Source organism: Desmodus rotundus, chromosome 8 (genome assembly GCF_022682495.2).
Source record: "Desmodus rotundus isolate HL8 chromosome 8, HLdesRot8A.1, whole genome shotgun sequence".
In the NCBI taxonomy this organism is placed as follows: Eukaryota; Metazoa; Chordata; class Mammalia; order Chiroptera; family Phyllostomidae; genus Desmodus; species Desmodus rotundus.
The window spans coordinates 20,290,853-20,435,031 of record NC_071394.1 but is presented as its reverse complement, the minus strand read 5'-3'; the positions used below and the strand labels follow the sequence as shown (position 1 = coordinate 20,435,031).

Sequence of the window (144,179 nt, the reverse complement as noted above, 5' to 3'; positions counted from 1 at the left end):
TTTTATTGGTAATGCATTGATTGAATCTATAGTTAAATTTAGGGAGACTTTCTGTCTTAACAATATTCAGTCTTTGACACCTAAAAGATCTTTTTAAGTTGATATTCACGTCTTTTAAATTTCTCTCAGCAATATTTTTTGTTTTCACTATATAAGGCTTTCATCAGATTTGTCCCTAAGTATTTCATATTTTTTGTGCTTATTATTGTTTGTTTATTTATCATCCTCACTCAAAGAAATGTTTTTATTGATTTTAGAGAGAGAGAGAGAGAAACATTGATGTGAGAGAGAAACATCTATCAGTTGTCTCCCGTATGCACCGAAACTGGGGATTGAACCTGCAACCTAGGTATGTACCCTGATCAAGAATTAAACTGTCGATCTTTTGATGTATGGGAACCATGCTCCAACCAATGGAGTCACCTGTCCTGGGCTCATAATTGTTTTATAGTTTTAATTTGTGATTGTTGCTAACATATAAAATATGTAGTTGATTGTAGATTTCATTGGATTTTCTACATATACGCAGTTTTATTTCTTCCTTTCCATCTGGATGCTTTTTATTTCCTTTTCTTGCTTGATTGCACTAGCCAGCACTTCCACTACAGTGCTTAATAGAAGTGATGAAAGCAGACATACTTGTGTTGTTCATAATCTTATACAGGGTCATCACCTGTATGCTGTGTGTCATTGTTCAATAAGTATTTTTCAACTTGAATGACTTTCGTGGTAACTGAAATTAAAATGTCCAGTTCCAACAGAAAAATAGAAACTGGAACTATTATTGATGACAGAATAAAATTCTCACCCTAGCAATTAAGAATTTTCTTACCTGCAGAATATTTGCTTTAGTGATTAATAAAAGAGAGGAACTAATATTCACTGTCCATGTACTGTGTGCCAAGCACTACCTAATATTATTTCCCGTACTCATACTGTCATCTTCTGAGATAGATAGTATTGCTCTCATTTCATAGAACTGAAGCACAGAGAGTAAAATGTATTTCCACGTTCCCACATCCAATGACTCTGATTCAAACCTGTCTATTTAATTCAAAAGCCAAGAATACCTCACTAACAATAAACATTCTGAGAAATTTAGTGATGATATTTTTATTTCCAAGATAAATTTTCCAACCAGTTATTGACATGGTTAACTATCAAGCAACACTTAATTTCTTCTTTGACCCATTGGCTGTTGAGTTACATTATGTTTAGTCCCATGTATTTGCCTTTTTTCAGTTTTCTTCCTCTAATTGATTTCTAGTTTCATGCCATTATGGTCAGAGAAGATGCTTGATATGATATCAAGTTTCTCAAATTAAGTAAGGCTTGCTTTGTGTACTTGTAAAAATATGTATTTTGCAATTTTTGGATAAAAGGTTCTACATGTGTCTATTAAGTCAATTTGGTCTAATGTAGCATTTAAGGCTATTATTTCCTTACTGATTTTCTGTGTGGAAGATCCACTGATGTGAGTGAGGTATTAAAATCCCCTATTATTGTATTACTGTGAATGTTCCTTTGTGACCACTAGTAATTACCTATATTTCAGTGCATAGGTGTTTATGATTGTTATATTCTCATCTTGGATTTACTGCTTTATAATTATATAATATCCTTATTTGTCTTTTTTTACATTTTTTGTTTTAAAGTCTATTTTGTTTGATATGAGTATTGCTACATCATCTTTCTTTTCAATTTTCAGTGGATTATCTTTTTTTTTAAATCTATTCAGCCACCTTATATGTCATTGGAGCATTTAATCCCTTTACATTTAAAGTAATTATTGATAAGCATATACTTAATGCCATTTTGTCTATTGTATTTTGGTTTTGAGTTTTCTTCTCTTGCTCTCTTCCCTTTTTGCTTTGTTATTGAACAAAAATGGGGGTTCAGCTGGCCACTGCCACAAAAGGCAAACTCTAGAGGCAGAGGCTGGTAAGAAAGAAAAAAGGTTTTTATTTGAATGCTGAATTATCTGGGACCATAGGGAGCTCCCCATCTCAAAGGGCCTCTCCTCTGCTAAACCCAGATAAAACCTAGCCGTCCTCAGCAAGCTGAAGACAAATGGCAGCCCAGATTTCCTGCTCCATTTTAAAGTACAGTTCTATGGAGCCCCAGGCAGCTGCTAAGCAGTCATCCAGGTAGCTTAGCTTGTTTCCAGCTGCTGTCTGGCTTCAGGCTCGCTCCTGGAGTGTGCATGTGGAGCCAGTGTGGCCATGGCCATGCATCAGCTAGGGCCACAGGGTCCTGTGCTCCTAAGCCGGAGAGCACACGAATGCACCGGTGAATATTTCACCAGGTCCCAGAAGGGGGCAGAAGAGGGGGAGGAAGAGAGGGAGAAAGAGAGACATCCTCTCCTGGAGGCCACTACACCATCTAAATGCAGGTCTTGAACAGCAGCGAGGGGTAAGCCAGTTTCTTTGTTCTCCTGGGTTTATATTACATTCCGGTGGAATGAGGGGCTTTGCTTGCTCCACCTCCCAACCAATCTCTTCTCTCCCTGGGCTAGACTGACAGGCCTCTTTGGTCCAGTACCTCCTCTGCTTCCATTTTGACTTCCGTTGCACAGGTGCCTGCCCTCCCCTTATCTCATCCCCTATCTGGTACCAGAATGGGTCAGAGGTCTTTTTTTTCCTCTTAATCGATTACCTTGCTAGCCTTTCTCATGCTCAGTGTAAGAACTGCCCCCTGCCGCCACATGGCTGATGGGGGAGATTCCCATGTCCTAGTTCCACATGTAGTGAGTTGCCCATACTTGTGTCTCACCAGCAGAGAAAGGAACCCTGGAAACCCTGCACCGCCTCTTAGGCAGCACCGACAGCATCTTCAGTGGGAGAGGCTGGGCATCTGCAGCAAGAGCAGGCCCTTTGCACCCAGGCAGGGCGTCCACAAGGCATGTGCTCAGTTACTCCTCAACATGGCTTCGTAAAGGCTTGGACAGCTGCAGGCCATGCCCTCAGTGCTCCAACCTCTGACCTGCATCCTGGAGGAACGTGGCTTGGTGCACAAGTGGCTCCCATATTTCAATCCCAAGGCCCAGCTCCATCTTCCCCAGTGGCCCCTCTTGTTCCTCCACCCACTCCCAGAGTGGGTTTTATGGTTTTTGTTTTGGTGACACCCTTTTTTTCCTGCTTGATCCCATTGTTCCCAAGGCAGAAAGCTCAGGGCAGTGTAACTAGGAACAGCTGTGGTGGTGATCTTGCAGGTAAGTCAGAGCCCAGGAATAGAGCCCCCACCCACCCCCACCATATGGAAATGGGGGGAAACAAAAAATGGTCCTCACTGGCTCCTGCTGACCACAGAGTTCCTGTAGCTCCTGTTCCTCCCCAGCCTTCTCTATTTGGTCTCTTTCTCTTGTTTGTTGTGCAGATGCTGTTTATTCAGCTCTCAGTTGTACAGGAGTAATTGTTGTCTGTGTATGAGTTTGCTCATGGAAGGGGTGAAGAGAGTTCAGTGGCCTTCACTGCCACCATCCGGGATCTCCAAGATTTACATTGTTTTTAAGTTTTTATTTTTATTTATTCTTATAAATAAAAGAGAGGGGAAGGAAGGGAGAAAGAGAAGGAGAGAGACATCAATGTGCAAGAGAAACATAGATTGGTTGCCTCTCGCACGCCCCCAACTGGGAACCTGGCCTACAACCCAGGCATGTGCCCTAGCTGGGAATCAAACCGGTGACCCTTTGGTTCTCAGGCCAGCACTCAATCTACTGAGCCACACCACTACATTTTCATTTTAAATTTACTGTGGTATAGATGTAGCACAGTGAAGAAAAGTAAAGTAAATATACTTTACTTATAAAGAAAAGTAAAAAATATGCCTGGTTTTCATAGCTTATAATAGGACTTTTAAGCTTGACTTCAAAACAGGAGTATAGCTTATGAAATTCACTTAATGCATTTATTTCTGTGCCCTTTCCACAGGTTTTGCTTCCCACCATGGCTATCACACAGTTTCGATTATTCAAAGTTTGTACCTGCTTAGCAACAATATTCTCATTCCTAAAGAGATTAATATGCAGGTAAACAAATTTTATGTTCAGATTGACCTATTTATCTCCTTTGTGGTTGGATACCTTCAGAACTATAAAGCGGCAGGAGAGACTATGTTTAAACTAAATTTCTTGATTGTAGTATTTATTCACTAATCTCTAGTATTTCTAAAATATTTTTTCTCCACTTCAGATTTTTCTTTGAAAATCATATTTCATTAAAATAACATTTCTAGCACTGTAGAATTCAGAAATAAGCAAGCCAATTTTCATTATTAAAATTATCAGAGGGTTTTGACATATACAATTGTTTCATATCAGAATGTCTTAAGATGGTTAGGTGGAATTAGGCATAGGTGTTTCTTTATAGACTACAATTTGAATGTTATTTTTATATTTTAAAAACTTTAACAGAGAAACCCCAAATAAAGTAGTTTCTTTTTTAAATTTAGTCTCAAATAATATGCCAGAATATGCAGGTAGCATCAGTCGGTCAGGAAAGTCATTCTGCTTCCGTAATTCATCCAGAGACTGGAATTCCCTTTCTATAGCTTCTAAACTGTGTGTTCAGGCGCTTCAGGTTTTCGCATTAAACTCACAGGAGTGTCATAGGATATTTTTAATTTTCCAGCAAAGCACAGTGAATGTAATAGTCAATGTCTTTTAAATGCTGCGCAAACTACTGGCTCAAAGAAGTTCACATTTGCGACATTAGATCCTATAGCACTACTTTTGAGGATGTTCTTGAACGTTTGAGATAAGTTTTTGTTTACTTGTATTTTTGGTGACTTATCTTTGCAAAGCTAGGATTTTAGACTGTAATTAAAAGCAAGTACTGAGCCAGAATTGCTGTAGAACAGAAAATGAGGGTGGTAATATCCAATCTGATTCCAAGGCTTGAGCAGTTGTGCAGTGCCCAACAGGCATGCACATTCTATAGAAAGTCAGCGTGCTTAAAAATGAAATAAAAGTATTATTTTCCTTAGAATTGATAATGTATTATTTTTTTTCAAATGGCTACTAAGCGGTTAGGACATATATAAGTGTTAAGTTGTTTGGGCCTACTTACCTAATCAGTGGAACTGTTGGGTATTTCTTTGGACCTAAGGGTAGTGGCACATTAAGAGTAGGGATTAGAGGGCAATCAGCTCTCCTTTTCAGTGGGCATGATTTAGATGTTGCACGAAACTCTTCTGTTCTCAGCTTGCTGTCCAAAGCTTAGTTATATATGGCCCCCTAGCTGTAAGGGAGTGTTCTCTAGGAATGTATTCTCTAGCAAAATGGCCATTTTATAATTACCAAAACCCTGAAGATTAAGTGGCATTGAATTTACTGTTAGAGTGATCTGGGATTTAAAAAAGAGCGGGGGCGGTTCAGGGTATGGCCGTAGGAATGAGTGGAGATGATTGCTGGATAAGAGGTCAAGAAAGAAATGGGAAATTTAGGTGATTGTTGAAGTCACTCAGGAAGAGGACAAGATTTGGGAAATAGGAAAAGTGCTCAAAATCATTCAGACATGCGGACAATGGCCAGAAATTCAGTAGGTAAAGCGTGACAAGAATGAATATTAATTGCCAGAAGTCCAGAGGTTAAAAGAAGTAGTTGTGTTAACAGGAGTGGAAATTAGAGTGTTTTTCTCTCAAATCTATATTTTCTAAAACTTCTATGAATATAGATTGCTTTTAGTATAAGAAATTACATTTGATTTAAAAATATTAAGGACATTTCTCTTGTCACATAAATTTCTATTGTCTATGTAAATATATCTAGGATTGATTTTATGTTTAGTTTTTAAGAAAATTGGCCCTTTTTTAGAATAAGCTTTTCTGAAAGTGTCAGAAGGAACCTAGATTATGTATGTGCTATAAAATACCAGGATTGCATCATAAATTTAGTAGTAGACTATTACTTTTTTCTTTATCCTTTAAACAAAGTATGATTTCTAATTTCATAGTAAAAATAGCTGACTTTAGCAATTAGATCTAGTAGAGGCTTTATAGATTATTTGAAAAGAAGCAAGTGACTGATCATTTATAATAGCTACCTTTTTAAGTATCTTATTACATAGCAGGTACTTTCTAGTGTCCAGTTGCTTTAATTATTATCACTTAATTAAACCTGACAACAACCTTACAAAATAGGTTTAATCCCTGCATTTTGTAGGTGAGCATTTTGGGCTGAGAGGTTAGATAGTTCCCACTAGACCCGTAATAGAAATAACATTGAGAGTCATGGTTTATACAGGTTGTGTAGGCCATGCTTTCAACGTCTGAATCATAATACCTGTCTTGTTTAATACAGTGGTCTTCCTACCATTCCTTAAAACTTACCAGTTACAGTTTAGTTCAGCCCAGTGATTTCGAAACGTTTTATTAATTTAATAGGTCAACTTTCCGAGAAGCCAAATATGTAAAACAAAAGCCAAGCCCCCCTGGTTAAAATAGCACAGGTGTCCCAGAGCTTCACCTACAGGGCTCCCAGATACCTAAGTTGCAGGATTTGAAACCACTGCATTTTTGTTTTTGGCTTTATATTCTTCGTGAGTTTGTCTATAATTTGGAATTCTAAGTCAAAAAGCAGTTATGTTTATTGTACCATCCAAGATTTTAAATGCATAAAATACTTGATGCACGCTTTTTGTTTCATATCTTAATGAGAAATTGTTAATTATTAAAATAAATAATTCTAAATTCAGAAAATATCTTTTATAAGCCTTAAGTTACTGTCCACAGTGCTTTTGCCTATGCTTGCTTTGGTAGTTCTTGAAATAAATTATTTCATTTTTGTTTTAGATCTGGCAGAGGACGGAAATTAAGTGGAGACCAGATAACTTTGCCAACTACAGTGGATTATTCATCAGTTCCAAAACAGGTAATTTTCTTTAAAGTTTGAATAAACATTCTGGAACCATAATTTTCAAACTGAGTTGCAATCCTTTACTATGTCATTAAATTAATTTGGAAGTCAGGGTCTTGAATTTTGTTGTTACATGTTTTGATTATACATTTTTTTTCTGTTTTCTTATTTTCTGTTTTTTTGCTGAGGTCTTCTACTTTTTCTTACTGGTTTCAAGAGCATTTGCAATTGTTTGTTGGAACACATTTACAATAGTTATATTAAAGTCTTAGATGATTCCAACATTTATATCTTGATTGACTTTGTCCATATGAGTTGAGATTCCTTGCTTCTTTTTGTGCTGAATAATTTTGGGTTATTTCATGGACATTCTGAATATGTTTGAGACTCTTATTTAAATCCTATCAAGAACGTCGATATTCTTTAGTTTATCAGGCAGTCGACCTGGTAAGGTTTAGGCTGCAAGTTTTAATCCTTTTGTTAGCAGTAGTTCTAATGTCCGTTCAATTTTCAAAGCATTTGCTTTTTTTGTTTGTTTGTTTTAAATGGATAGAACAGAATGTCTACCTCAGAGTAAAAGTATTTTTTTTTAAACTTTTCATGTAGTTTTGGTATGTGAAATAAAATTTTTATTTTCCTATTGGTCAAAAACATTTGAAAACTAATGTTTTAGCAAGCCCATTTTTCTAATAAACTATGAACGAGATGTTGATTAGGTTCGCCCGGCATGGCTGACAGTGTTGATCAATCAACTTTAGACAGATGTCGAAGAGTGGACTTCCTGGGATGAAGATGCACCCACAAGTGTGAAGATTGAAGGAGGGAACGGCAATGTGGCAACACAACAAAATTCCTTGGAACAACTGGAACCTGACTATTTTAAGGACATGACACCAACTATAAGGAAAACTCAGAAAGTATGTTAAAGATTCGTGCTTTTAGCAATTAAACTGCTTTTCAGATTCCCATAGTGAAAAGTAGACAGTATTCTAATAATTAGTATTCTGAGAAAGCCTATTTCTAATTATTAATTTGTTGTATCTGTCACCTTGAAGATGAATTTTATATATTCAAGTGACCTGGACACAGATCTACTAATCTGTGCTCCTTTTAAAATTATATCTAAACATTTATTGAAAGTCTGCTGTATATCAGAGTCTATATTCCAGTGTCTGCTGTGGAGGCTAAGCTGAATAAGATACAAGTCCAACCTTGAAAGAGCACAGTTTGGTGATATCAACAAACTGATAAGTGCTTTCCATTGTTCCTAACTCAGAGTTGAGAACTTAGAGTAATTGTTGTGGGTTTGTGGTAGTCATTCATACTTCATTTAATCCCTTTTAAGGTGAATGTGGATGATCACTGAAAGATGCAGGGATGTAAGGGAAAAAGAGCAGTGGCTGAGTATTTTTCTTTTTTAAAACCAAATAGTACATATACTTGAAAAACTATTTTTAAATCATAGACTTTGGAAGAGTTTATAAAGAATAGCAACAGACTTTTGCCCCATTTCTCTTTGTGGGCAGTTCTACTTTGCAGACACAGCCACTGATAACTTTTTCTGTTTGGGCTCATGTTGCTATGTCTTGACTTACATTGACAGACACTGCCCATGGACTTCATACTATGGTAAATGAGGGTTTATTTCATACTACCCTTACCCTTGTTCCCCCTCTTTCAAATTTTATAATGTTATTCCAGTCTACTTCACAGGTTACTCTGCTGTTAAAAAAAAACAAACAAACAACCTTAAAGTTCCATTTCTTCAATCAAGCATAGAAAATATTTCTTATAAATACACTTTATAAAATAAGGACCTTATTTATTCCACCTTCTTCTACCTTTCATCCAGTTTCAGCTGTGTATTTATTTTTACATTTTCAAGACTGATAACATTTACATTCTGTAATCATAATTGTTTTTGTTGAGGTGTCCAAATGTCTCAGTGCTGAAACGCATTAAGTTGTATATTTTTTAAGGAATTGAAGTGAGTTTCTTAGTATCTTGGAAATATATTGCAGCTCTTAATAGTAACCCAGTATTTTACAATAGTGCCTTAATAAATTAATTAGAATGAAAATACTTTCTTGCTTGCTCTGTACATGTGGAAATCTATTAATTTTCACATGTACAGAGAGCTGGTTATACTTTTGATAGGACATAATACATATTCTTATTTAATACTGTGACTAAAAGTACCTAATTACGTTTTGGGGATCTAGAGTCTAGGAAAGAGGAATGAGAAAGAGGAAAATTTTTTTTTTTTTAAAGTGAAATACAGTGTTTCTCAATATGTAACTGATCCATGTGACAATTGCCTGGGAATTTTGGTGCTTTTTATAGACTATTTAAAAGTTTTCTTACGTTGTAAATTTTAAAAGAAGGCAGGTAGAACTATTTTAAATAATTATAAAATGCTTTGGTCAGTAAATTATTTTCTCTCTTTATATAGTGATGTATTAAATACTCCTATAATTCTATTTCAATTAACCTTGCAGATCATTGTTAAGAAGAGAGAACCACTAAATTTTGGCATCCCAGATGGCAGCACGGGCTTCTCTAGTAGATTAGCAGCCACACAGGACATGCCTTTTATTCATCAGTCAGTAAGTATGTGTGGTATCTAAGCAAGGGTTGGTTTTTATTCTGTTTTCTTTCAAGAAGAAAAAAATAAAAATGAATTGAACTTAGTGTTTGTCTTAGTATTTCTGTGACTTTGAAACAGGTTGAGCAGAGTGAGAAAGGTGAATCCGGTCTTTTACTCTTCCTGTCCTTTAAGAGATTGTAAATTACATCTGATACTACAGTCACAGTCCCATTGTACACATAAAAGATAGAGACAAAATGTTACTTGAAAATATGACATTTAAAGAGATTGCCACTAAAATGTAACCATAATAGCCAGTTATTTTTAAGTGAGTTGTGTATTGTTTCCCTAGTAGCTTTTATTTACTTTTAAAGTGTGATTTGAGTTTAAATGTGGTTGATTTAAATGCAACACCTTTAAGGACAAAAGTAGGGAGAAAGTATGTAACTGTGGTTCTCAACCTTGGAAACATATCAGAATCACCTTTGAACTTTTTAAACCGCTGAGGTTCACTCCTAAGTTTAAATATGCTTTGATTGATTATTGATTAGTAATTATTAATTGGTTATATGAGTCATCTATTATTGTATAACAGCCCCACACTTAAACAACAGTAAACATTTTTCTTCTCACACAGTTTCTGTGGGTCAGGAATCCAGGGGAGACTAAACTAGGTGGTTCTGGCGTAGGGTTTCTAATGAGTTTCCTGTAAGTCATTACTTGGGCCTGTAGTCATCTGAGGATTCATTTCAAGGTGGTTCACTTACATGCCCGGGATATTAATAGTGGTTGGTCGCATGAGCCTCAGTTCCTCGCAGTGGATCTCTTCACGGGGCTCCTTGCGTTTCCTCATGACGTAACTGCTGGCTTTCCCATAACAAGTGATCCCCCCAAAAAAGAGGGCATGCAGGGGTGAAGCCACAAGGCCTGTTTATAACTTAGTCTTAAAAGTGACACAGTGCAACCGCCACGTTCGTTTATTCATTGGAAGCTAGTCACTAAATCCAGCCCACACGCAAGGGGAGAAGAATTACGCTCCACTTCTTGAAAGGAGTATCAAAGAATTTGTAGACATAGTTTTAAACCACCATATCCATCTATCTACCTATCTATCTCTCTGTCTATCTGTCTATCTATCTATCTATCTATCTATTCCATTTGTTTAAACTGCACAGGTCCCTTTCTGTCTTCAGGGGACCTGAGTTTGTTACGTTTCTTTTTCATTGATCAAAAACTGTTTTTGCTAATGCCAGATGCTGTGCTAGGTGCTAGTAAGGTAGTGGAAAGTGAGCAAAACAGGCAGGGTCCTTCCCTTAGAATATGCATTCTCATGGGGAAGGTGCAATATTAAATGATCACACACATAATAAATATTATAGATTTTGATAACTCCTTTGCAGGTACATGGTATTATGATAGCACTATAGCACAACAGATATTTCTCTAAAAGAGCATAACACCATAATGTGTCATTTTTATTTTATATTTCTAAGTTGTGAACATTATTCATGTACACATGCTCTAGATTGGTAAAGTTGTTCAGACCTTACCAGTAAATTAGTACATATATACCACCTAACAGGAATTGTAAGGTACTATAACATTAATGTAGCTCATAAAGTGGTAAATATGTAACTGCTGACAGAGCTGGGGAGGGTGAAAGAGTGTAGATAGAGAATGTCGCCAATGCTTCTCCCACACATTTTCCTCCCAAGCAGACAAAACAAAGAGGGATTGCCTAGGAGAGAATGGTAACCTCCTGCACTTGATTCGATACACCAAAAATATTTTACCACTCATTCCTCAAATAAAGTTCTTCTTTTAAATTGCACATTCTATTTTTTTTGGAACTTATCATTTTTATTGTTGTGATAAGGATAGGCAAAAGTACACACAATATACAAATACCCTGATAAAGAATAAATTTTCCCTGATTTGTCATTTTTGCCTGGGATCTGGACAGTAAGTGCCACTGAGAAATCTATAAATTGATTCTGCTGAAATGCAGATGGTTGTGCTAGTCTGAAAACTTTGGTTCTTCCAGTTCACCTCCCGGCTCAGAGTCGTCCAGTCAGCACCTCTAACTCAGCCCTCCCTTTTCCCACCTCTTTCCCAGCCCTTCCTCTGACTGAAAAGAGAAACGGAAACAGTTGTTTTGTTCTTGTCTATTCCAAACTAAAATGGGCAAAAAAGAAAAGTTCATGTTAGAGGACTATTCTTTGAAACAATGTAGGAAAAAAGCTGCTTGCCAGGACTGTCGCAGGAACCCCTCAGTTCCAGGCAGACTAGGGCACAGATTATTTGGGCCTTGGGCAGCACTGGGGAAGACACGGGGGGATTAAAGATGCTCTTTTTGACTGCCCAGGGGAGAAAGAATGGCTCTTTACAATTGTCATTTTGTTTTGTTTTTTATCGTAGCCTGAATTAGGTGACTTAGATACCTGGCAGGAAAATACCAACGCATGGGAAGAAGAAGAAGATGCCGCCTGGCAGGCAGAAGAAGTCCTGAGGTATTTGAGTAATATTTACATTGCCACCTGCATAGAAGTACTGGATTTGTTCACTTCAGGTCAAGAAAGCTTATTCTGCCAAATGTTAAATTCTTTATTCCCATTTGAACTTTAGATAATATGGGATGCTTTTGTTTGTATTTCAGACCACATATGCTATTTTATATGATTAAACTCCCATAGAAACCAAGAATTTAAAGCATTATAGAAGCAAAAGAATAATTTTGTTAATGGCAAATAAGAAATTGATGTACGCAAAAGCCCTGTGAGGTAGATCATGGAAGTCGGAAAAGAAGATATACGAGGGGTTTTCAGGCTCATTTTCGCTGGCTCTTATGTCCTTCTTTCTTTTTTTTTGAGTAGTAAACTTAATTCTTGCTCCTGCTGGATTGGGTCCAAGAGTAAAAAGAAAATTTACCATAAGAGAGTTTGTGACTATCATCACTGAGGAAAACTCAGTTGTTTAAATATCTAAATTACTTTTGCATTTTGAAAGGTTATATAGTAAAATACAGCTCCATAAATTTCTGTTTTAAAAGATTGTTTTTATAATAGGGATAGAAAGTGAATTGCCCTTTATTTGACTATTTTAACAAAACACCCAATTTCATTTTTGTATTTCCCTTTCCTGTCTTTATCAATAAATTACTATTACCTTGAGCAACCAGCAGAGGGTGCAGTTAAGTAACTGGGAGTCATGCCTGACTTTTTTTTTTCCTCTTTTGGTCTTGCCCTTGTTTTCATCAATTTTTCCCTCACACAATTAGGGGTCCATTTTAAAAGTCAATAAAGTTATGAGAGTTTTAAATATTTACTTCCTATCTGATTATTATTCAGTATAAAGAAAGTATTTAAAAATTCTAAACAGCAGCATTTGTATTGTATGGATCATAAGAAAAGATAAACCATGTTTTTTTACTCTATTTTTTGGATAAATAATAGATATTGAGGTCTGAGTATTTAAAACATTTTGGGCATTTGTGTTCTTACAAGAATAGTGGAAAGGGCTGTTCATTTTGAATCCAGTAATCTTAATCACAGCACTATAGAGCCTACGAATTCACAAGTTCTGTACAAAACCTTCTCTCCCTACCCTATCCCTCTGTGCCCGAATGAAACAAGACCAAACACCCACACTTAGCACTTTCCATGCTATGACAGCTTGGGAGAGGGAGCCCATTGGCCAGCAATAGACATGCTGCATGCTGCAAGTTGCACAAATGCAGCCACAGAGACGGGGCGCTTCCTTCTGCTGTTACCGCCCCCGGAAGAACAGTGCGAATTTTAAAAGTGTATCTGTACTCCAAAGCCTGTAAGTCGGCCTATTTTCCATGGCCACTTTAAAGTCCTACCGCTACTGTGATCAGTATCGTTAAGGAAGAAGACTTTGGTACGTTAGTAATTCCAGACACGTGTCTGGACAGGGAAAATATGTTTTGTCTGCAGTAATCTTTAAGTTTCCTCTTGTGCCAGAAATATCAGTTGTTGATGTTTATATTTCAGCTATTGACCAGGTCAAAGCTTGATTATCTTAGTTGGTTGTAACCTAGCCAGCATTTTATAATTCTTTTTCTTCTCTCCCTTGTCACCAGGGGCATATTGATGTTTTTAGTGCAAATTATCAGTTATGTTTGAAAGTAGGAAGAACTAGTGAGAAGTAGATTTTTAAAAACTATTCTTTTGAAACTGTAGTTAATTGATGGTGATGGTCAAAATGTTGCCTACAACAAGTTTCTACTTTCTTGAGTTTTGGTCCTTTATAACTCTGCTTACTCCCGGTCATAAGTATGGTTGAGATTTGCATGTACATTTTGCCCATGGTAGTCAGCTTGCTGTCCCACGTGTTGAGGGGCACACTGGATTTTCTGTGTGTAACCTAGTGTGGCCTGTGCCGTGCCAGCTGTGGCCTGCAGCTTTCTTCCTCAGCCTTGCATGATGCTTGTTTCTCATAGCCTAAACCTTCAATCCAGGACCACTTCTGTTCCTGTCCTTTGGCCTATGCATCACCCACTCCTGCTGTCATGATATGTAATCAGTCACTAGCCGCCTTAATAACAATTTCTATTTAATCCTTAAATAGAAATCTAGCTTCTAGTTGGAAGGTGTATCTTAAGTTTCCTTTTTTTTTTATTGTTTTCTGCAAATCTCTGTTCTTGACATCCTTCGCTATTTTTTAATTATTATGATAAAAGGAGACTGAATCCTCAATATCAGACTCTTCTGGGTGGTATCAGAAAAAGGATGTGGTCAAAGGGAGGGAGTAGTTTAGTGGGAATGGTCTGGAGAAGAGGGTCAGGAGATGTGGCTTCTCATCCTTATACTTAATCTTAGGGCTTTGGTCACGTCACTTAGCCTTTGCGCCGCATTTTACTTGTTTGTAAAATACAGATAATACCTCTTATAATTTGTAAGTTATATTCTAAGGATTGACAAATACTTTTTTTGAAAATCTTTGAAATTTGAAAGTGAGAAGAGTGAAGACTTCTTACTTCCATTTGATGCTGGTAAAAAATGCACTGCTATTTCTTTCTGGAACGTATAAGCCATTTTACTTACGTGGTATTTTCTGAAGGTAAAAATGAGAATATGCTTCTTTTCAGGCAGCAGAAGCTAGCAGATAGAGAAAAGCGAGCTGCAGAACAACAAAGAAAGAAAATGGAAAAGGAAGCACAGCGGCTAATGAAGAAGGAACAAAACAAAATTGGTGTGAAACTTTCATAACAAACGTCCTCCAAACGTCATAGTGCCAGTAGGAGAAATGTGTGACCCACACCCAAGCAGCATTTGTGTGGCTCTAAGAGCATTTTCACAGTACAAACACACTGCTTGATTTTAATGCATTCATCAGGCCATTCAGGACACCGGGATTCTGTCAAAGTACTTTGAACTTTAGTGACTGAGACTCAAAAGAATGAAAAAGACTTATGAGACAATATTTTCTTCAACATGCTCCAATATAAGACAGTCGTGTGCTGTAGAGAAACTATTACAAATGGAACATACCAGTACCTCTTCAAGCTAGTGTTTCTAGCTGAATAAATGGGTGTAAATAATTCTATGGTGGGAAAGGACTCTGCTGTCTATAATGCTTTCCTTCAATGTGCATAATGATAAAATAAATAATTTTAAATATTTCATTTCCATGATTACCCAGCCTAAATCAGACAAACCTGCAGGGCTTCAACTTTTTTATTGTTGCCAGAAGCTGGTGTTGGCGTACATTTCCTCTCATTTGAACTGTTTTTATTCAGTACAACATCAAAGAATTCAATGATTTTGGTTTTCAAATAAAATGACATTAAATGCAATAATTTTATTTATCATAACGATTTTGTACATTTTTGTTTTCTTTCAGATGGTGTTGTAATGTTATTTATAATTTATGTTGCATGTTTAAACATTGAAAATCAGATAAAAGGAAACTTTGTTTTACATTATTATAACTTGTGATTTTTAAAAACTAGTATCAGTAGTTTTTCCCTTTTGTTATAGATTTTAAGATGTTATGGTCTCTTTAAGTACCTTAGTTCCTCCTCCCAAAAAGCCATTAACTTACAAATGCAGAAAATCTTTAGTTCTAACATTTCAAAACTTTCAGATTATTTCTTTATCGGTTTTATATACCTGATATAATGCAGGTTATCTGTGTTCTTGGCTAAGATACCATTGATTTATTAAACTATAAACCAAGATAGGAATAACAGTGATTTTATTTTGGAGTGTTAACTGGCTCCAAAATAGTCTGAAGGAAATAAGATACATACTGTGCTCACAGGGAAAATGTAGATTTAATAGTTTAAAATCCTGGTTTTTTCCTCCATAATTAAAATACATCCAGCCTGATTTTCTCAGGCTTTAGAATTTTTAAAGACTTTTACTTTCTTAAAAGTCACTCAAAAATTAACATTTTGTTGGTTTTTAAAATGTCTTGGGAACTCTCTGTACAGGCCAAATATTGCTAATATATACAAATTAAAGCGATACTTTCTAATAAAATGACAAACTATACAACCAGAGCTCCCTAAGTTCTTAGCTTAATCTTCCAGATTAAATGTGATTGTGTAATCAGCCAAAATCTAACTTTGGTAAAAAGCTTGTTTTTATAGCTGAAATCACATTTTCAAATACATGGTTATTAGGGAGTTTTTGCCAACAAACTCCCAGTAAATAAAATTAAACTCAAAATTTTAGTAATATATAAATGTACATCCTCTTCCCTCATTTGTATTTATATATTTAGTTAATATGGGAATACTATGTGATTTTCTAAATTTGGGGTTCATAAAGGATTTACCTCCCTGTTAGTACAATAAATTTTACTGCTTTTCCCTAATATATGAGAAGTATTGAAGTCTGCTTTAGTTATAATTTTCATGTATGTGAGATTTTGGGTTTTGTTTGCTTTTTGTGTTTTTAGAAATAAAGACTGCTTAGAAATAAATACATATGACAAACATTTCACATTAGCAAACTGGCTCTTTAGCTTCTAAATTTATGGTTTCTGATTTTTGTTTCTTTAATACAGAATTTTCCGTTTTAGAAGCTTATTAGAAGTACAAAAAAATACAAACAGGCTCAGACAGAGCAAGTGAAGCACTGCCCATCATCTGAATTGTGCATTTCGTGTACTGAGATAAGTAGTCAGAGACATCTGAAACTTATTTTGTGTTTGTTTTATATATGCCCCCATGATTTCCAGCTATTTCCTCTTAATAAGCTTTAGCAAGTGATATCCTCTAGTTGACTCTTGGCCCTTTTAAATCACATGAGTGGACATTGTAGAACTGACAATGAAGATTCAGCTTCTGAATTCCTCAGTTTTGACATGCACTCACCTCTGGCCAGGGCAGCAACCATTCCTGGCTGAAGATTGGTGGTTGGGAAGAAGGGTGTAGCCATAGAAACTGGCATCTGGATGATGAGGCTTCCCAGCACCACTCCACAAGCTGCCACTCTCCTCCAAATCTAACCAATACCAATGTTACGAAAAGCCTAAATTTTGTCAGTGATGATGTATTTACTGAAGGGTTGGTCTGAGCCAGATACAGCTGGCATGCACATGTTTAATCCTTGGGGACAACATACTGCAATGATTTTCACACTCTTCAGCACCTTGTTCAAAGGAAATCTTTCGTAAGGTGTGCAAGCAAATGCAAGTTACCCAAGTGAGTGGCTCTGGCTGAAGCCAGGTTGAGGGGGAGGGGATGCAGTGCTCTAGGACCTACCGATTGTCCCAGGGAAGGAGCTTCTCCTGCTCAGGTGGATTGGGGGGCTGCAGAAGATGGTGGGACCATGAGGAGCTTATTTAATAGCTAATGACTTCTTACCATTTGCATAGATTTTAAAAATTTGAGTCACTCTCTCGTGATATCAAAGAGAGAACTTTTTAGTATATTTAATTCACTTTTCTTTTGTACAACCAAGGCTGTTTAAGGTTACAGCAACAGCCAGTGACTCCTTTTATAGTCGCCTGTTTTGTTTTTGCTTTCTACCTTTTTTCTTCAGTGGTCCTTAGTTATGGCCATGAGGGGTGCTCAGTAACTAGAGTAAGTTTTCATTGTAATATGCTGTTTGACCAGAAGCCCCAATCTTCAGGGCTGGAAAGAAATTCTATTTTAGGAACCCCATTACCCCACCTCATGCAACAATTTCTACTGTTGCAAAGCTGCTGCTGACACTGCTAATTCACAAGCAGGAGTTTTTATGGAGAAACTTGCACTACAGTCTGTGGCCTGCCCGAGATCATCTCAGCCATGGCTATTTATGCAGGTATTTTGCCTGTGTGTTGATCTGATCACACCAATTTTGAGAGCTTCTCAGAGTTCTCAGGGCTGCTGCAGAGATGGTGCAATATGAACCAAATTGGCTGGGTCTGGAAATCTTTTAAATGGAGATGGTTTTAGAGAGTAACTGAGACTGTAAGTGCACATACATAAGCGCCCGATAAATGATAGTTGTTAGGAGGCCCCATGCACGCTTTTCCAAATGTTGGCCGTGCCCTGGTACGGAGAGTGGGAGCAGTAGCAGCATGTCTTTTCACACACCCTTATTTTGACCTGCCAGTTTAATACGAAAGAGAGCATTTATCATGTGATCAGCACTGTCTGGGGGCCTTTAATTATATCGACTCCGGGCGATCCAGTGAGGTAGACATTGTCCTTGTTATGTATGAGGAAACCAAAGCTTAGCAGGCAGATCTGTGCTAGGTCAATGGGAAGGAAAACAGCACGTTTTGAGAGTGGGTTGTCAGTGGTCAATCGGCATTCTGTGCAGACTGATGTTTTAAGGTCTCTCTTCACATGAAACTCTGAGCTGCCAAAGAGCCTTTAGAATTCCCCCTTAAGTTTTTATGAACTCAGTGAAGTGACAGTAGGTAATATCCATTTGTGTTTTCTAAGAATTATTTAATGAATGAGAAAGAAATGGCTTTCTATTTTCAGTAAATAACTATTTGAATGTCAATGTCATGTAATTATGTATTCCCAGTTCACTTGGGTCAGATATTATACTCAAGGCAAAATGAGGTGTGGTTTATGTTCATACATTTGCATAGTCCAACTAGCCCACTTGATGGGGTCATAATTCTAATGAGGCCAAGGCTGCAGGTTTCATGCGTGTGCAGACCAGGGCTGTACCCAGAGACCTTCCTGCTACACACCGTGCACTTGAGCTTCTCCAGTTATCTTTTTTACATGTGTCTTCAGGATCTGGTTCAGAGAATGATTGGCACAAGAAAAAAAAAATCATCTCCATGCACAGAAAATTCAAAGGATGTACTCTTGAGTCCATGGTATACTCAGAGAAATTGTTATGGTTTCTTATTCTTAGGTCAGTTTTGGCTCGTTGCAGGATATGAACTGCTTCCTATAATTGGTTTCACTTGCTAAAGTATTCAAACCTTAATTTGAATCCTTAATTTATACAGCATTGCAGTTTCCAAACCTGTCGACTACTGCCAAATAAAATGAGTGTATACCTATTTTATAGGGAAAAATGACATCACTGGATATGTTGGCCCTGAAATAGGTTTTTTAAAAAGAACTTTGACTCAATATTTATTGTAGTGGTAAGTAAAGTAAGGTCGGCATGAGAATACAGATATATTTCGGTCGCCTCACTTAAAGTGCACAAATGCTTTCTGCAGCTCTGCAGTGCAGCTGAACCTCCTAACTGCCTATCCCTTTTGGTCAGAAGCAAGCCTCGTGGAGTCAGCTTATACATGGGTGATCATTTTAAAACTTTCTTCCATGTACTGCTTTAAATGGGAAATGTGAAAGTTACCAAGACTGCTTTCGTTTTTCACTTTCTTGCTACAACCAATAAGCTGAAGATAATGTGCTGGCTCAGAAGAACTGAAGGTCAGTTGAAAATGCCGGCACCTATTGTTTACTGGAGAGAGTGAGACTGGCGATCCATTTCAGACACTGCGAGCTATTTGACTGGGAGGAAGGGAGGGAGGGTCTTCACGTACCATCAAATCAGAGAAATAGTCAATAGTTGTCACGTTCTAGCCTGTTACACCTGTAGTCTGGCAAACATTGGATTCTTCAAAGTTATTTAAATAGCTTTGATCAGAAATGACGTATTCAGGGAGCAAGAGTGAAAACATCCCCGTAGGTGGGTCAGATAGGATCAGCACCAAGAGGAACTCCAGGGCCTCCAGGAGCAGAGCCCTGAAGCCTGCTTATCATAGCGTTCTCAAGGGGAGCCCTGGATGTGGGTTTTGCATCATCATTTTACTTCACCACAATCCCAGATGCTACGTGGCCTCTATGTACAGCGAGAGATCCTCTTCACAGTCGAACCACTAGAGTGCTGGCAAATGAAGCGCGCTGAGAAAAGACTAGAAATTAGAAAGCATCTCCATGAAGCCTTTGTTTAGGACAGGAGAGGTTCCAGTCCTTTGGCATTACCCAGAGTACTATCTATTCCAGCGATTAACCTTTCTCATCTCATGGCAGAAATAAACTAATTACTAAAATTCTGCAGCACACCAAAAAATATATTTTTTGCCAATCTGACAAAAAAATAAGTATAATTTTGATTCATCCACACCAGGCTGCTATTGTTGTGTTGCAAGTTGTCATTTATTTATTTGACAATCTAAGGGAAAAGAGGTCAGTGGCCCTGACTAAATAGTCAGGTATTGCGTGTTTTAAAACTTCTTCTGGCACACTGGTTGAAAACTGCTGTTCTCTTCCAGTGAATGGAAGGTCACCACACAGATGATTTACATGAACTGGTTTTCAAGCTGAACTCAGAGGTGACCTTGGAACCACCACAGAGGATGAGAGGTAAGCACGGGCAGGACTCCAGGCCTGGTGCCTCTGTTCCCAAAACCTCACTTTTATATGTCTTATGTATTGGGTTTTTTATGTTGAGTACATTTTTTGAAAGAGATGCCCCTTTTACAAAACTTAAACACTACTGAAATATCCCAATTGTTTAACACAAACACTCCTAACTTCTCTGAATTTTAGAGTTCTGTGGCAGTACTGTTATAAACATTAGTCATCGCACTCCTTGGGATTGAGGGGGATTTAGTAGTCGCAGCAAAGTTTCTCTTCCAGCCGTTTAAAAATAATTACCTGATATCAATTGGAATTACTCTATTTGGACTTTCTAATTTTCAGGGAGAACAATTCGGAGTTTGTTGACGTTCTTTCAAGCCTTCATTACTGAACACTGCTATGTTTAATTGCCTGGGTTACAGCTTCCTTCTGCACATGTTGCCTGGTAAGACTGGAAAAAAGTGAACTTTGTAAAAGTGCTCATGGAGCCAAAATGGAAGTCAGAAACTACCCCAAGACTTTTAAAGTAAAAAATCCTCAAATGAAAGACATATCAGACCCAACCACTACTTAGGCAGGGCCCCTGATAAACGCAAATCACAGACTTCCTCTTTCTCCTGCCACAAATGTCAGAATCGCTTGGCATCTGAGTGCGTTGCATTTTTTCCCCCTTTCTGAACAGCTCAACTTGGAAAGGTCAGCATATCCCTTTGGGAGAAATCTTTTCTTGCAAATTGGAATGTTTGCACACATAACTGGAGGAAATGTTTAACATTTGCCTTGATGGGACAGCAATTTGTTCAGTAGAGTGGAATTGTTCTTTTCCCATTTGTCTGCCTGTTTGTACATCACAGGCACCAAATTACGGGAAGCAACTTAGAGGAACTTCTTTCTATGGAATCAGATCATCCTGTCCACAAAAGCGGCCAACGCCTTAGGCTTCCGAGAGGCAAGCTACGTTCCATCTTTTATTTACTCTAAGGGACTCATTTTGTGAGAGACTGTTGTGAGTAAAAGCAGTAATTTTCCACAGCCTATACATACTGAAACCTTGGAGAAAGGCAGGGGCAGGAAAAGAAAAATGAGTAACTGCTACGGGACCTTCTGGTTTACCTCTGCACGAACTTGTGTCAGTGTGGGTAGGATATGCAGTTAGCTTTGGTTTAAAGAGGGATACAGGTCATTAAGACAATGAAGCAAGTTTCTATTCATGACTGGCAGCCTCCAATTTGATAATCAACATAAATATTTATCGTTTATGGAGAATTCATCTTTCCAGGGCCCATCTTTCCATCTATCTTGCTTTGATGAGGAACAGAGCTGAATTTGTGGTTATATTCATTTCTGTAGCAACAAGTGGAGATCAAATTCCCCTCCCCCCCTTAGAATTTTCCTTAAAGTGAAAATGTATTGATTTAGCAATGGCTCAAAATAAACACAAGGAGGGACTGTAAGGAAGATAACAGCATCTACATATTGGTTTGGGCTGGACTACAGGAAGGGACCTGAGTCAGCATGGCTCATTATTTTGGGACAGTTCCGGTTATTCACCTCCCAAAATAGTTTCCTTTCCATTTCAGCCAAATGCCTGCACTGCTGTGTGCCAAGTGCCCATGTATTTTCCAGTGGAAGCAATGGCCTTTCAGAGACAAGCTGCCTCTCTCATGCACATCCCTGGGCCCTATGTCCTATTCCTTCTCATCTTCTCAAGGGCTTCCCTCCTTCAGTTCATCCTCTCTCCTAGGTCATCAATTTCTTTCTCTTTGGCTCATTCACAAAGTATGTAAATGTGTTCTGTCTCCTCTCAGTGTTGAAAAATAAAGCAAACCCCTGTAATCCATATCCCCTTGTGACTACCACCCACTTCCCTACTCCCCTTCACAGGAAAACTTAACAAAAAATTAGCTACATACATCAATTTCTGCTTTCTCTTCTAGCCACTGCCTGCTCCCCCCTCCAATTTGTCTTCCATCCCCATTTCTCCAAAGAAGTGGTCTTGACCATCACGAAGACTTTGTGGTCAAAGCCAGTGCACACATATCTGCTCTCACGTTTGTTATTCAACTTCGTCACAGGATTCCAGCACAGTTGACCAATCTACTCTTGAATCGCTCTCCCCCTTAGTTTTCATGATACTGCATTCACCTAGTTTACCTCCTACCTTTGGATTGAACTTTATCAGACTGTTTTGGGGCCTTCATCCTCCATCTAAATGGGGAAGTGTCCCGGACTCAGTCTTGGGCCTTCTTTTCCTCTTTACACTCTCCTAGGATGATGTCATCCACCCCATGGTTTCAACTAGTATGTACGTGCTGAAGAACCCCAATTTATAGCTCTCCCCTGACAACTCTCATGCTTTTCATATATATATATATAGACACATACACATGCACTTGATATTTCCACACAGATATTTAATAGACATCTCAAATTTATTTTCCCAAACTTGTTTTCTTGATCTGTTTATGATCTCAGTCAATGGCACCAACATTGACACAGGTGCTCACTCTAAAAACCTGAGTCTCCCTTAATTTCTCTCTTCCTTAAACCCTACCTCACACTTCCCCATATCTAGTCTATCAGCAAATCACAACAGTTCTATCTTCAAAGCTGTAACTTATTATTCAACTTAATCTCTATATCCACCCTCACCTCAAATTATCATAATTACTCACCTAGATGATTTACAATAGACCCCCAGTAGACCTCTAAGTAGTCTCCTTACTTCCTGCCACTCTTGCCTGCTTACTACAATGCATTCTGGGGGGAGGAGGAGGAGGAGACCAGATTATATTGCTGTTTTGTCTGAAGTCCTTTAATATTTCTCATTGCCCTGGGAATAAATTCAAACCAACCCTACCATGGTTACAGGGCACCATATGAACTAGGTTCTTGTTCACCTTTCCAAACCTCCCTTTCCTCCCTCATTCAGCTCCAGCTTCACTGGCCTCCTTGATGCCCCTATGAAATGTTGAGCCTTTTTCTGCCTCCTGGCCTTACATTTGTTCTTTTTGCAACATTTTATTTGCCATAGATTCATGTGACCAGTTATTTTTCATTTACTGGTGCTGATGTTATTTCTTTAGAGGTGTTCCTTTCCTTTACCCCTGTCACTCCTGGTTAAAACACCTCATTTATGTCCTCGGAAGCACTTACCACGCTATTGGGCTGGCCAAAAAGTCCATATGGTTTTTTCCATAAAATAAAAGACACATGTTTCATTTTCACCAACAACTTTATCTATTTGGATATTTTGAGTATGTTGACTATCTCCCATATGCTTTAAGGTTCATTGATTGTTCTCAATTAATATTTAAATTTGATCCCTATTGATTTCAGCTGGTCTACCTGACCTCGGAGGAATGTCCAGTGAGGAATCTCCAGCATGAAACTTCACAAACCACACTTTACGAGTTTAATCAGTCACTGCACCTTTTCCATACACTGCACAAATCTGTTTTTTTTTTTTTTGCTTTTCAGTTGTTTTTACCTTTCTTGAAATAATAAAGCTTAATATGCTAAAAATGTTGCAAATATTCTTCCATCTTCAATATTAAAATGGCTATACAAAAACTCATCAATTTTGATACATTTTTTTAATGCACGCTGATATGACAGCTGTCACAATACAACCTAACAAAACTGTTTTGAATGAAGTTAAAGACAACTAAGGACTACTAGAGCCAGCTTACAGAAAAAACAAACCAATTTTTTTTGGCCAACCCAATAAAATGATCTCGTTCATTTGGTGGCATGTGCTGTGGCTTTCACAGGCAGAATGTAAATCCCTTGAGGGGAGAAACTGTCTCCTTCACTACTGAAGACAAACCCAGTAAAGTGCCTAGTATGCAGGCACCCCAAAAAGAACTTGTTGGATGGATTATTTCATTCAATAGCTATTGTTAGAACCCCTCCCAAGAGTGTAAGTGCTACACACTTTTGTGACCAAAATAGAACACAGGTTCCTACACTCAGAAAGCTAATACGTTAGTGTGGAATGGGCAATAACCAGGACATAGTAGGTAAAAACATAGTGTTCTGTTTAAAGGTGATAAGTGTTGTATGGAAGATGAGTTCTGCGTGAGAACTTAGGATCTTCTCCAGGTCTCTTCCCTTCGTGTGGTAAAGTGGAAAAGGCATTTGCTTTGCAGACACTTGAAATCCTGGCTTCTAGAGATGAACTATGACTTCCTGAGCAACTCACCTCTTTGAGGCTCAGTTCCTTCTCTGTAAAATAGAATAGTACCCACCTCACAAGACTGGTGTGAGGAATAAATGAATACAGATAAAATAGTATCTCATCCCTTCCCAGCCACCCTCACCCTATTATTCCAAGGGGAGGACTACTTATGGTACTAGTACATTCTCCCTCTCTGTACCCTTAACATGCTTGGGAAAAAATCAGCTCAACTTTCCTGAAAATACTCAACATATCCTTATGGAATAAATATGTGGAAAACAAGTGTATGGGTAATTTAAAAGCACAAAAAGAACCAAAACCACTTTTACTCACAAACAATGATTTTTAAAAGAGAGTAGGACATCCTAACTTCTGTTAAATAATTATTTTCCCTCTTTCTCATTTCTTAAGGTAACCTCATTTTTACATACCCCTATTGATAACTATGGAAGCTTCTGCTGCCCTTTTAATCTTTGTTGTATATCGAAGTAAAACCGCAGAGGTAATTATTTTATAGCAGGATAAAACATTCATTTAACTGGAAACACTAATCTTTATTTTCATCATGCTGAAGTGTGTGGTTACAAACAGTTCCCAAGAAAACACTATATATAATAAGCAAAAAATAAGTTAATACATTGTAAACTTACATACAGCTTCATCAATTAACAGGTTTAAGAACAAACAAGCCACTTTAAGACTTTGGAGCTACATTTAGTAGAAAACTGCAAACACTCAAATCTGATCAACCCCAAGTAAGACACTACAGGACTAGTTAAGACTTCTTCAACCCAAGGACACAAGTACGTGTTTATTTTTGGTTACAGTCCCCTGCTGTGCACAAGACCATTGGAATGCCGGGACATCACACGCTTGAGAACGGCACAGAGCGAAGCAAGGAGCTAACATGCCAGCCTTACAGAAGCTGTCTTGAAAGTGCAAACTGCATTTTCTCTTCCTGAACCACTAGGGAAAGAACGGGTACCTCAGACGACACGGCAGGGTCACAAGCATGCTTTCTACACCTCACGGGTGGGACATTGACTTGAATCAGGTCTCCATGCCTTTGAAGATACCTCGGGTCCTCGACAGTGAACAGGCTTCAACTAAATATAGTGCAAATCAAATACCGAGGAGCAACGTGACAGAACAGAGACCGCCCTAGGTCGACCTGCTGTTTCTCCACCTGGCACCACACCACACGGGACAGATTGGCACACGGGAACAACCACTTCTATCTAGGTTTTGATATGAAAGGCGGTGCGGCGCAGCGAATGCAGGGCCACCACACAGCAGCCCCGGAGCAAGGCTCCGATGTTATAGATGGGATCTGTCCCCCCTCTCTGAGTACTGAATGCCCACAGCACGGTGGGGACCACGGGGGCAGCCACGGCCAGGAGATCCACCAGGAAACTGTGGCTCCAGTACTGCCGCCCGACGGCCCCCCGGGCCAGCGGGATGATGCTGTCCAACCTTTCCTCTGCGGAGCCTGCAAAATCCAGCTCTTGCATGAGGCGGTTTGCACGAGCTTGAGGATCCACCATGGTGTATGGGGTCTCCACGGGAGACAAAAGGATGGCTGAGTTTGGATTCCTTGGGGTTAAATCAACCACTAATGCAGAGAGGGACTCGAGGAAGCTCCCTGTGGAGTCGGCTGTGGACTCCTCGAGGGACGCTGAGCTCGAAGGGTCGGGGTCCTGGAGCTGGAGCACGTACTGAACGAGCTCCGAGACTGCAGGGCTGTAGGGAACCACGTCGGTCTGCACGGCCTGCTCCACTGCAAGGATGCCCTCCTCCGGCCCCCTTGCCAGGGGGAGGCCCTCCAGGACTTTCGCCCCCGCGGGGGAATGGAGAAGCTCCAGGTGGCCAGCCTCGGTGGCAGTGGCTGTCACCAGCTCATCCAACAAATCTGTGCCATCAGCCACGCTCTCACCTGCCAGCAGCTCGCTGTCGGCCCCTTCCTCTGTGACCTGCCCTTCCAGCGACAGCCCCCCTGCCATCTTGCCAAAAGTGGTGCCTCGGGAGAAGCTCTTCTCTGGGGAATCACACGGGAGGTCCAGACAGAGCTCATCCCGCAGGGAACCGCTGTGCGCCATCTCCATGCTCTGAAGGAGGGACTCCAGCTTCTTGTTTTGAATGTTTATATCCACGAAGTATTTCTGAATGCCTTTATCTTTGTCGGCCAGGCTGCTCCTCATGGTTTCGATGACCTGCTTGAGCTGTTTGATCTCTTTCCTGGCTTCCTTAAGGGCCAACTGGGCCTCCACCCTGTGGCACTCTTCTTCAATCCAGTCTTCCCTCATCCGGGCCAGCTGGGACTTCAGCTCCACAATTTCCGTTTCCCTGGAGTGAGAAGAGGAGCAAGGCTGAGAAACAGGTCAACTCGGAGCCAGGTGGCAAGCACTTCTGACACCCGGCCAAGAGCCCACACTCTTCCCGTTGAAACCCAGAGGCTAAATCAGTTTTGACATTTCTTTCTTTCGCAGGTATTAGCCATGAATGCCTCCCCCTACCCCAGTTGTAAAATGGCTCAAGTAATCACAGTAGAATCAGAATAAAAAACACTACTGTTGTGGTTTTTTTTTTAGTGCTTACTACATGTCACACATTGCATTTAGTACTTTACAAGCATTATACTCTATTTAATACTTAATATTTGAAATTTTATTACTAGAACACACTAGAGTCTCTTAGCTTTATTGCCATAGCTTGTCCTTTCATATACCTAGACTTTGGAAGCAAAGTCCATTTCACTTTTAATCACCTATCCAAGAAAGCAGAATTGTTCTGACCATATTCCAGTGATACCTTTTAAAAAATAAATCATATAATGCTACATATTGCAAGGACCTTGTGGAGTATTAATTATTCAATCTCCCCTCAGGTAAGAGGATATTGGACCCATCCTACCCTGAAGAGAATATATTCTATTTTCTTACATCCTTCACAGGACCTATTTCAAGATCTTAGTTGAAAATTTCTTCCTTACATATCATTTCTTCGTATGTGCCCATATTCTCAGTGGTTACAAAGGCCAGGCAGTCAGGATCCTTACATGTAGGAGGAGATGGTGTTGGTATCACCGCTTTAAGTGTAGGTTTGAAGTTTCTGCAGTTTGGCTGCCTGCACACCTCCCTCCTACGGCTGCTCGGACCCTGCCATGGTTCCCTCACACCGTGAACCGAAGATTTCCACCAAGTATGGTCTGACTCACAGCAGCCTTAGCCTGGGTTCACGGCCACCTGGCCAGAGCTCTGCTCCTCCATCCTAACGCGTGCCAGGGAAAACCATCCAGCAGAGAATCTGGGCTGCTCCCAGATGTCAAAGGTCTTTGCTCTCCGAGATAAGATCTCTTAAGCTTGGGGCTGTTTTGTTTTGTTTTGTTTTTACCTTAACACTTGGCCAAGAATAACGAACCTCTTCCTTCGGCACAGAAATAGCTTGCAGGAATCACAGTGCACACAGCCAGCCCCTCTCTCACAGAAAAACAGAGCTTCACAGGGGCTCACTGTGTGTGACCCATTCTGCGGGAAGTGTGGCTTTTCGTCTCAGTGTTCCTGCCATTTAAAAATAGTCAGGCACACACCCAGCTCCTCACGTCCAAGCCGCACACACCCAGAAAATGCAGGCGGTCCCCTCTAACCTGGGGTGGGGGCGGTCCCCTCAACTCCTGAAACAACCAACTCTTTTGAGAGACTGATATATGAAATATGACAAAAAGGAAATAAAATCACATTTCTTCTTTCCTATTTTTCGAGAGGGTGGTTTCATGTTTCATCTCATAGGAAAAAACTGTCCTAAACCACCCGGTGCGAGGCCTGTGGGCTCACCTCTCATGGAGCCGGCGCTCAGACTCCTTCAGCTTGGTCTTCAGGTGCCTCACCGTCACCTCCTTCTGCTGCAGAGGAGTCAAATACTGCTCTGGATTTGGGGGCTTGACACCATGATTCTCACCACAGGACATGTACCTCCCGGACCGCCTGAAAGAGCCCAAGTCACATGTTACTTTTTGCCCATTTCCTTTTGTGTGAAAAGTTAAGGTGCAGAGAATAGCTTGAGAAGAAACAGCAGCCATGTGTTGGGGTCTTAAACCTGTCACATGTGACCTCACTGTGAAAGGGGACAGTAATACACCTGCCAGTCTTAGGATGTTCATGACATGGAGAATCAGGGTGCTGCTTGTGGAGGGTGACAGGGGACAGGGAGGATTCTCTGTGGCTTCCTAAAGATCTCCTACAGAATAGTCCATGGCCTGCCTGTCGGGGCAGAGTGACAGGCTGCTGTATGAAAGGACAATGAGTGGGGCAGGGAGGGAAGGGAGCGAGGTGACCTAACTTTCCACACAATGCGCCCCTAAGATCCTGACTGTTATTAGTTGAATTCAAATTGTTCTGGAATCAGTCCCTGGAGTGAGTGTGCTGATTCAGTGGAAAGTTTCCTTCTTCTGACGGGAATGAGGCTATACCACTCTCACCAGAGTGTGCTTTGTAAGAGAGGTGCCCCATGTTCTAACAAACCCCCCTCCTGCCGCCCCACCACAGCTGGAATCAGGCCCCTCTCAGGCCTGACCAGGAGCTAGGCTTCCCTCCTGTGAGGGCCGACTGACGGAACAGGACACCCAGAGGAAGAGGACTGAAGGAAGACGGCTGGCAGCTTCTTCGCTGACTCTGGACCCAACCCAAGCCACCACACTCGCCCTGCTCCCCCTGCGCCTGCACTCCTTCCAAGATGGTCTGAGCCCAGTTCCCAGTCCCCCAGTCCTCCTGCCAGGGCCCATTTGGATGTGTAGTTCCTTCTTTCTGCCTCCCCACCCCCACCTCCACCCCTAAGGACTAACCCACTCCTTACTTGATCTTCAAATCTCATTTCTACTCTACTTCCTCAGTGAGGCCTCCTCTGACCCCTCCAGACTGCAGACGGACCCCCTGGCCACCTTTTACATGCACATATACCCGCAGAATAATGAGAATGGGAGTTTTTAAAATTTGATTGATTGATTGATGTTAGAGAGAGAGGCAGAGAGAGTGATTTGTTTTTCCACTTATTTATGCACACATTCGTTGTTGATTCTTGTATGTTCCTTGACTGGGGACAAAACCCACGACCTTGGCATATTGGGACAACGCTCTAACCAACAGAGCATCCTGGCCAGGGCATCTTACTGTGTTTTTGTCATTAGATGAGAAAGGTCCTTCTTCTCCTCTGGGCAGTAGGCACAGAGACCACCTCTGTCATTCACTGCTCTGACCCAGCACTTCACACAGCACCTGGCACAACGCGGTACTCAACACAAGGCTGGTGTTTGAATGGACACATGAATGATTCCATTTTTCCTCCCTGTCAGTCACTATTTCGACTACTGGAACTTATAAAGGATTGTGGCTCGTGTTCTTTCTGTAGCAGTCCTTAAACAACTAGCTGAGTGTAGAAAGAGAAGTGTCTTATTGCAGAAGAAGGCAGCGAATCAAGAGTTGCACAACACTTTTTTTAAAGAAAACTTACCACATAGGACAAACTAGGAACCATGAACTGAAAGACCATCAGTACAGACTCACCTCATGATTGGGCTGCAGTCGCTTCCTTTGTAGGAGCCCGAGTTGCTACTACTTGGGGAAGAAGGTGCATAGCTGGGGTGGGTGTTCATGGGACTCAGCTGATTCCTGCACAGCATGGACAGCAGGTCCTTTTCCCGTGGGGACGGTGGGCTGTTGCCGGACTTGTGTGATGAAGTTCCATTACTCCGCCCATGGGGACCTCGACTGGGGAAAAGCATGAGACGATGTTAAACCCCTTGGGGCTACTGGTGCTCAATGTGAATGCTTTACTCCTTAGAGCTAGTTACCACTAAGGGAATCCAACTTATAGTGCGGAAACAGGTGATTTCATCACTAGTGCAAACGGCCCTTATCCCTTCCTTCCCACCTGCCCGATACTTCCTCTCCTTGTGCCGTTGGCACAGGTAATCTCTCCTCTGCTGCCTTTTTCAATGGTTTCTGACCACAAAGCTTGTTTTGGATTAAACCCAGCTGCCCACTAGGAACACAAACCATGTAAATATTGACTTGGTCTAAGTTCATTTTGGAGGCTGTTTTGAAGATGTGGGTTTTGTTCCAGTGCACCTGCTTCAGCTTTAAAATAGTTGCATTTGCTGCAGGTTGGGGTAAGGAAATTGGGGCGGTTCATTTGGAAGATGGGGGAAAAGGGGGTTGCCCATACAGGAGGAGAAAATAGGACAGATAAACATAGCCCACACAAATGCATTGAGTCCATAATTTTAACCACCTACTTTTTCCCTCCCCAATAACTTAGTACAACCTTTATCATTTAACTGCTGAAATGTTGTAACAGCCCCCTCTTCATTCCCTGGTCTCTTGTCTTGCCCCCTCTAGCAAGAGGCTGACCCTGTGGCTGGAGGGGCCTTTCTAAAATGGAATTTAAAGATCACTGCCCTCCCCAAGGCCATCCACTGACTCCCCACTGCCTCCAGAATAAAGGGCAAACTCCTTACCATGCTAACAAGGTCCCCCTGCCCTGTCCCACCCACCCTCTGCCACCTCCACTCCTCCCTCCATTGCAGCCTTCCAAACAACATGGTTTCCTGATGACTCACACTCCCTATCATCTTTATATATACATTAGATTTATTTTATTTATGTTCAGAGAGAAGGGAAGGGATGGAGAAAGAGAGGGAGAGAAACATCAGTGTGTGGTTGTCTCTCATACACCCCCATCTGGGAACCTGGCCTGCAACCCAGGCATGTGCTCTGACTGGGAGTCAAACCAGTGACCTTTTGGTTCACAGGTGGACACTCAATCCACTGAGCCACACCAGCCAGCGCTTTCTTTGTATTTTTAAACTTGTCATTTCCTCTGTCTAGGATACTCCTTCTGCTCCCTACTCTAAGCCTTGGGATACCTCCCACTTTGAAGCTGATGGGAACCTACTCCAAGCATCCTTCTCTGGATTCCTCCTTCCCCAGGCTGGTGTAGGTGCCACTCCTTGGTGATCCCTAATACTCTGTGCAAACCTCCATCCTGAAACTTACCACACTGCATCACAACTACAGACTTGCTTATCTTTCCCGCTGGACCAGGGCATGCCCAGGGCAGGAACAGACTCGTCTTTTATATCCCCCCGCTGCCTGGTACCTGCCAGGTGCTCCTGAATGACTGATCACTGAGTAAACTGGGTTTACGTCCTGGCACTGCCACTTCCTAGGAACTTAGGCAAGTAAGCCACTTAATATATGGAGACCTATAATAACTTATCCTGTCTTCCTCACAGAGTTGAATACCTGTGAGTGCATTCGAGAAGCTGTTAAGGGCAATTCCACTGTAGAGTATTATATTATAGAATAAACTTGTTTGGACCTCCCTGTTCATCTAGTTCCAGGGGAAGCATTTGGAGAATGTTGAAATTACTTAGACAGGATAACCCTTCTGTGTCAGGAAGATGTCTTGATGACATTACAAGAAAACAACAGGGAACAAGATACCTTTCACGGAGCAGCCCTGCTTTCTGACAATCCCCCCCCCCCCCCGCCCCCGCCCCTTGCCATTCTAATTACAGCTGCATCCAGCTGACACGCATCTCAATGAGAAACGTGTGTCAGTGGGAATGTGAGAGCGCATGTGGGCATACTTGGCTCCATAACCGCAATTACTTATTTAAAATCAAATACAATTTCAACCAGCCATCAACTCAGTAAATCACACATAAATCAAACATCACCACATTTGAAAGTTAAAAAGTTCTTTCCTTTTGAAATCATCCAAATGGACTCTGCCTCCATTTCAAGAATAGGGGACACTTTATACAGAACAGATGGTCTGATGGCTTTGTGACAAACCGACTTGAGCAGCCCAGGGGTGGGAGGCGTTGGAGGAGCTGAAAAGAACATGTACTCTGGCTTGGATTTGCTTCTCCACACTGCGCTGCTAAGTCTGGCACCAACTGACCTATTTCTTAATGTGGCTGTGGGAAATTTGGAGGATTAGCCAGTACAAGAGAGAAAGCAAAGGACTGTCCCTAATTTTCACCTGGGGGATTCTATTCCGAGTTAACCTTCACCAAGGACCTTCTGTGACCCCAGCCCTATTCCCGATGCTTCATGAACATTGTTTCTCATAATTCTGACCATCATGCTATCTAGCTGGTAAAATTATTGCCTCCTTTTCCTGTTATGCTGAAGTACTCATTCAGCTGAGTAACTGAAGCTCGGGGGGTAAAAAAGAGAAAAACTGGCCCAAGGACACACAGATGAACTGGGAATGAAATGCAGGCATCTTTTAATTCTACAGAAATGTCTCCTACTTTACACAAATGGAATGTACTGTTTGGGGCTTGTAAACAGGTATGTTAGGTCCTGGCTCTGTATGTGGTTATCACCTGAAGAACTCGCCACTGACTTCTTTAGTGTGGCATGTGCTCTAAGATACAAATGAACTCAATGAGACTTTGTAAGAACTCATTTGCTCTACAGGACAAAGCAAAAACTATTAAGCTGTGAAACATTACTAGAGTACAATCAAATCTTCAAATATATTTTAGGAAATGAATTATTAGACTGTCTGTAATAACTTTTACAAAAGAAACTACATGCTTAAAAATATCTGTTCTGTTCCTTGCATTTAGTTTAGTTCCAAAGCTAACACATATGGGCACAGAGTCATCATGGTTGATAATAAAGTATTTTCTAAGGAGAAGCAGGGATTCCACATTAGTCACAGCTGTGCACAGGCAAACCCAACGCTGCCCTCCCCAGCCCACCCCAAATCCCCTGGTTTGGTGGACAAGGATGAAGTCTGCAGAGAGGAGGCAGAGTTCTGCTGCCCCCGCCCCATTCCCGCAAACATGGAGACAATCAATGGAAAGTGAGAGAAAGGAAGGAGGGAAGAGCAAACTTCCGAAGGGGCCCAGGGGAATTTCTATTCCCCAGCCGCTGCCCTTTACTCCAGGTAACATTCTTACAACACCATCATCACCATCATCATTACCGTGATCATTGTTATGGGCTGAATCGTGTGCTCCCCAAATTCGTAGATTGAAGCCCTAACCATCCCGTACCTAAGAATGTGACCATATTTGAAAACAGTGCTTTCAAAAAGGTAACGGAGTTAAAATGAGGCTGTTAGGGTGGGCTCTAATCCAACTTGACTAGTGTTCTTGAAAGAAGAGCAGATTTGAACACAGAGGAAAGTATTGGTGAAGAAACGAGACAAGACAGCCATCTACAAGCTACAGAGAGAGACCTCAGAGAAGCCAATTCTGCTCACACCTTGGTCTCAGACTAATAGGCCCCAAAATTGTGGGAAAGTAAACTGCTATTGTTTAAGCCACCTAGTCTGTGGTACTTTGTTAGGGTGGCCCCAGCACACTACTACGGTCATCATCACCATAATCACTAGCGTCAGCAGCGGCAGCATGAGCAAAATGCCCTTATTGCCCTATTTTCCAGAAGAGGAAACTGAGCCTTGGGCTCCGGGTGGTGTGCCCCCAATAAACAACGGACACGGAACTCAAGTCCAGCGCTCTTGCCTCTAAATCTCAAGCCTTTTTTTTCTTCTCACTTCCGTCTGCCTCTGACTAGACAGGGTTCTAGTTTAAGAAAGAGACTTCCTCAGAAATATGAGCAGAGTTGGCCTTCTAGAAGGAGAGATCATTTGTAAATCTGTAATGTTTTGTTCTTAAAATCACCTATTAAAAATGTTCTCACCAACTCCACCTGTTCTTCATTTTTCCTACCTCCCTTTACCAAATGTCCCTGTCACCCTTCCTCTCAGGAGCTAATTCTCCACAGAGAAAATCCCCGTATTACAGGAGGAAGGAGCCAATTAGAAAGGACACCGGCTCTTTCAGACTTTAGCATGAACACCAGCCCATCTAGAGGAGCTGTCCTCGATGCTCGGTCCTAGGGAACACGAAGGTTACATGAAATGCCCGAGCTGTCTCATCATGGAAATCTACGTGTGGTCCTCTGTGCCCAGGTCAGATCAAAAGAAAAAAAAAAGTGAGGATAATGGATAGAACATTGCCTATTTCAATTTCCCATCTATTAAGCATACATTTGATTTGCACATAATTATATTTATTTATTTTATATTTAACACATCAATTTTCAATCACTTAGAGAAATCATGAATTCCAGATTTGAATATTTTCTCTAAGTCACTCCGTACTATTGACATTACCTTCGAATTTAATTACAAATACAAATTCCTTTAAAATGCTTAATAAAATTGTCTTTTTCTTCATGGCATTTTTTTCCCCTCTCTTTTCTTTGATACCTTGTACCAGGGGTACGTGTTACTTTCTTGAATGGATTAGGTAAGTGGTATATTCTCAGAGTGAGCCACATCTGATTTATACAAAGAATGTTTATATTCATGTTCTCTGATCCCAGATGCACTTTATTTCCAAAATAGATGGTATTCTAGGGAATAGAATAATTGTGCTTTTTCACTGTGGACTTCACTCTTTTGTTGCAGGTTTGCCTGGCTTCAGCTTTGTTTTTAATAAACTCTACACTGTGGGTCTCAGGTCCCTTTGTAAACATCAGCCAAAGCTTCTGCTTACCCCAGGGGAATGAGAAATGCTTGCTGACTACTGGAAATGCCAGATTTTAGAAATAAAACAGTTTTTATCCAGGAAGGGACCTTAAAAACATCACATAGTCCAACCTCTTTTATACAAATTTGGATGCTGTGGCCCAGGAGAATCAAGTGACTCCCCACAGTCTAAAGACAAATCATCCCCAAGTGTCTTGTGGCTCATCTGTCGCTTTGCTCAGGTCTCTGCTCTGAGCTGATCCCTGGCAGAGGTCTCCTGGAACCAGCCCGTCTAAAATACACCACACACCCCATTACTCTCTTAGAGCTGTTCCCTGCACGTTTTAAAAATTGTTGTATCATTTATGTGCTTATTGTCTTTCCCTGCTAGAATGAGAATAGTTTCCATGGAGTTTTGTTTACTGCCATCTCTCCAGAACCTGTCTCACAGTAGACACTCAACAACTACTTGTCGAATAAGCCTCTGATGGTAGCAGAGAATCCTGTCCCGTGGAATGTGAACAGAGGCTCCTATTTCCCCTGTCTTCTCTCCCCCAAACCAAACAGCATCCACGGTGACCCTGGTTGATGCTTTCTATGCTCCAAGCACTGACCTCACACTTTACCTGTATTAACCAATTAATCCTAATAGTAAACCCTACAAGGTGGGTATGACTATAGCCCTATTTTTTGATAATTACTAGAATAATTTTTATTTATTTTAAAAATTATATTTTATTGATTGTGTATTACAGTTGTCTCAATTTTTTCCCCTTTGTCCCCCTCCACCCAGCACCCCCCAGTCCCTCAGGCAATCCCCCCACCATTGTTCATGTCCATGGGTCATGAGTGTAAGTTCTTTGGCTACTCCATTTCCTCTACTGTAATTTACATCCCCATAGCTATTCTGTAACTACCATTTGTACTTCTTAATCCACTCACCTCTTCACCCATTCCTTCACACCCCCCTGCAACCTGGCAACCATCGAAATGCTCTCTGTATTCATGATTCTGTCTCTGCTCTTCTTGTTTGTTTAGTTTGTTTTTTAGATTCAGTTGTTGATAGGTATGTATTTATTGCTGTTGTTCAGAGTTTTGATCTTCTATTTTACAGATGAGATAACTGAGGCACAGAGAAGTTAAGCAACTTGCTCAGGGCTACACAGCCTGTAGGTGAAGCTGGCATTCCAACCAAGGCAGCCTGGCTCCACAGCCCACACACTTAGCTCTTTTGCTCTGTTGTCTCTTTCAGTGGTGGCCACCCATGCCTCTGAACTTGGTACTTCCTTCACCCCTTCCCCAAGTGAATGCTGGCATGCCCAGAGGGCCACTTATGATTCTTTCACAAAGATTAAAAAAGAGAAAAAAAGGAAGCTCAGGTAGCGGAAAGAAAGGGTGAAGTCAAGAGTCTTCACAGCTAAAAGACAACAGAGACAGGGGAGGTGGGGTGGGAAGTGGGAGACCAGCTTAATACCCAGGGGAATACACAGGTGAGTGTGGAAGAGAAAGTAGAGTGGACACAGAGCCGGGGCTGCGTGAGAAATAACATAGGCCATGCCACGTGACCACAGGAGGCCTGATAGAGAAGAACACTGATGTCAAATCACCAAAAAACAAACAAAAATCACTCACTGGATAATAATAAAATACGAATGGGCAGTAACGTGGGTGGCTCTATAGAAGCATCGAGTGCAGGGGTAAAGCACCTAAATAATTAGAGAGCAAGAGACAGCGCCTACTTGCGTGAGGAAGAGGACCTCTTGCTTCCTGCAGCAGACATGTGGACCTCGGGAGCGGAAATGCTGCCAGTGCTGCTGGAGGAGCTGAAATCGGCTTCACTACCTGGAAAACAACAGGGGAGACAGAAGGTGAGGGGAAGGAAACTGAGAACAAGCTGGCCGGTTCCCTGCCCCACCCTGAGGTCCCTGGCTCCCTGCCTTTGCACTCTAACTCAGCAAATGGCAAGATTCCAGAGTTCCCAGTCTCTCTCTGGTTTCCCCGAAGCAGGCAAGAGAAGGAGCAAACGCAAGGACATCATTTCCTAAACACAGCTTAGAGGCACAGGAAGGCTGGTCTTCCAGCAGACGGTATACCAACAATGACCCACGTGGCAGGGGAAATACACAGCCCTCCCTGTGAGTCACACACTCCCTCAACAACAACACACTCAGTACCAAACTTGGAGCAAAATGAAAAGCATGCTTGTCAATCTCAGAGTAGTTTTTTTCAAGAGAGTTTCTCTTTGGGCTTCTGTAGTCAAATAGCCAGGCTTGCATTTGGCATCTGGGCCTGGAGACAATCACCCAATGAGAAGCAGTCGGGAAGAAAGCCTGGGCTCCAGGTAACTGCCTGGGCTGACACTATCTGCTTATTGACTTTCTCTGATTGACTGCAGCTGTGGGTTTCCTATAAAGAACAGAGCCTCAAGGAAAAGCAGCAATGAACAATTCCAAATGGTATGAAAAAAGTTCACAATGATGGAACCTCTGAATTATAGTCAAGTTTGAAATCGTAGGGTTTTGAGGGGGGCGGTGGAGAGAGCATTCATTAGTTTACAAAGATCACATTACAGTCTTGAGCACAGACTAGCGTTTGGTATGTAATTAGAAACATGTTGTGTGGTAGAAGAATTAATATGAATTCAGTTCCAACAAAAAACAGCATGTAGTTGTGAAATTATAATGGAACTAATCCATGGACTGCCTAGGGAAATGAAGGCAAGGGGGAGAGAGAGGCAGGAGAGAACAAGTGGGAAGAAGAAAGAGGATTAAACATAAAAAGATGAAATTCCACATGCTTTCAGAAAACAGATCTAGGTGTGCAATGTAGTTGGCCTCGCCTCTCAGCTCCTCCAGCACAATTCCTGACTCTCCGCTCTAGGACCTACAGCCAGCTCACATTTCTGAGTTGAGGAAAATAGGAGTGATTTAAATCCCTTGAGTTTCCAACAAGCAGTGAGCAATGATTATCATAAAAACTATTTGTTGAGTGGCTAGTAGGGCCCAGGACCTGTATGAAATGCTTTCTATTCTTCATATTTTCGGCAGCTTTGTAAGGCAGGCATTAATCTCGCTGTTCTACAATTGAGACCATAGCCGATTTACCCAAGGCTTGTGAGTGACAAACCCTGCCCAGGACAAAATCCCTGTGGTATTTCTAGGAGCCGTGCTGCGTTCTTAGGAAGCCAGTGGGAAAAGAGGGCCATGGGAGGGCTCTAGAATAAGCTACGTACCACCATCTTGCTAACTGGCAAGGTGAACACAAGTGCAAGATGGCCAGACTGGCCCACTGGGGAACAGGTCCTGTCACTGATGGATTGCATTAGTTTTGCTAAAGGGGAAGGTAAACAACAGCAAGGCAGAGACAGAAATCCCTCCCTGGCTTCCAGGACCTCTCAGAAGTTCAGCCTCTTCTGGGAAAGAAATGAAGAATGACCCCTAAGCACATATGACAGGAATGAATTTCACCTCCCAACAGAATTCTGGGAGGATTAGGGTGGCAATTTATCAGGACAGAATGGGCTATTCCTTCTAGATTCCAGAGACTTTGTCTAATGATATAATGAACTCTAATGATACAAAGAAGCTCCCTGGATTTAATTAGTTGCCTCTGAGAAATGCTCTGGCTAAACTGTATTTACGATCTCAAGGATCCATGATTGGTAATGGTATCTAGGCCTGACAGCCTCATTTAACCAGGCTTGTCTGCTAGTAAATTATCAAATCATAAACTTGGTTATTAAATCATAAACTTGGATGCTTTTCAAAAATAGATACTGAGGCTGCAGCTACCAGGTTTAAGATATTATTTCCACCCTGGCTGGGCAGCTCAGTTGGTCAGAGCGTTGCCCCAATAAGCCAAGGTTGTGGATTCAGGCTCCAGTCAGGGCACATGAAGAATCGACCAATGAATGCCTAAGCAAGTGGAACAGCAAATCGATGTTTCTCTCTTTCAAATCAATCAATAAAAGTGTTTAAAAAGATATTTCCTAATATAGAATTATTACTCTTAAATGCCCAATTTTCATTCCTTAAAAGATACACAATAGCCGTCAATCATAATTTAACTGTCTGTATAAAAATGGAAATTCTTAAAGAGGAATAGTTGCTGAGAATCCACTGTTCCCACACGATGTCTTTGATCTGTGGTAATTATGGTCTGTAACTGAAGGGACAACTTTGTTCTACACTTTATTGCTACCGGAACTAAGTATATTGATTCTTACATATTTTCAGGGCCTAGGATCACTGTGTTCCTGTACTTTTCGAATTTATCTTCTGCACATCTGAAAGAGATTAGAAGACTCATTCAGGATACCCAGGAGGTGCATTCGGGACTATTTGAATAGTATGACAGTAAAAAATATATATGCCACTTCTCAACTATTTCAGTTTTATGATTTGAAAAAATATAAACATTTTCCAGTTTGGCTGATTCAGTGTAAAGTCAATGCACTCTATTAAGGGATACACAGAAAAGTCAGTTTTATTACATCATCTGATCTACATCATCTCCCCAGTTACTAAGCAAGTTAACTAAGAGGGAGGCTGGGGACCTGAAAACCCCCGTTTATCTATCAGCTGACAACAAAGACACAAGGAAGGAGAGGCGCTCTTTATTCACTTCCTTTAAACAGTGAATGCAACGAGGTTGGTGCTGTGGGTGCTGCAGTTCAATGCTCTTTGGGGCTACTGACATCACACAAAGAGAGTACCTAGCCTAAAGATACAGGCCCTGAGTCAGACAGCCGGGTTCAAATCCCACCTCTAGTGCTTATTAGATAGAGCACACTAGGCATGTTACTGCACCTCTCTGTGCCTCAGTTTCTTAATTGTGAAGGGGTTAAAAAGACAACCTTTATTATACTATATAGTTCCTGTATAGATAATGTAGAAAATAGCAACAGTCCAGAAGGAAAAGTGTAGTCTATTAATTTCATCACCAAAAAAAAAAACTATAGTTAACCTTTGAATATATACAACTATTCAGACTTCCTACTTAATACATTATCATGTAGCCTAATTGTTTTTCTTTTAATATGTGAAAATCTTTAGAGCATACTGCATTTTGTTTCATTAAATCAATGGATATGAAGGCTATTTCCAATTTTCCTACTATTAGTAACAGACACTATGTACAAGAAACGATCCCAAGCATGCTCTACATATTAAACCATGACAGAACGGCCCCTATGAGGTAGGGACAACTATCAGTCCCCTTTACAGGTAAGGCACAGAAGCTGAGTGACACCAACAAGGGGACACAGCTACTGAGCAGTGGAGCCAATATTGGAACCCAGGCCTTCTGCCCCAGGGCCGATGTTCTTCAACACAGGCTGAGTGTTCAATGGGTACCCTTGGGCATACAAATTTATATCCTTGCCTGCTTATTTCTTTAGAACAAATCCTGAAAAGTAGAATTTTGAAGACAAAGGATAGGCTCAATTTAAACACTTCTCATATTTCAATATTATTAAGTATTAAACACTTGTAATATGTTAATGTTTAGCGGTTGCCCCATTTGTCTATATGTAGACACCCAACTGGGCATCTCTGATGTCACAGGGACTTGACAATACTTGGATGTCGAAGAGTCATGCTTGAAAAGATGAAGGGAACTTAAAACATGCATATCCAACTCATCCTCATCAATACTGTCTTTGCTCCTTATTAGTACAGTCTTTGATCAGCTGCTGTGGTTGGTGGAGCAGGGTTCCAGGACTGAGCAGGCAGGATGAACTTGACCTTTAAGATACTGTGTGGTGCCAGGCATTTCCTACCATCAGCTATGCTCACCGGCCTCCAGAAATTCTGGTGGTTTTTCATTTGGTAGTCTTGCTGGATTCTATTGAGAGGTGTTACTTTATTCATAACGCTGATACTAAGCATTCTCTGCCTGTGATGGAAAGTCCAGGAAATACAGAAGGAAAAATGGAAACAAAAAGACTATGTGCAAAAACCGATGGCTTATTTTTTTAAAAAAAACACTGACTGAGATGTGGTCTCTCAGGACATTATTAATTTTGCCTGCTTTCAGGATACTGTGGAGTCCTCATACATCAGTTCACCAAGGACCTCTGAGAACAGACCGATCCTGACATCTAGGCGCTGAATTAAGCCATTCTAACCAGAGATTGATGCAACCCCAAACCCTCCCTTATCCTTAGGGTGTCACCACAAAGCTATCAAATTAATTCAGGTTGGCCACCTATATCCCCACCTCAAACAGAGGCAGCAAATTAAAAAAGAAAAAAAAAACCCAAAGCCAGTTCCTCATCCCTTCATCCTCTCAAGCCTGGTCCCCACACGCAGACACACAGATCTTTTATTTAAAGGGCTCTAGGGAGCAGAGATGAGCCATTTTCACCAAAGCCAAGCAGAGCTATTAGGGAGCAGCTGGGGCAGTTGACAAATGTAATTATACAGGACACTGTAAAAGAAGCTACTCTATAGAGTGGATTCAGAACTGACTCTTAGCTGCAAAGCTTGGTGGGGGACCAGGCAAGGAATCCAAAAAAAAAAAAAAATGCTTCACAGACAAAGCAGGACTTTTGTTTTAGATTTTGCACACTATTCTTTGAACCTGCTTAGGTTGTTTATCTCATAAAGGGAATATTTGATCAAAAGGCTAATCAACTGATTAAAAAAATATAGAGAGCTCTTCTTATATTTCAAAAGAAGTCTTCCTGAAAATTGTAAATATCACTTCCATTTATATCATAATTTCTGAAAAGACTTATCTTCACTCTGATTGATGTGCAAGAAATGGAGCGGCCATAAACATAACTTTCCCCCCCTTTCCCTCTCTCTAAAATTAAATAAATAAAGTCTTAACAAATAAAATCTAGAGTTGCCCCTGGGTTAGAACCCTGCCTCCAGAGAGCCCCAGGGAAAATGCACACAGATTTACAGCAGCTCCGTCCCAGCAGGGGCCCGTCCCTGAAGCCAAGTAGTTCTGAAGGTCTGAGAAAGGGAGGGAGGGAGTGTGGGAGGAGGCCCAAGAGGGCCAACGGGGTGAAAGACAGCTCCACCTAGTTCACTCCTTTATCTTGAACTAGCTCAGCCACCTGTCCTGGCAGAGACACAGGTAAGCCACCTGCCGACAAAGAAAACAGATGAATGAAGTGATAAAGAGGTTGTAAAGGGATTGCAAGAAAGGTGGAGGAAGTGAAAATTTCTGATCAGGGCAAAAGTTTATGAATTTCCCACAGGGACCCAGGATACATTTAGTCTTCTCTGTGTCACCCCCAGGGGAAATTAGGACAGTGCATTGGCCAATCTTAGTAGAGCACAAAGCAGGAGAATGGGTGCTGTTTGGTTTTGTGAATCGATCACCCAACGTCCCAGGGCCTGCTCTCTTCATTAGTTATAAATAAATATGTGGCCCTGTCAGTTTACCAGAGATAGCCAAGAGGAGAACGCTAGAGATCAATCAGTTCAACCAGAGGCCCATCCTATGCCTCTAACGATCTCCAGTGCCCCTGTCATGCACTACCCAGCATCACCAGAAGGAGGCGCCAACCTGAAAACTGACACACCCACAAAGTCAACCTAAAGAAGGTGCTGTAATGCCCGACTCTACCTCTCACTGGTTATTGTGCTATTGGCCAAGTGTTTTTAACCTCTCCAAGCCTTAGTTTCCTAATTTATGTATTAGACATGTACATACACATATGTGTATGTTTTTAAAGGTTAATTTATTGTTTATTCAACAAGAATTTATTGAGCACCTGCCACATGCTTGACATGCTCATGAACATGAATCTTATAATTAATATTAATAATGCAATGATTCTTAAACCTTACTGTGCATAGGATCAGCTGGGAAGTTGAGTAACAGTGCAGATTCCCTGGCAACTCTCACAGGAGTTCCAGTTCAGAAAGTCTGGGGGAAACTTGGGAATCTGAACTTTTAATAATCTTTAATAATTGTGAGGAGGCGTGCTCCAAAGATCAGAGCACCTGGCATCTCTCTCCAGGTCCAGTCAAGTACAAGGGCTTTCCTCTGTGGGAAGTGGAAGGTGAGTGAGCAGAAGCTAAGGCACAGAGGCAACCACGAAAAAGAGTGAATTTACGGGCAAAGCACGCAGGAGCAGAGAGTTTCGTTATAGAGTGACCTGTCTCCTCACCGCTTGTCAGGGACGTTTACCTGGGCCAAATGCATTTTCAGAGGATTGGAAGGGAAATGGGGACACAGAGGAGGCACAGGTTGTTCAAAACTGGGCAGTTCCAGCCACACTCGTGTGCAAAAACGTTGGTTTGTAAAGCGTACAGGAGACTTAGCAGTTGACCCATGATTTGAAAGTCCTCCCAATCCTGTTTGAAAGAGGAGGAGCCCTTGGTTTAGAGTTGGGGGTCTCAACCACCATTTGGTAGAAAGAAACCCCTCATGACCAGCCTGCTCTCCATCTGGGTTATCCCAGCATCCCTAACTTGCTGCCTTTGGTGTGGTCGATGTGTCCATGGCTGACGTGCTGCATGGCCCCAAAGGGACCTGCATCATTGCCCACATTGAGTCAGCATCAGGCACAATCCCTTCGGCAGGTTAGCTAGAAGGCAGCCTGTCCCCTGCTGCCCTTCACTGAGCAAGTCTGGGAAGGGTTCCATCCACAGTGTCCATGAACTTCATGCACATCAATTATTTTAGGGCCCTGGTAATAACAAAAACAAAAACACCCTGAAGGATTTTTCAGACTCTCACATGTTTTATTTCTTGTCAAACATACTGTACTAAACTGAATTTCTGCCCCTTTAAAAAGCTAGCTGGAGAGCCTACTGCTTCTATTTAAAGAGAAGTGTTTATCCAGTGTTTACCATAATGAGGTGCCTGCCCTCATTTTGTCTGGCAAGAAGACCTAAATCAGGGGAAAGCAGCAGTCAGGGTGCAGTGGTGGGTTGGAAGCAGGGGTGTCACTGTGACGGCATTAATAGCAGGAAGGAGGTGATGGGGGTGGGAGAGGGAAATGGAGCCTGAGATGCCACCAACACCTAGAAGTCAGGGCAGGGCTAGGATCCGTCTGTGACTTTAAGTGGAGATCATAAGGGAGAAGGAAAGGATGGGTCTCTTGGGAAGTCACCTCATTTTCCTTGTTTCTCAGTGACGTGATGCCGTCGGCAAGCAGTTGAGACCACAAATGGAACAAAACGCCCACTCGTGGGGAAAAAGATGACATAATTTACAATGCTGCAGAGACATGCGGTAAGGGCTCTAAAACGACGTTTCTAAAACTCTCTCTTCTGTCCCTGAGTGCAGCTCTTTACATGGACGCTAAGGCCTAACAGCCTAGACCGCCGCTCCTCATCCCTGTCACCTCCGGGTGACAGCCGCCAGGGCACAGCAGACAGATCTGCTGTCCACACACAGGCTTCCCCCCACCCTTGGCAGCAGCTCCAGGTGTCACGGTCCACAATCTACACTCAAGGGGGTCCACAGCTGCTCACTCCCGTGGCTTTCTCAGCAGCGCTGACCTTCACCTTCACTCCATTTAACAGTCTGCCAGCACAGTTCCATCACTGGACCTTGTCAGCCCTCAGCCACCCTTCACTTCTCATATCTGACATCCTTTCACCACCCACCACAAAAACTGGAACGCTGACACCGCCTTACGTCTGTCTGCCTCGTCCTGTTCACCATTTCCTTGCCTTCATTTTCACAAAGAATGATCACGTGGGTATGTGTTCTTAGGAAGTGGATTTGTTTTCTCCTTTTTTTTTTTAAAAAAATAACAGGTTATTGTGACATGCATAAAATCTTTGGGGGCAATTGTCACTCAAAATAATATTGTGAAAATTCTCTGCATAACTGCAGTGCATTCAGTTGACTGCTACATAATATTCCATTTGTATGACCTGTACCACAATTTATTTCTCCGTTCTCCTGATGGCGAGAAAATGAGTCGGGTTCACTTCACTTGCTCATCCAGCTAGATTTTCCATTCTGGTAAACATCTATTTACATTTCCAGAGGCACAAGTCTCCTTAATAACAGAATTACAGAGTAAGCCTACTTTACGCGATGTGTTCTGTGGGCAAAAAGAAGTGCACTGTGGGTCCGTACAGCCCTTTCCCTCTCACTGTGATGGGCAATCGGTGTTAAAGGCAGAACCAGCATCTCTGCGTTAACCTGTCTCAATTTTCAGATCCAACACGCCTATGGTGACCTTTGGTCCTAGGGCTGGTATGACCCTGAGTAGCCCTAAAAGATCAGGAATTACCTGATGTCCTTCGAGTTTGGCTTGAGTCACTCCAAGGCCTTTCCCCCTTGGCCTTGGCAATGAGACCAGCTGACCCAGAGTTACCAAATCATGCTGGGGGAGGGGGGAACCCTGTCCTAGGGTGGGGAGGAGAGAGAACAGGTGGCTGCCTCCTTGTGAGTATGTGCCAGTGCTTAATGCAGCCCAGAACTTGGTTAAGTACCTGGTTCTAAGGTCAAACTCTGCACCTCAGTCACGAGTAAGGGGAATGCCTGAGTTTTAAAACAGGCCCCACTGTTTCAGAGAAGGGGACACGACTGTGTACAAGTCTCTGTATTAGAGAGAAACTGACCTGCTTTAGAAATGTGAAAGCCCAAGTCATTATTTCTGCCTTTTGATTTGCATCTAAGCATCTAGGCGTCAGCTCTGATGTCTGTTGCTTCAGAACATCCTGTGAACTTAAATAAGTAGGTCTGTGGAGCAGGTCAGGCAATTGCAGGGTAGATTTTAAACCATCCGCTGCTCCGAAACTCGCCAGGCATCTTCTCTTTCCTCTAAAACAGTCATTCGTGAAGTGTGGCCCCAAACGAGCAGCAGCTGTCTCACCTGGGAACTCCTTAGAAATTCAGGTTCTCAGACCCCACCTGGACCTGCAGAGTCAGCAACTCAGAGGCCGGGGTGCGGCTCAGGCATCTGGGTTTTAACAAACCTTCAGGTATCTAAGGGTGGAGAGCCTCTGACTGAGACCCCTCGTCAAGCAGCGTCCGGAACAGCTGCCTCTGGGAAACGAAGCCACAGACTTGACTGTGACTTCAAATACAGCTGCCCACCAGCACGCACATTTGGGGAATCACTGCTACATGTTCCACATTCAAAATCATTCCGCTTCTTCATGTACTTGGCACAATGCTGAGGGTCACTAACCATGCTGCCTCTAACTGGCAATCCATATTTAACAGCTGTGGTTGAAAAGCAAATTCTTGCAATGGAGAGTTCCGAGTTCAAATATCCGATTTTTCCTTTAATGACAGTGTGACTGATTCAAGCTACCGCTTCACTTCTTCAGCCTCAGTTTCCTGTCTCTAAAAAGACACCAAAAGAGTGCCTGCCTCACAGGATCACTGGAAGGATTAAATGACACGATGGGGCTGGTGTAAGGCCGCAATAAAAATGCACCATCATTACTGGCCTGCTTTCCCATGTGTTTGGTATGTCTTGGTAAACACCAAGTTTCTCCAGGAATTCTTGCATGTGGGCACCACAAAATGTCTAAATGTATGCGTGTGTGTTTTGTTTTTTTTTTTGAATACTGTGACTTAAGTGTTTATTACATGACTAAACTCTAATTGAAGTAATAAATTTAATTACAGGACATCTGGCTTCTCTCCGTACTGGTGAGAATGGCCTATTATATGCACACACTTTCAACATGTTTTACATGTGTTCTCACTGAATCCTCACATCAAATGTAGGAGAGAGGTACAATTTTATTCCCATTCTACAGATGAGAGAAGGCGAGAACAGGTCCCTTGCTCAAGGTCACACAGCTCGTGAATAGTGCAGGTGGGATTTGAAGGGCCGGCGTTTAGGCTTCAGAACTATCACACCAATGAATGTATCCAAATATGCCTTAAATAGCAATAACACACACCTACGGGAACTTCAGCTGTTGGGAATTTTTTGGTTTCCCCCATGAGTGTATGCTTTGGCAGAGCTGTCGCTGAAACCCTTGAAAATTCATTTACAGTCTGCAGCAGAGGTCTTAACAAGATTATCACCACTCAGCTCTACTGGGCATCATCACTGACCAGAAAGCAAGTAATTAATGAACACGGGCCACACCAGCAAAGGGACACTCTTTTTTTTTTCATGGATGCCTGAGGCTGAGCCATTTGCCTATTTTCAACAGAGATAATAAGATTGAGTCTCCACTCTAAGTGAAAAGTTAACATATTGTGAATACACCTAGAAGTATTGCTATTTTAAAGCACCTAGCAGAAAGGGCTTTTCATGGCGTTGTCTGAGGGCCAGACAACAGTGTCGCCTGAACTATTTGCTGAAATACAGATTCCCGGCTCCTGCCCCAGATCTGCTGACTGAAATTCCTCGAGTCATTACCAGGAGCCACATTTTTTACAAATTGCTCAGGGCATCTTTCATGCACACTGAAGATGGAGAACCACTATAATAAATAGTTTTGGTTTTCAATATTTAACTATAAATCGCAGCCACCTGCTCAAATCTGTCCAGGAACTCCATGATCGGGCTGCTCCTTCCCATCCTGAACGCTCCGCCCCAGGCCACAGTCACCCCTCCCCTGACCCCAACCCCCTGAATTATGAAATGGCCACTGGCTCTGTCCCAGCTGCTCCGTGTGGCTCTGAGCGCTCCCTCTTCCACTCTGCTGCAGAGCAAAAATCTCATTAGGTGATTCGCCTGTGGACACCTTTTAACAGTGGTCCGTGTCCTTAAGATAAAGCCCAAACTCCACAGTAACATTTACAAGCCCTTTACAATCTCTTCTGCCGCCCCCGCGGCGCCCCAGCCCAGAGAACCGTCCCGCTTCCTGAAGTCCGCGCATTGCTCTCTAGACGCCCAGTTTCACGCCCGCCATTCCCTCCACCTGGATTATTGTCCTGTCTGTCTGGGCCAAGCTAGCTGCTACCTGTCCTTCAGGTCACAGGTTAGCCTGCACCTTTAGTTCCTTCCGGGAGGGAACGAGGTGCCCCTCCTAGGCGCTCTCACTCACCCACAATTTAACAAGCACTTATTACATTGCGCTGCAATGCCCCAGCGCACTGTCAGCTCCTTCAGGGCCATTGTATCTCGTGTCTAATGCAGCATTTAGCTCACACACAGTACGTGCTGTCACCTTAAAAGATTTCAAAGCATTAAAGGCCCCTCCACTCTTGGCATTCAGCAATGGTTCCCGGAGAGGCTCTCTACGGACGTGCTTCCCTCTGTCTCTCCCTTTAGGTTGGGTTGACAGATTGCGGTTGTTGACAATCAGGATAAATATTCCCTCCACTCCCACCTCCATCCCATATGCCCAAATTTCTTACAATTCATTTTCAGACTAAAACTTAACATGCCAAAACCTGGAAAGACCTCTGTCTCGTTTATCACTGTATTCCTGAAGCCAAGCACAGTGCCTGGCACACTGTGAACTTAGAAGGATATTTATTGAATGAGAAAAGAAAGGGTACTCAAAGCAATTACAGATATGCTTGTGGAAAGAGCACCACTAATTTTTGAGAAGTCACGAAGGAAGGAGGTAGCAGGTTGGAGGTTGACAAAAAAGTACAGGTACTCAAAGAAGAGAAAACGATAAATTCTGAAGATCACAAAGTGCTAACTTGGGTGTTCTCGTCCCGTGAAATTGTAGGAAAGGTCCCTTAATAGGGCAAGGAAGCGCAGCAAGAGTTCACTGATGGCCAGATAAGAAAACCAGTTCACTTCCTTTTCTGACAGAGTTAGGCTTGTGGCTGCCACATGCCTGGCACGAGTGGAATTCAGCGGGCACTCCATCAAAATACTTACGAAGAGTCACATGAACAAGGCTGGCATGTGCACTTGGTGACAGCACAGCTCAGTCCCCAAAGGATGTCAACTAATGGATTTAATGGATTGCCTGTCAACCTCGAGGGAAATCTCTAGTAACGTGTCACCTGGCTCCATCCTTGTTCTGATCCCACTTAACATGCTTTATTAATGACTCAAATGAAAACATGGGAGGCACGGTGTTGATGGCAGCCCACACATTACACAAGCCTGGAAGGCATCACTAATAGGACCAATGACAGTCAGGTACTACTGTCGCCAGCCGCTGTGGACTAAAAACCAAATCTGTCAAGAGCTCTCCATCCGCTCTTTCCTTTAATCCTTCCTCTCTAAGATATACAGGGTATAAACGAGGAAGCCGAGGTCCTGGGTGGAGATGAGATGTGGTAACATTACACAGAACTGGTAACCAGCAGAACTGGCTTGTCTGACTCCAGGGTCTGCTTTCTTCTTTGCCCACTCTGCTCGGTTCCTTGATCAGAATTCACAAAGATCTACGAATTAGAAGCCACGATGATATTCATGGTACTCAACTGAGTCCATTTCAAAGATGTGTTGAATCCTGTATAGGCTAAGGCACTAGGTGGGGTGGTCATGGAGAAGTAAAGTTCTGGTGCTCAAGGCTCCTTTAAGAAGATGAGCTACACAGAAAAACCACCAGGATATGAGGCAGGGAACACAGAATAGGAAGAAATACTCTCAGCAAGGGTGAGGGTAAGACGGCAGGGAATGTGACACAGGCTGACGCCACCTGAGATGGGCCTTGAGTACCACGCAGAATATGAGCAAGCGTTGGAGGTGCAGAAGGGAGCAGACCTTAGGTGAAAAGGATGCCATGAACTGAAAAATGGAGGGAAAAAGCCATTGGGAATATTTACAATATAGTGAATCCCTTGTTTAGTGACCCGATGAGAAAATGCAGCCAAAAAGGTGAGTGCTACACAGACAGTTGACGAATGTGAACGCTGTACTCACACAGCTACACAGAAGCAGGGAACTCTATGCTAAGGGCATTTACTCTGAAGGCAAGAGGGAGCCATGGCAAGATTTGAACAGGGGGCCAATAGAACAGATGCTTTAGGGAGAGACTGAGGCAGTGGTATCTGGAGGAGGGACTGGAGGTGGAGGGGCAAGGCAGGCGACTAACACAGTTGGGAGGTGGGTTGTACAGCAAGGAGGAAGCCCAGACCAGGGAGTCCCTTTCCACATAGCTCCTAGGTTCACACAATTAACTGCCTAGGTTCAAAACCACTGAAAACCGCAGGTCACTAAAGGATTTAAAACAGTAAAACATAAAGTAAGTTCAACATTAAGAAACACCACATCTTATGTGATGGACTCGACTGCAGTGCTAATGACAGAAAAGAACGAATGAATGGAGCTGTGTTTTCTGTACAACCAAAGGGCAGAAAAACAAAACAGGAATTACCTCCATGAAATGAAAGGAAGAAATGTCTCTCGTATTGCCTGAGGACTATATGAAAAATTGAATAATCTAATCAGAATGGCTTGAGATACTCCAAGATCAATGCTAGATTTACCACTGTGCAATCAATCTTTAATGCAAATATTGTTTTTATTTGCAAGCACAAATGTCAATAAAATAAAGCAAATGAGCTGGGAAAATTCAGGCAATTTCTGGCATCTGTGCAGAGTATTCGAACAAAAGCAAATGGAAAAATGGAAGGCCTCGTAGAGTTGGTTTTAATTCAGACATGTGTTCAAGGAACTCACACGAGCATTGGGGAGGAAGGGGAATAATGAAGTCATGTGAAAATGTTTCCAGGAGAAAGCCTGGCAGAACAACAGAGAATTCTGGATCAGGAGATGGGCTTGCAGGAAAACAGGTGCAAAGCAGGTGGAACAGCTCCCGCCCTCCTGCCCTGGGACACCTGTTCAAAGCTCAGGGAACCTAGTGCCAGCCCAGGGAGGTGACTGCACCTGGGACATTACACACCCACTGCGGCCTTCCGGAGCTGCGTACATGTTGGGGAGAGACAAGGCGTTCTGCAAACCAGCTGGGCTGCCAGCAGCAAGCTCCTGCATTTCACCTCACAGCATTGTTTATCCATTGAAAACTATTTGAATTCTCAAGCTTCTGAACACAATGTTTCTGAATGTCCCTCTAAAAAGGTTCTCCTTTAATTCTTGTGTGCTTTGTAGCATTTCAAAAGAATGGCACACACCCAAGATTAGACTATGCTCTCTACACAAATCAAGCTCTGAATTTCCATGGACTTGCTTAAGGGAGCCTTCCCCAGGATCTCAACTCAAAGTGACGTCTGGCACAGAGCACTCGGGCCCAGGCCAACCCTGTGCTGGTCCAACAACTCTGCCCCCCCCACCACAACTTAACTTTCAAATTCAAGTGGACTCAATGTTCTCTATTCTCTCCGCCCTCCGATGTTCTATGAAAAGCCAAAGAAGAATGGAAAAGCAAAGCAGACCATAATAAAAATGTGAAGGCCACTCTCTTTAGGACAACTGGGGGGTTTGTGTGGTGGCATAATGGAGAGAAGTAGGAAATGGTAGTTTGGAAATACCCCCAAACAATTAAAGAGTGCGTGAGTAATTTCTGGAGCCTATAAAAAAGCGTCCCCAAAAGACAAAAGTAACAAGGCTCAAAATGAACAAACCCGCTTGAGTGGAATTCCAATCTCCCTGTGGCAGGCAGAGTCGCCAAAATACCTCTGGGCCCTGGGCCCGGCCATCCACTCACAAATGTGTAGCAGGGGGCACCTGGCTAAGTTGCAGGCACTGTGCTAATTATGGAAAACACGAAGGCAGAGAAAACACAGCTCCTTGTTTAAATTTTACATTGCTTTCCAGCATATTTTTAGCAACACATTCCTAAGGTTGTAAAATTATGTTTGAGTGCAAAGAAATGATAAAACCCACATTTCAATACAGTGGTTGCCTCTTGGGGGAGACAGAGAATAGGATCTGGAAGAGCCCACAGGCAGCTTTGGTGGTGGTGGTGGAGGTGGTGGTGGTAATTCTTAAAGTGGAGTGTGTCTGCTTTACTATACTGCATAGTTTACATATGTATCATATAGTCTTTTTCTGCATCGCATTAGATATATAAAGTGTAAAAAGAAATAAGGGAACAATCGAAAATGAATTCCAAACAAAAGATAGTAAAACGAGAGAAGGAGAGAATAAACACACGATCCACATCCTGGAGAGGCTGACATGCTAGCAGAGAAAAGTCATCTAAAAGATAGTTGTTAAATATAGCTTGGTAACCATAACAAAGGAATTAAAAAAAAACCTCTAAGTGCATAGTATGTAAGTTAACAGCAATGACATGCAAAGTTCAGATCCCTGAGTGTCTGTTCACTTAAAAACCTGGTTTTACCCATTTTAAGTGTTAACACAGCGTTACTTCCTCTGGACCGCTTCCCAGACCCCCACAGTCTGGGTTCCCTGGTCCTCCTCTGTGCATTCATGGCACCCTGTACTCCCCCCAGACACATGTCACACAGGTACAGGGAGCCCGTTTTACTGTTGTGTCCCAGTGTGTGGCTCACGGCCAGGCACGTGATAAATATTTGTCGAAAAAAAACAAATGAGTAGCACTACTGGGTTCAGTTCTGTTAAATGATGGCTGAGACTACAGAGACAAGGAAGGGTGGAAATGCTAAATTGGAGAATCCCATCCAAAACTCAAAAACACCCCAGCTGAGCACGGATGAATCTCCTTGCTGCCCGTGGTAAGCTGGGCTTGGCAGGACACCAGCAGACGGCACCGCCTGCAGACCCTGCACCCTGCTCCGCATGCACTAGCGCTTCTCTGCCTGTGGCGTAGATCCTTCACTTCTTCCACCGACCAGGAGGGGAAAAGCATTGGATGTCAGGCAGTCACCCTGTATCAGGTTCAGGCATAGCCTTTCAAGAACAGTCAGGCCCGCCAGTAGTCCCGGCAGAAATCAGATCCTCCTGGCAGAGGCTCGCAGAGCCCGCCTATCTCAGCCACGGGGTGAGGACAAGGAGCCAAAGACTCAGAAGATCCAGTTTCTTTGAATAATGTCGCTGCCAAACAAGACGAGGGGCATCCTTCCCTTTGGAGCTTCCACGAATGCCCTCTGATGAAAAAGAACTTGACAGACAGGACTGTAACCCAGAGCTCAAAAGGACCTGACCCTCAACTCATGACAGCAGCACCCAGCACCCAATACACACGACACACTGCCATCAGACCACGCACCTCTGTGGCAACAACAGTGGAAACAAAGTGGAGCATTATGTTGGCTACAGACCAGTCGAGTATAGATAAAAGGTCACCATGCAGTGGGGCTGTTGCTAAGCACTTCATTTTTGCATTGGAAGAAGGCTGATTTTATTCCGGGTTGTTTGTCTGAGTGATATCGCACTTGAAAGCATGTTTAGCAAAATAGATTTCGCCTTTATGGACATACGTTGCTTGCAAGTTCCCCACCTCCAGAGGGCACACTTTCAATCACATCCTCCAAATGTCCTCCCCTGTGTCCTTCCTTCCAAGTGAGTTGGTCCCGCCCGTGCCGCGCATGCCTAGGTCTTTCCAGGGCAGACAGATGGAAGGAAGAGAATATGGCAGATAGAAGAAATGGAACATGAAGATGATATTGAAATTAAAATAAAGCTGCAAAATATAATCTGGGTCAACTCTTCATGCCTTTGAAAGCCAGCACTGGCAGGCCCTGCACATGGGGTATGGGGTTTATACTTTTCTTGGCTCAGATGTCACACAGAATTAGTGCAAAAGGAAACATCCCAGCGTGGGGCCTATTTTTACACAGATTAATCAATCATGTCCCATCTCTTCCTCTCCCATCATTCCCTAAACTTTCAACTTAATGAAACTGCTCTCGTTTCAAAATATGTCATTACTGACCTCTGAACGGAAATCCTTTCAGGAAAGGAAGTGAGCTTAAAATGTGAACCTAGATTTTTAATTGTCACATTTTAAATTTGTCATAAATATTAACTGACTGTCACTCTGTGGCCTGGCCCCTTTTATCTCGTGTGTCCATTGTGGTGTCCCATGTCACCGTTGTGTTATTGGCAGCAAAACTAACTGGCAAACATTTCATTACATTAAATATACAGTGGTCTAGCCAAAACATATAGCCACACATTTGGAAAGAGAAAACTAACTTGTGTACCTCACATTTTATTAGCTACATTTTCAGGAACATGAAATGCTATCATTCCCATCAGAATGCCATGCACAGAGTTAGGTTCCTAGTAAGCATTTAGTAGGAGATTTGACAGGCCGAATGGAGTCAAACCAGAAAACCTACCCAAGTTGTTAGTGACCGTCCCTCTGGACTCCACGGCATTGTAAAAATGACAACAATACATGTGGCAGTCATAATGCAACAGCAGCTCGTACTTACTGAAGGCCATGTGCCATTGATAAAGCCACTGAATTTTCAAAGCAGCCTTATGTCATAGGCCCTATTATTATTCCACTCAACAGATAAGGAAACAGCTTTAGAGAAGAGCTCAGATATTTTAAGGCTGAAAACAAGTGCTGAACTTTGCTGGTTTTCACAGACACACTGAGAAAGGGGAAGGGGGCCTGGTACTACAAAACAAGTAAAAACTTTGGGGTGTCATCAGCACTGTTTCCAGTCTCCAAAGCCATGATCCCTATGGAGTCGATTGGGTACCCTTGTGCACCTGCTGGGTGGAAATTATATCTATAAAATATAAAGGCAAGGCAATGACCTAAAACTTGACCCCAATGACACAGTCAGAGCCTGGGCCATCGTCAGTACACTCACATTCTCCAAGGGCGGTGCCTTTCCACCACCGTGGGCAATTGAAGTTGACCCATGACGAACAGCTGGAAAAGATGACATTGCACTGCTTGTCCTTTGCCTGAATGGTCATGAGTACAGAAAACAAATTACAACCTAGCACATACTCTGTGCTTCCTCCTTAATACGACCAAAACGAATCGCTCTTCTTCCAGTCCAGTTCATCGCCTGCTTTTTGTTTGCAACTGCTAGATGGCAGCTCTCTACTGTGCACCACCTAAAAATCTAAACGTTACATAGTTTTAGAGTTATTGAACTAGAGTTGAGGTTACCATATGTATCATCTTTCTTTTGTTTCTACTGATTAGTTTTCACACCACAGGCGTTCATCATTTGCCCAGCAGATGAACATCCCTTTAAGATGACTCATGTGTTTTACAACATTGCAAACCCGGCCCCTTATGCTCTTGGAATGTACAGTAGAGAGGAAGTGTCAGATCAAATCAGTTAATAAAAGGAAAACTCTTCCACATCCCACTTCCATGGACATGCAGGGTTTCAGAGTTTCTACTGGATGCCACATGAGAAAAGGAAATTAAAACTGGCCGGAGAGATGTGCTCTGAATAATTTCCACATGCAGTGTGTGCAGGTCGTCTTTCGGCGGGTACCCAGCGGACGTGATCACTTGAACAGGCTCTCTCCTGATAATAAATACATCGCGCCTCGGCCTACCCAGAGGCCCGCTGCAAACGACGGGCAGCGCCAATTAGCATTAATTGGGGCTGTGCTCATCTATTCCCACAGCACACACCAGCTAAGGCCAGGCTTTGCATTTGCAAATGCAGCATGCACTAACTCAGGGTTAGAAGAGCATTCTAAAATGTAAGCATCCGTGGTCATTCTTTTGTTGGTTTGGCTTCAAATTGCACGGGCTCACCTATGACCAGGGTTATTGAAAATAGTATGTGTGTGCCTTTTTAAGAGTTTAGTTAGCAACGCTGCATTCAGGCTGTCTGAAAGGCAGAGTGGCAAATTTGATTTTTAGGCTACAGTTTTAGCTTACCACAGCTAACTTTGCACACACACGCACACAAAGAGCATACCCTCTGTGATCCAACATAATCATTTACTTACTGTGACTAATGCTACTTACTTAGAAGGTAAGCTCCGTAGACTTTCATGGCAAACACTGCCTCTGCAAACAGCCTCCCACCACAGGCTGGGGAATGTCTTGTGCAGAAATACAGTGTGTGCAGCTCATCCCTCCTTGGAGTACAGTCTCAGAGTGGGGTATCCATGGAGACCGAGCCTCCTACATGTGCAGGGCAAGGAAGTTACTCTGCTGGGCACCATAGCAACAGGAGGCAGAGGGAAGGCCAGCCAATCAGGGAAGAGCACAGGAGCTTCTCCCTGGTGACTGCAGCATTTCAAATGGAATCAGCGCCCTCATGAATGGACACAAAGCATTTAAAGAAATACCAGATTGTCAAATGGAAGTAAATGCCTACACAACAGTCAAGGCTAATCCTTTGATGATGCTGGAATAAAACACTTAGAATCTTTCCACAATGATTATATCCCAATGGGCACAGAAGAAATTACATCAAAACCCCACACGTTCCTAAATTTAATGGCAAGTGTGTGAGCCTTTGAGGCAAAGGCTTGGTGTACTCCTTGAATTCCAGCTATTTAAATATTCAAGGCACTTCACGGTGCTGCCAGGAGGGAGAGACAGGAGAGATCCGTCGTGCCGAGGGGAGAAAACGGAAGTGGGGGCTCTCTGGGACAACTGCCGGCATATTCCTTCCCAATAAGCTTACTTAGAGTAAACACATTTATCAAGCTTCCCCCAAAGCCCTCCATTATATCAGCATAATTCTTACTAAGGTGGCCTGTGTGACAAAATAGGACACATGCAGGCAAGAGAGCAAGTGGACATTCAAAGGCCTTAAAGTTGTGCTGTTTGGAGACTTGCCTCATCTCTCATTTTATAAGAGTGATGACAGTGATCATTTATTGGGCATGACCTGTGCCCCAGGCAAATACTGTCATGACAAACTCAGCTTCCTGCCAAATCCCGACCCCGATTTTTGCAAACATCTCAGTGCTGTGCAGAATTTATGTGATGCATAGAGTCTGCTACATATCGAACATGTTTTATGATTCTCTTATGATTCTCACAGCAACCCAAAGAGGCTAAGTATTCATTATTCCTCCCTATTATAAAGAAAAAAAAAACATTTCCTTATGTTACAAAAGACACCCTTCCACTCACCAACTCCCCTCTCCCCAGGGCTCTGCTGTGGACCTCGTCCACCACACTTGATGTCCAAATATAAGGTGATGTGCTTCCTCCCACAATTACATCCCAGAAACGAGGCCCCCTTATCTTAGTGTCGTTCCAAAGCCTCTTACTGTAGAGCTCTCTTTATAATTACCTCCTTTGAACAGAGTCCCCATTTCAAAAAGACACATCAATCTGAATTGCCCCCAATCAGTGCTCAGTCGGTCTGCCTTCAGAGGCCCACTGCTAGGGCTGTTTCATAGGAAGGGGGGCAGGAAAGTGACAGGCAGATTCTTAATTATTCCTGTGGTTTGACTCCTCCAGCCCTCTCAGGAGCACTCAAACAGCAATACAATGAAGGGCCAGGCTGCAGAGATCACAAAAACCCGCATCCCTTGCTAACTGAACTCGGGAACTGAGTAGCTCTGGGTAGTGAAGGACACTCAGATGTGTCTACAGGAACACAGGAAAACCTGCTGTCCCCATATGTTGTGACAACCCGCCATGTGTCCTCCAATGTCCATCTCCATACTCTCCTTCTTCCATAATAATAGGTGACTAAGATGTCCTGGGATATCATTGGAAATGACATACACCATGTCTGTGTTCCGGGTGAGGGGTCCTTTTCCCCCTTCCTTCTGCCTGGTAGGTGGCAGTCAATGACGTGGCTGCCTACCAGCCTGGATCACCCAGATGCCTGCGTGCTGTTTTGCAAGAGACAAATACACTTCTATTGAGTTTTAACATTTCCGTTTGGGTGGGTCTCTTTTTACAATAACTTAACTCGTACCCTCACGGTACTTGTCTTGCAAATGTGCCCCAGACACTGATTCAAAACTGTTTTCTATCAAACAAATTGGATGGAAGTGAAGATGGTCTGCTCTGGCAAAGACAGATAAGTTGAAAAGTAGCAGTAGCTCTAGACAGGAGAAAGAATAAATTTTTTTCTATTAACTACATGATTAACAAAGTCAATGTTTCTAAGTTAATATAGAGTGTACATATGTTCAACTAAAATAACAAATAAAAACCCATCAGACACTGACTATTTCATTCATCTCTCTAAAGGGTTACTTGAGTTAGCAAATAAAATAAAACATTTTAAATGTCATTAGGAAAATGGGACACTTTATATTCTGTCGTATATATTGTTTCCATATACAAGAGTGGGCACAAGTAGGTTTACAGTTGTGAGTACATGGAACACTAAGTTTATTCTTATATTATTTATTAATGTATTATTTCCTGTGTGTACCACTGTAAACCTCCTTTTGCCCCACCCCATACTTTTCCGTTTTCACTGCCTCCTTCCTAAGCCATCTAGAGTTAGTATACCTGCTTCCAGTTCCATCTGCTGATGATCCAAGCTCCCCAGCAGCCAGAAGGATCCCAAACATAAAACTTAAATTATGTCTCTAACCTTAAACCCTTCCTATGGTGTCCCACCTCTAACAACGCAGACCTCACCGGCTATCACTTTCTGTTCCACCCCCACCCCAACCCTCCCTAAGTGTGAAGGAATTTGCATAATTTCTTAGTTCAAAGGTCATCTCCTAGACTCTCCCTTGCCCCTTCCCAGTCACTGTCTACTAGCTTTGCCTTGTTTCGCTTGTCACTCTCTGAACTTACCCTGTTTGCCTGCTTGTATATCAGCCATCTCCCCGTGTCAAAGCTGTGTTCCATGAGAACAGCCATCTCGTCTGTATTTTCACTCCTCCACCCTTAACGCTTGGAACAACAGTGTCAGCACCCAGTAAATGCTGAATACGCGTATGTTGCATGAATAAGTACAAGCTAGTCAGTGAACAGCGGGGAATGGAACCTAGGTTAGCAGAAAACTTATACAGGGGGAAGTAAGAGGATTACCCTTCCTTCAGCAGTATAAAGTCTTCCTTTAAACCCTTACATAGTGACCACCTTCCTGCAAGGCCACAAACATTCCAGACTCTGCGTCTGAGAGTGGAAACCCACTGAAGCCAGGTTCCTGAGTCGTGACCTCACTCAGCCACAACCTGCATTCACGTAGCTTATCGCTGCTATAGGTTAGGTGGTGGAAGACCCACTGAATTATCTAAATGAACATACTATGTTGTTCAACACAGAACTTTTTGTCAATAACCCTACAATACCCCCAAATGCCAAACAATGAATTATAGTGACAAAGAAGGCAGCGAGATCAGGGTATTTACCCCTCTGGCTCCTCACCTGTCGGGGAAAGGGCACATTTTTTTCACACGCAGCCTGGGAGTTCCCTCCACCTGGGATCTGGGTAACTCTGCCCTTCTCATGCCCTGAGTGATGTGGAAAGGCTCCAAGCTGCTGCCAGTGCCAAGTATTTCACCATTATTTCACCATACCTTGTGGTATCTCCTTAACTATGCCTCTGCCTTTACATGCAGACAGTCTCTTCAGCAAACTCTCCTCCTTGGTAAGGAAAAAAGATCACATATCTGCATGATTCATAGCTCTTGGGTTATGAGTTTGTGTGTAAAGGAGGTGTCCAAGTTTATTTCTCGCCTGCTGGCAGCTGATAAACATGTCCGACAATGGTGTGTGGTCCATGGGAGCATCTGCTGTACATGACAGACCTACAGGGCTTCATTCTCAACACGTTACAGCACGTGGTAAGTGCTCGGCAGGCACCCGAATCGGTGGCTAGAACACTGTACATGCAATAAAACCTAGGGAGCCCAGGGCTTGGATGGCAGTCATGTTTGAGGAGAAGAGGATTATAATTCACTGATTCTTAGGGGGCAACATTAACGGACCACTTGGTAGCATTCCATTGACTGGAGGCATCATCACAACACAGATGGGAGAAAGGCATGAGCGTAAATAAGTACCCCAGCCCTAAAGATAAACACTAGGTCCACGCATTGCAGTTCAGCTTGATTTCACTGGTCTGGTTGTTCTCTGCTGGGGAGGAGTGATGGACCACACAATCATCCACCATGGAACATTCTCCGCTCCATCCTGGGTGAGGTTTCCTCCTCTCGGGGTGAAAGAAAGTTTCAGAGAGCCATTTTCACATCAAGGCAAGAGCTCTTGTTTAACTTGACTAAGTCTGATGATCTTTGTTTGCGAAAGCATTCGTGATATACACACAAATGCATTTTCGCGGCAGCACACAAACATTTTTACAAGTAGAGCAAGGACGAGTTCCCAATTAAGTGGGCAACACCGAAGACCTTAACATTCCTTTGCCGTTCACATCCTCCCAACTTATTGCACTGATCTGCCTCCAAACGGCCTTATGGGTTCAGCTTTCTGTGCTCATTGAGGTTCCACTGAGGTTCATTGATTTTGTTATCAGCAATAGCCAGCATAAACTACATAGGGGCTGTATCCACTAATTTATAAAAATTAATAAGAATAGTTAGGGCTATACCAACATTAAAACCAACAATTTCTGTCCTATGTCAACAGATCTTCCTTGACTCTCACTCTCCTCAAGTCAGTCCTCTGAAGGCAGACTGGACCAGCAGGGCGACGGCCGGAGTTAGGAGCAAGCCAACCTACTCTGTTTAAAATCCACTTACAAGCTGCGTGACCTTGGACGAGTTACTTAACTTCTCTGCGCCTCTGTTTCCCCACCTATAAAATAGGAGATAATGATATCCCTTTCTAGCACTGACATTAGGGTACAGTGCGTAAAGTGCTTGGAATTTTGCCTGGGACAGTCAATACTCGATAAATATTAGCTAAAAAAAATTTAAATCCAACTTCAGAGTGTTATCCAAGCCCACGACTACATGTAATATGTCCTTGCAGATATTCCCATAAGGCTTTCAGTCTCCAAAGCAGGGCACGGCCTCTACTTAAGGCTGGGCCTCGATCCTGCAACACCTCTGGCTGCATCTACAAGCTAAGAGGAAAATACTGCCTGGCCCAGAATGCAGAAAGCTTCCACAGAACCAAAACCTTCTCTGTGGGCACGAAAAGTTTAGTTTATCTACTCTAGGAAAACGTTTCCATATTGCTCAAGACGTTTCTCTGCCCCCATCACACACATCCTTTTCTGCGAACTTCGCCATCAAAATGGCTCTGCTTCTAGAACATTAATTACTGACTGCACTGGGAGCTACGAAGCATTGAAACACTTAAATGCATTTCAGTGGTCTTCTGTCTGCTGCTTCACCTTTTCCCATCTCTTTCCTCATGGTCAGCCCATCAGCTGTCAATATGTACTCTTCTCAGTGGCCTTTCGCGAACATTCCTCCTGGTCTACGTGGAATAACATGGCATGCTAGAATGTTGTTTCAAATAAACCTAAGTTTTGTGTAAGAGAGGCTTAAGGGTTTTCTTGGAAATAAAGTGCACTGAATTTGTGACCCATCTATTGTTAAAGCTACAAATGACCATTATTAACATTTACTGAGGAATTACTTGTGCCAGTTCTCATGCCGGGCACTTGACATTCATTAGTCTATTTAATCTTCACAACAGCCCATTTTACAGATGCGAACCACAAAGTTTCAGGCCAAAAACAAGTAACTGAAGGGCACACAGTTAGAAAGTGGTGGCATGAAGATTTGAACCTAGTATGCCGGACTTGAGGATCTGGTAGTTAGAAAGTGTCCTCTGTCCCCCACTTGTTCCCAAGATAGGACCAGCTAGGTAATCTGGGGAGAAGGTGTGTCAACTCCAAGCTCTCAGCTCTCCTGCAGGTAGCTCAAGTTGTTATAAGAATGGCCTCCACCGGCTAAGCTGTCTAGCTCTCTTGTTTCACAGAACTTTGAAGTGAAAGCGATGCTTGTGATAAGCACAGGAACACCTGCAGGCTACCCGACTGTGTGGGAAAGAACCCCTATCTATTAGGGAACCAGTGTTGATCAGTCACTAACCTAGCTGGTGCCCTTCTGGGTATTCTAGCAAATGCCTCTGAATGTGGGAAATAGTTTTTTGTTTTTTTTTTTAAAGGAACCGAGCCTCTGTTATTGTTGGGAGGTTATTATAGTTCATCTGGCCAGGCCTCCGATTTCAGTAGCCTGGATGGTATCTGATGACAAAGGAATACTAACTTAGTTTGAACGCTGACAAAAATATTGTTGACATCTTTCAAATGCAGAGTCCAACCTTTCAGTCTCTAAAGGTGGATTTCTTTTAATCCGAAGTGACCCCAACTATTGGCCCTTTACCTATCTCCTTAATCCACATTTGACATTGTTGTTGCTGTTGTTTTTCCTTCACATTTTCTAATTACTTGTTTAAATTGTGTAACTGCTTCCTCGGCTCCGGAGAAAGGATTTAGTGCTTCTCTTTGTAAAACAGCGACACTGGGGCTTTTCATTCTCGGGGTGAGGCACAGTTCTCCGCAAGTAGTAAATCGAGCTGAACGGGAGGCCCAGGAATGTCATTTGAGGTACTAGCAGTAATCCAAACTAGGCCTTTCCTTTCTGAGTCAAAAAACCTCTTCAGGGAAACTGACTGCAAACTAAATATAGGAGGAGCTCCTGGGAAAAGGAATGTTTCCAGTGCAGAGTCTTCAAAACGTTCCCAGTTGGAATACCTTCATTCCTTTCCTTTTCATCTGTACTGTGCCCAGATTTATCCATGGTATTTTCCTCAAATTATGAGCTCCCTAAGAGAAGGGTGACAGTAAAGTCACCCTGACCACATCTTTCTGATACTCCTCCCACAGGAAACATAACTCCTTGCACAAAGTGTACACTCCATTTCTCAGTCCGGTATTTATTGGACACCTAGCTACTGTATGGCAGACAGCATATTGAGCTCTGGAGACTCAACTTCAATGTCTGCGAAAGTGACTTGCAGATAAAGGGAAAGCGCAGAGCCAACACCCAACTGGACGGTAGGGATGTTTGCTCTCGCTCTCTGGTGGCAATTTTTAATTAAATCCGCACAGGCATTGAGAACAGCCAAATGACAGAAGGCTCCGTGTCACTGCCTCTAAGAAGTTCCAGGAGGAGTCCTGCCTGGAGGAAGGCAGGAAGCAATGCTGCGTGTGCCACTGCGCCCCGCTGGAAAGGGGCGGGCTAGCAAAGCCGGCCTTCCTAAGCCCTTCCCGGCAGCCCGTGACATATTTCCCTTTCCCTTCTGCATCGGATAGAGTCAACATGATTAGCTCTTTATCGTAACGACCAAAGGAGAATTTCAATAACTCCCTTCTGAGGTGAACTGCAGTTTTCCAGAATGTAGAACAACAAACCTAAAATTAAATGGGCTCATGTTATTTAATGTTCAAGGGCCCCCGAGCATCTGTCTCAGAGACACTAATTGCTTACTATTTTAATAAAGTGGAGTTAGTTCTAACGAGATGATTTATTTTTTTAAAAAAGTAGAGCATGCACACCAAGATCAGTTCGGGCTGGGGAGAGATGGCCACTTGGGGCTGGGGAGGAGATGGAACATTTTAACCTGAGAGTGGTGTCTTCTTGTGGTTAACAGACTATGTCTGTGCATTTGACAAATTTTGGAGTCATCCAGGGGCCTCATTTCCAGGATTTCCTCTCTTCACATTTATACGACTGACAGGTTTATTCTGCTGGAAGTTCAGAGAACTATAGGTCATGGTGCAGACTTCTCTAAACACAAAGAGCTTATTATACAGAACTGGATCCCATTCAAATGCCTGGGCAACTTTTTCAGTGATGACATTAGGAATTTTAGGCAACTAAAAAACAAAACAAAATAAAAAACAGCAAAACTTTAGGGATCCCTTTGATCTTGGTTAAATGCAAACAAATAAGATCACCAGGTCCTGCCTGCTTACGTGATATGTACACCTATGAGCAATGAAGTTAGAAGCAGTTGGCAAAAGTGGTGTGTCAGGGTCTGCCCCTGGGCAAGGGTCACTAGGATCCATGAATTCTGATAGAGGAGAGCCGTGAAATCTCAGAAACCGAATGCAGTATTTTGCATAGGGGTGTTCTTCTGGAATGTGGGTCCATGGCCTTCATGATTCTCAAAAGATCCAAGATTCAGAGCAGCATTTAGAACAACTGTTCTTGTTTTCTTCCCTGCTTCTCTCCTTCCCTCCTTCCCTCCATCCTTCCCTCCTTCCTTTCCTCCCTCCCTCCTCCCTCCCTCCCTTCTTTCCTCTATTTTTCCTCACTCCTTTCCTTTTTTTCTTTTTGTCTATGTTTTCTTCATGAATACCTAAGGCCTTAAACATTCTCAGAAAGACAAGTGGCTAATCATTAGTAGGATCAGGGACTTGCTAGGTGTGACTTTTGTGTATACATGTAGAGTTTTAAGTCTTATATCAACATGATTATTCTTTATTATGGTTATTGGGACAAGGAAAGTCAGTGATAATCTTAACTCCCATTGAAACTGAGTTTGCTCTGCACCACACTGGTCTCCTATTCCACCATTTACTTGCATCATTACTACTATAAAAGGATTTTAGAATAAGTGGTGGGTATTTTGGTGGATATATGGAGTGGGTAATAAAAATGAAATAATTTCTGGTTGCATTCAAATCCTACATTACTTTCACAAATGCATCTACTTTTTTTTAGCAATCCATGAAGCTGACATTTTTTCCAGCACATTTCATCTTCTCAATCCCAGAGGCCATGTTTGCTGGTGAGGTCAACAAGTGTTGACTGAGCACCCCAATATTCCCTGTGTACTAGGAGTTTGATAACAGAGCTCCAGCTATTCAACATACACCCCATATGTTAGAGAGGCAGATTCTCTTGGTGATCACTCCCAGGTAAAAGGAAAATTTGGAACATTTCTCCAAAGAAGATACACAAATGGCTGACGAGCACATAAAGACACTCCTCATCATTAGCCGCCAGGGAAATGTAAATTAAAAAGCACAATGAAGTAGCACCTCACACTCACTAGAATGGTTATAATTAAAAAGATAGGCAATAACAGCTGTTAACAAGGAAGGAAGTAGAGAAATCGGAAGCGTCATACATTGTAAAATGGTACAGTCATTTTGGGAAACAGTTTGGCATTTCCTCAAAAGGTTAAACATAAAGTTACTCTATGACTCAACAATTTTATTCCTAGATATAGAACCAAGAGAACTGAATGCACATTCATACAAGAACATGAACATGAATCTTTATAGCACATTATTCATAACAGCCAAGAAGTGGAAACAATGCAGATGCCCACCAGCTGTGAACGGAGAAACAAAATGTGGTCCATCACAACACCTAGGCGAGATGTTAATAGCAGGGGAAGCTGGAGGTAGTATTGGTGAGAGGGTACCTGGGAACTCTGTATTCCCCACTCAATTTTTCTACAAACCTAAATTTACTAAAAAAAGTTTATTTAAAAACGTGGTATATCAATATAATAGAATATTGCTGAGCCGTAAAAAGAACAAAAAGTGCTATAATGATGAACCTTGAAAACAAGAGGCCAAACTCAAAGGGCTGCATGTTGTATGATTCCGTCTACACGAGGTGTCCAGAACAGGTAGATCCAGAGAACAGGTAGGACAGAGACGAGGTTAGTGGGTGCCAGGGACTGGGGGAAGGGAGCATGCAGAGTGACTGCTGATGGGCGCGGGGTTTCTTTTGGGGGTGATGAAAATATTCTGGAATTAGACAGGGATGATGTTTGCACAACCTTTTGAATACACTAAAAACCAATGAATTGTACACTTCGAAGGTGTGAATTTTATGGTGTGTGAATTATATCTCATTATTTCAAAAGGACAATCGAGCTGAGGGGGGTAGGAAGTTTTTGTCTTGGGGTACAGAGGGGAAGTGGTTTTGCCACCCAAAATATGCCTTTTGGGGAAACATTATTTTTAAGCTGGTTATTTTTAAGAATAGAAGAGGCAAGAAAAGCATTTGCCTCCCCCTCACCTACCTAAAGGAACTCGGACAGAAAAATCTGCTTAAAGGAGGGCAGCTAGCAGCTTAGCATCGTATAATCTAAGTGTGGCAGACCCGAGGAGCCGGCAAAGTCTGTTTGTTAGACTCTGTTCTGTGTCCCATTGTTTACCAGACATTCGCTCTTTCTCATCCACCTGTGAGTTGCCTACCTTCCCTCTGAAGTCCCGGATCCCTGTCTCTCTCTCCTTTGTCCAGAGGGGCATATAAGCCTCACCGGCCCGGTTTATCCAGGGGTCTCCTAATCTTAGGGAACCCCCACATGTACATATGTGGCCAGGTTGGTAATCTTCTCCTCTTAATCTGTCTCATGTCACTTTGATTATTAGACCATCCAGAAGCCCTTAGAAGAGTAGAAGAAAAATTATTTTCCTCTTGCACAGTACACAAGGTAATGGTTTTATTTGTCTGCAATGCATGGCATTCTTTCCCTCGTTGCCTCCATCCTGCGCATCGAGGATACACAGCACCCTTTTTACAATATCCATCTTTCTCTTTCATGTGCTGTCTTCCCCGCTGGGTACCATTCCCTTTCTTTTCTATATGATTCCAAGCAATGGACTATTAACAAATTCACCATGACTAACACTTATCCAGAGCCTAGGAAAGATGGGGGTTCTTTTTCACACAGTTTAAGGTGTGCTCTGAGACTAAACAACGTTCCCTTTGGTTGACTAAATTGCAAGATGAAGAATAATCCATGAAGGCATGCTGTGGACATCAATTATTCAGGGAGAACAAAAGCAGACAGAGATGGAAGAGGACACAGGACCTTCCAGCGGAAAAGGACACCCGACCAAGCCTCGGCCCCACTGAAATAAAGCTGTCTGTAGCTCCTTGCACAATAATGTCACCACCAACCAAAAATAGAAGACAAATGAGGACTCAGGCAAGCTACTAGTCTGTCTTTTTGGGCTCATAAATATGTAGAGTATAATGGGATGTTAAAGAAAACATGCAATATCAAGGTTTCTCACAATGCCAATGCTCATGTCCTTTCACTCTGAAGTTAGAACTTCAGTTTTACTAAAACTGTATTTGCTCACCTACTGTATCTATTTCTGAGATACAAAATATTTATTTATATATTGCAAATTCTGAGGCTCGACCCTTTCTAATGTTCATGGCACCCCAACCACTACAATAATGATCACCATGTCACCTCATAACTTTGAATATTTTGTAATTCTTGAGCATCTGTATACATATAACATCAAAGTCAAATTGCAATCTTTAAAACAAATAAAATAACTAGGTGAGCAAGTATGCCCAACCCTAGAGATCTGCATCAAGATAACCTGTTCTTTTCATAATTTGTGGACACTTCAGATGGTACCAAGTAACTTTTTAATATAATTTATGCTGGAATTTAGAGTTGGAATGTCTGTTAGGTCATCCAGGTTACATTTCTTCCACTTGGCTCTGTCTTTATAATGAGTGCATGTCACTATACTTAATTTTTAACAACAGTACAGGAAATATTCCACTCTTTGCCCCTACCTCCTTTAAAAAAAAAACAGATGTTTCTGGGAACCAGGTCCAGCATTAGCGTTCCCCGCCTTGACATACAGGTGTTTCATGTCAAATGTGAAATCACCCCGGTCACACCCTGCCGATAACAACGTGATTATAAATGCATTTACCTGGCTTTACAAGGCCTGACTTGGGCTCCTTCTTGTGTCGTGCTGACTGGATGCTTCCCTCACCAACCATTCTAATTGTGCATTTCTTCCTGGTAAAGTCTTCATCACTCCCAGGGGGAAAGCCCACGGGACTGTTCCCGGTGTCCGAGGGCGTCTTCACAGGAGACACGGACTGGCTGCTAGGACAGCCTGTGTCATCTGTAAGACAAGAACCAATCCGTGTTTAGGGAGGGAACCCATGACAGCCAGAAGCGTGCAGTGTCACACACTCACACACACGTGTGTTCACGCACTTGCACTGCGCTTATCAACTCCCAGGTTAACGCCTGTGAATAACTCTTCTTTTATCTTCCAAACATTGGCCAATCATTTAAGCAGAGAAAACAGCAACTATCAAAATGAAACATATTTTAAGGTAACACCTTGTAACTTTTGGAATCATAAATATTTCTGAAACATTCATGTTGTCAAAAGCTAAAGATTTGTCTATTTTTACACGTTAGGTAGTTTCCTTTTGGGTCATAACTGTCCATGGATTTTTGATGGGGTTAGGAATAAAATAAAAAGTTCACCACAGCAACTGGAATCATTCATAGGAACTCTTCAGAGCTGTCTTCTGGTAGCAAAAAAAGTTACTTCAATATTATTGACCACATCCAGTTTCTGATCACTTGGCCCATAATTTCATTAACAGGGTGACAGATAAGACAACCAGCATGAGAAGTTCCAGCAAGCATTGAGAAATGATCTTGTTTTACTATACACACCGAACCAAAAACATGTGAATCAGATATCATGCTGTCTGGAGTAAACCAGTGAAATGAAAATGATACTCAAACTAGAAACATTCCCTTAACTTTCAAGTTCAGATAATTACCACAATCATTGTTATAAATTAATACGTCTCATATGTCCTTGCTGGTATGGGTCAGTTGGTTGGAACGTCGTCTGCATACTGAAAGGTCCTGAGTTCGATTCTCCGTCAGGCATATACCCAGGTTGTGGATTAGATCCCCAGAAGGGGTGTGAGCGAGAAAGCAACCAACCAATGTTTCTCCCTTGCATTGATGTTTCTCTCTCCCTTTTTCTCTCTCTCCCCACCCCCTCTCTTTTTTCTTTCTCCCTCCATCCTGTCTCTCTATAAGCAATGAAAAAATGTCCCTGGGTGAGGATAAAAATGTATATATATGCATGATACAAAGTGACCTGTGAAGATACTTAATAAGCAAATAGGGATGTTGTATCGCTGATTCCTGTAAGTGCTTTCCATATTAAATATTTATGAAGTTGGTTACTTCATTTGTACTTTAATGAGGAAAACTGTATGGGAATTTAATGCTTAAAAGTATGTCCACCCAAACTAATCAATTAGTGGTAATTTTCATTACTAAATATATCTTTGTTATACAAAAATATTTTAATGCAGAGTTACCATAGAAACTAGTTAGACAAAAAAATGAATAGACATTTAGTATGAATAACTTTTAGAGAACTATTCAACTTTTATGAATATTAAAGGAACTAAAAATAATTTGCCATCCATGAAAGACTATGTTAAAACCTGATAGATTGAATAAAGACAGAAATAGAACTAGGCCTGAATAAAATATATTGATTGCCTGAATTTAGAATCCATTTGAAAAAGAACCGCCATTGCTTCATTTTTGGCCTTTATTTCAATTTTTATTATGAAATATCCCAGTTCCTGGAACAAATGAACTTGGAACTGGTAAAATGATTTATTTCCCCTAATACCCTTTTCGGACTTTGGACAGACATATTAGGGTACATGGGACCTCAATAGCCCATTTCTAGACGTAAGTGGTGTTTAGTGCATTGCTCACGCCCTCTGTCTCTGCTGCTCCTTCCTGAACTCCGGAAGAGACTGGCCCTGAGTTACAGGGGCTGAGAACCTCTTGGCTGCTACTGCTAGGCTATTTCATCACTTATTATCCCTGCCTTTCTCTTGTATTTGCATGTCCCGTGCTTCATCCCAAAGAAACCGGAGCTACTCTCTAAAGGTGCAAGGCTGCGAATTACTCAGACCGATCCCAGCTCCCTGACAAGGCCCAGCAGGCCTGCACGCTACCTCAGGAAGCCTCTCTGTCCTGATTCCTCTCCCGAAGCAGATAAACACCCCCCAGATGAGGTGTAATCACTCAAAATTACCTCTTTTCTTTAAAATCATTCCCTTATGAGTCAGTTCCATAAAATCCTTCTTTTGAAAGAGAGAAGGTCCAAATAAATAAAACTCCATGCTTCAGATTCTCCACCCTAAAAAGTAACTGTTTTTCCTGAAAACTCTCAGACTCAAGGGGACATTAAACATTTTCCAGTATTAAGAAACCTTGTCAACATTACACTTTAAATAAAGAGAAAGCAAATGTGTTTTGTTTAGTTCAATTATCATTTTGCTGAAGTTAAATAAGAAAGAATATGTACACACCATGTTTTCAGTCCTAGTAATTTCAATGATTAAGTGCTGGGGTCTTATGAAAAACTGGGGACTGAAGTTATTCATAGTCAGGAAGGCAGGAGCAATTTTTCAGCTGGCGTGTGGGCCTCACCTGGCGTGTGGGTCACTAATATGCACAGCCAGTATCTCCAGGGACAGGTATTGAGAAGATGAATACCTAAATAAGTGCTTCACCTTAGTTACCTCGTACAGCATTTGAACCACTCCATAAACGAGGGTTCCCCCAACATCTCTTACTTGTCTAATATTTTGCTTCATACTGAAGAAGAAACAATCGGAATATAGTACATAGTCTTTCATTGGTTAAACAAATATGTATCAAGCCTTGGCACCGCACTGGCCCACAGGCATTATACCCCATACTGATGGAACTTATAAACCAGCCAAAATGCAAGTGATATTTACTATAAACTGGTAAGCTTTCTAAGGCACATCCATATCCATGAAAATCTGTGAGTTATCAGAGACGCTGGGACATTTGCCTGTTTTGTCTAACAAAGGACTCTAGGTTTGGAAAGGGCGGGGCCATTCATTTTCCTTCTCCAGAGAGCGCACGTCAAGTTCTGCAGAGTAAGATCGGAGCAAAGGCAACAGGGCTTCACATAGCAGAGAGCCATCTCGTCCCCTGTGGCACCTGAGGCATTCTCCTCTGTGCAACGCTGAAGAAGGGGCCATTTTTCTTCAACGTCATGTTTAAGGCCCCTTCTCTGCTCTCCCCCTTCCCTCTTCTTCCTCCTTTAAACTTCATGGTCCCAGTTGGAAACAGACCACCCATCCAGATAAAGATAATTCCCCTTTCCAAAACTGTATGTAAGATATCCTTCATTCACATTTCCCCCAAGATTCTAAGAATAGTGGAGACAATTTATGTTCCTTGGCTGTTCTTGTCTGATCTTACTATGTGCCGAACTACATGTGGACCAAGCACAAGTTAAAGAGATTCATTTATTAAGCCTGCTCTGGTCAAACCCTTTGAGTCCACCTTCTGTTTCCCGCTGCTGCCTTGACTCCCAAATCTGTCCGGTAGAATCCATAGATTTCTGAATGCAATGTTTATAACTATAGCTTTTGTTAGCTATGTTAGTACAAAGAAATGATCAATGACAAAAATTTCTGCTGTGATACCATGAAGAAACTGTTTCTGGCAGGAAATGGCAGAAATCCTGAATGATCTACCCCAAAAGTGTGGGCTGTTTCACATTTTCAGAAAAACACCAGAGAAAAGTAAGAACATTTTACTCCAGTTTTGGCATAAGGGCAGCTTTGCTCCGAGGACTTTAGGAAAAGGGTGTAGAAGGCTGTCTGCATTGGAGAGGGAGGAGTTTGTCTTTTAAAACACAACGAAGCGTATGTGCACGCACACACATGCACACACCAAGTCTTACATCGTTGAGTTTTCACACTTCTTTCTCTATTATTCGTGGTTAAGTATAACTCCATTACACACACACACATACACATACACACACACACACCCTGGAACCCTGTTCCACATTTTACACAGTGTGTGATCCATTTTAAAATATAGGAGGATTTCTCCAAGGGGTCAGCAACTTAAAATCCCACTTACAAGAGCCCAGGATGGCCACTGGTGAAACTCGGGGAGCAGTGGCCCTCATCAAGGCCACATCCAGATGATCGCAATCTAGAGAGAGGGGGACTCATTTACATGTCCTCCTTGGTTTACAATAAGCAATAGGCTTTTTGCCATTGTTCTTGTTCATTAGCTTTGAACCTGTCAACACACAGGATTGAAAATAATAGAAAGAATATTCCCAGGTCCAGGAAGCCCCGGAAGTTGAGGCTTAATAACTAAAGTGTTGTTAAGAACTATACCTACCAACTGGTTTCCAAATTGTTGTTAAAGAGAAAAAAATTAAGGCCTATAAAGACAAATGGGAGAAACAGCATTGATTATAATTTTGTAGCCTAGAATTTGTTATAAAGTTATGTATTTTTCTTCTTTGCATACATTACAGCTCTTTGGAAATATAGGAGATAATCACTAATTATTCACTTAACAGTTCTAAAAAAGTGCGTATTAGTATCTTGTAAAATAATTTGAATCTTGTTTTAAAGGCACTAAAGGAACTTGCTAATAAAGAGAATCTGTTGGGAATTGTTAGAATTTTAGCTTATTGCTTTTATTATAAAAGTAATAACTCTCATTGTGGAAATCTGGAGTGCAGAAAAGTACAAAAAGCTAAGGAAAAAATGAAGAGATCGTATTGTCCTATAATTGTACTACCAAGAAGAAATATTTAACAATTTGGAATATTTCCTATTGATCTTTTCTTAAATACATATGGTTGCTCTGGTTGCTTGTTTTTTGTTTTGTTAAAGTTTCAACATAGAGTATAGACAGTTTCATTACTCTGTTACTGAAAAATGTTACTTGGAACTTGTTAGACTGGGAAAAAAGCTATTAAAGACTAACAAGAGCCACTCAAAGGGGCCCCAGTTGGCCAAAGATGGAATAATTTAAGTATGAAAAAGAATAATAAATGCAACTGACCGATAACTATTGGATATTTTTTAAAATCTATGAGTTCATAGTCATACAAAAAAGCAAAACTAACGAGGGAGAAAAATACCCCTTTCACCCACAAGAATTCCATCCCACTGGAAATCACTGGATGTGACCCAGGGACCAATTCTTTATGTTGGAATTTGACAATTAAAAGGAAAGAAAAGTTAGCATATATTCCAGTTATAAAAACTGGTTCCTATACAAACCATATTGATGTAAAATTCTTCCTTACAACACACGCACGTCTTTGTGTTTTAAAAGGAAAACTGCTTTCTTCCTTAATGAAAGATGGAGTAATAGAAATAAAAAGTTGCCATTTTGTAGTTATTTCTCTTTAAATTTTCTAGGCAACAAGCACAATCGATACAGCAGAAGGATCCATGCCCATTAGGTGTTCTTAGCATCACCACCAGCAGGACAACGGGCATATACCTTCCGATGGTGTGAGAGATGAGCGCACGACACTCTCCACAAAGCATTCTTGCCACAAAAAATTACCCCTGAACCTACTCAACTTCGAAAGCTACTGTCTTCCTCATAAAATACATGAAGAACACAGTCATGAGTTAAGTCAGGGCTTGGCAAACTGTAGCCTTTCGGCCAATCCTCGTTCGCAGCCTGCTTTTGTAAATCAAATGTTACTGGACACAGCCCTGCCCAATCCTTTACATGACATTTACTGTGGCTTTCAAGTTCACAATGGCGGAGCTGAACAACTGTGACAGAGATCATCTGGCCAGCAAAGGCGAAATATTCACCCCCTGGCCCTGTACAGAAAAAGTCTGCTGGCCTCTGGGTCAAATGATACTGTCAGGAAGCAAACAGATGCTTTGAGACAGTTGGGGCTATTTCAACGTTCTTTGTCATACCAAGGAATTATGGTAATTGTGTTAGTGGTGAAAATGGCACTATGATTATGTAAGAAAATGTTTGTTTTTAAAAGAAATGACTGCATGCTGAGGTGTGTAGGTACACGTACGATGACCTGATGTCTGGAGATTGGCTTTCGAATGCTTCAGCAAAGCAAAGAAAGAAAAGACAAAGGGGTTAGATGTAGCAAATGTGATAATACCTTGCTATTGCCTAGCCCAGATAAAGTAAATAAGCAGCATATTGGGGTTCATTGCAATATTTTCTCTGCTTTTATGTTTTACAAAGTTTGAAAATATTTTATTTAATTTCTCAAAATCATTAAATGAGTAACTTTCAAATAGGTATGAACACAACATTAAAAAAAATCAATCTCTTCTTCTGGGATATTTTAGGTTGTTTCTAACTTTCTCATTATTATTAAATTGCTTTAATGACATCTTTATAGGTAAATATTTGATCAAAAAATTTTTTGATTATCTTAAATAATTTATCTCTAATTCGTGGAATTACTAAGTCTTCCAAGTACTTTAAGACAACTTACACTCCTCTATTATTATTATGAGGGTATCCCACTTATCAAATTATTGCCAGTATTGAATACCATTTTTGCTTGCATTTTTGTCAATAATGGAGGATATATCTGATGTTTTAGCTTGCGTGAATTTAGTCATCAGTGAGGCTGACTGTCTTTCACATGTTCATAGGTGTTTTTACTTATTCTATGAATTGTTCATACCCTCTGGCAATTTTTCTCTCAAAGAGTTTAATGATTCCGTACTGGCTGTAAGAAACCCTTGTGTATGAAAGGCATTAACCCTTTGTCGCATCTCATCCAGTTTGTTGTTTGCTTTTAACTGTATGTGTTTGACTTTCGAACATTTTTTATTTCTAGTTGTCAAATCTGTCCAAATTTTTTTGTGTTTCCTTCTAACACTTCAATGCTTAGACTGTTTTTCTTTACTCTAAGGATCATTTAAATATTTACTTATTCTCAATTCTATACTTTTATAGCTTTTCATTCAAATTAAGTCCTTTTGGAATTCACTTTAACATGTAGTATGAGGTTCATAGTAACATTATGTTTTAAAGTTTTTTAAGAAATTTTTCTTTCCATATTGCTGTGAAGTGCTTTTCTGATGAAAATTTGAAAGCAATGATATTTTTTATAAAGTGAATGTAAATATCTATATATATTTTTAAAATTCTACATCTTAAGATATTAGGATTATCCAAAGTGTGTGTTATGTAATCTTCTAATATTTAACTGAAGTGCCTAACCACCAGGGCTACAAAACACATTTGGTGGCAATTATGATGACTAACCCCTGTTCACTGTCCTTGCACCAATTACATACAAGAACAAAACACTGGATTTTAGAGGTTGCAAATAAAATATTTCTTCAAAATCAAAGAAACATCTCTAATACTTTTGGGTCCAAATTTTTGAATTTAAGCCTCAGAGCTCATTGCTGAACTAAACAATTCCAGAAGACGTAATTTCAAAAAACATCAGGCAGAGGAAAATGTGGTTTTGTGCCATAATGTCTTGAAACATTCAGTTACGGTTTGACGCTATTCCATGTTCAGTTGCATATTTGGAGGAAAAATCACTGCTGTTGTAAGGAAACACCACTTAAAACTACGGAAATGCAGTTGATTCTCATGAATGAATACAGACGACGTATTCATCCGTTCAACTACGTGCTGAGTATCTACGATGTGTCAGATGCTGCCATGGTGGTGTTATTCTTCCTGCTCTGGGTGCGGACATTTTTTAAGGTGGTCTGATGAGGACAATTGCAATGGCACATCCTAAACTCATCACTAATATGAACCTGGTGAAACACCACAAACCACTCAAATGCAGAAAAGAGGTAAGAAAAGTATTCAAATGCACTGAATATAGGTAAGAAAAGTAACAATTGTTAAGTAGTTATCATGTGGGAAGAACACTACTTTTATCATATAATTTAATAATATCTTATTTTATAGGTGGTAAAACTGAGGCCCAGAGAGGTTAAGAATTTCAGGCACACATTTACTAAGTGACTCAAACCCATGTTTGTCTAAACTTTATAAAGTCCCTGTTTTTCTAACTACCATAAGCTAGCTGTTTTCTAAATTTTTCTATGTTTGTTCTAAGAGGAAACAGCAGCAATTCTGGGAATGCTCAAATTAAAAACAGACAAAAGGAAGCTGTTAAAAAGGAGCCATCCCATAATAAGCAGACCACAAACATCTGAGGCAAGAAACTCTTTCTAGATGTTTCCAGTTTTCCAATATTCCTGCTTTAACACAGTAACCATATAATGCTTGCCATTCAAATACTTTTGCATTCTATGTTTCCAGTGGCAAAATCTGAACTTCTATTCCTTTATTTAATTGTAGCATCTTTTTCGAGGGAGAATTCACAAGCCTACAAGGCACTACACTAATTTTGCTTCAGTATATGTAACATTACCTAATTGCCAATGTTGAGGTGTAAGAATCTCATTTGTCTGTCTAACCATCTATCCATCTATTCATCTATCCATCCTTTCCACAAATAATTACTGATTTCCTGTTGTGTGCCGGGTAGTCTTGTCAATATTGGGAATGCAGGAATGATCAAGACTCTAAGATCTTTGTCCTCAAGGAGTTCACATTCTAGTGGGAGAGACAGTTAATGAATAAGTAAAAAAATATATAGAGAAGATATTTTGATTGTGATGTACTGTTAATGACTCTAACTGGGTGATATTATAGACACTAACTAGGTGGGAGGTGGGACGGGACGGTACTACATCAGACAGGTTGTCAAGGAAGGCCCTGAAGAGGTCATCTGAGCTGACACCAGAACATGAGAAGAAACCAGTTGTGGAAAAGGCGTGGGAAAGAACTCCAGACAGTGGGAACAACGAGGAATTGGGCGCATTGAGGAAACTGAAAGGAGTCCAGGAAGGCTGATGAGGAGAAAAGGACCAATGATGAGCTTGAAGGGAGGTAGAAGCCCAAGTATGTATGGGACAGCGGGCCAGGAATCTGAAGTGGATCTGAAGTATGGTGGAAGCCGTAGGATGCATTAAGCAGGAGATGACAACAATTTGGTGTGTGGAGAAGACATTGTATTAGTTATAATATATCTAGCTAATATGTACCGAATGCCTTCTTAGTACCAGGCACATTCTAAACACTTACTACAAAACTTAACTTAGTCTAATATCCCCTTGAGATGGACACAAGTATCGTCCCGCTGTGCAGAGGACTATATCCTAGCACTAGTGTTTAGACCGCCTGCTGAGGCCTCAGTAAGTGGCAGAGCCAGGACATGAATCAAACAGGCTAAGAGCAGCAGCAAATAAACCCATGAGGAGGCCACTGCCATCGCAGAAATGTGAGAGGTGGTTTGACTAGGAGGTAGTACTAAAAATTGAGAAAAAGTAGATGGATTTGGGATAGATTTTGAAAAAGTAATTGAAAGCCTTAATTTATGGCAGTGAGAAATAGGAAGGGATCAAGAATGTCGTCTAAATTCTTCACTCAAACAAGGAATATGGTGGTCATTTCTGAGTTGGAGAAAAATGTGTGTGTAGGGGGTAGAACCAAGACTTCTGGTTTTGATGTGAAATATGAGACACAAATTATCCACCAATTTGGAGATTATCAAATAGGCAGCTGGATCTGTGAAACTGAAGCTCAAGGGAGAGGTTGGGGAGCATCGCCGACCTACAGGTGAGGGATTTACAGATGGGAGCCCTTGGGGAGAGGCTGGAAAAGAAGAGGGCTGAGGACTGTGACCTGGGGTGCTGTGACAGAGTAGGGACAAGAGGCGGGGGTGAAGCCAACAAAGGTGACCTGAGAGGCAGAAGGAATGCTCAGAGGGGTGGGATCAAAGAAGCCAAGGAGAAAAATCTTTCCCAAGATAGGAGTTTGTTCAATTATGTTGAATGCTGCTGAGAAGTTGAGGAAAATGAAGGCAGACGAGAGAATGTTCGATTTGCCAGTGTGGTCACTCACCTGCTTAACAAAGGCAAGTTGGAGACAGGATTTTGCGGAAGTCTGGCTGTGAAGAGGAGCAGAGAAATAAGATAGCAGATGAGGGGCCAAAGGGAGCTTATTGTCTTCAAAAGACGCATGCACTTGAGCCCACGTGTGTGCTGAAAGAAATGAGCATCTGTGTGCAGATGGCAACTCAAATGCAGCACCTCCACTCAGCCAGGCAGCCAACATCTATACCAATATGGAGGAAAGTGAAGTAATTATTTAATGAATGTCTTTCTGGTTTCTTGGAGACAAAAGATTCATTTCACATACAAACATTCCTGGGCTTTCCGAGCTATTTTGAAGCTTTGAGAGCTCCCATAAAAGTAATTCAGGTAGAGTGCCCCCGGCAATGAGAGAAAGTACAATGCAGTGAAGTGAGGCAGGGCTCCATTTCCTGCCAGAACTTGGCGCTCTCTCTGAAACCAGGACCTCTCCTTGGTTTCCTACCAAGCATCCGCCAGGTTGCTTGATGTGCATTATCAGCCAAACGGGAAGGAATCTGTACAGGGAAAAATATCCTAGTCCATATATGAAATGTAGTGTGAGTACGGAATCTAAGAATCTGTCTGCTTTGGGGGAGGGAGGTGCGGACGCTGAATTTGGGAAACAGGGTGACTCTGTCATCACCAGAGACAGGTGAACCCGGCATGGGTTGGGGGACAAGCTTTACTTTCTCTTGCCCTTTCTTTCATAGAGGGCGACCTTTCCCAAGTAAGCATGTGACCGATACTTTCGACTTTCTTTCTCCTTAGCATTACTAGTTTATTTGCAGTTTCCAAGTCACGCCTTTTCAAAGACTCAGTTTTTTTTTGTTTGTTGTTAGGTTCCTTGGCAGGAGAAAATGGAGAAGAGGGAGAGGAGGGACTGGGAGAGCTGGAGAGATAGGAAGGAAGGCGAAGAGAGAGACAAAGACAGACACCAAAAGCTCTCTCTTATTCTCTTGAAAACCTTACAATGAGAGAACTCCAAACAACTCTAGGGTCACCAGAGTTACAGTTAGCTCCCTCACAGCCAGGTAAATATCCCCCCCTTCTATTTTTCCTCACATTGAGCATCTGAAGATAGTAGTGGTCAAGAGGGTTAAAAGTGGAAGAATGCCAAGGAAAAGGCAATGTTCACTACATAGTCTCTGTGATGGCTACATTTGTGTTTTTTCTATTTGGAGAAAAAAAGGCTTGTTTTAGATAATACATGTGTATCATGGCATTTACTTCTTTTTCTTTTTTTCCAGAAAAGAACAAAGAAAGAAGAGAGAGAGGGAGAAAGAGGGAACACACTCAGAAACAGTCTAATCCCAGTGGCATTCATGAAACAAACTCCCGATTTTTGAAAGCTAGCCTCACAGGCTAAATGTCCACCCACAGAAGAACGGCTGAATAAGCGACGGCCCTCTGTAGAGAGGAATACGCACTGGCACAGCCATGGGTGGGGGGCTGCCGTGCACTGGCATGCAACGACAGGTGCCAGGACCGCCTGCAACACACATTCCTGGACAGGAGTCTTGTCAGTACTGTCCACCACTCTAGCCCCCTCCTAGGATTGGTCCCTTGCCCACAGCAGATGTCCAATAAGTATTTGCTTAACACATGAGCAGAAAGGACCACAGATTAATATAGCACAAAACATCTCACTTTGGCAAAAAGCAGAACAGAATAAATCCTATAAATGTGATGACCTCCACTCTAACATACGTGTTTGCCCATTTCTGTTCCATTTAAATTCAAAAATATATGATAACAGGTATTAAAGAAACACCTCAGAATAAATAGAAGGGTAGGTTAGGATCCACCAGGACTCAAGAATTCTGAGGGTTAGGTCAGTGGCTAAGAGGAAGCCTACCTGCATGGCACCCCACACCGAAGTGGAGAGAACAATGGCTGAGCCAGCCAGGAAGGAGGAACCGCTGGAAAGTTCATCAGAGGTAAGAGTGGAAGGATGTGTCTCTACAGGATGGGGGCGAATGCTGGATGAACCCACCTGATGGGCACTGGCGTCACTAGGACGCAGTCAACCTGAAATGACTGGCCTCCGGGAGCCAGATAGTGGGACCCAGGCATGACAGTGGAGCGCCTGGACGTGACGCAGGCTGTCCAGTGGTGTGAGAAGCAGCTAGGTCAGGAGTCAGTCTCTGCTCTGGCAGAGGAGAGACTAGACTGTGTCTGCAAAGCAGGAGAATGCCACGCTGAGCGGCAGGGGAGGTTTGGGGCAGTGACTGCGCCCAGGAGCTGGCAGAGCCACTTGCCAACACAGGCACACAGGCAGTCTCGCAGGGCTGAAGTGCCGGAGGCTCCCTTTGGTTAGTGGGAGGAGACTGGTGCTTCCTCGAGTCAAAAGCACTGGGGTGTAAGGTGGGTGGTGGCTAGTGTCAATTTAGAGCCCTGGGAAAGTGGGTGTGTGGCTTTGTGCTACATTCCTTCTTGACTTTAAACTGGGCTGCTTTGATTACAGTGGCCTTGTAAAGGGTTTTCAGGAACTACTATAAAGGACACATGGACAAAACCAAGGGGGAGGGTGGAAGCAGGGGAGGGAGGTGGGTTTGGCTGGGGTGGGGTAGAGAGGTGGGGAGAAAATGTAGACAACTGTAATTGAACAACAATAAAATAATTTAAAAATTGAAAAAAAAGAAATTCAGTTTATATTCCCATCTCTTGAAAAAAATAAAGAAATAAACTGGGCTGCTGATTTTTCTCATGGTTTTCTTTAATAGGGCATTTTCTGATTTCCTTAGCAAGAGATTTCTCTTTTGGCCACCCACAGCACTAGAGGGCATGGTTCTATTATGGAGATTATTATTTTTTGCTTGACAGGAACTTCTCAGGTTAAGGATGTTATCTTCACTTAATAAACCTATTAAATTGAGTACTGGGTATGGTTCTAAGCTGTTTTATTTCCCCAACTATTAAGATACTTTTCTACTCTGAACAGATTTTATTAAATGAATGTATTTTCATACATCGCTTGTCCTATTCTCATAATTGTGCCTTCTACCAAACTCCAACAAATACCTATTAAAGAACAATTACATGTCAGGTATGATGCAGGTAACTACACTGTTCCTGCCTTCATGGAGTTGATTGGCCACTGGGGAGTCAGGTAATTAAACATGAAATTTGAAAACCAGGTCACGTGGTACGACAGAGGAAGCATACAGAAGGGACACCTAACCCAGAAACGTGTCCTTCAGCTACCTACGTTAATCTATAGATACACTTACCTCCATAGGTGACCTTTGAATAACATGGGTTTGAACTGTTGGGCTCCATTTTTACGTGGTTTTTTCCCCCAATAAATATAGAGATGGCCTTCTGTTATCCCTGGCCTTTCGATCCACAGATTCAACCAACCTCAGATCAAAAGCAGTATTTTGGATCCACGCTTGGGCATCCACACTTGTGGGGAGCTGACTGTACGCATTGTTCTAGGCAATTTTATATAAATGACTTGATCTTCCAGGGATTCTGGTATCTGAGGGGGACCTTGGAAACAGTCTCCTGCAGATACTGAGGGATGCCTACAGTTAAGTTTGGGGAAAGTCTTAAGTTATACATGGAATTTCAATTGCATGGGGGTCAGTGCCCCTAACCCCTGCGTTGTTGTTCAATGATCAACTGTATTCACACCCAGCCTTCCTTTTCTTCCTTATATGTCTTTTTCATCTACCCTAGTATCATTACAGTTATCATTTCTCTACTCTTTTTAATATCTCTTTCTCTCTGTTTCTCTTTTAATGTTTCTTTTCCCTCAGCTTAAAAACCTTATCAAAATACCTGTCATTTGATAAACACCCTATCTTTACTATACATGCAACAATTTAATTTTTTTCCCCCAATACTTGTTGATTCCAGAGAGAGAGAGGAAGGAAGAAGGAGGAGGGGAAAGAGAGAGAGAAAGAGCAAGAGAGAGAGAGTAAGAGACAAAGAAAGAGAGAGATGGAGAGAAATCGAGAGAGAAACAGACAGAGAGAGACACACACAGAAAGGGAGGGGGCAACATTGATTGGTTGCCTTTCGTATGTGCCCCAGCTGGGGACCAAACCCACAATATAGGTATGTGCCCTAACCTGGAACCAAACCCACAACTTTTCGGTGCGTGAGATGATGCTCCAACCAACTGAGCCACACAGGCCAGGTGCAATGCTTGTTTATTCTATTTTCTCTTTTCCATCCCACTTAGGGTTTTTTAAAAAGCTGTCTACACTCTATTTGTCACCTCCCATTCACATCTCAATAGGATGCAATTTGGATTCCATCCCCACAGTTCTCTGGGACTATTTCTGCCTAAGATCCCTGATAACCTAATAGTCTTCTCCCTGAGTACTCTTCAGGGCACAGCTGATCCTGTGGTGACCTCTGAACCTACTGGCTACTTTCCTCTTGAAAGTCTTCCTTCGGGATTGGAGACACTGTCACTTTTGGCTCCCTTCCTTCCTCCCAGACTGCTTGTTCTCAGGTGCCTCGGCTTCCTTTTTCTGCCTCCTTTTGCTTTATCTTAGAGTTCTAGCCTCGGTCCTCTGGTCCTCCTCCCACATGCACTGCCCTAGGGCATATCAACTCCTTTAACTTACCTACCAGCATCTCTGATTTCTCTTCACCCCAGGCCTTTACCTTTACCTCAAATGCCACAAAACCTAATCTGAGCTCATCAACCCAACTCAATGTCCCTCTCCCCAGTCCTGCCACTCCATTCATGCCCATCCAGTGGGAACTTAGACACAATCCTTTTCCCTTCCACTTGCAGTTGGTGACCAAGACCCACAGGCTCTAGCCCCTCATCTTCACACACATCCTTCTATCAGTCTTCACGTAGACCGCCACAGTGGCCTTTACACCAGGCAGGCTCCCCAGCATCAGTTCCTCCCCCCACCCCCAGCCGCTGTCCAACACATAGTCAGAAAGATTTTTCTAAATTATAAATCAGGTCATAACTATTCCCCGCTGAAAACCCTTCATTGGCTCGGCACGATCTTTATGAACTGCACAATGACAGACCAGAGCCACATCCCCTTATTTATGTCTGCTACTTTACCTACGCATTGAGTTAAAAAGCTGAGTTTCTAAAGTTCTGAATAGTGCTAGAAGGCATTCTCAATACCATCCAGTTCTCGAGTGCCCCTCCCCCATTGTCATCCACCCAGGCAGCCCCACTCTTCCATTGCTACTCCACACTTCCTGTGTGCACCTCGGTCTCGTGAATCGAGGCCGCAGCACAGCACACAAAGCCTCTCCCCATCGGACCTGCCGCCTTGCTCGTCTCCTGCCAAGCTCTTCACTCAGGCCCACGGATGCCAAGGCTCATGCTTATCCACTCCACCACCCTAATTAATGTTACTCCTTTGAATCCTTGGGCTTATGAAATGTGAGAGGCCAATGTGATAACAAATGGAGCAACAAACTCAAATTACAAGGAAGGAGTGTGTGTGGAGTGGGTGTGAGTAAAAGGGACAGGGAAACAAGAGAGTAAAGATAGCTGTGTGGGAATCACATCCGAAGATTTGTTCTCCATTTACATTGGTGTCAGAGTTAGGATGGTAAAATATTATATTTCCCAGGCCCTGTTTCATTCATCTCTGTAGCCTTGGCACAATTCCTCATCCATGGCAGGTGTTACATAAATGACTATGGGATAGTATATTTTTGTGGAAGTTTGCAAAACACTGAATGTCTTGCTCTTCCCAGGCCAGTTTCTCTTTCTTTTTCTTTTGAGTGTACCCAGTATACCCACTTTTAGTGTTCCCCAAATCATCCTAATACCAAAGAAAGAAAATGCAAAAGAATAAAAACCATAGCTTGAAATAGTAAATCCAGAGAGAGCATTATATAGGAAAATAAAGGAAGAAAATGCTTTCTCTTCCCCTTTACTTTCCTACCATTTAAACACAAATTAAATCATTATGTAGATATAAATAATATTAGTGTTAGGACCAATGGCATAGGAGTAGTAAATAAATAGTAAGAAGCTATAATTTGCAAGGCATGTGCAGGCATGTTCCTCGTGCCATGCCCAGCTGGCCACCGCCTCACCACCTTGGACCCTCCTTCGTCTGGTGATGCCCCTTTGGACACACCCCTTGCATTTCTCATACAAAATCTCCAAACACACACAGACCACAAAGCAGTGAGGCCGACTTAAGAGTCATCTGGAAAACCTGTAAAATTCCTGGGCCTTCCCACTCTGAGATGACACAGTGGGAACAAGGCATCCACATTCTAAAAGCATTTTCCTGAGGATTCCATACTCTCAAATTGAGAAATATTGTCACAGAGATGAGTATTTTAGAACATAAAAGATGTTCACATTGAGTCCCATAATTTGCTTTTAGGCATGGTCCAATTCCACCGTGATTACTTTCACGCTCACTGATGCTAAGTATATTTTTTTAACTAAATGTCAAGAAAATTTTGCTCTTGTCTTCCTAATTGCAGTTACCACATCCTCACAGAACTAGTGCCTAAGTACCCTTCATTTGTAACCTATTTTATTAGGTACTTATTTCTGTGACTGAGGCGGCTAAGCACCTGCAATATACATTATGCAATTGTGCCTAACTTCTATCCTCATTAAAATGATACTAAAGTCCCAGGGTCTTTTTTTTTTTCTTTCCTCACAGCAGGTTGGCAGTCATTCAATTGTGCTGTAATCTGGTGTTGCAGCTCACTTTACTTTCAGCGGTTCATCTCAATTCTGTTCATTATGTTCAAAGGCTTACTCTACCCAGATGCCAAGTCCCCTCCACTGGACAAAAGCGGAGCAGAAATATTTCTGCTTGGCAAGGACTGGCAAATTTTCGGAGGCGTTGTCATGCCATGCAGAGCACTAGTCAGGTTGTAATTTGCCTTAATTGTCCTTCCCACAAACAGCAACAATGATTACCTCTCAGTCACGGCACTGAAAGAAGGATTTCTTCATAGCCACCGCACAAACCAAAACGCTCTCTGCAAATGCCTTCCTTACTCAGGATTAGACAGCAAAGACTTGGGTTCTGATCACTGAGCAGATTGACAGGGCACAGGGTTCTTAATGGGTTAAGTCACAAACTTGCCTGTGTATCTGTGTGCACAGATTAGAAACATGGGAATAACTCAGAGGAATCACTGGTCTCCCATAAAACCACCAGTGTCCTATACGCATAATTTGTTCCACCTGCCACGTTTACAAGGCACCCCAAGGAGAACTAGCTTAAAATCCAGCAATCCATCTGCCTCCCAGTTCTAAGGGGCAATTATTGCCTCAACTAAGCAAAGAGGAATGCCCAGCATGCTGCTAACCATGTCTGGTGATAGATGTGTGTGACTGACTTACTCACCCTGGTCATCAGCTTTTCTTATAGTGGCTGGAGTCCCGGTATGATGACAAACACAATTAACTACCAACAAAAAAAGGGAGGGAGGAAAATGGATAGAGACCTGGGTGTGCCACACCCAGGACACAAATCATAAATATGGGGTTTATCACTTCTCATGGGTATGTTAAAACAAGAAACACAGGCAGGGGGGTTGCAGAAGAAAAGACAGGGAGACATTAGGCCGAAACATTAGTTAAAAAATGATTGAAAATAAAAGGGAGGACATGGGAACAGGTGTTTTGTTACTAGTAGCTGTACTTCCTTATGTACTCTCCTTTTTAAAGAAAGTGTGGGTTAATATTTACTAAATGTATACAATGTTTTACTTGCTATGCACACAAAATAGGTTTTGGCCTCCCATATGTACAATATCAACGTAATTGCACCCAACTGAGGTCACAGGGACTAACAGGAATACACACTGTAAGGAACAGACTCTTAAGAGGAGAATGATGTTGCCGTACATTGCCAAAAAATATATACCCTCAAAGAAATTCCGCTAATAAGAAGCTATTAAAAGAAGAGCTCTTTGGGGACACACCCCAAATGAATTGCCAAAGGTCACACACAACTCCTTCCTGAAATGAGATAGATACAATATATAAATTAGCATATAGAATATCAAGTCATTAACTGTTCCTCGTTGAGGCTCCCGGGGGAAAGAAGGCAGAAGGCAGTGGGAAGGAATAGAGAAGAGTAAAAATGGACAGGTCACTTTGAAAAGAGTTTCCAGCGTTTTAATTTCACAGATCGGTATAATTAAAAGAAAAAAATGAGGGTGGGGGTGGAGAACACAACCATTATCATGATTTTTTTTGTTATAATACGAATAATAGGAAAGCCAGACTCTCAGAATAAAGGGTAATCCTTCATATTAAGTAAATTTAACTTTGTATAAACTCACCATATTATCCTTCTTTTAATAACTTAATATCTTAGAACATATGATGCTCTTCACAATTAATGCCTTTGATACACATTTGGAGAGTCTCTAGGTTGCCGTTCTTAAAATGTAATTTTCAAAATAAATTGCATCTTCCTCTACCATTTCGTCTCCATACTGTAAGAATCCCCCTAACTCTGCGTGTCCCCTTTCACATTAGAAAACATGACGATTGTAAAAGAGATAAGCTAATGCAGACTGATCACTGTAAGGTTATGAATCTATGGCGGTAACAGTCACCACTGAGTAATTTTAGTTTCATTATAGAAAAGGATGGCTTTTGTAATATTTGCATATACCCTGGTCTTTGACTAACTGCCATGATTAAGCAGCCAGCACATTTTCTGGCCTTAGTATTAAAATGGTTGGATTAAAACCAGCTATTTCCCCCTGCTGGTCAGACTCTTTTGCATTTTCTACCGCACTGCCTGCAGCTTTAATGCTCCCCACAGTACCAACCCATTTATTTCTCATCCACCAACTGACCTCCTAAAGCATCATTAACACGCCCCCAAAGGCCTTTCTCCTGTCACTTTTAGTCAGCACGGCACTCAGAGTCATTGTGGAGTTTGTCAGGGCTCTGCAGGGAAGGCAAGCAAAGACGGAAAGGGCACCAACCCAAATCCAGGGTAATCGCCAGCGTGGGAGGATGAGGCCCAGGAACAGAGGGGGTTCCATCAGGAGACAGGATGCAAGGATAAAGATGGAAAGGCAGGTTTATAGACACCCATCATTAGATGCTTCTGCCACTCAATTTTCAGCTAGGAAATGGCAGAAGGATCAATATCTACCTTCGATTTTCATGTACAGCATTATGGCCTTGGCGGGAGATGGGCCTTTCGGGAAGCAGTGCTGACCCAGAGAACGGGTCTCGGAGAGAGTGATTCATGACCCAGAGGAGGAATTCTATGGGTTTACCAAATATGTTTTCTAAAATATATCTGGAGACTTTCTTTTGTTCTGACCAACTTTTTCTTCTTTTCTGATAACACTACTCACCCTGAAGTCAGTTTGAGACAATGGTTATGTGGAGAGAGTATCAGTAATAAACCTGGCCCTGAGTTGGGTAAACAAAGCAATGTCAGTCTGAAGGGACATCCCCTGGGTTCACCCACACTCTGCCAGTGCGTCCAGAGGGCCAAGCGGAGTGACAGCAAGCAGCACTGCATTCCGCATGCGACTCGAGTTTCTCGGGATCTTAACTGCCCCAGCTCGTCAGCTTTCTTGTTTTCTTCCTTATCAAGCAAACCGTCAGTGGGTTTCCATTTAAACTAGATTCATATCATTCCAGCAGCAATAAGTATTAAAATATAACATTTGGATAGAATTTTTTCAGGACCAAGCAGATAATCTAAGTCTTTACAGAGAAAAAAAATAAAAACTAGGCAGCACAGTGTTTCTAATATACAAGTTGTGGATGAAATTCTTTTGTGAAAATATATAATTAATCCAAAGTCACATTTTAAAAATCCCTGAAAAATATGGTTTACCAATACTAAATATAGTGAAATATTGTATCCTGCTAAAAATTAGGCTATTAATTACAGTACCTTGATTCATATGTTTCTTCTCATAATGGGTTAATCTTCAAATTCATTTTCCCTAAATAAGTTCTAAAGATTACCCACTCTGAAACATTCTTCATTAATCATAAGATGGTCAACTTATTTAACTTTTACCCAAATTCCTGATACTTCTCAGAGAATTCAAACCCTTCTAAGTCACCTGCTTCGATGAGGAGGCGTACCAGGTTTTGCCAGGCGGTAATGGAGGCACCTTCCAGAGCTATGAAGAGATTTGTACTTTCACCAAATATGCTCAGAACTTCACGGAAACTTCCTTAATCCTGTGCCAAAACTGACATCCCTAGGTCGTCATATTAAGAACCATCCTTTGTCAAGCACTTCTATAAGCCAGGCACTGAGCTAGCAGTATATTTAGGTACACGGTCTCATTCAACCTCACAGCAACTCTACAAGGTAGGTGTTACCCCATTCCATGGATGTAGTAACTGAGGTTTAAGGGGGTTAAGCCACTTGCCCAAGGTCCCGCTGCTTGTAAGTGGTGACAAAGCCAGGGATGCCAGCTCAGGCCTGCAAGATTACAAAACCTGTCCTCTACCCCTTTATCAGAATGCCAAGGTCAGTCCTGGGATAAAAACCTCCTCGATCCGGAGGTTTAGGAGTTACTTTACCTTTGGGGATTCCATAAATAGCAGCCCACAGGGTTACAAAGGTTGTTAGTGTAAAATGCAAGCTAATATGTTTTCCAGATTTAACAACAACAACAAAAAAAACCCAGTTTTAAACAGTTCTAGAAACAAGAAGTTAGCATTTACATTGTAAATTGTAAAGTAAAATAACATATAAAACTGCGGTATTTGTAGGTCAAACAGCCAAAAAGGTGCGACCACAGACAATTGATCCTAATGACAGAAATCTAGTTCAAGGCACTCAGGGGTACAATCCAGATCCATTCACGATGTACCTGTAATGCACACACTTCATACTGTACCTGAACAGAAGCTGTTGCTGCTGATGGTCCTCGCTGAGCGCCCAGAGCTGCTGTGGTTGAACTCTCTGCTCTCCTCCTCTGAGAAGGGAGACTCTGAGGCCGGGGACACTTTGTGCTGTTGCTGAGGCAGATGGGGCCGAAGGATCAAACGGGGAATTCGGCTTCGGGAAAGCTCCTTCTCATGATGCTGCGCTCTCTGCTCCTTCTCAAATGGGACATCAAAAAGAAAACAAAAGGAAATTTGTTTCCCCCTCTGAGCTCCAGTCTGTTCCTTCTGGGCTCAGTTTCTAAGAAATCACATTTCTGAAGAGTGAATCTTCCCAGAGCCGAGCTTATGTCAGTTGCGGAAATGATCTCCAAAACTCTTCCACTGAGCTAACCCTTCTAACCTACCGAAGAGCACAAGCTTGAGCAAGGATGCACACACACACTAACAAACACTCTTCCCCCACTGGCAGGAAGGCCATTCTACTCTCCCAGGGCACTCTGACTCACTTTCTCACTCTGGCTTTTTCTGTCCTGTTCACGCTTTTGACTGTCTCAAGGATTTTTATTACCCTCAGCACACTATTTGACTTCCTCTAGACTTCCGTTTTGCTGTCCCTGAGTTAGTGGTGACAATCTGACTTCTATTTTCCTCTCTTCTCACAAAGTAGACCCTGCACCTGAAACAATTCTCTGCTGACTGATCATGCAGCCTTATCTTTCAAATCCCTCCTCTTCCGTCCAGGATCTCAATTATTCATTAATATCCTGGTACACAAGGCTAGTTGCCAACAGAAAAGCAAACAAAAATCCAATACCTGGTAAGATGGCTCCACCTTTTACATCATGTTTAGCTTTTGTTTTCCTTACAGGATACCCATGAGAAGAGATTTTTCTGTCTCTTAAAAACACAGCATTAAATACAGAGGGCCATGCCTTGTTTCTGTTTGTTTGTTTGTTTTGTTTTGTTTGTTTTTTTAATGCATAAAAAGCAGTATCTTGGCAATGTTTGAACAATTTTAAAGTGCATTCCCAACCATTAGCTCATTTGATCTTTATAACCTAGGCCACAGAGAGAACACTAATTTTTGTCCCTATTTACAGATGAGAAAACTGAGGCTGAAAGAGGTAAGTAAAGATACTAACACAGCATACCATCTAGAAGCAGACCCGGGCCTGAAGTCCACTGCTTTTCGGAATCACCACCGCCCTGCCTTATTAAAATGGATTCCTAGGAGGAGCTCTTTGAAAAAAAAAAAAAAAAATGCTCCCTCCAACCTCTGCAACTGAAAACGGGCTTTAGATTAGGTAACCACCACTATTTCGAAACTTGACCTCCTGCTCCTTTCCACGCTGCTTACCAGGAAGGGTCGCTGCCAAAGTAAACACCTCTAGGAGGCCCGCACAGTGCAGGAATTGAAGGGAAAGCCCAGCCGCGGGAACTCCTAAGGTCGCTCAGGCATCCAGCCTACTCAGGGGCGAGAGCCGCACCCAGTCTCTGGATTCGTTCTGCACATCAGTCACCCAGCAGGTATCACACGTCAGCCACTCCGCCTAGCACACTGCAGACCCTGAACCAATGCTGGCTCGCTGACATGCTGGAGTCCTTATTTCTCAGTCACCAATACATGAAATGGTTTTTAATCACATCACACACACACAGGACATCAATTGAGAGCTAGATCCCAAATACCCAATTTCGGGAGATGGGATTAACCCTCCAAAGGCAATCTTTTTTATTCTCTTGTCAACCTCCCAAATCTGTTCCTCTAGTGTCACCTACCCATCTCATCACCTGAGCAAATGTCCCTCTGTCTCCCTACCATCCCACCACCCCCTTGTCCCTGTTTATCCTGACTCTAAACGCCACCCCTCCAGCTCGCACCTGGCTGCTTCTCTCTCCGTGGTGGCTACCTGCCCTATCCGTCCGGCGCCCAGGGACTCTGCCGCGCGCGTCCGCACAACGTGCCCTCCTTACCTTGGTCTCTCGAAGGGGTCCCATCGCGCCGCTGCCCGCCCGCTCCTCGCGCCGCCGCGGCCGCCGTCCAGGAGGAGGCACCTGTGTGCAGGGCGAGGAGACTGCGCTGAGCCGGCGCCGGGTGCGGGGGGCGGCTGCTGCGGGGCTGACGCGCCGCCGCCGCTGCCGCCGTTCGCGCTCAGCTCCGAAGGCGCGCCTGGCCGCCCCGCCCCGGCCGGACACGTGGTGCGGTCGCCGCCGCCACCCGCGACCGCCCCCGGGGCGCCTCCCCCCCCCCCCCGCCCCCCAACCTCCCTCACCTGCCTGCCCCAGTGCAGCTCGTCCGAGTCTCGGTTCGCCCACACCCCCGATTTCGCCACTGGCACATCACCCCCCCCCCCACCCCCAGCCCTGTGCGGCGCGTCCCTCCCTCTCTGCGGACGCTGACCCGAAGGGGGCAGGCGAGGCTCGGAACATCTGCAACTGGGAGGGGCCCGACACCCTCTTCTGGGCACCTGGTATCGGGTTTGAAGGCTGTACACGTCGGATGGAAGAGCTGAGAAGAGCTGCGACATCACTGAGAGCCAAAATGGAGAAGGGGAAAGTTTTTCCCTCGTGGCCCCTCCCTGCGTACAGCTCCTCGCAATTACCTCGCCGGAGAGAGACAGGGCGGGCCCCCCTTCACCCTAACCCTAGCCAAGCCAATTTTGCAGGGCTGACACAGCTTCTGCATTCCGGGATCGCAGAGGCTGCAATTCCCTTTGGGGAATTTGCCTCGGAAGGTCCTTGGGTTGTCAGCACAGTGCTGCAGGCAAAGAATGATGAGGCAGTTCCCGAGGGATCAGGGAGCCAGGATGCTTAGGGCCAGGGCAGCCTTTTCTCCAGCTCTGCCCTCAGATGCCAAGGAATGAGCCCCGATTCAGGGCTAGAGGAAGGACCCTGCCCTTGAACTCAGGACGCCAGGTTCAAGGCACCACTTCACTCCCTTCAATCTGAATACCTTTATGCCTAAAGTTCTTGATCAATTTCGAATAAATGACGTCTGAACCTTGACCTTTATGAACTTCAAGTTTACCCTCATGAAATTGAAGGGTAATAGGTACAATGTCTATCTCAAAGGTTAGCTGTGAGGATTAGATGAGGGAAACAGAAGAGCTGTACCCAACTGATAGAACAGGACTTCCCAAAGGGCAGTTAGGCCACCTCCAGGCCGCCCATTCCGTATTTGCTGAGGCCTTTTTCATGACTGGCATAAGCATGATTTGTGCACGGCAGACGTATTTACTCAAAAAAGCTCCCAAACCTGTCCACCCGAGGCCTTAGAATAGGGGCCATCAGCTGGTTCATGGGCCTTGATTTATTATTGAGTTGGTATACTTAAATCTTATGTGGCGATGAAACTCAACATGTACAACTTAGATGCCGTTTATTCAGAATTGGAGAGTGTTCTAAGCAGCAGTGTGGGCAGGGAACAGACTGTCATTAAGGTCCAAGTGGCTGTCCCACATGGGAGGGCTATGATCCCTAAAAATTGTATTTGAATCTCCAACATCCCCATTTGTCTGCCCTCCAAATAGCATTTTTCTCAGACCTCAACGGTCAAGTCTACAAACGAGTCTAGAGAGAGCCTGAAGTTAGAGGCTCAGTGTAATCCATTTGCTTTTTCCCCATACCTCCAAAGAAATGTGGTTCCATACACCTTCATGCATCTTCAATCTACTCAGTTCTCTTAAGCAGTGAGGTTGGTAATCTTAGAATTCTTTATTTGGGGGAAAGGGTGATAAGTGAATACTTTCTATACCCATCGCTGTCTCAGATATAGACTTCAGGAAAGTGATGGTCCACCATGATTCCTATAGTTTATTATTTCCAAAATTATGAGCCTGAGGACATACACTGTTAGATAGGAATGAACTGTTAAGGTAACTTCTGAGTTCCCTTCTGAGAACTGAGAATTGAGTCTGGGCGCCTAGTAGCAGAAACATCCTCCGTGGAGCTGTCTGATTCAGAGTCATTCTCGACTTCTCCCTCCCGTAGTCCCCACATAGCAGAAACCACCAAGTGATCGCCACGCTATCCTCGTAGTAATGTCTTGAATCTGATTATTTCTACCCACTGATTGACTGCATTACCTTTATTTAATAAAGTCTCAACCATAAACATGCTAGATTATTGCAATAGTGGTCTAACTAGAATTGCTTTGCATCCAGTTTTGCCTCCTATTTCTTTCTTGCCAGTTTTTCAATTTTTCCACAAGGTCTTTCTGAAAAGCCAAATCAAGACATGCTTCTTCATTACAACCTGTTAATGACTTTGCAGATGTCCTCCAACTATTATTCATACTCCTTAATGTGGCACAAAGGTGTTTCATGATCTAGTCTTGTTTACTTCTCTGATCTCATTTCTTGCCAGTCCTCTCTCTCATACCAGATATCCCATCCCCTTTCTTTCCCCCTTCACTGCCCACCTCCCTCTACAAACAGATACCCCTCAAACTGTAGAACCTTCAGTTCTCCAGAGGTATCTGCTCTCTTTCCCCCTACACTGATGCACATGCTGGTCCCTTTGTCTAGATCATCTCTCATACCCCACCCACCCATCCTCCTCAACTCCTGAAAATGCATTGAGTTTCATTTTAGAGACAGCTTCTAAAATCTCCTCTGGCCCCCCAAAAGAGTCAGATTCCCCCATTACATACTTCAAGGACAGCTGTATTTAATTTAACCCAGGAGAGCTGTTATGCTCTTGTATCAGAATTCCCTATGTATTTGTACATCTTCACCAGGGATCTCTTCACCAGGGATCATAGGCTATGCCTAGTACAGGTCCTGTCACACAGTAGGCACTCAATATATAACAGTCAAATGAATGAATGCGTGAATGAGTGAATTCTATGACCCCATAAGGAGCCCATCAGTACCGGATGAAGAACATAGACACAACTTCTGTTCTGAAAATGACTCATGGAAAGCTGCCTCCATCATGTCTTTGTATTTGATGATGGGGTATATGCCTAAAAAATCCAACATGTGTTCAGTGAAAGCTTCTACTGCAGAAGTGCAGGCAGTGAGCGGCTGTGTGGTGAGAGGCTCCCTGTTGTCACCATAGCAACCCTGCAGAGGGAAAGGCTGATAATTTAATGTTCAGATGCCTCTTAGCTCTGGACTTTTGGAACCCAAGCCTGTTTTTCCACTGGTCTAAAATGCAAGTTTTACAAATGATAGTATCTATGTTGCCTTTAATTTCATTCAAGTGTTTCTTTTGTCATTAAGAGAAATGTCTTGCAACGTTTGGATTATACCGTCAAAGAGATATAATCTAATACAGTATATTACACTCATCTTTCATCTGCTTTAAAATATTCCCATGTATCATTTTTCAGTTTCTACTTACATACTTATTTTATGATCTGGTTTTGTAATTTTGTGGCTTTTCCTTTAGAAATGAATGTCATGCTGGTTTTTAGAAAATATCAGCTGCTTTAGAAGGCTAGTACCCTTCAGGATTATAAGCAACATCCCTGCCCAGGCCTGGGGAGGAACACAGTATTGCATGCTGGGGGAAAAGAAATCTGTCTATGTCATCATGCCTCCAAATCTGGTATAAATTATTTCATTCTGTGTTTATGTGAAATTTGTAATTAAATGATTCATACCTTTCATTTGCCCACCACTTTATATTTTTAGAGCTCTTTCACGTTATTTAATCTTATTCGAGCCTCACAAAAGTCCTGTGAGGCATATGGGGCCCATCCTTGAAACCAGTTAAGTGATAAAGGACTGGTGTTTATGGATAGGAACCCCTGCCCTCCACCAGACTGCAAACTTCACAGAACAGACAATACAAATACATGGCCAAAGAGAAAACCTCTGCACCATATGAGAGAGACACATCGCGGTCCCCACCTCCGCACTTTCTCACAGCTCACCTGGGTGTGCTGGGGGCTGTCTGGGACTCAGTCAGGGCTGACAAAGCACCATCTCTTAATCCTATCGGTTGTGAGAGCGAGCGCTGCTGTCTGTCTCGGTGACCCGATGTTTGGTGATCTGCACAGCAACAAGGAGCAGCTGACGTGCTTTACAGCACGTCATGGTCCTGAAGAAACAGAACTGCATTCTGGGGCATCTTAGGAATTTTCCCGTGGTGGGGTGCAAACCCATATGTTTCTTACCAGGCAGAGAGCTGCCCGTTTTCCTGTAAGAGTGTGTGTGAGTGATCAACCCTCCTCTTATTGTATGTGTGCTGTTGTTGTCTCTGTATGGTTAAAGGATTTTGATGTGAAGCTGTAAAGAGTAAGAATTCTGCAAGATCACTCCCTGACAAGAGGGCCCGGAGAGGCACTGGGGTAGAGAGGGGAGTGGGTAACCCGAGGCGAGGCCGGCTTGAACATTCACTGGGGTGGGGTGAGTCAATTATCTCTGCTCTGCAAATGAGTTTTCATTCAGAGGCATCTCTCAGATAAGGAACAAGAGGAATTGAGGGCAAGTCCGTGTGAGGAGGCAGAGGTTAGGGGTTGGAGGCTTTAGAGGTTGGTAAGGATACAGTCTTCTGCTTGCCTGATGGGGGAGCAGACATGAGGTATCGTCCAGAATGCCATCTACTCTTTGTGGCTTTGTGTCCTCTTGTGAGAACAGGGGAAGACATAAGTGTGATGACTGTATTGAGCAAATCAGGTCACGTGGTTGGATAAATGGGTGTTGGTTTATTGAGATGGGTTAGAATGACTGAAATTAAGATGCTCTGGAAAGTATGAAAGTACAGGTTGCCATCCAGGTAGGAGAAACTGAGTTTTGACATTTACCTAATAAAATGCTTCAACTGACTGGACCAGACAGGGATGTGGGGGTCTTACAGACTTGCAGAAAGGGCAAAAGATGTTATTTGTAAGTAGGCATGGGAAGCCCTAAATCCAGGAACTTAAATCTGAGCCTGAGAGAAAAGCACCTTCCTTTCCCTGGAGACCAAGAGACCAGAAAGTATGAGAAGGACAGGGCAGTTGGAGGCTGCCGGAACCGAGCGGGACTGGCGAGGCGATGCAGGATGAAGGCCGAGAGTCTTCTAAGATGTTGTAGGGGCAGAGCAGGTAGCCAGGTTATAGCCTCAGAGGGATTCATTCAGCATGCACAGTGTCTAGGCTTAGACAGGAGATGTATAATCTGGGTTCCCAGAAAGCAGATTTGAGTTACATTAAGTTAAAAGAATCTGTTCTCCATTATATCATTTATCTCCACGAGTTCGTACTTGTTTTCTCTTCTACTTTCTGGTAAATATGTTTTTGAAAATTCTAAGAAAAAAATTCTGCCCTTATTTCTGCTAAAATACAGAGAGGGAGAAAGAGGAGGCTTTCGAGATTGCCCACTCAAAGGACAAGAGCAGTACTTATTGCAAAATGGAGCACGGAGCCCCTAGAGGCTAAATACTGTAATGGCAGCTACAGAAGCCCAGGGGAAACCTTGGAGTACCACCCCAGCGGGACAGGTGGGGTGATGGGGGGTGTGATCTCTGCATTTGTGGAACAGAAGAGAGTTTTGATTGCTCCTTTATTTCTACCTCACAGGCCATTCCCGTGAACCGTTTTCCTTCATCACCGGAAATGTTGTGACTTAATGAGTAAACATAGCCCTTGCTATATACAGTTGTAGTTCCTCTCCAAACCAGTGCAGAAAAATCTGTAGGAAAATAAATCCAGAATTTGGGAATCTGGCCTATGTTGTTTCATCTGTTCATGTGTCTTCTCTCTAGCTATTTATAGAATGCTGGTTAATGGAAAAAGTTTTTTAAAAAAGCACTTTTTTAAAGAGATGATTTTAACATTCTCTTTTTAGAGGTACTAAAACTGCATCATCAAATTTTTAGAAAATAAAAAAAATGTTACTCATCATTTCATTGCTCTAATATCAATTATTCATATTCCCCCTGTTAGCATTTTTGTGTATTTGCTTTCAGGTTTATTTTTCAGCACAGCACTATTAAAATGAGAATAAAATTCTAAGTGACATATGGCATTTGGGGTCTCTCGACCCCAGCACATCTGGCTGTTTCCAGATGGCTGTGGGAGGCTCCCTTGCCCATTGTTTCCCCCGAGGTTACCACATATGTATGTGATAAGACATAAAGACACTCTGTCTGTCCTTTGAGTGGGCACAGCCCAGGATAGGAGTCTCTCAGTCCTCCTCACCAGTGCTGACACGCTGCCGGGGCTGCTGCTGGCAACTCAGAAGCTCAAGGACAGCTTCCTTGGTCCCTGGCCCTGGTGACAATGGGATCAGTGTAAAGTTTCAGGAGAAGCTGCCAGTAAAATGGTGGAGAGCTAGCAAATTCAAGGCTGATGAAATGATGTCAACGCAGAGGCTGGAAGAGAAGCCCAGCTACTGCCTTGCATCACGCAATGCTGATTCATGGGAGAGCAGGTAAGTGAAATGAGTTTCCCAAAGCCTGAGAAGAGATCTGTGATGAGCAAATATAGTTTGATAAAGGACATGGATTCTCAAGTCCCATAGGCCTGGCGAGTCCTTTTCTACCTCTTCCTGATTGTGCGGCTTTAGGGAAGTTGTTTACCCCTGTAGGACCCAGCATGGCATAACTGCATGTTAGTGGAAGGAAGGAAGGAAGGAAGCTGAGTTTGCACCAGTTGATGTCTTTTGGCAAATTAACTTCTCTGATCCTCACTTTTCTCACTTATTAAATGGGCTTAATAACAGTAATTAGTCCATAACATGGATGTAAGGATTAGATAAGAATACATGCATAGCCTACCAATTATGTCTGGCATGTGGTTAGAACTTAATATATGTCCTTTCTCCCTCAGGTCAACCACCATTGCTGCCTCCTGTTTGCTTGTTTCAAGTTTTCCTCTTCCTAAAGACTTTTACTCTAACTTTTATTAAAGGGAAACTATAAGTTTTTCTTAGATGACTTATGAGCTATGAAGATAACAACTGAACTTCTTATTAGAAAAGATAGTGACAGGACTTTCCTTCCCATTAAAAGGTAAAGGGCATGATAAACAGCCTGATACCTATCATTCATTCACGCATTCATCAATGTTTATTTTGTTCCCATTCTGAGCCAGGCTCTGGTTCCAGAGCATTCAAAGATGAACAGTGTTAGCTGCCCTCAAATATCTCAGAGTCTGACCGCTGTTACACTGCTCACTGAGGTAGTGCCATCACAGAGGAATGTCCTGAGGACTTGCTAACTTCTGAATTAGACTGGGGCTTGAGGCTTCCAAGGCTTGAGGCTTGAGTTTTGAGATGAATTTTGAAGGATAAATAGGCCTTATTCAAATTTGGGCTCCTTCAGAGTTCTTTTCTCTTTATCTCTCCCCTTCCTTCCACTCCTTCCCCCACCCCCAAATCTCTTTTCACTTTGAGAGACTTCTGCTGCCTTACATACTAATCTGCAATATATTTTTAATTTTAGTTTTTCAATTACAGTTTACATTCAGTCAGGTGTATAGCATAGTGGTTAGACAATCATATACTCTAAAACCGTTCCCCCTGATAGGCCCACAATAGATTGATGCAGAGAATCTTTATTGTATGACTGTACCCTTCCGGAAGAAAGGCATTTTGTCTCAGAGTTCCGATTACCTAGCACAGCATAAAGCACAGTACCTGCTACCTCAATCAACATTTTGTTAATTAGCAATATTATTTAAAATTTCAGGAACACTTTGTTATACTGCCACCTATTGGTTCATTAGTGAATTTTTCTTCTGGCAAGTAAAGTCTCATGGTTCTTAATAGTCTTCCTAACAAACCTTGAAAGTGCCTTTATTCAAACTTAGAACACGTTCAAAGTTTAATAATACACAGCAGCTAACATCAATAAACATAATATCCAGAGCATATGGGGTAGTGGGCAGGTGCTTTATGGTCGGATAGACACTACTTCCCAACTGTTTTTTCTCTTCACCTGCAGAACCACTGCAGACAAGCCAGGTAAATCATATGTGTAAGTCATACGGTAGGTCACACTCAGGTTGTCCCTACCTTGTCCATTCAGCTTTCTGCTGAAACTACATAAATATATAATATAATGAAAGATAAAGCCTTATTAAAGATACAGTGAACATGGAAGCTGTGTTAGCTCTTGGTCTTGAAACATGAGCTGAAGAGAAATGCAAAAGAATATTTTAGTGATCAAGTGAAATAATGACTTCCGAATTGGCATAAGTTGAAAAGCTTCTGTCAGAGAAAATACATACATTTCATCCTACTTATTATAAAATATTAATCTCAGCTTCATTATTTTAATGGACTCATTTCTTTTGAGTGGAAATTCAAAGAATTTTTTTGAAAAGTATTCCTGTATATTGCATTGTATGCCCAAGGAAAAGATAAAATACTGCCATTTGCAACAGCATGGTGGACCTTGAGAATATTATGCTAAGGGAAATAAGCCAGTCAGAAAAAGCTAAGAACCATATGATTTCATTCATATGTGGGACATAAAACTGAAACTCATAGACACAGAATACAGTGTAGCGGCTACCAGAGGGAAGGGGCTGTGGAGTTTGCAAGGGGTAAAGGGGATCAAATATATGGTGACAAAGGTGATTTGACTCTGGGTGGAGAGCACGCAGTGCAATATACAGGTTGTATATTGCATACGACCTGTATAGAAACGTACACTTGAAACCTCTGTAACCTTAGTTACCCCAATAGTTTTAATTTAAAAAAGAAAAACAAACAGTTCTAGATAAGGATTTATTTTTAAAGACACTGCCATTTATATTTTTAAATATTCATATGGTTCATTGGTATGTTTTTAAATATTATAATAAGCTCAGGAAAATGCAATTTTTTCAAATGTACGTACAATTTAGGTAGATCTATTTCAAAACTTACGATTTCTAATGAATAGTTACTTGAGCAAGAGAACGTTGCTACCCCAACACTACAAAATCTTTTTAAATACACTTGAAAACAGCCAATTTCCTAATGCTTGAGATACTAAGTATAGAAGTGGGGATTTGCTAAAACCAATGTGTTATGTTTTGCATAGTAAACACCTGTAATTTTTGCATACAAATTACTCTTTTTTTCCCTGCCCACACTAAGGTCAGTAGTCCTCTCCACAGAGTTCTCAGTTCAGAAATACCTCTATAGGAAAGGACTTTGAAATGTTGCAAATGGGAAATAAATATAGAATTAAGAATCTTCTGTTTTTCACTTTTGGCTTTTAATTATGCAATAATGGATATCTGAAAAATATTGTTTTAAAATATGAAGGGGATTGATTCATCCAAAACACAATAGAGCTGATGGAAGTAATAATTAGGCAGTTTCTGTAATGCTCACCTAAGAATTGCCCTACAGAATTTTATTTTTGCTGCTGCAAGTTTTATCCGGTGAATTTTGAACTTTTTACAAATAAGTGATTTTACTCATTCAACAAATATTAATCGAGCTTTTCCTTACCATGTACTCTGGTAAATATTGGGAGAAATTTTAAGTAGTTTGCCTTGGAAGTGGGAATAGGTGTGATTTTTTAATTTTACTTTGTGGCTTTGCACGATGCCCTCAGCAATGTTTGGATTGTTGTGTGGCCAATCAGCATAAGGTCAGAATAATGAGTTCCACATGAATATTAAGCCATGTGTATCCTTTGGGGCAATTTTTAAATAATAAAATAAAAATTTGATCATTTTTTAACACTTCAAGGGTAATGACACAACTCACTCAATACTAATAATTCAATTTCTAGTTTTAAACTCTATTTTAAGATAAACCAAGAATGAAAATACAGAAATAAACATGAAAAAATCCTTTTTATTAATATGGGACAAATGTTGTATTTTTTTCTTTATGATTAAGAAATGAGGTCAAGTGAAAATCAAGCAGGTCTTTCCCACCTTGGCTGAGTCCCTTGAATTCCTTTTCCGCACAGCACTGCTGTTTCTATAAACATTGAAAACTGAACAGACACACAACAACCCCTTAATGGTAGGGAATGTCCTCAGTTCATTTTATTTTGCCGTAATAGCTCTATTACTACACTTTACAATAAATGTAGCCAGAAATAATGGTGATTTACAGAAGGGGTACAAGCAGAAAATACTATTTATTTTTTATCAGAAGGAATATGGTTCTCCTTCAAAACTGAGGATTTCTGATGGTCTTTTGCCAAAAGGTAATTTGCCTGTTCTGGTGAGCTTTAATGAAAACAAAAAGGAATGTAGTTGTGTATTCCTGGCTTTGGGCCTTCCACAAACATGTGCCTTGGATATCCCAGCCCTCTCTTAAGCATTCTATTCTTGCAACCTGATTTCATCCTTTCCTCTCCACTGCTGCCATTGAAACTGGAAATGACTGTAGAATCCAAATCATATGATAAATATTTGCGAATTTTTCTTTGTAGTTTTTCAGCATTTCTGCCAAATATATTGCCTAGAGAGCTGTGTGAGGCTTTTCAATCTGAAACCTTTGAGCGATCCCATTCTCTAGCCAACTGGGGATCATCCATGTGATTTATTTGTAGCAGCCCTTCACAGGGATTAATAAACATTTCAAGTTCCCTGACTGCATATTCGCTTAAGGCTTGCTTATTTGTTGGCTATATATTTATATTCAATGATTTTATTTATTTTAAATATATTTTATTGAATATGCTATTACAGTTGTCCCATTTTCCCCCACCTTTATTCCTCTCTACCCTAGGTCCCCCCTCCCACTCCCATCCTCCCCCCTTAGTTCATGTCCATGAGTCATACATATAAGTCTTTGGCTTCTCCATTTCCTATACTGTTCTTAACCTCCCCTGTCTATTTTGTAACTACCATTTATGTTTCTTATTCCCTGTTTCTTTTCCTCCCATTCTCCCCCCTCTCCCTTCCTGCTGATAACCTTCCATGTGATCTCCATTTCTGTGATTCTGTTCCTCTTCTAGCTGTTTGCTTAGTTTGTTTTTGTTTTTGTTTTTTAGGTCTGTTGTTGATAGTTGTTTATTGTCATTTTACTGTTCATATTTTTGATCATCTTCTTTTTCTTACATAAGTCCCTTTAACATTTCATATAGGATGCATCTTCTTTATGGAGACCCTCAAAATGCGATACCCACAGTTTTGAAATGCATTCGTATAAATGAGGACTCTTTCCCTAAAATGTTTCATCACAATTCCATTCCCCACTTAGTCTGATCCTATTGAAAGATGCTACCTTTGGGTTCCTTTCAGACCTTACCAGTACATCACTGAGGGCACCCTGTAAGGTCCCTTTCTTGATCCTCTAGAGGGAACAGCAGCACTTCTCAAGAAGTGATGTGGCAAAGAGCCAATTACACTGTCCTTCTGGAAGACGATGTCACTTGGAGAGTAAGTCTAGTATCTCAGTGACGAGTAGGACAAATTTTAGGCTACTTAACCTCCTCATTTGTAGGCCTGGACTTGTGATTCTCCCACTGCCTGACCGTGCTGTTAAAAAGAGGCACTACCACAGGAAGTATATGAAGGAGGGCTTTGCTTGTACTGTCTTTATGCCGTAACCAGGGTGTTCCACCTGCTTTCTTCAGGGTTGTTAGATGGCCCTCCACAAACTCTGCTAAGATTTTTAACTCACAAAAAAGAGGGATGTTTAAGTTATGCAGAGAAGTAAGTGTGGTAAAAAATGTCAACAAAACCAGTGTTTTAAATGCTGTCTGTAGCTGCTAGCTCTCTAAATGGTGGCTAAGACAAGGTATTGAAATTAAGAAGAGCATTTCCTGAGCCCTGGCTGGTGTGGCTCAGTGGATTGAGTGCCAGCCTGTGAACCAAGGGGTCACCAGTTCAATTCCCAGTCAGGGCTCATGCCTGGGTTGGGGGCAAGGTCCCCAGTGGGGGGCTCATGAGAGGCAACCACACATTGATATTTCTCTCCCTCTCTTCCTCTTTCCCTTCTCCTCTGTCTAAAAGTAAAATAAATAAAGTCTTTAAAAAAGGGCATTTCCTGCTTGAGAAGCTCAGAAGCTTCTCTCTTCATCTGGAGATTAGAGTGAATGTTGTTGCCCATTAAACCAATACGCTTATCACTGACATCCACTCCAAGCTCTGAGACTATGCTAAGAATTACATTCTTCACACCTTCTGCATTCACCTACCTGGCCTCTTTGAAACTCAATAATTTAATATTTGGCAAAGCTGTCTTACCCACATAGAACGTACATATCATTTTGAAGTCACTAGCACCTGTGTTTTCAGACCCATTAGTAAGGATAGAAAAGTTCTGAGACGGCTGAACAGAGATCATAGACCACACCTGAGGACTTTTCCAGTGACGTGGGTGACCTTATATCGACTCTCAGAAAGATAGCCCTGCTGCAGGTCTGCTCCACAGTGACCGTCTAGCTGGGCAATGAAAGAAAATTAGCCAAGGGGATTCCCAGTTTGGCCATCGTGGAGGCAGGAACAAGCAGCTTGGCAACCTGCTGCCTCTTGTTTGCCTCAGCACCTATAATTCTACTCACGATTGGCACACCGAAGTTCTCCAGGGTGACGGGGCAGGGACTTGTCAAAGCTGAGCGCTCTTGGTTGCATTTCACTGCCTAAGTGTTTATTTACATTGTCCTTTCTCAACAAGCAGCTCACAGTGACGTTGACAATAGCGGCACTATATTCTACAGTGACCCCATTTGGTTTTTCCTTTTGTGCACAGAGAACAATGCATTGTGCCAACCACAGCCCCACCTCCAGATTCATAGGGGCTCTTCATCTGCCTGTCGTTCCTTTAACTCTTCCCTCGCGGACAGCCATTCTGTTGTTCCCTCTACTCCTGTTTTTCCACTTAGGTTTTTTCCCTTTCCTCCAAATCTTAAAGCTCTTTTGAACTTCCCTGTAAAGAGGTGTGATCTGGTGAACTGTTAGTATGAGAAAGGAAAAATATGTATTTACCATTATTAGTCTTAGAAATAGAGGTGGGTATTTTTGTAAAACTGTTAATCAAGTCAGTTTTTTTTTAAAAAATGATACTGCTACGATCCTAACTACATTTGTCATGTGAAAATATAAATGTTGCATGGAAAAGGACAGAAAAATTAATTTTTCTTCTATCAAACAATGTGTGTGAATCAAGCTGCCAATAGGCCAGTTAGCTATACAGCTGTGATGAAATGACTCTAAAACATGCGTAATTATAAGTCATCTTCTGGTTTTTCCATTTGACGACATTTATTTTAATGATAAAATATACAGGTGTGTGTGTGTGTGTGTGTGTGTGTGTGTGTGTATATATATATATATATATATATATATATATATATATATATATATAACATCTTTCCACATTGGTTTCAAATTTAAAACAAAACCAGAACCATATTTTTGTTCACAAATCAAAAATTAAAAGTCCTTTTTCCTATTAGTTAAGGAAGGACATTGGTCCACAGTATATATGAAGTCTTTAATATTTTTCCATTTACAGTCATAATAAATGGCTTCCATCAACACATGGTAAAAATTGTAAGTTATTTTAACATCAATTTAATTATTTTCATACATTGGAAAGATGAGTATATCGCAAACTTCCTGAACTCTGTCAGTATTGTGTCTTATCTCAAATAATCCCATTTGGGGTCCCAGTTGTCTGTTACCCTAATACTCACACTTACCCTTTTCTCAATACTAAGAGTTATTTTCTATGGCTCAAATGAGAATATATTTCCAAGTGTAGTGTGGCCAGCCAGTGTAACTGTTTGTATGATTACTGTCGGCCCAAGAATAAGGAATCTTTTAATTCATGGCTAAAAAAAAATAAGTAATTAACAAGAAAAGATAGGAATTTAAAATAAGTCAAATGCAATAGCCTGAATAAAAATAAATAAGATGCATTAATTAGTATTTTCTACTCATTTGACAAGGATTAAGAAATATTTGGCATTACCATTTAACTTTAATCTCCAAATTCTTTCTCACTTAGCAAATGTTATTGAGTATATATCCAACTCTGAAATTACCTTTACTTTTGACAAATAAAGGGGAGGTACTCATTCCACAGTGAGTGGAGCTAGAAAAGACATGAATTTCTGGGTATCATCAAAGGAAATTCTGGACACATTGAGAAAACATAGAGTTTGGTCACTGAGTACATAATTTTGAAAAGAATGAGTTAGAGTTAACATATGACCAAACCAATATTTGATACAGGTGCTTTTTGTTTCTTTTGTTTTAAATGGTGTCATTGATCACAATTAAAATATTTCTGCTGGTCTTTGATTATTCATCTTTGTCTTTCCTTCTCCCTAGTACACTTTTTTACTTTGAGTCCTCTTCTTTGCTCTCATTTTCTAGTCTTCTGTTTGACCCCAGCTTGTATTTCCAGTGACTTTATCCCTTCTGTCTGCAAAGAAATGCCAAAGGTATCTATTGGCATTGTTTAGTGTTGCCAATTATTCCATACGAAACAGGTGGCAGGCTGTTCTGAACTTCCACCACTAATTAGAGTTTAAATCTGAAAGTACTGAGCAATGGTAAAAACTACGGGGTTTAGCTTACTTTAATGTCCAATTAGTATTGCTATTATCATCAACAGGACTAATACACATGTAATATGATCACTTATTATATTAAGCTAAATCAATAGGTAATTGGTAATTTTGCACGAGCCAAGATGATTTCTGGCTTTAAAAAATCACATACAGTACATGTTAGGAAACAAGAAATAAAACTTTGCAAATTTAAGTAGAGCTAGAAGATTTATATAACAGTTTGAAACAAGAGTAAAAAAGCCACAGGAGAGTATGGGCTGATTAATGGTGCGTGCATTATATCTCAAAGAGTGTTGCTAGGAGCTCAGTCCTGTGAAACGTATAGATAAAAAAATGTGCTCCATTGTCAAAAAGGGCTGGGAAATGCTGTATACCAAACGGCCATTTAAAAGTTCTCAGTCCAGATTAAGCTGTTTAGGGCCCTAAGCAATCCTGCAGTAGAGACCAATTTGACTGTGTTGACTCAGCACTTCCCTAATGTAACTCTGGCAGTCCCAGTGTTAGAAGCAGCACACTTTGAGAAAGGTGGGCACAGGGTACAGATTAAGTGCTAAAGACTTGAGAAATGGGAAGAGACCACTTTCTGTTGGAGAAAACCATTATGAAGAAGAGATATGCTGAGTTAGATCTTGGAAGGTGAAGATGGCGATGAGGCAGGGGAGGTGTCCCAGGCAAAGGGCTCATCATGAAGGAAAAGACACAGAGGAGAGAGAGCACTAGATTGTTCCAGGAAGAACTGGGGGAACCTGTTGGGGGGAGTCACTAGGTTTCTATGGGGCAGTAATGGGGAAATGGAGAAACATCAATATTACATAAATGGGGAAACATTATGTAAATGCTCTATGTAACAGAATGACTAGGAAACTGTATTCTTATGTATTTCCCCTCATATTATTACAAATTTTAAAATTTCTTTTTGCTTACAAAAGCATTTACTTAATTAAAATTTGAATGTTCTAGGCCAGCACTGTCCAATAAAAATAATGAGCTACAAATGTACTTTTAAAATTTTCAAGCAGCAACATTAAAAAAAGTAAAAAGATTAACTTAACAATATATCTTATTCAATCTAACATAACCAAATTTCATCATATCAACATGTAATCAATATAGAAGTTATTAATGAAATTTTTCTTTTAGCCAAACCTTCAAAATCCAGTTCCTTTTTGACATTTCTAATGCATCTAACACTACCCAATTGGACATAAATTAGTTGGACAAAACAGTCAATTTGGATATTTTCTATTAATGTTAATGGTGATGGAAAGTTTTAAACTGTTTAAATGGCTAAGACACATTTGCTTTACTGGTTTTAGAAATATTTTATTTTTAGCTGTATTTAAAATAGGCAACTCAGGCATTATTATAGATTAAAAGTAAAAACCTTCATTTTCCCTTCAAATCAGCTAATTAGTATAAATAAACTGCCTTCTCGCTCTTGGTCTGGCTCTCTTTGAACCATTAGTGGGTCAAGAGAAGCCCATAGACTTCTGACGATGAAGCACAAAGGCTCACTATATACACCGCTGACTTGTAACCATGTGCATGTTCTGTGAAACTATTTTCCAGGTTTTAAAAATTTTAAATGATTCTTCCTGCTGGTGCAGTTTCTTCGCACTTCATCACATTTCTAAATAAGTGATTCTGTCACTGAAATTTCATGTCCTGAAGGCATCATTGCACCAATACTTCCAACTGCTTCCATTTGCACTTCCCATTTCTGAATCCGTTTCAGGCCACATTGGGGGAGGAGGAACTAGAAGCTTGCTCTTGTTTTTGTTTCCTACACATTCTCTTTACTGAGAACTTGAACATTTCTTGCTTAGTTTCCAAAGCACATTTAATACCCTTCAAAATCTGAGCGAACATGGCACATTCTTTAAATAAAAGCTCTGGAAAATCTGCGGCTTTCAAAATGGGAGCTGGGCGCCAAGGCAACTGCTGTGCTTCTGAGCAGAGAGCTCGCCTCCAAATGACATGGACTAGGAATGAAAATACCCCAAAATACAAGAGAGTCTTTGAAAGTTCATGGCTTTCTTCCAGGGTTTCTGAACATCAGTACTATTAACATGTGGGGCTGGATAATTCTTTGTTGTGGGGGCTGTCCTTTGCATTGTAGGGTGTTTAACAGCATCTCTAACCTCTGCTCACTGGATGTCAATAGCATCTCCCCCCACCCCCAGGTCTTAACAAATCAAAAGTACCTCCAGCCATTGCCAAATGTCCCCTGTGGGAGAAAACTGCCCCTGATCGAAACCCACTGCTCTGTTCACAGTCTGAAAATTGTGTATGTACAAATATAGCATGAGCTCTAGTTTTACACTACATACCCATGAATATTGATATCTCTATCTGCTTTTCCTAAGAGCTTGCAGCCTTTGAAAGATGGATTGGATTCATACAATACACTCTTGTCTCTCACCTTCTAAATCTCAAAGATCATGCTTTCGATTGCCCTCTAATTTAAATGCCCCACCTCATTTTTACTTGAGATTGGCATACTATAATGGTAATGTAGACTTTCATACATACCTACTAATGCAACAGAGAGTGAAAAGATGTAGCAGCTTGAAATCCCTTAGATATTTCAAAGCTGTTTATTGAAATTGTTTTTATAATAACCTGTACTCCCTAAAAAAGTAAGAAAGGCACTGAAACATTACCGCCATCCATTTGGTGTCTTCCAATAGTACTACAAGGAAGATGCAGTCATCATGTTTTATATAGTACTTAACACCTTTTCCAACACATAAAACTCCTCAAAGCAAGGTTTGTATTTCTCTTTCTGCTGTAAAACAGTTCAGAGATACATCATCTTCCACCTAGTACAACCTATTCTTTGTCATATATAAAACGTGGAGAATTTAAGAATAGTGAAAGCATGTCCCATGTTTTTAGGCTTGTACATTTATTTTGAAATGACAGTAAAGGCAGTCACTTATTACGGAGACAAGAACAGGTTAATTTCTCAGAGGCAGTACCTAGAACCACATATACAAAGTATTTGTTCTCTACTACCCTCTGGTGGTTTGTTTTAAAAGAAATTAATAGGTTTTGTTTTGGTTTGGTTTGGTTTTAAACACCTAAAAGAACCATTATTCTAACCACTGATAATGTCAAGAGCTACCATTTATTGATAAACACTATAGTAGGCTTAAAGAAAAGTCTCTCCTTTAGCCCTCAACAGCTGTGGTGGAGGTGGGTTTAGGGCCCACATCTGACAATGAAGGAAGCTGACTCTCAAAGTGTTAAAGTAACTTGTCCAAATTGATGTGTCTGGTAGAAATGGCATTCAAATTCATACCTATTTTATTGTCAAGGCTCAAGTTCATTGTGTGTGTTCCTGTTTCCCGGGCAACTCTTAATGAGAGCTGCTGGCCTGACTATGTGAGCCCTGTAATGTGAAGAGGCTAACGGACTTTCTGGCATAACAGTGAAGTCCTGTCATATTCTCATTTAAATTAATCAAATTCAACTATTCAATTTGAGAGAGACTGAGAGAGAGAGAGAGAGAGAGAGAGAATTTTAATGTGTAGGCATTTTTAAGCTTAGTCCTGGGAGTTATAGTGAAATGGGAGATGTGAGTCTATTATTTCTTTAGTTCTCATGTCTCACTGAACGATGTGCTTCTAGTGTTTAAAGATACAACTATTTTTATACAATGGTTCTGATTATAAACCAACATGTTCATCTCTGGAATATAACTAACAAAAAGTGACCTATTGTGATGCTAGAAGAAAACTGACTAGACAGTGAATTTATGGCCAAATTAAAGAATTTTCAAAGATTAATGGAACTTTATTATTATCGCTGTTTACTTTGCACGCTTTTTTATTTTTTAATTATATTTTATTGACTATGCTATTACAGTTGTTCTGATTTTTCCCCTTTTGCCCCATCTCCACCCGGCACCCCCTACTCCCTCAGGCAATTCCCCTACCATTGTTCTTGTCCATGGGTCATGCATATAAGTTCTTTGGCTACTCCATTTCCTGTTCTGTACTTTACAGCCCCATGGCTATTCTGTACCTATCTATTTGTACTTCTTAATCTTACCTCTTCACCCATTCCCACACACACCCCTCATCTCATCTGGCAATCATCAAAACACCCTCTGTTCTAGTTTGCTTAGTTTGTTTTTTAGATTCAGATTCAATTGCTGATAAATTTGTATTTTTTGCCATTTTACTGTTTACAATTTTGGTCTTCTTTAAACCCTCAACCCAGCACCCAGTGTGATTCTGTCACCTTTGTCCATATGCATGCCTGCTAGGAGGATAGGGGTAAGAGCTGATTTCGAGAAGGAGGTCACTCCATATTTTTCTAACAAGAAAAATGCAACCCCAAAACATACTCTTTATGGTATCATTTAAAATGGCAAAGCAGCATCCTGCTCTTTCAGACCACTGCTGGCGAAGACGCCTATCCTTTAGAGGTTCTCCAAATGGTTGCGATTTGGACCGAGTCAGGCCACACGAACGGGTGCACAGTCCTTCAAGAGAGTCAGAGTGAAACAGATTACGCTGGTAACTCCAGCTCAATAATTTATAACCGGAAACCCTCTTAATTTTTATTCTGTGTACTTCATGAAAAGTAGTAAATATGTGTATTTTATTCAACCACATTAGATTTTTAGGTGCAAATGGACTGAAATTCATCCACACATCAAATATCTGAGTGTCTGTGGAAGGGGAAGACATTGAAGAGAGAACAAAAATTTACCAGGCGGTGGATGTGGAGGCTCATTTCCCTGAATTATTTACTGATTAATTGCTTATTTAATTACTGAGTAAAATCAACTGATCTATGAGATTGAAGATATTTATTAGCCTTGGCATAAGTACCTATAAAAATTGATTGAGGGGAGAACCAAGATGGCGGCGTAGGTGGACACACTGCGCCTCCTCGCCTCCTCGCACAACCAGAACTGACAGAGAATCGAGCAGCGGGGGGCACCGACACCAAGGAAATAGAAAATGGACATTCATCCAGACTGGTAGGAGGGGCGGAGACGGGCACCGGGGTGGAGAGGACTCACGTGGCTGTGGCAGGACTGAGACTGGTGGAGTGTGGGACAAATGGCGCAGGCAGTCCGAGCACTAGCAGACCCTGCGGTCCCACATTTGCACAGATAAACCCAGAGGGCCGGACTCAGAGTGGCGGAGAACATAAACCCAGCGGGTAGCACCCTCTATCTGTGGGCACCACATTCGCCCACAGATAAACTGGACGAACGGAGAGGAGCGAAGCAGACCTCCCAACCCAGGGCTCCAGCTCAGGGAAATAAAGCCTCAAACCTCTGATTGAAAGCGCCCCTGGGGGTTGGGGCGGCAGCAGGAGAGACTCCCAGCCTCACAGGAGAGGTTGTTGGAGAGACCCACAGGGGCCTAGAGTGTGCACAGGCCCACCCACTCGGGAACCAGCACCAGAGTGGCCCAGTTTGATTGTGGGTATCAGAGTGAACGATTAAAATCCGGAGGAGAGTGAGGCGGGCGCAATTGCTCCCACTCGGCCCCTCCCCCACGTACAGCGTCACAGGACAGCGACCAGCGTTACCCCGCCCCGGTGAATACCTAAGGCTCCGCCCCTTAAAGTAACAGACGCACCAAGACAAAAAAAAAAAAAAAATGGCCCAAATGACAGAACACTTCAAAGCTCCAGAAAAAATACAACTAAGCGACGAAGAGATAGCCAACCTATCGGATGCACAGTTCAAAGCACTGGTTATCAATATGCTCACAGACTTGGTTGAATCTATTCGAAAAACAGATGAAAAAATGAAGCCTATGCTAAGAGAAACAATGGAAAATGTACAGGGAACCAATAGTGATGAGAAGGAAACTGGGACTCAAACCAATGGTGTGGACCAGAAGGAAGAAACAAACACCCAACCAGAAAAGAATGAAGAAACAGGAACTTGGAAAAATGAGGAGAGGCGTAGGAACCTCCAGGACACCTTGAAACGTTCCAACATCCGAATTATAGGGGTGCCAGAAGGAGAAGAGGAAGAACAAAAAATTGAAAACTTATTTGAACAAATAATGCAGGAGAACTTCCCTAATCTGGCAAAGGAAATAGACTTCTGGGAAGTCCAGGAAGCTCAGGGAGTCCCAAAGAAGCTGGACCCAAGGAGGAACACACCAAGGCACATCATAATTACATTACCCAAGATTAAACGCAAGGACCTACATTCAAGATTACTGTATCCAGCAAAGCTATCACTTAAAATGGAAGGGAAGATAAAGTGCTTCTCAGATAAGGTCAAGTTAAAGAAGCTCATCATCACCAAACCCTTATTATATGAAATGTTCAAGGGAGTTACCTAAGAAAAAGAAGATCAAAAATAGGAACAGTAAAAATGACAGCAAACTCACAGTTATTAATGACCACACATAAAACAAAAATGAGAGCAAACTAGGCAAACAACTAGAACATGAGGGTTGTCAATAAGGGAGTGGGAGGGGGAGAGGGGGGTAAAGGTATAGAGAATAAGTAGCATAGATGATAGGTGGAAAATAGACAAGGGGAGGGTAAAAATAGTGTAGGAAATGTAGAAGCCAAAGAACTTATGAGTATGACCCCTGGACATGAACTATGGGGGGGGGGGAACGTGGGAGGGAGGGGGGTGGGCAGGATGGAGTGGAGTGGGAGGGAATGGGACAACTGTAATAGCATATCAATAAATATATTAAAAAAAATTGATTGAGTAAATTACATTCACAGAGTATGATTATATAAAACATATTGTGTTGAATTTCAAGTTGAAAACATCTATTGTCATTTCTGATGTAATAGCATGTGATGTTTTGTTCAAACACCATGGTTTTACTTCTGGAGGGCAAATTAGAGATTCTACCAATGAAAAGCTTCTTGGGGTTGAGTCTTTCCTCTTCCCACTTCTTTTCCTGTCCAAGAAAATGCATGGCAGCCAGAAGCTTTTATTCATAACAGAAAAAAGCACATCCACTGGTTTTATAGAGGGTATTTATTTATTAGTTTAAATTAGTGCTTATGCTTTAATTACAACTATCTTTATGCAAGTATTATTGACTGAGCCTGGATCCTTGTTATCTATGTAAAAATTGGGGAAGCTATACATGATAATGCAGGCAAAGCACTTTCATCCCTCAATAACTGATGAATGCTCATCATAGGCATATTTACTTTCAGTATAAATGTGGACTTTGGCCCAATGAAGGAAAGATTAGTGACAGTAACAGAATTATGAACAGCACTCTAGTAAATAAATTAACTTCCATGATGTAGAAATTAGCTTCTGTTATTGGCTATTACCAACGTAAATATGCGCGCATCACTATACCAATAAAAATATCCAAGTTGAGCACTAAGAAGGTAAAGTTCTACTTTAAAAAATATTAAAATCAGACATCATATTTATAAAAAGAAAATTCCTGAAAAATACAACTTAAATATTACCTTATATATTTTAGCTTTACAAATCATTTTCATGTATACTAGCTCATTTAAATTCAAACTTCCTCTTGATGCTTTACTATACTATTTTTAATGAACCTATCATGTAATTATTTTTTGGTTTTGTGGGTACTACTGAATGAAGATATAAATGGTGGTTCACATCTATATCAGTATTTAAATAAAATGTTTTTTAATTAAAATTTTAATTAAAGAATATTTGCATTATTTCTGCCAGGATATCAGTTTTACCAAACAACCCTCATTCCTTCCTTTTTTGCTTTCTTTCACTCCATCTCTTTCTACTCTATATTATATCATTCTGAAAATAACATAATTATAGAATCTACAGCTCCTTTTTAAAGAAGTGATTGAGACCACACCTCTCAAATTATAAATCTTCTAGATAACTCTGCTTGCTCTTTGTAATTTACAGCATAGTAATTAGGTATGAAAATCCTGACTTCAAATGTGTAATACTGGGTTTTCTTCTCATAATAATCTTTTATTATTATGTGAACTCAGACTTATATGCAGAAAACCATTCTTTACAGTAAAGTCATATTAAGTTAAAGACAAATTTCATTTCAGATTTCTCAGATTTTCTCATTATTATGGGTATGGCGTAGTGTTTTCTTGAACAGAGAGGAAGGCCACAGGAGTGCATACTTCCTAAGCGTCGTGTTCATTATTCACACCATTACGGCTGGAAGGAGCACGTACATACAGAGCATTCGCTCAGATGTGTCCTCTGAGAAGCACGCTCTGCCTCAGCCTCAAAGGGTCTCTTCAGCGGGGCCTGGAGCGCAGCTCCTGTGACAGCAGGTGGCGTGCCTCAGACACATCCCTACAGCCTGCTCCAGTGGGCTCCAGATTCCACTGGAGTTTCATTTCTGGCCACGTGCATAAGGCCAATAGCACTTTACCCCAAAATATTTGAGTGATTACAGCATTTGAAAAAATTCAAACGATGTGCTCTAGGTGTTTTGTCCTATGTGTTTCAGAAATATTACTTTCTGATATATGACAATAAAACAATCTCTAATTCAATTTTGGAAGTGTTCATGTCCTTATTTGTTTACTTAATCTGTTCTTTACATGGACAGATTCATGTTTCTTATAAGAATGTACAGCTGATTGAGGCCTATGAGTTAATTAAGATGCACTGAAGATGCTGTGGGTACTTAATAATATTTAATTGTAAAAACAAGGATAGCATGTTTCTTCCCCACTTGAATTCAAAAGGAGTCATTAGTATACATGTGTTTTGAAAAACTCATTTATGAAGCCTACATGAACTAATAAATTGGGTGCTAAAATGTACTATGTAATTTAAGAGCAGGAATTAAAACCTTTTCCCTTAATATTAGATGTGTTTTCCCTGATCATCTATATACTTTCAGTAACAAAAGAGTTATGAAAAACAAGGAAATAAAAATGTATTTGAGAACTTCTTTGTGTACCTCACTTCTGCATAGATCTGAGGTAGATTCATAGTTGTTATCTCAGGAAAACATTTACTGAAATTAACAAACTAAGTTCTCACATAGGTATTATTATCAGAAAGAAGGTACCGAATGCTAGAAATTTTAAGGTTGCTGTGCATTTAACAAACAGTAGTTGAGTGACTTAGAATCTGGGGTCTTAATATTAATAGCAATTCTCTAACTCCAATGTCACAATACAGCATATACTGTATTTTGCCATGTATACTGTGCACCCACGCTTTGTACACCCACGCATTATACACAGGGTTATTATGCCCATTACCATGCCCATGGTATGTATTCATTATACCTATGTATATAATACATGTCCTTATTTTTCCCTAAAAAATTGGGGCAAAAATGTGCACATTATATATGGCAAAATATGGTATTTGTTACACAAAATATAGGGTGGAGCAAAAGTAGGTTTGCAGTTGTTTGCATGGAAATAATACAGTAATTAATAAATAATAATACAATAATGAACATTGTGAGGTTTGCATACTCACAATGGAAACCAGCGTTTGCCACCCCTTGTATAAATTAGCAAGAATCCAACTGAAATACTAAAAGCATAAGTAATTTCTGTATTGAGATTTATAGTTTGATGTCCAGGAATTGTATAATTAAAAATGACTTAAATGTTTTCTTAATAAATTGAGCTGTGGACATGGCACCCAAGTGGGAATGGGATTTTCTGTGTCATTAAGAAGGTGTCAGTTTGCAATTCAATGATTGCTTTGGTGGTAATCAGTTGTCAACATTTTGTTCAGGAAGATTAAAAAAAAAAAAAGAGCTAGAAATACGCATACAGTTGGGTAGAGGGAGTGGCAGGCATGAGTTAGGACTTGATTTGGAGGCCTTTCAAAGAACTTGTGTCAATAAATGACAATGGTTGTTCACAAAACTAAAAGAATTTATGACATTTAAAAAATAATATATACAAGTTAATTCTCGGAAACTTTTTCAGTTAAAAAATATGAGAGAACTCAAATAATTTTAAATGTTTCCTGCAGTGTATTTGCCACTATCACCAAAATAAGGAGGTATTTTAATCATTTCCTTTGCCTTATTTTAACATTTAGGCAAACTAATAAACCTTGCCTTTTCTTCATGATTTCTCAGTTATTGTATTTTGAATTCATTTAATTATTTCAAAATGAATTACAAAGAAATACACATCATATTCCAGGCAATGCTGTGAGCGCATCCAGTTTTAAAAACAACAGAGAGACCAACAAAATATTGGGACATAGTTTATCCAGACCCATTGCCTGAAAGCTATCCTGGGATGCTTTCGATGTCAAAGTAAATAAGCCGAAAAAAGAAGGGGAAACTAACTTAGATTAAGTATCAGTTGTGTGTCAGGCATCAGGCCAGACATTTAACATGCATCAGCCCATTAGCCCTTCAGTAACCCTCTTAGTAAAACAGTAAATGTAGCCATTTGCTGTAGACAAGGAAACTTGCTTGGGTGTTCCCCAAACTGAGGGCTGAAACAGGTCTCAGGGAATGGAGAAATGTGATAAGCATTTCATCCTCACTCAGACACTATTTTTCTATTCGGTTACAGATATATTCAGATACGAAAAAGTAATATTAAATACTCTTTTTAATGTTATTTTTCCATACCTGACTGCAAATACATCAGCATTTAGATAAAGAATCTTGCTTTACATTCTCAAAGTTAAATAGCAGCTCTATGAATTTTATTTTATTCATTATGCCCTGAAACTCAAATTGTTAGATCAACCTTGATACCTCCCTACTTCTCTCAAAGGTGGATAAACCACTAGTATCTAATACTGCTTCGTGGAGTGGAAAGAAGAGTCGTTTCAAAGGACTTTTAGAAATTACGCAGGGAGATAATTCTTCTAAGGCAATGGTTCTAAACCTTGACCAAATCTTACAATTACCTGGGAAACTAAAATATCTTAGTGCCGGGGGCCCAGCATGTGATTCTAATGTGCAGCTAAGGTTGGAAAATACTGTTTTTAGTTTCCATCCACACCAATGGCCTTGTTCTTTTTGCAGTTGCTTGGCTATCATGCCCACATGACCTCAAATAGGATGAGCTTTGGGGCACCAGGTGGGTGTGAAGCATTGGGGACAGCACAAGAATGACATCTCTCAACATTATTAGAATGAGATACTCGGATAGTGACAGTAAGGACCATCCCTTTGGGGTAGATGTCTGAACTTTTACAAAAACTGTCTAAGACTTAACTGTTTCTCCCTTACTAAGGTGGGACTTTAATTGGCATCTGTGTCATTAAGACACTTAAAGACAAAGGAAACTGAAGTCTAAAAAGAAACAGTTATATTTAAACCAGTTTCACCTGCAAGAGTCTCCATCAAGTTATATATTAGGCTATTAAATTCACGGTAGCTATTTTTGAAAATCTACACACTAGACAGTTTAGCATGAATAGTACAGGACTTCTATTTAACAGCAGACATGACTCTTTAACCCTAATCAGTGACAGCTCCCAACCAGAACATCATGTACAGAAACTCACTCAGCTGCTACCTAGCCGGCAGGTGTGGGAATGGCTACAAGCCAGTGTTGTTAGCAGTTGTCTGCTGTCAACCAGACCAGAGATGCTCAGTGAAGAAAGAGCACAGGGAGGCGTTCTGGACGGCTCCATAAAAGAAAAACCTGCATTCTACCCAAGTGAAAAATTATGGTTACTTTTTACAATACATGATTTGTAGATTTTTTTTTTGGAATCATAAACCAGACAGAGCAAATTCTTTGCTATTTCAATACTCACTTGGAAACTGAAATTTCTTCAGATCCCATCCAACTCCTCAAATTAGGCTCTCCGGGAAAATCAGCAACATTTTCCAAAAGCGGTTTTGTTCACCACACCTTCCTTCATGTTTTTATGACAAATTCTTGACAAAAATATACTGCCCTCCCCAGGAAAATAAATATTCCTCCCTCATCACCACAAGCAAACTTACCTATTGGCAAGGAGAAGTAATCAAAAAGCACCAGCTCAGGAAAACATAAAGAGCTATATGAGGCTTCAGTTCTGGAGCCGAAGGTTGGAGACACTCAAATGAACCTGAGCCAGAGGGCTGAGGCTACCCTCTGGAGGGAAGCCAGAGGAATCCGCACTGGTGTGCAGAGCTTCCTGGCGCCTCCCTTTGTTCTAAATGGAATGCTAACTCTAATACCGCAGTCTGAGGTCCTGTTTGCTCAGGGAGCACTGACGCAGCCTGGCAAAGCTTCCAGCTTACGCATCCTAATGGGGAAAAAATGAGTCCCAGAGATGGAACCTCCCTTGTGCACTAAGGAAACAAGCCACACGATGAATGTGCAAATCTGAACTGAGGGAAATCTGTGGTCACATTAGTGTTATCTTATCCCCTTTGAAAGATGCCTCTGAGACATTGAGAAAAAAATTTTTCTACTTCTTGTGAATGACCATTAAAGAAGTAGTGTGTATCTTAAGTTTTTTCCACCTCTTTCTTCTCCCTGATGTGCAAAAATTTTCATTGGCAGGCAAAAGCAGGCAGTGAAAAACAGGAAGACCTTCCTTAGGGCAGTGAAATATAGATGAAGGCACAGCATAATGGAATAAAAATGCTATGAAAAAGTCAAGGCCATAAGAGAAAAACCTAACAGTGTAATTTATCCATGTGTTAAGGTGATATGTTTTAAAGTATAGAAGAAGTTTAACTTCAAATTATTTTAATGCTGTTTTGAAAATCAAATAGAAATTGACAACTGTTGAATATTATTGCTACTGGTCTAGTTCAGTAATTCAAGTGTAGGGGCATAATTATGAAAATTCCCAACCTGTAGTTTAAATAGGCTAAAAACAAGTATTTGTCAATTCAGCTACCGTGTTGCACATCATTCGAATGCACAAGCTTGTAGTGTGCAAATTTTCTTTCTATGCTGGTTATAAAGTTGAACAGTACACTCATACCTAAGTCAATATTTGTATCCTATGAGTCACTAACTGGAAGAAATATCAATCCTTTCCCCCCCCTCTGTCTGACCCCACAGGGGGACCATTGACAGGCAGCCACTTTCAGCACCATGGACAAAGCACTCAGCCTTACGCTTGGGGTTGCAGGAAAATGTTCCCCTGAGGTTAAAGTGTAAGAAACAACTTTATAGTAGCTACCTTGCATTTTAATAAGTTTTAAGGTCCAAATGAATGCTAAAGAATGTTCAGCTTGATATATCAGGTTTACACTTTCAAACCCCTTTTGTCTTATGGGAAAACATAATGGCCCCTTGAAAGACATGCATCACTGTGATAAATGCATTTAAGTGTCATTAGGTTTAATGTCTCCTACTCACTCAGACTATTATGCCATACCTTTCCAAGTTAACTTAATGTGCATTAATGGTGTGAAGTTGATGAAATTATGAATCGAGTTTCCCTGGGCACAAGTTAAAACTAAGGAAGAAGGAAGAAGGCAGGCCAATCTTACCTTCCACCCCATTCTCCACTTGTGCTACAGAAGATGTCAGCCCTACCCTTGGGAAAGAAATGCTCACTACTAGTAAGTTGAATTTAAATTGACTTTTATGGTTTTAAACTCAGGTAAGTGTCTTTGGTTGGGTCACCAAAAGTATGCAGTTTTCTTTAGGGAATAAGAACACATGTGCACTTCTGAGATTAAGTTGATATTTCATTTCATAATTTCAGAGAAAGAGATAACTTGTCACTTCCTTCACTTTCTGAATCCATCTTACAAATTCAACTTAGGGGTCATTCAGGATATTCTTATTTTGTATCTCTTCCTCGCATCATTCCCTGGTATCATGCAAAATAGTGGTGTTTGATCAATTTAAAATGAGTTAAATATTATGATAATATTATTATTGTTATTAATGTGAAAGAATTTTAAATCCAAGATCCTGGTCCCAGAAACACTCAACACACCAAAACACTCTTTCACAGTATTGAGAAGACTAGAATCTAACTTTGAATTATGATTTGCTACAACATTAAGAATGAGGAAAATGCTCATTATATTTGGAGAAAGTACAAGCTCACCCCTTGTTGCAGTTCATTTAATATTGATGGGTGATGAAGAGAACAAAGAACTTTGTAGCTACTCTTTTGCTTTTCTATTCAGTAAAATGATCTCCACACTAAAAAGGTTAGCTCAAACCAGGTAAGGCTACTAACTTTTTTTTCAGGCATTTAGTTCACTTGACAGACAAATTACACCTGGAGATAAGGAGAGATTCCAAGAGGTTAGAAATCTAGTAATTAAGTGTATAGTTCTGTGTTTCAAAAATTAGGAGAGCCTCTAAAGCAATGGTAAGACAAAAATGAAATATTAGGCAATATTCTGGCAAAAAATAAAAAAAAGATGGTTTCTGAGCACTTAGATACTTAGAGGTCAACTTAGACTCCTTTTTTAACAGATAAGGTTAAGACTAGTAAATCTGAGACGTGGTTAGGACATAAGTCCCCAACTTAGAAGCCTAGTTTGTCCGGATAATTAACACACAGGAGCTAAGGGGCCCCTATGCTATTAAGTGGAATGACAACGAGCACTGTAAATGGAAGAGTGGCCCAACTACCACTACTCAGCTCTAAGTTAATTATTTATTTTCCCAGGGAAGTGGAAATCTTGATTTTTTATACTTTTATATGAATTTTATTTTTTATCAATTACAGCTGACATTCAGTAATATATTACTTCAGGCGTACAGCATAGTGATTAGACATTTGCATAAGTTACAAAGTGGTCCATCTGATAAGTCTAGTACCCGTCTGGCCCCATACATTTGTTACAATATTATTGACTATATTCCCTATACTGGGGAATCTTTTTTTTAAAATGCATTTTATTGATTATGTTATTACAGTTGTCCCAATTTTCCCCCCTTGCCACCCCACCACCCAGTGTCCCCTTCCCTCTGGCAATCCCCCCTTAGTTCATGTCCATGGGTCGTGCATAAAAGTTCTCTGGAGTCTCTATTTCCTATACTGTTCTTAAAATCCCCCTGTCAATTTTGTACTACCAATTACACTTCATAATTCCTGCACATTTCTCCCAATTCTCCCCCTTCTCTCCCACAGTTGATAACCCTCCAAATGATCTCCATATCTATGGTTCTGTTCCTGTTCAGGTTGTTTGCTTAGGTTTTTTTTTTTTTTTTAGATTCAGTTGTTGATAGTTGTGACTTCATTGCCACTTTAATGTTCATAATTTTGATCTTCTTTTTCTTAAAAAAGTCCCTTTAATGTTTCATGTAATAATGACTTGGTGATGATGAACTCCTTTAACTTGATCTTATCTGGGAAGCACTTTACCTGCCCTTTAATTCTAAATGACAGCTTTGCTGGATAGAATAACCTAGGTTGTACATTGCTTTTCATCACTTTGAATACTTCTTGCCAGTCTCTTCTTGTCTACAAAGTTTCTTTTGAGAAATCAGCTGATAGTTTTATGGGAACTCCTTTGTAGGTAATTCTCCACTTTTCTCTTGCTGCTTTTAAGATTCTCTCTATATCTTTAACCTTTGGCATTTTAATTATAATGTGTCTTGGTGTGGTCCTCTTTGGGCCCAAGACTTTCTGTGCTTCTTGGACTTGCATGTCTATTTCCTTCACCAAATTAGGTAAGTTTTCTTTTATTATTTTTTCAAATAAACTTTTAATTTCTTGCTCCTCCTTTTCTCCTTCTGGCATCCCGATGATTAAGATGTTGGTATGTTTGGAGGTGCCCCAGAGGGTCCTTATACTATTCTAATTTTTTAGTTCTTTTTTCTTTCTGCTGTTTTGGTTGAATGCTTATCTATTCCTTATGTTACAAATCATTGATTTGAATCCCAGCTTCCCCCCTTCCGCTGATGGATCTTTATTTTGCTTAGTGTAAACTTAATTTCTTCCTTTATGTTGTTGCCATATTCAATGAGTTCTTTGAGCATCCTGATCACCAGTGTTTTGAACTTTGCATCTGACAGGTTGGTTATCTCCATTTCATTTAGTTTTTTTGGGGGGGTTTTGTTCTGTTCTTTCATTTAGGCCGTATCTCTTTGTCTCCTCAATTTGGTGCCTCCCTGTGTTTTCTCTGTGTATTAGGTAGAGCTGCTTGACTCCCTGACTTAGTAGTGTGGCCTACTGAAGAAAAAGCATCTGTAAATTGTGTGGGACAGAGCCTTATGTAATTGCTTGGGTGGGGCAACCCACTTCACTGCTTTGAGGCTCTGTGTGGGAGGAGGGTTCAGGGAGGGGACAATGCCACTGCTTGGCTTTTGGAGGTTGCCCCTTTTACCCCTTCCTCCCCATCATTTGTCCCATTTCCAGTCACTTCACCCACTTCCTATATGTGACTGGTGCCCTTCCAGCTGTTGCCCTGGTGCTGAATCCCAGAGTGGGTAAATTTGCATATGTTCTAAATCTGGGTGGGCCCTTTAAATGGAGTCTTCTGAAAATTCAGCAGTTTTTTCCACTACCCCAATCCCCACTGGTTTTTACAGCCAGAAGTTATAAGGATTTAACTTCCCAGCACTGGAACCGTGGGCTGTGCAGTCTGGCCTGGGGTTAGGATCACTCACTCTCTAGGTATCCCTCCTGATTTTTATCCACCATAAGTGAATGTGGGACCCTCCATTCTGATGCTGCTGTCTCCTCTGGACACCACACTTTGTCTCCAAGCCTCTCTGCCCATCTCCACAACTTCTCCCCTCCTACCTGTCTGGATGAATGTGGCTTCTTTAAATCCTTGGTTGTCAGACTTCCATACAGCTCAATTTTCTGATGGGTCTGGGTGTTATTTGTCTTGAAGTCTAGTTGTAATTCTTTCTGTGGTTGTGTGAGGAGGAGAAGTATGTCTACTTATATCTCCATCTTGACCGGAAGTCTAGGGAATCTTTTTGATTAAAGAAATTTAACTGTACTTTTTAATTAATGAATACTCTCCTGATTTTTAAAGCAAAATAAAGTACCTCAGCAGACAGAATCTGGCCTACATGTTGCCAGCTTGGTTTACGTGGAGAAGCATATGGACTTTTCAGTGAGGCATCTGGTAAAGTTTCACATGAGATCACTATTGGGAATTTCTGGTTGGGTGGCAATAGAGACATCACAATTGGGGAAGTTCAAATTTAATCTCACTATAAGGATAATTGGATCTTCCCATTGATGAAATAGACTGCTTTTACACTAACTAGAAGTACTCACCTTAATCACAATTTGGCAATTCACAAGAATATATGGATTAAAAAAAACCCCAGGGCTGGATTTTGAATTTAATGTTAACTTTTTCTCATAAATGTGAATATACTTATGTGAATATACTTATATACCTGTCTTCCTTTATTTAGTCATTTATTTGAAAATATTTATTAAAAAAACCTACTATTGTCAAGCACTTTCTAGGTGCTGAGCATAAAATAGGAGCAAAAATCTCTGCTCTTATGGAGTTTATATTTTACGTTTTCCCCAGTTTGGACATGAAGTTACATAACTGCTATATAAATGTGTCTCTTTGTGTGTTAACTTCATTCTGGAATTTTCCTATGCACTTAGCATAGGACATGAAATTACTTTGGGTGAAAATCACATACACTGTGACAAATGGGTGTTGTCAGTTAATACACTTATTCATTCATTTAAACATTATTTCCAAAATACCGTACACCTGCCATTCTGCTGGGGCAAAATGCTAAACCAGATGGGATACCGAGTCAACAGGTACGCCCTGGGATATACGGTCACGCTGTACATGCACCAACATGTTGAATACTTTGGTGACTCAGCAGCCCACACACCCTACATTATCTTTGATTAGCCCATCACAAACTTAAATTAGAGAAGAGGGTGAAATCATCTGCCATCTGGCAGTGGTTGTTCCAACATCAGTATCCCTCCCCCTACGGAGAAACACTTTGTCTTTGTTTATAAACCCAATCATGCTTCAGCAGACTGTAATTCAAAATGAGGTGGCAAATATGGTAACGTCTGGTGATAGACTATGAATGAGTCTATTCTAACCCAATTTCTTGCTTTTATACCTGCATTGATAAATGTGATAAGAAAAATTATTTAAACATTATAATGTGTTAAAAATAACCACATTTGATTTTGTAAATAATTTATATTTTTAAAACAAAAGGGTCAAAAGTAACCAGGGAGACAGGTTGTGACTGAGTTTATTACTCCCCTATTGATCCAGTCATGGTCAAAGAATTCACATCCTGTCCTATCCAATCTGGATTTGCGGGTAGGTAGGTCTAGGAAGATATTTTTCAATTGTCCAAAAGGCATGCCAATATTTCTTGAGAACCAAAGTTAAAAACAAAACAACAGATCATTTTAATGCTCAAAAATAGGTTACATAAGAAAGAATCACAGCCTTGAAGAATTCCTTTGTAAACCACATGTTTTTATAGGAAAATGTTGGGTTTTATCTCCCCCTTTCTAATGAGGGAACATTCGCAATGAAGTTTGATGGTATTAAAAGTTCATTTTGGAACCAGCAGAAGCACGAGTCAAACTTCCTTAAAAGCATTTTAAGGACTGCTGTTATGGTCCTTCCATACTACCTTTTCTCACATAGTTTTTTAAAAATTTACTTTGAGAATGCAAAGTTTTTCTCATCCATGAATTTTGTTCAGAGGTATTTCTACACCAAACCAACAGCCACAGACAGTAGTTCCCCACCCCTCCTTATCTGTGGTTTTGCTTCCCATGGTTTCAGTTACCCATGGTCAACCACAGTGAGAAAATAATAAATTTCCCCAACCATCGACATCATTTGCTCCTTATGTCCAACCATCACTCTCAGCAGATGATCCTCCTTCTGACATATGGTCAGAAGGTCAATAGTAGCCTAACATTGCGTCACAGTGCCTAGGTCATTCACCTCACTTCATCTCATCACACAGGCATGGTATTATCTCTCATAAGAAGGGTCAGTATAGTACAATAAGATATTTTGAGAGAGACCACATTCACATAGCTTTTATTATAGTATATTGCTATAACTCTTCTATTTTATTAATGTTTGTCATCATTAATCTCTTACTGTGCCTAATTTATAAATTAACCTTCATTACAGGTGTGTATGTATAGGAAAGAAACATAGAATATACAGGGTTTGGTACTGTGCAGGGTTTTAGTCATGTGCCTTTGGGGTCTTGGAACGTACCCCCATGGAGAAGGCGGGCGATGCTGTGGTTTAAGCAAAATGAGTTAATGATCTCTGAGAAAAAAAAGACTGAAAAAGCCCACATACGTACAATTTGGTGATAAAGCCTAGGAGACAATGTGAATAATCATTACCATAAATTATAGACATAAAGACCAAATATAGCTTCCAGCTTCTACAGAGCTAAAGATACTTGCTGAGATGCTCCACTTTGATATAGATTAATTTTAGGAATATTTTATAATTTTAAAAGATTAATGAAAAAAATTTTCATAGGAGAAATAAAAGGTCATTTCTCAAAGGGCTACTAGGATGTGGGAGCAACCTGGTTCTCTCTCCCCTTAACCACTGATCAGGAGCCACGCTGGAGGAGTTAGGCATGCCACCCCCACCATGGCGGGAGTGCCTCCCAAAGCTTTGCCATTATACAGCATTCCTGTTGAGCTGGCTGCATCACTGGCGCTGCACGGGATAATTTTAAGTTGTTCACGGATATCTCTTTTAAAGTCACATATTTATTTTTAAACATTTGGAGACATGTAATTGACATACAAAACTTGATATTTCATGGATATTATTCCTTATATAAAAGCTAGGTAAAAAAATAGTGTGTCAGTTTTAATAATAATATTAGGTCAATAGTAGTACACTTTGTATTTAGAAAGTAAAATTGGGATGCATGCTAGGGTAACTGGAGTTCTGTACTTTCTCCATTGGAGAGGGACGTTTCTTTGGTCAGAAGTGTACACAGAACTTGCCTTCACCAGGGCCTGTAAGCACCTCAGTCTGTAGGACCACGGGAGCTTTAGTTTTCTCTCTTCTTCAGGAATGCATTTAGATGTTGTGAGGCTTCTGCCATTGGTCCCCAACCACCAAAAAGAAACATGCCAAACTTGGTGAGGATAGCTCTAAAAATCCACATAGCTTTTTAGCTATGTCATTAACTTAATTTACACTCCTGATTTCTCTCAAAGAGAGAAGTCTTTGTGAACATCAGTTTCTTTCTAGAGAAAGCCTATCTTCTCTCATCACTTCTGCCCAGTGATAGCTATCTCTTTAATCACCTGAAACAAAGAAAACGTTCTCCTAAGAAAGAAAGACCAATTGTAGACCTAAGACCTCAGTACTGTCATGAGAAAGAAAGAGAAAGAAAGAAAGAAAGAAAGAAAGAAAAGGAAAGAACCAGACTGCTACTTTTAGCACAATAACTATTCAAAGGAGACACTTTTCCCCTGTTTTCCACAATCGTAATAACCTTAAATTAGTATCTATCGCTAAGCTGCTATTTAGAATCTCCAGGATACACTGGTATCTAGCATGACAAGGAACGTAACTTGGAGAGTGTCCTCTGCAGACTTTGGACCAGCCACGTCTTTGGGGAGACTGTAGAGGTTTTCGTTTTGGAGACATCAATCCTGTATTGAACCTTCCCTATCTAAAGGCTTCGTTCCGAGGACAATCAGTACAGGGAGATCCCAAACCGACTGCCTGGTCAACCTTACCTGTTGCAAGGAGGAGTCCAGCCCAACCATCTCAATGACCAATCGGAGACACTGCCCCCTTGGCTCTCTCTGCTGAGAGTCCTCACGTTCTATGATCTACCTCCTTCTGTGGGTCTCCTGAGCACCTTGGACTACCCACCCCCCACCCACTCCGCCCAGGGTCCTGGGTGGAGGGTGTGTGGGGGGTAGTCCAAGGTGCAAGTTCGGGTCCCGGGCCCCCAGAGGGTCCATCTCCGCGTTCATTGAGCTGCAGAGGATAAGTTGCCCTCCCGTGCCCGCGGGCCCCGACAGCAGGGCCCTCAGACCCCTGGTCTTACCCTTTCTCTCCCAGAAGAGCCCCATCGCGTGTTCCGGCAGGAAGCAACTCCGCGTGAGCGGGGAGCTGGGGCCCGTTTGGGCCCGGAGCCGGTGCCGACGTGACCTGGCACCGACGCGGGTGTGCGCGCAGGTTCGGGGAGCGGGGCTAGGCCCGCTCGACCCGCGACAGCCCGGGCGGGACACGTGGTGCCTTCTCCACCCGCGAGCTCAGGTCTGGACGGCCCCAAGGGCCCCGCAGCCGCCCGGCCACGGCCTGAGCCGCGAACCTAGGGGGAGAAGGGCGGTGGACCGAACGGACGTCGCCGGTGGGCCTGGCGCAGCAAAGTGGGCGCGGTGAGGGCCACACGCGGCGGGCGCAGGGGTCCTGCTGCCCGGGCTCCGGACCTGCCGGCTCCGTCCGTGTCCACGGGGCCTCTGCCGCGGGCACCGCAGGCTGTTTCCCGCAGCACTCGGGGCGGGGCGGCGCAGCGCACTGCGGGGGCGCCCCTTCTCGAGGTTGGAGGAGACGGCGGGAGGGTCCACCTTGCGCGACTCCGGGGGGCCTAAGGCCGGGGTTCGCCTCGTGGTCCTCACTGCCCCCGCTCTGGAGGCGCAGACTGCTGGAAACCGCAGCGTGGACCTGCGATGCCGCTTAGGCCAGTCGCTCCCCGGGAAAATTCCTTTGGCTTCCGCAGCCTCTATGGGAGTAGCAGAGGGCAGAAGGCTCCAAACTGGGGCCGAAGACCTGCCCTAGCCACAAGTTTTTCCGACTTCAGTGACCTTGGGGGTCTCGTCTAAATAAGGTGTCTTTATCCGAATTTCCTGGGGATAAGCGTGGCCATTCACTTTCTGACTCTCAGGAGGTCCATAGTGATTGGGTTTTAAAAACTAAATAAAAATACTCCAGGCGTCTTTAATAGCAAGTGCAATAAAGATATCATTTGCATTGAATTTAGGTAAGGCTGAAGGAGACCTCGGGACTGGGAAGGAGACGGTTCCAATTTGTGAGCCCGAATGCCGCAGAGTCCAGCAGCCACACGACCTGCTATTCCGGGGAGGTAGGTTTTTGAAGAGACTGGTGGGAAGGTACTTTGTTCCCTCCGAATTGCCAGAGCCCCAGGTAGCCTCATCCAGAACATGCTGCGTAACTAAAGACCTTCATGATGAAACCGGCTGCGTTGTCCTGTCCTATCCATAGCTCAGGGTCAATGGGCAGCCATCGTGACGGTTCTTCCAGGTGAGTTTCTTTATGTTATTTGCTTACTCTTAATTTAATTTTTATTTTACCCCTGGAAAGAACCTTCTTTAAAGAGACTTCTTTTGGAGAATAGCATCCCTGCCCTGGCCTTGACCCCCTTCTCCTTCCCTGGCTCCCCTTCTTACCTATTCGCTACAGTTTCAGCACATATGATCAGCTTGAAGTAAAACAGACTTAATATTTATGTGTGTGAGTACTTTGCAGTGCAAAATTTATACAGTTGAAACCCATCGGTCTCACATTACTTGGAACATATTAAGTGCACGCAGCATTTTATTCTGTTGTCCCAGCTCATTTTCCTCCTGTCATCTTTTCTCCTGTTTCTCTCTGGTGTTTTCTAAGCCTTGGAAACCCCCTTCTTCTATTAAAAATGCAGATTCATAACATAATGGAACCTCATCCCAACAAAAATTCTTCTTTTGCCAAATCTTGACATTACTAGATCTTAGTAGGTACTGTACTCTGTCAACCAGTAAGTTTAAGCTTGACTTGAACCGAAAAGATAAATCCACTCCTTTGGTTTCTTGTCGAAACTGCTGTCTGCACCAGCATTTCCTTCACCAGCCTGGCTCATGGTCCCTTGGGACTGTGTCCTAGGAATTTGGTTTTCTCTCTTCTCTCCATAATCCAGGCTTTCATGCCCTGTGCCCCAGATATTTCTGGGTCATTTTCTTTGAATCCTTTCTAGTTTTTAATAAGATTGTAATGAAGCTAAAAAAGCAAGTGCATGTAAAGCCCACGCCATGGAAATGTAAGCCTGTGGGTTAGTGATTGCCATCTCATCCTCTTGCAAGTTTACAGCTTCCTTTAAAACAGACATTCCCACCTATTTGGAAGGAAATGTCATTTGATTTTTGATCTGAATTCTTCAGAGCATAAGGAGTGTGTGTGTGTGTTGAGGTGAGGTGAGGGGATGAGGTGGGGTGGTGTGGGTAGGGGGCTGGTAAGGTGGGAAAGAAGGAAGGGCGGCATGCTACTAATGTGGAGTTCCTGAGCGAGAAGTGTAAAGTGCACTAGCAGATGGGAAGAGGAGAGGGAGAAATCCCCATAGGAATGGTTTTCATCAGTTGAACAATGGTTTCATCTGTTGAACAATAAGAGACATTTGTCCCTAGGAACTTAGTTTTTTACTCATTGTCAATATACATCCTCCACAATGCATGTTCTGTAAAATGACCTTCTGAAATTAAGAATACAATAAATACCTTTAGATGAATATCAAAGCACAAACCACTAAACACCAGGTTTCTGGGACATGTTGCAAAAATCCAGTATACTTGTAGAAACTGTTGCAGAATTCATTTTAGAAGGAAAGTTTAAACCAGGAGGTTTATAGAGTCTTCGACATGGAGGGAACTGTAAAAGGTTACCTAATGCAGCCTTCGAGATGTTGCATCCATCATGCTTCACCGTTCTTGGGTTCTCTGTTTTTTCTGTTTGGTACCCAATTTCTTCTCAAAACTCTTGTTTCCAAATCAGGGCTCACTCCTCATGGCTAATAAGGAAGTCTTTTTCCCGCCTTACCACTTGTTTCTTCCTAGGTTCTTCTTGACTTGAATTAGACTAGAGAAAATTCTCTTTTGATGTTTCTAGAGTTGAGAATGATGTTGAATAACCAGCTCACAAATGGAAGAGTTCAAATGGTACCCAGAAACCACATGGTCCTATACAAAAATACCAAGTTAAAGGAAAACAAATTTAATTAAAGTGATTATAAAGAAATGCCAGCTTTCCTTTTCTGAGGCTAAAGTACAATATCTGGTGTGAAGAATATTTGTTCATTTTTTCACTGCTTTTATTAAAATATGTAGAGCTAGTGCCTGTCTATAATTAATTTCTTCATTCAACAATATTTACCCAGTACTATATTCCAAACACATCTTGTTTTTCCTTTTTCTCTTTTTCTTTTCTTACAGCTTTTTTGTTAAAGTGTGATTGATTAGACTGATATGTGCTCCTCCAAGTTTCCAGGATGGGGAGGAGCTCATATCTGCTGAGTGTGTACTATGTACCAATTTACACCACCTAATTTAATTATTACATTTTTATTTTTTGTTTTTCTTTTAAATTATATTTAATCGATTACATTGTTACAGTTGTCCCAATTTTTCCCACTTTGGTCCCTTCCATCCAGCACCCCCAACTCCCTCAGGCAATCCCCACACCTTTATTCATGTTCATGGGTCATATATATAAGTTCTTTGGCTACTCCATTTCCTATACTGTACTTCACATCCCCATGGCTATTTTGTGACTACCAATTTGTACTTCTTAATACCTTCACATCTTCATCCATTCCCCCAAACTCCCCTCCAATCTGGCAACCATCAAAACTCTCCATATCCATGATTCTGTCTCTACTCTTCTTGTTTGCTTAGTTTGTTTTTATATTCAATTGTTGATAGGTATTTGTTTATTGCCATTTTATTGTTTGTAGCTTTGATCTTCTTATTTCTCTTAAATAAGTCCTTTTAATATTTCATAAAGTAATGGTTTGGTGATGATGAACTCCTTTAGTTTTTTCTTCTCTGAGAAGCTCTTCATCTGCTCTTCAATTCTAAATGATAGCTTTGCTGAGTGGGGTAATTTGGGCTGTAGGTCCCTGCTTTTCATGACTTTGAGTATTTCTTGCCAATCCCTTCTAGCCTGAAAAGTTTCTTTTGAGAAATTAGGTGACAGTCTTATGGCTGTAGGTAACTGCTTTTCTCTTGCTGCTTTTAAGGTTTTCTCTTTGTCTTTAATCTTTGGCATTTTAATTATGATGTGTGTTGGTGGACCTTTTTGAGTTCATCTTGTTTGAGACTCTCTGTGCTTCCTGGACTTGCATGTCTATTTGCTTCACTGAATTAAGGTGGCTTTCTTTCTTTATTTTTTCAAATAGATTTCCAATTTCTTGCTATTTCTTTCTCCTTCTGGCACCCCTGTGATGCAAGTGTTGAAATACTTGAAGTTGTCCCAGAGGCTTCTTACACTATCCTCATTTTGGGGGGGATTCTTTTTTTCTTCTTGTTGTCTGATTGATTGTTTTTTGTTTCTTTATATTCCATATCATTGCTTTGATTCTCAGATGCATCCATTCTACTGTTGATTAGCTATAAATTGTCCTTAATTCCCATTAGTATATTCTTCATTTCTGCCTGGGTCTTTTTTATGTTGTTGTGGTACTCACTAAGTTCCTCGAGCATCATTATAACCAGTGTTTTCAATTGTGCATCTGATAAATTGTTCGTCTCCATTTTGTTTAGTTCTTTTTCTGGAGTTTTGATCTGTTCTTTCATTTGGGACTTATTTCTTTGTCTCCTCATTTTGGCAGCCTCCCTGTGTTTGTTTCTGTATATTAGATAGAGCTGCTACGATTCCCTGTATTGGAAGAGTGGCCTAATGTAGTAGGTGTCCTGTAGGGTTCAATGGCACAGCCTCCTCTATCACCCAAGCTGTGTACTCAAGGTGCACCCTCCATGTGGGCTGAGTATACCCTCCTCTTGTAGTTGAGATGTGATTGCTGTTGGCAGGTCAATGGGAGGGATTTACCCAGGCCAGTCAGCTGCAAGGACTGGCTGTGACCACTGACCACCAACTTCTGCCCTCCATGAACGGTCCGCTGTGTTGGGGCAGGGTGGTGGTGCTCTGACATGGTCTGTAGCTGTCCACTGGGTGTACAGGCTCTGGGGTTTCATGGGTGGTTTAGTCCATGGTCAGCCACCCCCTGCATTCTTCCTGAGGCCACCCAGCATGAGTTACAAAGCAATCTGCAGATGTCTGCTACTTGTGCTGAGCTTGGAGTTTCCCTGGTGGAGCCAAACTCTGATCCAAATCTGGCAACTGCTAGTGCTGGGCCTGGGGCTGCTTAGGCAGAGGTACAGGGGCTGAGGTCTAGCTGAGGCTGGTTGTTGCTTGTTTGAGAGGATTTAGGAAGTTATGAAGCCTGAGCCAAGACCAGCCATTCACATGGAAAAGCCACTGTGAATAGGTTGGGTGGGCTGTAAGTTGGGTGGAGCAGATTCCCCAAGGTGGAACAAATTGTGTGAGCCAGATTGATGGAGTCTCAGATACAGACGCTGCCTGCTGGCTCTGTGCGTCTGTGGCGGGGAGGGCTCAGAAAAGGAAAAATGGCCTCTGCCTGCCTTTCTGTCTGGGCAAAAACTGTCTCCCAGCTCTTACCCTGATGCCAGACACTTCAGTGCATACTTCTCTGTATGCCATCGGTGCCTTTCAATCTGCTATCCTGATGCTGGATCTCAGAAGGAGTGAGTCTGAGTGAACCTCACTCAGGATCTTTAAGAGGCACTGCTTGGGACTTCAGTAATTCCTTTCACTGACTCAAACTCCACTGGTTTTTATAGCTACAATTTATGGGAGTGTATCTTCCTGGCACTGGAACCCTGTGCTGGTATGGGGTTGGAACCCCTCACTCCCAAGATAACGCTCTCAAATTTTTATCCACCGGTGGGTTGGGACTAGCCCGTTTTGCATCTCCGCCCCTCCTATCAGTCTGGATGCACGAGGTTTCTTTAATTTAGGAGTTGTTGGACTTCTATTCAACTCGATTTCTGAAGGTTCTGAGTGATGGTTGTTCTGCAGTTTAGTTGTAATTTTGATGTGGTTGTGCAAAGAGGTGAGCTGTGTTTATTCATGCCTCCATCTTGACCAGAAGTAGTTATTACATTTTTTAAAAAAGTAGTTAATCCTAGTATACTCTACAGATGATAGAAAGGAGGGCCATGACTTATTTACAATCACAAGCTAGCGAATGGTGGAGTGGAGATTTAAACCCAAATATTTCTGATTTTTCTGTATTCCTATTCACTGTGCAGACTGTCACATGGATAACTTTTAAGCTATGAGATGTTTTTAAAAAGTGGATAATTTATTCTTAACTGTAAAAAATTTTCTTGCTCATGTTGCTGTGGTGGTTGGAAACAGTGGCTTTACTCAAAAAGAGTAAGTCAAATAGGAGACATGAGATGCTACTGCAGGATGGACGGGGGTAGATTTGGTCATTTTTTATCCACTCACTCAAACAGGCCAGTAGCTTTCTCTGTTGTGATAGAATCTAATCAGATCCCTTGGGAAGACTGGAAAACTGTGGTAGACTCTCTTATACTATACACATCACAGTGAATATTCATTGAAAAAAAGTCTTAGAAAAAGATTATTTATTATCATTCCTGGATTTATACCATGACTCTAAAAATATTTCAAATATTTTGCAGGCCAACACATTGATTCATGATGGATTGGTTTAGTGAAATGAGGTACATGGTAATTTTGAGCAACTCATATATCATCTCTGATCCTGTAGTTATTTATCTGTAAAACAGAATTAATCAACAAAACTTTAGAGGAGTTTGAGGCATCAAGAAAATAATGGAAACATAAGTGCTTTCAGAATTACAACCACCTATACGTTATCCAGTACTATGTAACAATAAGAGCTAAATAGAAATCACATAGTAAATTGAATGCAAAAGGAATAGTTTATAATTCATGTAAACTTTGATCACAGTCATGAAGGTTTTACATAAGTGGAAAATTTATAGATTATTTAATTTCCCCATTTTATAAACAAATAAACAAATGCCCGGAGAAAGTAAATTGTCTACAGTCACATCACATCCTTAAGAACATTGTTGAAAATTCTAAAATGAGATAGTGTTACCATGGAAATAGGCAGAGTCAGTCAATGAATATTTATTGAATGCCTACCACATATCAGATGTTGTTTTAGATGCTGAGAATACAGTGGTGAACAAAACATATAACATTTCTGCTCTCCAAGATCTGCTGTTCTAAAGGAGAGAGTCAGATAAAAGATGTGTGAACAAACAAGGCCCTCCGGGCACTGAGTGTTTTAGAGAAGTTAAAGCAGACAGCATGGTGATGACGCCTAGGTTTTGGTCCCCTGGGTGGATGGGGCTGGATTGTAGTTGTGGTGATGTCTGGAAAGGGAATAGGAGAAATGATTCATTCTGTTGTGGGCATGTGAACTGTCAGAGAACAATAAGGCATCCAAATGGAGCTGTAGAGTAGAAATTAGGAGCTTAGAGGTGAGGTCCGGGCTAGAGATAAACATTTGCAAGCCTTTATCACATAGACAGCTTTCAAGCCATGAGATGATTTTTAAAAAGTGGATAATTCATTCTTAAATATAAAAAGTTTTATTTGGTCAATTTGTTGTGTTGGTTCAAAGCAAGGTGGTTTAAAAATGTCTTAGCTTGTCCCCCCAAACTAAAGCCACCTGAAGCTGCTCAGCCTCGGGCTAGCAGACCATCACCATAGCAACAGCATCTTGTCGAAGGGGATGGGCGATCTTTTCTCATTTTGAGCTTCGGTCAGGTTTGCCATTTTAAAATGAAGGTGTTCATGATCACACTGTTATTCCTTTTATTAAGACCCGAGTACGTGCCTCAAATCCATTTCAGAACTGCAGAGATGGACTTTTATTAGTGCATTACGTGTCAATCCCCCCTCTGAATTGAACATAGGTGATAATGACTTCATATTTATATTTTTAAGATATGTGTAAATAATCATTCAATTTATATTTTCTTAACTAAATTATCTCGACAGCCCATTTTTCCTTATCTTTTAATCTTTATTGTGTGTCAGAAAATTTATTTTTCATTGCTTTCTCAATAATCTTTTTTCAGTACTGTGGTAACAGTTGCTATAATGTGCCAAAGGAAGTCGTTCTTGTATACATTTTTTTTTTAATTTTGAGGGAGAAATAGTGAGGCCAGAGATTACTGATTTCAGGAACAGTGTTTCTCGAGGTGAATTCTGTGATCAAAAACACCTCCTATGCCCCCAAATGCCCAGGTTTCACAGTGACTCAATGTTCTACCTTTAGAGAATAATTTCTCAGTCCAGCACTTTATTATCCTTATAGTTCTATTTTATTTTATACAGTAAGTATTTACAAGCAAATTACAGGAAATTTAGCAACACAGAAAAGCACCAAGAAGAAAAAAATTTGTAATCTCCCACTGAAAGATAAGTACTAATAATATTTATATATATATTCTTCCTATATAACTTTTAAAATAAAGTGGAATCATACTGAATATACTATCTTGTTAAGTAATATTTTATCTCATCACAAGGTAATATAATATAGAAAATTTAGAAAGTATATAAATGTAAAAACTCAGAAAAACAAAAATTACTTATTATCTGATTCTGTGAGGTAACCATTATTACAAATTTCCCTGCATTTTTTTCTATGGCTATATGTATTTTATGTATACACATGCATATGACATATGTGTGTATATATTTGTTTAAAATAGGATTGCCTATTTTGCAACTTAATTTTTTCACAGAATATCACCTGTAATTTTATCTGTTGCTGATAATTCTGCTCCACAATTATTTTAACAGCTTTATAGGATTACATCATACGGATGCATGATGCAATTGTCTGCTAGTATATAGATATTCATACACAGTGCCATGGCTTCATGCAAAGGAGTAGACAGGTTCATATCAACTTAAAATGAATGTCTTTAACAATTTTATGAATGGCAAATCAAGATAGTAAGGCTCTCAAGGTCATTGTTAAGGTGAGACTAATTAGCAAAAGAGCACGTTTCTAAAATGTGGGTATGAAAGTTTCTGAAATGTGGATATGGAAGGGTCAGCTTATTGATGATGCGTATATGAACACAGGGGTGTGTGTGATGGAGTCAAGTTGCCGGTCAGTGCTAGTTGTCAGGGCTGTTCAAATGCACTGAACGGTGTTGAAGCACCGGTGTCTACCTTGCACAGGATGGTTATACGCACATAGGCAGATACAAGATACAGATACAAGAACGCGTACAGATATAGATACACAACGGTATCACCAAAGTGTTGAGGTCGATGGATTTAATGTTGATAGTGCACAGAGTGTTTCATATTGGCCCTGATCACCGAGGCCTGGATAGAGAGAAGAGCACCCGGGGCATTCATGTTTTTAGAGAGCACCAGGAACCAGTCAAGCGGGTTCCTACGCTTTATGTAACCATTGTGGCTCTTTCAAAGGATTAACAATGCATTTCATAGTGAAGTTCATGGACCAGTACCACCTAATCAGAGATACTTGGGGCTTATTAATAATTTAGATTTCTGGAGCCCACTCTAAGCCAAATAAATCGAATCATCATTTTTAACACACTTTCTAGATGATTTGTATAGAAATCGAATTATTGAGATGAGAATTAATTTAGGGAATTAACTTAAAAATGGCTGCGAGCTCCTCAGCATTAGGGATTTTTTCTTATTTGTATTATCTGACACCTAGCGCAGTGTCCGGCACACGGCAGGCGATGGCTATGTGTTTGTTACATTGGTTATTTGTTTTAATACTTGTAAGCTTTTGCCTTGTACTATAACATTTTTTCTCCAAAATAGAACAGTTTTTCAAACAATTCTCATAATCCATGTGATTGTGCCTTGTACGTACTAGGGACTTAATGAATGTTGATTACATGAAAATGGAAATTCAAGTGTGATAACACCTAATCACTCTTACCTCAGAGCAGTGGGCTACCCCTAATTATCTGGGATTCTGCCTTCTGCCCCAGAAATTGGTATTATTATTGGTGGTGTTATTATTATTGGGAAGATGGTATTAGGGTTTAGTTTCTTCACCTGTGTTCTAACCTTCTTGTCTGTTTTCCTTTGGGACCACCTCCATCCTTTTTTAATTCTCTCTCTTACTGGTTCTTCCACCATAGTGGATAAACACACTCAAGTGTTTTCTATATTTAAAACTACTATGTCCATGTCGATTGTCACCACTACCATGGCCACCTCCATCATCGTTTACACAACCAACCCCTTCTGCCACCAACATCCCCCCCCCACCTTCATCACCTCCAAGACCACCACTACTACTACCGCTCCGCCCATACATCCTCACCATCTCCCCTGTTACCTCCGCTCCGCCTGTACATCCTCACCATCTCCTCTGTTACCTCCGCTCTGCCTGTACATCCTCACCATCTCCTCTGTTACCTCCGCTCTGCCTGTACATCCTCACCATCTCCTCTGCTTCCTCCTCCGTCACCTCCTCCACGGTCGCCACCATTGCCAAATGTACACCAAAACCTTCCTTTAAGTCTCTGTCCTTCTAAGTCAGTCACGACGTCTTTCTATTTCACAGGCAACTTCCTAGCGAGAATGGTATGCATTTGCGTCTTCCTTTTTGTCTCTCTCACTTGCTGCCTAGCCAACTACAACCTGGTTTCTATTCTCATCACTTCATCAAAATGATTTGAAAAAAAGTGACTACTCCCTTTGAACATCATATTACCCCATTCAGTGGACCCTTTGATCCTTAACTTTATTAGGCCTCTTGGTAACATTTGATTCTGGTTTTCATTTCCTCCTTAAAATACTCTCTTCCTTTAGGTTTTGTAGTTGAAACCTCTTTTAGCCTCCCCATTTCTATCCTCTCCTTTTCAGTCCTCTCCAAGGTCCCACCATCATCCAGGTAGCCCTTGAATGCGGGTGTCTTCTCAGCTGTCTGCTGATTTCACAATCTTTCGTCAACTCTCTATGTACCTCTCATACTCAGTTCCCACATCCAGTGAGCAAAAGCAGGGCAATTTTCTGTGACCGAGGAAGACTTGTGTAGAGACGTGAAAGTTTGTAACGGCTGCTGAGGGAAATAAGGAAGGGAACTGACTAAGACATGCTGGGTTGGGCATGGAGCCCAACTGAAGTTGCAGGTCTTAAATATGTGGTGTCTTGAAAACACTCAGCTGTACATTTTTTCCAGCATCCGAAGAAGACAAAAAAAGTTATTAGGCAGATACGTTGCTAGAGAAGGGGATCAAATCCCTAAATAAATTTCCTTACAGATTTCACTAGGTCTGTTCCCTAAACTGACATCATAGCCTTAAATAGTTGAGAGGGTGTGGTTATCCAAAAAACGGTAATCTCTAAACATTTATAGTTAAATCAATACATTCTGTTTGTTTTATATGATAACTCTTTATTCTATGCCCTTGATGTGGCCTTTATAGACTTTCTTAAGATGACTTTTTAATACCAAATCCTGAAACAGACAAAATAAATTTGATGTAAACATTGGAGTTATGTTCCTCATGAGATGGGCTCCTCTGTATTTTCAGGACTGGGTTTAAACCAGTTTATTTTTAATCAGTTCCTGATTTGACCATGCATGAATCATCACATGGCTGAATTCATGTTATTTGGTTTTCTATTTCATCTTGCTTTTTCTGTGGCAGATCCTTGCATACATCACTTAAAATTATTTAAAGTCAGAGATGACTATGTTTTGGATAGAATGCAAACATTTTAACGTAGCCTTTCATTAGAGGTACCTTCTCTGTCTCTCCAACCTCAACTTTCCATTTTCCTAACCTCATAACATGTGCTCCAGCCATGCTGAGTCACTTCCAAATCCTCACACAGGCCACGCCCTCTCGCCACCTCGCTCTTGCAGATGGTATTCATTCACAGGAGATTACATTCACCCCTTACTAATTTCTGTGCGTTCTTCAAAGGTTCAGATTGGGAAGTCTTCCCTAACACCCTAATGTTAACCATAGCACAGGACTTAATACATTGTATTATAACAGTTGCATTTTTGTTTCTCCTGCTAGATGATAAGATCCTTGGAGACTGTTGTCATTCCAGTACAACTAGTGCCTAGCACAGCGCTTGACAGTTGGAGGCAGTTAATAATTGTTGTTTGGTTGGATGAGTGAATGAATGAATGAAAGAAATTATTTTCCATGTTCCATTTTTCTTTTGAAATCACATTATTCTGACATATGTTTTCAGTTATGTTTCATAGTTTCTTGAATATAAAATCATGTTTTAGTAATATTTAATATAAATATTGTTTCTCAGTGGTTTTGCATCTTTGTACTTATCTAGCACGATTCACCAGTGATCTTGAGTTATTTCTGCTCCCATCAGCTTTACCTCCCACATTTTTATGCATTTACTTGCTTCTACCTACAGGCATAGAAGGAGGTATGTGAGAAGCTTCCTCCCAGGGAATAAAAGTCGCTTTGGTATCAACACTCCTTTTTGCTGGTGCCTGGTATCTATTCTTTTGCTCATCTTTCTTGTAAATCCCTGGCTCCGGCAGAACTCGCTGGGCTTTTGACCGTCTGCCTTGCCTTCCACGTTTGCACACCCTTAGGTCATGGGCACCTCTTGTCTTGCACTCACTCACCTCTGTTTGCAGGCACTGATTTTTCCTTTTCTGCTTAGTTTCTGACTGACTCCTTGATCTCTGAGTCATTTGTGTGTTTGAATGATGGACTGACCAGTGCGGTGGTGGTTTCATCTCTTCGCCCAGATCCCCTCCTCTGAATGTGCCTTGGCTTTCCTGGTCTCAGAGGCATGCCTTGTTATCTTTAGCTGCAGGCCTGGCTCTGTCTTCTTAAATCTTCTGAGCAAGAATGGTATATCTGGTTCTGCGAGCTCCTAGAAGCTAATAACTATGTCTTAGCAGCCGTTCTATTGCTTGCATCCCCTAGCGCAGTCCTTGCACGTACAAGATACGCTAAACTTTGGTGAATAAATGAATGACTCAGTGAAGCACATGGGACAATATGTGAAAACAGCTTGTAAATCATAAAATGCTGTGTAAATAATAAGGGATAACCATTATTTTTACTGTTAAGAGTAATTTTTAAAATGTTTTTTTCTTTGAATTATGCGTGCATTCAGAAAGATACAAAATCAGAAGTGTGAATCTCCAAAAAGTGAACCAGCCCCAGAATTAAAGCAAAATATCACCAACATCCCAGAGGCCCCACCCCCCAGTCCCTGTCTCCCCCGGAGGTAATCACTGTCCTACTTTCCGACACTTACAGATGCGTGTTGCCTGCCTTTGAATTTCGTAAAGTTGAATCATCGAATACATTCTCTTTTGTGTTTTATTTCTGCTTAACATTAAGTTTGAGAGAATCATCTATATTTTGGATGTAACAATAGTTTGTTCACTGCCATTGCTATGCGGCACCCCTTTGTGTCAATATATTTCAATTGATTTATTCTTTCTACTACCAAGGGACTTTGGGTTGTTTTCAGTGTCAGGCTGTTACAAATAGTACAATAATATTCTTCTGCATGTCTTATGGTAAAGATGTGCGCGTATTTCTGTTTTATTCATAGCTAGGGGAGGAATTGCTCCAGGGTACAAATGCAGTTTTAGCTAATGATATGAAATTGTGTAACACTTCCAAAAATTTGTATACCTGGTTACATTCCCATGTGCAGCATATGAACGTTCCTCTTGGATGAGACTTACTGCTTGGCTTTCTCATCATCTTAGCCGTGCTGGTGGGTATGTGGTGGTATCATTGATACAACGTGTTTAATTTACATTCTGTGAGGAAGATCTTTTTTTAAACCGGTTCTTTGGGCACTCTCTTTTCTGGAGCGTCTGTCGAGGATTTGGCACATTGTTTAATGGGGTTTCTTTCTCTTTAAAAATTGTGTGGGAGTCCCTCATATAGAATGGATATCGGTTCTTCATCAGATACTGGTATTGCAAACATCTTCCGTGTAAATAACTTTGGCCTGCCATTCATTCAGAGTGAAGCCACTCCACAAGCCCCAGCTACTGTCAACCGGGTGTCCAGTAGAACCCCTGAGTAGATTCTACAAGATCCCTTGGCTTGGGCCTCCTTCCCGAACAGCTGAATCCACACCTCCGGGGTTGGGGGCGTCCCTGCATGTTGTCCAGCGTCATACCCCCAGTGCCTGACAAGCGGTATTGGTCAGATGGACACAGATATTTAAAATTTAACCTTTAGTTCAAGATTCATTCTTTCACCAAAATATAAACACTTTAATTTACATAATACGTTCTCATGTGATTAAAGTATATTACAGTTCGTAGGGCTTGATAAATAAGCAAAAATAAAAACCCATCAGCACACATTTACTCTTTATTCATGGTGCCAAAAACTTTCCAATAGAATGTTTAGTCATACTCTCCTATAAAAATGAAAGTCATTTAAAATGCCGTTTTATTCTTCATAAACCGAGGACATGATTCAAACCATTTCTAAGGGGGTTGTTGTGATTTTTATATTTTAGCAAAAGAGGTTTATGTTTCAAGATCGGTTGGGGTATGTTGCTCTGGAGGAGCAAATGGGTAGAAATTAAAAGGCTGCAGCTTGTGGCTCTCGATTAAAAACAGGTGGAGAGAGCTGCCCAGCAAGGCGAGGACCGCTTTCAGGAGGCCTGAAGGGCCCTTTGTGATGAGTAATTGCATGCATTTTGAATGTCCCTCCGGATGGAAATTTCCACAGTGGGGCAGATCCCATGATCTCTAACAGGGCCTTCCACCTTTAAATGCTATATATTTTTACAATGTAAGACCCTGGTACAGTGCAAACTGTTCTTCCCCTGGGGTGGGATCCTGCCAACTTCGTTCCTCTTGCTATCCTTGTCCTGGGTAAGGAGCACACACCAAGAAGTTTGGGAAGTCGGCCTTGGAGGGAATTTTTTTTTTTTGCCAGAAAGGTACTTTACTGTTCTGGGTTTAGCAGAGGGGTTCTTATTACACTTCTTCTGCCTTTAGGATTGATTCTTGCTCTATATTTTTAGGGACTCCTACATCCCCCTCAGCTAGACTCAAGATGTTCTGTGAAATGGAAATGGAGCTGAGCAGAAAGCAAGATTGACAGTGAGAATCCTCAGTCTGCCATTTGCGAAGGATAATTTGTTCAACATTAAATATAAAAAGCTTTGCCTGATGGCTGCATTATAACCAGTGGGGTGTCTTTCAGCCAACATGCTGAAGAACAGATTTCTGCAGCTCACTCTCTTCAGTAATTATTGCTGTTACGTGAGAACATCCAGGCCTGTTAAATGAGGCTCAGTTCACAATTGTATGATGGATCAGCTAAAAGGATTTCAGGCGGTTGGGCCAATCTGGCCCTCTGTTCCAGAAGCTGTATGACATCGTATGAATCTGTCCCTTTGAAGCTGGAGAGGGGACCAGGTGACTGACTGGATGCCTGGCTTTGGTTATTTACCTTTCCTGACTCATCTGCCACCTGACACGCTGGCTTGAGTGTGCAGGGCGCAGTGCTGGCCTACGCCTAACAGACAAAAATCTGTGTGGGAAGTTATTGCCCCCAGGGTGCACTAAATCTGAAGCTGAATTCGCGGGCTGAAACCCCACATCGAAACTATTTCACTTGGCTTCTTCGCTCGCACTTCCGAGCATTGGATGCGATTTGTCAGGCAGTATCTAGTCTCATGTTAGGAAGTGAGCTGTGCCTGAATTTCCAGGGTATGCCCTGAACTAATCAGCCTATATGCCAGTTCCTCGGGTGGTAAAAAGCTTTGGTATGAAGTCACGTGACATTTCTAGTCTCTAACACACAGAGTTGCACCCACAACAGAGAGATCACACCAGTTCTGGGGGTAACTCCAGTAGCATGTCAAGGTTGGGCCTGAATTGTCACACACTGGTATACGCAGAACTACATCCAGAATTGTTATCTGCAGAAAAAGGAACCATTTGAAACGTTCATTTAATAATGCCTCAGGAACATTTGTGGGATTCCAGGGCAAATACGATTGTTTTGGTGAACAGATAGCCAAGGCACGCAGTCTTTAACCTCTATCACTTCTCTCATCTCCCCTCAGAGGGCCTTTGAACGGGGACAGAGCTCTGCCTGGTGTGAAATATTCATTTAAAAAATTCCCCTTGGTTATAGTTGTCCTGGTGAATCCTTGAGTCTATGGTGAAATTTTATTCCACAGCCATGCCCAGATCCATTCATGGACTAACCACAATTTTTAAAAAATCTTTTAAAAAGTGCTTATTAGTTTATATAGGTAGTATGTAAATACATTCTTAGGAAAATACTTCAGACAGTGAAGAACTATATTCTGGATTCAAGAGTTAGTCTCCTTGTCTTCCTCCGCTAAGCCCGCTCCAAATGCCCTCATCCTAAATACAGTCAGCATTAATAGCAGAATATCTATTTCTGATCTACATAATGCACTTACATGCATACATATGAACACATGTCATACAGAGTTTAGCAAATACTAAGGAAATAATAGAGTATGCTCTTTTATTTACTATCTACTTTTTTATTAAAAATAATCTAATTATGTTTAAACTAGAGACCATCAGGATTTGAGATGCCTCCTCGTTGACAAAGCAAGAATGGGAGTTTTTCAAAGGCCTCCCTCACCTGTGGCGCAGATTGTGCTATTTCCTTTTACACCTCCCTCCCTCTCCCGCCGCCCCCCCGCCCCACCATTGTCTTTCCTATTGTCTCACAGTCCAGCTGCAACAAGAGGAACAACATTCTACTCAGTGCAACAATTTAGAAGGCCTTGTTTGTGCCTTCAGATACAAGGATACATAAGATTTTTGAACTAACAGGGTGAAAAATGGAAACACTTAACAAGTATCTCAATTCAGAACTAAACATGCATACCTAGCGTGCTTAGGCAGCCAGGGAAATTTGTCATGGCCTGGGAGTTACAAATGGTATAATTGCTAAGAGAAGTGGATCCATCTCACCCATTATCCCTTATTTGTAGCAAATTCTAGCAGCTTCCCTAACCCTTCCTTTATGACCACTTGACAACCTAACAGAGGGAAGAGTTCTTCCCTGCAATAGTGGAGCTTGATTGCTTACAATCTTCCACCCCCGGGGGTTCTCCCCCCAACCCTGATTAGGAGAAATGGCCCCCTGCTTGTGCTGTCAACGCTCCCAGGCTGCCCAGAGAATGGGGGAGAAATCTCATTTTGGAGACAGGCATTTTCTGTGAACTCTATTAAGCAACAAAGCAGTCAGGCTTCACGGGGGTCACACTTCCAGGACGTAATCACCAACTTCTTGGGTGCAATAAAGGCCCCTGCCGGAGTCCACTCTCTCCGTGTTCGTCAGTGTGATTATTTCACGATAACAGCTTTCTTGGGGGAGTCAGATGCTTTCTGCACATTTTAATGAGCCTGTCATCCTGCCTCAATTTTTTTCCTTAGTCTTTATTTCTTTTCTGATTCTTGCATGTTGTCAGCGGCATGCATTTGGAAGACCAAGAGGACACAGAGATTTTAAAGGTTATTATCCAGCAGTGGTGAAAATCCATCGTCTTCCCTTCTTGAAATATAGCAATATTACATTTTCTTCATTTAATGGGTTAAAAGTACTTTATATCTGTGTTCTGAGGGAAAAATTACAATTGGTCATGGGATTTCAGTAAGTTCCTAGATTAAAAAAGTGCATTTTTCATGAAGAATTGAACATTAAGTACAGTTGTAATAAATGGCCTTGTAACAAACATTTTGTATAATAAAAGATTTCAGAATCCTATCCAAATTTGAGCTTCCATAGTTCTGTTTTTACTAGAATTTATTTAAAAAGACCAGATAATCTATATGTAGAAACAGTGATGGTTCTAACAGCAAACTTTTTTGTTTGTTTGTTTGTTTTCAGGTGTTACTTTATTTAACAACAAAGACTGAATTTGGGAATCACAAAAATGGGTTTTTATGTCTAAGCACAGGGGAAAAAAAGAATAGCTATATTATTATTAAAATGTTTGATTTCATTTCTGTGACTCATATCATTCTGTAATTCCTAACCTTGTACTTAATTTTCAATATGCTCACTAATTTTTTCTCACACCAGAGATTGATTTTTATAACTAAATTTACCCTGGGATTTACTATAGGAGGGTAGTCAAATAGGATTTGATTTTATAAATAAGTTTACCTTGGGGTTTACCCTGTAAGGGCGGTAGATTAGGGTATATTTTAATGAATTTCAACTACCCATTGATGACTTTCTATTCTAATCTTTTCAGGTGGCTTTTGGTAATGAATGATGTCTGTGACTAATGCTCCCTGTAGCTTCACCTCTTTAAATTAATCTGGCTCTTTATCCTTTGTAAACATAGGTAGGAGCTGCTGCAATCCGATTTCCTGAGAACAAAGGAAAGAATGCCTCATCTTTTCCCAGGAGACTCACAAATGATATGCATTGAACTTATTCAGTCGGATTAATATGATTATTTTTGTGTGTGTATGCAAAAGGGCACAGATTGCTTAATAACATCTGAGAAAAGGGAGATGACTGTTCTGCCCCCAGCTTCTTGGCGTCTGGATCCAGGGGAGAAGGTGTCTGAGCTAAGAACCCTTGTGGCTGCTGAGTCGAAGCCTTCCCTGAGAAACGGTGCTCTGTCTGCCTGCCTCCGGGAAGGAGGGTGCATTCTCCAGCTCAGACAAAGAAGATGGTGCATCGGCTCACCTTCACTTGCACCTGTTTTTCTAGTAGTGATGAGAGACTTGTAGGCACCGGTTCCCCAGCGTGGCAGAACCAAGGCCTGAGTACTCAGCCAGCTGGCTGAGGGAAGGACATGCCCTCTGTCTGGGCCTGGGTGTGGGTCCACGAGGCCTCCTTGGTGAGCGTTTTACTTTGTTGGAGACACTATAACAAAATATTACAGACTGGGTGGCTTATTAACCAACAGAAATTCATTCCTCCCGATGCCAGAGGCTGGGAAGTACAAGATCAAGTTTCCAGCATGGTCCTGTTCTGGTGAGAGACCTCTTCCTGGTTCATAGTGATGGGGGAACTCAAGAGTTGGAAAATTTTAGTTTTAGGTAATAGTTAATAAGCTTAGTAGTTAACGCTTGTGAAAAGCTCTTGTTTCAGAACTGAAGGGACGGTCCACCCTGACTCCAGGAGACTGCAAGCAAGTCAATCTTTGTGCCCCTGAACAGGCCATAAG

At 41.5% G+C, this 144,179-nt stretch overlaps 2 protein-coding genes across 12 annotated transcripts in view; one reads left to right on the top strand and one right to left on the bottom strand.

The window, feature by feature from the left end:
* EBAG9 (estrogen receptor binding site associated antigen 9) overlaps positions 1–16,421 on the top strand; it is a 22,307-nt gene extending 5,886 nt beyond the window's left edge. For both annotated transcript variants that reach the window (XM_053930258.2, XM_024572175.4), the window contains exons 2-8: positions 258–349; positions 3,930–4,027; positions 6,790–6,868; positions 7,612–7,770; positions 9,352–9,459; positions 11,859–11,950; positions 14,551–16,421. In XM_053930258.2, coding sequence (XP_053786233.1) covers positions 3,945–4,027; positions 6,790–6,868; positions 7,612–7,770; positions 9,352–9,459; positions 11,859–11,950; positions 14,551–14,671 — 642 coding nt within the window. In that variant the 5' untranslated portion in view covers positions 258–349; positions 3,930–3,944 and the 3' untranslated portion in view covers positions 14,672–16,421. The remainder of the gene's footprint in view (positions 1–257; positions 350–3,929; positions 4,028–6,789; positions 6,869–7,611; positions 7,771–9,351; positions 9,460–11,858; positions 11,951–14,550) is intronic.
* Positions 16,422–24,926: 8,505 nt separating this feature from the next.
* SYBU (syntabulin) lies at positions 24,927–93,939 on the bottom strand. Of its 10 annotated transcripts, none has more exons than XM_071222215.1 (8): positions 93,791–93,939; positions 89,884–89,964; positions 87,921–88,122; positions 67,220–67,417; positions 36,709–36,811; positions 29,977–30,180; positions 28,252–28,401; positions 24,927–26,764 (listed from the first exon to the last, which is right to left on the bottom strand). In XM_071222215.1, exons 2-8 carry the CDS (start codon positions 89,905–89,907, stop codon positions 25,660–25,662), a joined length of 1,986 nt encoding a protein of 661 aa, XP_071078316.1. In that variant the 5' UTR covers positions 89,908–89,964; positions 93,791–93,939; the 3' UTR covers positions 24,927–25,659. The 10 variants fall into 10 exon arrangements, with proteins under 10 accessions (XP_071078316.1, XP_045037431.2, XP_024427905.3 ...); XM_045181496.3 differs by lacking the exon at positions 93,791–93,939 and adding an exon at positions 90,378–90,495 and having other exon boundaries at positions 87,921–88,125; XM_024572137.4 differs by lacking the exon at positions 93,791–93,939 and adding an exon at positions 90,378–90,495.
* Positions 93,940–144,179: the final 50,240 nt, after the last annotated feature.

Coding starts and splice junctions, on each gene's coding strand:
- SYBU (XM_045181496.3), bottom strand. CDS start 90,437: ATGTCGCAGCTCTTCTCAGCTCTTCCATCCGACGTGTACAGCCTTCAA. Junction 67,418..87,920: donor CAGCAACAGCTTCTGTTCAG/GTACAGTATGAA, acceptor CTTGTCTTACAG/ATGACACAGGCTGTCCTAGC. Junction 36,812..67,219: donor GTCAGGCCTTGTAAAGCCAG/GTAAATGCATTT, acceptor GTTGTTTTCCAG/GTAGTGAAGCCGATTTCAGC.